Here is a 139,828-nt window from a genome sequence, read left to right on the forward strand (position 1 = left end):
AGAGAGGACAGAATGCAAATGGGGGAGGGGCAGAGAGAGAGAGGGAGACACAGAATCCAAAGCAGACTCCAGGCTCTGAGCTGTCAGCACAGAGCCCAACACGGGCTCAAACTCACAAACCACGAGATCATGACCTGAGCCCAAGTCGGACGCTTAACCAACTAAGCCACATAGGCGCCCTGTCTTTTTCTCTTTAAATGTGTATTTACTTATTTTGAGAGAGGGCACTCGCAAGTCAGGGAGGGCAAGAGAGAAGGAGAGCAGAGAATCCCAAGCAGGCTCCACACCGTCAGCGCAGAGCCTGACATGGGGCTCCATCTCACAAACCATGAGATCATGATCGGACCCAAAATCAGGAGTCGGATGCTTGACTGAGCCACCAGGAGCCCGTCTTTTCTCTTTCACATTACAGAACAGCAGGACAACCTGAAAGATACAGCATTTTATTTGCAAAATCTTTGCCAACTAACTTGAAGAATGAAAGAAAATAATTCCGTCGCTATCTCAAAAAGAACATCTTTTAAGCTTCCCTCCCAACCTGAGCACCCTGGAATCCCAGACATTCCAATCCTTCTGTTCTAACTCAAATCCCCACCATGGCATAGATGCATAATTCCCGTGGGAAGGAAACCTGAGACAGGCAGAAGCCATTTAAGGAACTCGCGCTGTTACTTTCCGGCAGAGAGGGCAGCAGGGAGCACATGTCCCTGAGTCAGGCAAGGACGCCACGTGGCTGACGGCCATCTCTCTTCAGCCAGCACAGCCTTGCAACAGCGTGACCTGGGGGGGCGTCTCAGCTGAAGATCAATGTCTCTGCATCTCCAGCTTGGGAGGCGGAGTTGGACGGAGGGGTGAATGCCTTCTTGCCTTCAGCTAGAGCTTTAAAATGCTGTGAGGAAAGAGGAGAGGGTACACAGAGTTTGTGGTACGTTGGCTGCTATATCTGAGCAAGAACTAACCTCTTTACCACCTGTAATGCTCCAGTTTTTTCTAGGTTCCAATTCAGAACAATTCCTTGGTGCTGTTTTTGAAAAACAGCTAGAAATCTGCCCCGCCTCCTTCAAAGATGAACCCCTCTCCTGTCCTGCTTCCATCCGTTAGGCCACATGGTTGTCCCACAAGGAGTGTCCTTGGTAGACCCTCACAAGCCTGGCCACGCCAAAGGCCCACAGCCATTCCGCCCGCCTTCCTGTGAAAGCCCAACCCTCCTGCTTGCTGCTCTTTTAATGACAGGGAAGGGTGATGGTAACTCCAGCAGAAACATCCTTGTCAAAGGATCCTTCCCTTGTCAAAGGACACATCACAGTCAACTCGGAGGAGTGGAGACTATAGTGATCCTCGCTACAGCTTAAAGCACTTTCTAATGCTAGCCTCACCTGTGAGTTCTTGAATTCCGAGTAGAGGGAAAAGAGCAGGTGTAGGGATTGAATCCGACTCTTGTAGACAGGGATGTCGAGGATGGCTGAAATCAAGAACTCCCGTGAGCAGAACCAAACAAAACCGGGAATTATCTGTTTAGAATAGCCAAGGCCCTCCCAGATGGGACGTGTTACTATGCCTCTGGGGGTTAAACACCTGGCAGGGAGTCACCTAAGCCCAAATACCACCTTCAATGCTGCCAAATAGTAAACTGGCTTAAAGCGAGGGCCGTAACTCAAGATGCTGTCTTCCGAGAGTAAACAAGCCTTTTCGAAAGCCCACAATGTATTCATCCGGAAACGGAACCGGGAAGGGATGGGGAACTCACCACAGATCATGTCAATGTACTCTGCCAGGCTGCAGTCGATCTCTGCCGTGGGCAGGCTCACCTAGGAGGAGCGTGGGACGGACCAAAGTCAGAGGCTGAAGCTTCAGCGGGGCCGGCACCCCTCCCTCTCTCTGAAGGAAGAGAGCTCCCAGCATAAGGCATGTCATGGGCCGAACTGTGCTCCCCCCAAATTCCTATATTGAAGCTCTAACAGCCAGTACCTCAGAATAGGACTGCACTGGAGACACAGTCTCAAGAGACATAATGAAGCTAAAATGAGGTCATCAGGGTGAATCCTAAGCCAGTAACTGGTGTCCTTATAAGAAGAGCAAATCAGGACACAGGCACACACAGAGGGAAGACGGCCAGGAGAGAGGCCCTGGAAGAAGTCAACTCTGCTGACAACTTGACCTCACACTTCTAGCATCCGGATGTGGGAGAAAATAAATTTCTGTTGTTTAAGCCACCCAATCTGTGTCATGAAAGCCCTGGCAAACAATACAATGTGCTTTTTTCCCTCTGATCAATAAAATGAGATTGGTGACATTCGTTAACCATAGTGGATGATCTAACAGGACCAAAAAAAAAAATACACTGCCATGCTATCTTCCGGTGTGTATTTGTGAGGAAGGGGCTGATCCCAGGCCACGGCCAAGTATTTATGGCTACTTGGTGTTATAATGCCTAATGGGCATGGAACACTATAGGAACAGAAAAAATGGAATATGACAGATGAGGTGACAGGCTTTGGGTCTAAACAAGTCATACTGTAAGTTTAAAAACCATTGGCTCTGTAAACAGTTTTTGTTCTTTTTTTTACAAGAAATCAGAGTATAGGTAGGTCTGCAATTTCCTGTTTTCATTTAACATGTCATTGATATTTTCTCCTATCAGAGTAAAATAAAACCAAATAATATTCTACTGTGTAAGTATTTCACCAAATAAATGTACTACAGTCTATTCAGTTCCCTAATCAGACATTTTTCCTCAGCTACAGCCTTAAAAATGCTCTGAGGGGGGCGCCTGGGTGGCTCAGTCGGTTGAGCGCCGACTTCGGCTCAGGTCACGATCTCGCGGTCCGTGAGTTCGAGCCCCGCATCGGGCCCCTGTGCTGACAGCTCAGAGCCCGGAGCCTGTTTCAGATTCTGTGTCTCCCTCTCTCTGACCCTCCCCCATTCATGCTCTGTCTCTCTCTGTCTCAAAAATAAATAAACGTTAAAAAAAAAAAAATGCTTTGAGGAAAGAGATTGTTTTCAAATTCTTGGCTTTTACCACTGTTCCTCAATAAAATAAACATTTACCTAAAAACTCTGTCGTCACAGAGCTTATAGGGAGTTTTGATAGGGAGAAACAAAAACCGAAATAAGTAAGGCATACAGTATGTCAGAAGGTGAGTGTTAGAGAAAAAGCAGGGCAAGGGGGTGGCGAACGTTGTATGGCTGGTGTGGCCATTTTAAATATGATAGCCAAGGAATCTGTAAATTGTGTTTGCTCAGTTTCCTTTTCTTGATATAGAAGAGCTCTTTGCTTGGACAGTAATCCAATATATAATTTTTTTCAGTTCATCACTCTTTAACTTTGTTTAATGGTAAGTACCGGTACTGAGAACTTTTTATTTCCAAATCTAAAATGTCACATTTTCCCCATTATGACTTTGAAGTTTTTTTTAAATGTTTTTAACGCTTTATTTATTTTTGAGGGAGACAGCGTGTGAGCAGGGGAGTGGCAGAGAGAGAGAGAGAGGGAGGCAGAGAGAGAGAGAGAGGGAGACAGAGAGGGAGAGAATCCCTAGCAGGCTCCACACTGACAGCCTCTGATGCAGGGCTCAAACTCACAAACCGTGAGATACTGACCTGAGCCCAAACCAAGAGTCAGACGCTTAACCGTCTGAGCCACCCAGGCGCCCCTTAGTTTTTCTTTATCCCATTATGTTTTTCTTTTATTTTTGAGAGAGACAGAGTGCGAGCAGGGGAGTGGCAGAGAGAGAGGGAGACACAGAATCCAAAGCAGGTTCCAGGCTCTGAGCTGTCAGCACAGAGCCTGATGCAGGGCTTGAACCCACAAACCACAAGATCATGACCTAAGCCAAAGTCGGACACTAAAACACTGAGACAAAAAGGTGCCCCGATTTTTAAGATTCTTAAAAGCAAAAGAAATAAGACACAAAAGAGTGTGATTAGATTTAGACACACACAAAATAGGCAAGCATGATCCATACTGTTAGAAATCAGGACAGTGAGGGGCTTCTGGGTAGCTCAGTTGGTAAAGCATGCAACTCTTGATCTTGGGGTTGTAAGTTTGAAAAAAAAATGTTTTTTAATGTTTATTTTTGAAAGAGTGAAAGAGAGAAACAGACGTGAGTGGGGGAGGGGCAGAGAGAGAGAAGGAGACACAGAATCTGAAGCAGGCTCCAGGCTCTGAGCTGTCAGCACAGAGCCGCCCGACGTGGAGCTGGAACCCAGGAACCATGAGAGCATGACCTGAATCAAAGTCGGATGCTTAATCAACTGAGCCACCCAAGGCACCCCTAAGTGGCTGTAATTTTAAACCTCACATTAGGTGTAGAGATTACTTAGAAAAAAATCTTTAGGGGCACCTGGGTGGCTCAGTTGGTTAAGCATCCAATTCTTGATTTTGGCTCAGGTCATAATCTCACAGTTATGAGATCAAGCCCCATGTCAGGTTCTGCACTGGGCATGGAGCCTGCTTGAGATTCTCTCTCCTTCTCCCTCTGCCCCTCCCGCACTTGCACTCTCATGCTCGCTCTCTAAAACATATATGTGTGTGTGTGTGTGTGTGTGTGTGTGTGTGTGTGTGTGTGTATATACATATGTGTGTGTATATATATATATATATATATATATATATATATATATATATATTTCAAGAAAAAAAATTTAAAAAATACAGGAAGAGAGCAAACACTGGGCACTTGAGTAAATGCTACACTTTCGTGGCCCCTGCTCCCTCCACTTACCTTGCCCAAAAGCTCTTCAAACTCTGGGGACCATTCCTGCATTAGCGTGTCAATATCAGGCATGGGCCTACAAACACAGAGGTAAATATGAACAGGAAACGAGGACAGGTAACGGGTAACATCAGCAACCTCTGGGTCATGAGATTCTAGGATGAAGGAAGGTGGTCAGTCAGCCACATGAGGATTTCAGGCTGGCCGGATCCACAGAACCTCAGGTTGATCTGGTATGTCCTCAGCCTGTGGGCCCTCTTCTCAGAAGCAATGGATCCGCAAGTGGGGAAGGTCACCAGGGGTTCCTCTGGTGAAGAGTGTGTATTTCTTACCTGGTGTAGTGCACAGTCGCAGGGGGCTTAGAACGGTGTAATTCTGAGATGCTCTCAATCCATGTGTCAATGGCTTTGGGATTCTTCTCTGCATCTTCTAGGCTCTTTACTTTCATATGTTGCTAGAAAAATAAGGGGAAACCCTGGCTGATGACATTAAATAGCTCTCTTATTTTAACAGGATGGCTCATCATACCCTGTTGTTTCTTAAACAGCAGATAGCCGATGAATAGGGTAGCCTAACAGCAGCGAAGTGAAGATTAGAGGAACACCTGATAAAATTTTCTGGAGCCATGGGAAGGGGGTGGGTGAATAGGACAAGACTGACCACACTGAGATGGCATTTCATACCACTAGGATGGCTACGATTCCTTTTTTTTTTAAGTTTGTTTGTTTGTTTGTGCGTTTATTTAGAGTGAGCGTGCATGTGGGGGAGGGGCAGATAGAGGGAGAGAGAATCCCAAGCAGGCCCCACACTGTCAGCATGGAGCTGGATGCAGGGCTCAAACCCATGAACTGTGAGACCGTGACCTGAGCCCGAGTTGGATGCCTAAGAAACTGAACCATCCGGGCGCCCCTAGGATGGCTAGAATTCAAAAGACAGACAATCACAAGTGTGAGTGAGGATGTGGAGCAACTGGAACTCTCATTCCTTACTGGTGGAATAGTAAAATGGCTCAGCCACTTTGTGTTTTGTTTTTTTTGTTTTTTTTAAGTTTGTTTATCTTTGAGAGAGAGAGAGCACAAGCAGGAGAGGGACAGAGAGAGAAAACGGGAGACAAAGAATCTGAAGCAGCCTCCAGGCTCTAAGCCGTCAACACAGAGCCTGATGTGGGGCTTGAACTCATGAATCGCAACATCATGACTTGAGCCGAAGTCGGACACTTAGCCGACTGGGCCACCCAGGCACCCCAAAGGTGTGTTTTTAAATGAGATAGCAGTGATGTTTGTACATCTCTGTGAATACACTAAAACTCACTGACCTGTACAATCTGAAAGGGCGAGTTTCATGGTAAGTAAATTATATCACAATAAAACTTTTTAAAACTAGGGCTGGCCTGAAACCAAGCTACCCCTTTTGATAGTAAGTCAACTGCACAGATACCAGTGGGGCCTCTGGCCATCTCCAGCTGGGGCCTGGACTGGACTAGTATCTTACTGTGACATTGTGCTGTTTGGAATTCTCAGTCAACCAGAGAGAGAGCACTGTAGGGTCTGACTGCTTTGTAGAAGGCTCATCCAATACCAACAGGCCAAGGTTGTCCGGCTTTCCATCAGGACGTGGGACCTGGTTAAGAGAAAGGAAGAAAGAGGAAAAAATGGGGTTGGGCATACATAAAAAGGCCATATCTGTTGTTTCCAATCAGCTGAAGAGGAAGAACTCTTTCCGGTTCATCATTATTACTAGTATTAAAAAGCATGTTTGCATACCATGCTGTACTAAAATATGATCTACGGGGCGCCTGGGTGGTCCAGTCGGTTAAGCTTCCGACTTCGGCTCGGGTCATGATCTCATGGTCCGTGAGTTCGAGCCCCGCGTCGGGCTCTGTGCTGACAGCTCAGAGCCTGGAGCCTGTTTCGGATTCTCTGTCTCCCTCCCTCTGACCCTCCCCCATTCATGCTCTGTCTCTCTCTCTGTCTCAAAAATAAATAAACGTTAAAAAAAATTAAAAAAATAAATAAATAAAATATGATCTACTACAAAACACATGATCTATAGTATCTTAAATATAAAGCTGATAATGAGGCAAATGAATGACAAATTTTTAACATATAATGGTAGAATGAAGTTATTACCTAATACAATGAATAGAATTTGGAGAGCAAGATTAAGAACGCCAATGAAATGAAGAATGTATATGAAGGCAGCCAGTGCTATCCAAGGAAATTAGTGGAATTGTTAAGAGTAAGAGAGGGGTCAGAAGAAACACCTAAGGAGTCATTTTTAGGATGTTTCGACTGTACCTTTAGGAATGCGTCAATATCCCCAACAGCAGGGATAAAATCAGGAATGAAAGGTTTCAGTTTGTGGTCCAGGTCGATCATCTGAGGGGTGTACCTAGGAGACATTGCCAAGGTTAGGTGGAGAAAGTCAGAGAAACAAACTTTACTGTTCAGGTTAAAAATCTAAGGAGAATGGCCCCATTTCAGACTGGAGGTAGGAAACGGGTGGGGAGGTCATGGGAGAAGGGCCTGGTGCTCACCTGCTGATATATTGGAAGAGTTCCTTAATCTCAGCCGAAACTGGCAAATGTTCATAATCTGTAGGATCATAGGCCCTGTGAAAAGGAAAATATGGTTCGAGGTGGCCAGAGAAGAGCAGACGTGGCTGAGCCCTGGTTCAGCCCCCTCCTCACTGACCACAGACTCCCTGACTCTGAACTTTGTTTCTGCCCTGCCCACAATTGCCCTTCCTGGGTGGTTCACAAGGCGACTTTAGAATGGATCATAATTAGCTTGGTTATCTCTGCCAATGAAGAAGAAAGAGTCGCAGAAAATGGAAAACAATTGCTAAACATTTTAGAATGAAGCATACATTTTGTTTCCCTTTTTTGAATGAAAGGGATGGAGAGAAAATATGGTATGAGATTGCAATTTTTTAAAATTCAAGTATAACTGACAACATGAGACTTCAATTTCTGACATGAAAATAATCTGTCCCAAGAAAGACAAGAATTTTTACAAAGATGCTTTTAACAGTGGGCACCTGGGTGGCTCAGTCAGTTAATCTTCTGACCCCTGATCTCAGCTCAGGTCTTGATCTCAATATGAGTTCAAGCCCAGCCTTGGATTCCACGCTGGGCCTGGAGCCTACTTAATTAAAAAAAAAAAAATGTTTTTAACAGTGTTTATTTAAGAATTTTTTCAATGTTTGTTTTTGAGAGAGAGAGAGTGAGCACGAGAGGGGCTGTGAGAGGGGGACAGAGGATCCGAAGCAGGCTCTGCACTTTCAGTACAGAGCCCAATGTGGGGCTCGAATTCACAAACCATGAGATCATGACTCGAGCCGAAGGCAGACACTTAACCGACTGAGCCACCCAGGTCCCCCTTAACAGTGTTATTTATACAGGTAAAAAATTAGAAACAAAATACCCAATACTTGAGAGATGGTTAGGCATGTCAATTTGAATGTTTAGTAGTTATTATTATTATTTTATTTTTTTTTTTTTCAACGCTTTTTATTTTTATTTTTGGGACAGAGAGAGACAGAGCATGAATGGGGGAGGGGCAGAGAGAGAGGGAGACACAGAATCGGAAACAGGCTCCAGGCTCCGAGCCATCAGCCCAGAGCCCGACGCGGGGCTCGAACTCATAGACCGCGAGATCGTGACCTGGCTGAAGTCGGACGCTTAACCGACTGCGCCACCCAGGCACCCCAGTTATTATTATTTTTAATTTTTAAGTAAGCTCTACACCCAATGCGGGGCCTGAACTCACAACCCAGAGATTGAGTCGCATGCTCTACTGACTGAGCCAGCCAGGTGCCCCCAAATATTGTATAGTTATTAAATACAGAATATAGGAAATGTATACAGTAAAACAAAAACAAAAACCGATAGAACACATTAATTATAATTAAGTAAAATGTAATAAACATTGGCAAAGTACATAGGTGACTTGAAAAGTTATTAACAAAGGTCTGAGGGTAGCTTAGCAAAAAACAGAAATATATCATTATTGTTTTAATGTTCACTTATTTACTTTGAGAAGGAGAGCGAGAACCCCAAGCAGGCTCCACGCCGACAGCACGTGCTGATGCGGGGCTCCATCTCACGAACCACGAGATCACGACCTGAGCCAAAATCAAGACTTGGGTGCTCAGCCGACTGAGCCACCCAGGTGCCCAAAACTAAATATATTATTGACTTGAAGTTTCCATTTCCCCAGATTCTATAATTTATGAAAGCAGGATATGATCATGAAGTAAGCTGGGAAACATGAAAAGTCAGTCTGGGATTAAACTTTTGCCTCATTTGCTTAGTGTCTACCTGTGGGTGGATAGTCCACAGGTAACTTTTTATTAAACTGCTTGATTTAATAAGTGATACATACAGATGATATAAAAGGAAAGGCAGAAAATGTACAAAGTGAAAAGTTATGGCTCACTTCCACCCTTGTCCCCTTGCCACCATGTTCCCCTCCCCAAAGTAATCACTAGGATTACTTTCTAGGGTTTCCTAGAAATAGTCTACGTAATATTCGTTTTATACCCTAGTAGCACAGCGTAAACACTCTTCTATACCTTTTTAAAATTTAACACTGTCTCTTGGAGATTGTTCTTTATGGTGCACAGAGTGCTGCCTTATACTTTTTAATGGCCAGACAGAATTCCACTGATTGGCTACACCATCATTACTTTATCCAGTAATGGTATATGAAATGGATGGGCCTTAGAATCCACTTTGATTAAAACCTATAGGGGTGGGTCATGAATAATCTATCCCGAGGACTGGAACAGGGTGAGGTTTTTTCTTTTGTTTTTGTTTTTTTGAGAGAGAGAGAGGCAGAGAGAGAGGCAGAGGGAGGGATACAGAGAATTCCAAGCAGGCTCTGTACTCAGTGTGGAGTCCTACGTGGGCGGGGCTCGATCCCACAATGCTGGGATCATGACCTGAGCTAAAATCAAGAGTCTGACGCTCAAACCAAATGAGCTACCCAGGCGTCCCAAGAGATGTTTTTACTGAAACACCAGCCAGGAACACGTGCTTCAGTGTAGGGCTCCCAAGCACTTATTCTCTATCCATCCAACAAAGATCTGAGCCTAAACTAGAAACTCTCCTGTGCCTGTATGTTTTCCTTGCTGAACAGAATTGCTTGTGTATGTATATAAATGTTATTTTCTTGTTCCCAACATTAGAGCTCCTTGAAGGCAGGGACCACCTTTTATATTCACTCAGCAAATCCTCATGAAACCACCGAACCTGCAAACATTTCAGATAATGCAAGTGATGTCACGGGACTCAATGAGGCAGTGTGGCCGGAAGAGAAGGAAAACGCATTATGCCGGCTTCTGAGACACCTGAAAATCCTAAGCAGGATCAAAGGGAGATGCTAGAATTTCACTCCTAACTGATGTGTCTTCCTCCCTGGCTTGAGTGTCCTCAGCGAGGCAGGGCTTTCCTCACCCTTCCAGAGGGGCCCCGTGCTCTTCATCATCATCATCTTCATCAGTATCCGTCTCAGAGGAGTCGTCGTCGTCATCATCATCATTTTCACTGAAGCCCCGTTGAGGTGTCAGCTGCGAGGGCTTCTTCTTCTCCTGAGGTAGGGCAGGGTGGGCATAGAAAGAGCTACATAAAGAGAAGGTCGGTGTGCCTATGCCCCATTCCCTCCTGGTGCTCCCACACATACCCGCCCGCCCGGCACCAAATGACCAGAAAGAGAGGGTGGCTCTCCCCAGAAAGGCCCCAAGGACTGTCGTCTTTTCCTGCTTGGCTGCACCCTGGGGCCTCACTTTCTATAACCACATTCGATTTTTCTCCTTGAGGCCTGGGTATAGATTTTATCCAGTAGATATCTATTTTACCTTTTACTTAGGAGACCCCCAGTCAGCTCCAACTCTAAAAGTTAGAGACTCTTGAAGGAGAGGAAGGCAACTCTGATTAGTTATTTTGGAAGGAAATGAAGACAGATGAAGTTGGAAGACAATTTTAGGGGAATCTTAATACTCACAAAGCTCACGGGGAGGAAATCTAGTGTTTAATTTGCAAGACTGCCCAGAGTAAGCTGCTAATAACTATCAAAAGGATCAACTCCGTCCCCAAATTCTAATCAGCAGTTCCAGAGACTATGGGTTTTTCACTTCCACTCAGTCACATTTCTCTTCAGTGGGTATTGGACCTGCCCACAGTCCCCGTCCCTTCCCCCCCGAAGTCAAATGCAACGACTGTATGTTATATCTCAAGATAAGAGACTCTTCTGTCCTTGGCATTACGACCTACCTTTCCGAGCTTCTGGTTCTCTAAGTATCATCCCACACTCTCAAGGGTATGAGGAGTCCAGTTTTGGCACTTGCAGGGGCATTTGGGACAGGGTCCGTGTCTTTGCCTCTGTGGCCTGGAGCCTGTGGCATGCCCTCACTTAGGACCCGAAGGATGACCGACTGGTCCCCTTTAAAAGTAGGTTTGGGGGCACCTGGGTGACTCAGTTGGTTAAGCGTTCGACACTTGATTTTGGCTCAGGTCATGATCTCATAGTTGTGAGATCAAGCCCTGTGTTGGGCTGTGTGTGCTGAGCATGGAGCCTGCTTGGCATTCTTCCTCTCTCTCTCTCTCTCTCTAAATATATATTTTTTTAATGTTTTATTTATTTTTGAGAGAGAGAGAGAGACAGAGAGACAGAGCATGAACAGGGGAGGGGCAGAGAGAGAGGGAGACACAGAATCCGAAACAGGCTCCAGGCTCCGAGCTGTCGGCACAGAGCCCGACGTGGGGCTCGAACCCACAGACCGTGAGATCGTGACCTGAGCCGAAGCTGGACGCTCAACCGACTGAGCCACCCAGGCGCCCCTCTAAATATTTTTTTTAAATAAATAGTAGGTTGGGCAGCTGACTGGGTGGCTCAGTCGGTTAAGCGTCCAACTTCGGCTCAGGTCACAATCTCACAGTCCGTGGGTTCGAGCCCCGTGTTGAGCTCTGTGCCGACAGCTCGGAGCCTAGAGCCTGTTTCGGATTCTGTGTCTCCCTCTCTCTCTGCCCCTCCCCCGTTCATGCTCTGTCTCTCTCTGTCTCAAAAATAAATAAATGTTAAAAAAAATAATAAAAATAAAATAAATAGTAGGTTTTGAGGGGCACCTGGCTGATTCAGTCGGTAGAACATGAGACTCTTGATCTCGGGGTTGTGAGTTTAACCCCCTCATGGGGCATACAGCTTACTTAAAAAAAAAACAATAATTAATTAATTAAAAAAATAAAAGTAGGTTTTTAAAAAAAAAAGTTTATTTCTTTTGTGAGACAGGGAGAGGGTGAGGGAGCGCGACACGCGGCTCAGTCCCACGACCGTGAGATCATGACCTGAGCCAGTATCAAGAGTCTGATGCTCAACTGACTGAGCCACCTAGATGCCCCTAAAAGTAGATTTTGAAAGCTTGGTTTCCATATGCCATATGGCTTATGCCAAGGTTAACAAATGTTTGGTTCCAGTTTTAAAAATTATTTAACGTTTCTCTTACAGTCAAGCAACTATTGGCATATAAAACTGTGACATATTACAGAACATCAAAAATGCTTTTGGTCACAGGTTCCTGTAGGCGTAACACAGAATTATTATATATAGATAAAAATATATTTTAACTAACTGTAATATGTGTGTGACAAATGGCACCCAGTTGCAGAATTTATTCAATGACTGTGCTTTATTGGTATACAATAGATAAGGGTCTCCTATAGTGTTTGTTTGTTTTTTTTTTTTAACATTTATTTATTTTTGAGACAGAGCATGAACGGGGGAGGGGCAGAGAGAGAGGGAGACACAGAATCCGAAACAGGCTCCAGGCTCTGAGCTGTCAGCACAGAGCCCGATGCGGGGCTCGAACCCACGGACTGTGAGATCGTGACCTGAGCCGAAGTTGGACGCTTAACCGACTGAGCCACCCAGGCGCCCCTAGTGCTCTTTCTTAACTCAAAATCTGCCAAAGCAATCCCTCATCACATAGGAAGTAGTTTGGCAAAGGCAGCTTTTTAAGAACACTGATGGCCAATTTAAAGGTTATTAAAAATAACCTCTCTGATTCTAGGTGCACACTAAATTAAAAAGATAAATTGAGTCCTGAATGTTGGTCACAGCATGATGAAGGCTAGAAAAATTTAGGGTAAACATGTAAAACTAGGAGGCCAAATTAGGAAAACTGCTCACTTTTCTTTTGTCTGCTTCTTCAAAGCTATGTTTTGCAAAATCTCTGATCTAAAGGCAGAGGGCTTCCTATGCCACAGACAGATGCCTAAAAAATTACTTTGTGGGTAAGATGTTAAAACAGCACACTAGTCACCAAGTGGAACGGCTTTATTTTTCTTAATAATTTATTTATTATATTTTTTAGTAATCTCTACACTCAACTTAAGGCTCGAACTCACAACCCCGAGGTCAGGAGTTGCGTGCTCCTCCAACCGAGCCAGCCAGGTGCCCCAAAGCAGGTCTACTTTAAAATGTGACCTTGCATAAAAAGCTACACTTTCTACAATCAGTCTATATTACTATAGCTTTTTGCATTACTTCAAATATCCTTCTTCACTTGTTTCAAAGCTCCTGTTCTTGAAGGATAATCAAAAGGTAACTAACCATTGGATCACGTGCTAAGGCTGAACACAATGGCTGTGCAGGAGAGCACGTGTGCACCTGTAGGGTCCTGCCTAGAGCTGGAGGCATCTTGCCATCTTTCTTTCGGAAACAGAGCAATCCTCCAGGTTCACAGAACCAACAACAAAGTGACATCTGGGTCTTAAAACTTCAAAACTAAAGTCTCTTTCACAAAATATTGGCAGTATCACAAATGTTGACAACGAACAGATGCCTAGACCAATAATTCCAAACTCGCTTTATCATAAGAATTACTTGGGAGTGCTTGCTAAAAATATAAATTCTCAGGCTTTTACCTTCAAGATCCTGATTCAGTAGTTCTGGGTGGGGACTGGACATCTGTATTGTTAAGGGTAAGTACTCTAGTTGATTCTTACTGTCCGTAAAGTTTGCAAAAACAATGCCTATATTATATGAAATATATGAAATATATATATTCCTCACCAAAAAGTCAGCTGTAATAGTAGGCTTGACTCCAGAAGGAAACAATTTTTTTTTTTTTTTTTTTTTTTTTTTTGAGAGAGAGGGTGCAAGTGAGCAAGGGGCAGAGAGAGAAAATCCCACAAGGGGCAGACAGAGAGAGAAGTGGGGCTCACCCTCAGCGGGGCTTGTGTTTTTACCTGAAGCAGGGCTGAAACTCACGAACCATGAGATCATGACCTGAGCTGAAGTCAGATGCTTAATGACTGAGCCACCCAAGCACTCCGAAGGAGTCAAAATCTTAAGGCTCTTTGCTGATTTTCCTACATGAGCTCAAAGGTATCCAACCCAAGCCCTGGAGGTGAGTAGTCAAGAAATGTTTACTGCTGGGGTGCCTGAGTGGCTCAGTCGGTTAAGCATCCTGACTCTTGATTTTGGCTTAGGCCATGATCTCACCGTTCATGAGTTTGAGCCCCGCGTCAGGCTCTGTGCTGACAGCTCAGAGCCTGGGGCCTGCTTCTGATTCTGTGTCTTCCTCTCTCTGCCCCTCCCACCAATTCCTGTGTGCTCTCTCCCTCTCTCAAATATAAGTAAAACTTAAAACAACAACAAAAAAAGACATGTTTACTATTGACCTACTGTCAGCCAGACTACTGACAACTCAAAGTCCCCAAGAAACTGTGGGTCATACTATACCTTGTTATTTTCCTCTTCATACTCATCACTGCTGTTGTCAGCCATAGTCTTGTCAGGAAGCTGGGCAGAACCACGAAGTCCTTAGAAGAAAAGTTTTCCTTTTAGGTTAGTAATATGATCTTTAAAGACAAATATTTTTGGTTTATAGTATGTTATGCTCTGCTTTATGGCTAAAGGACAGAAGTCTGAATTCTAGTCATGGCTTTGTCAACTCAATTCAGGATATATATACTAAGCATTAGTGTGCATAAGGCATTAGGTTAGACATTATACTAGTGGATTATCTGCTGTTACATAAATTATATACAATCTGCCCTTAGTTTACACACTGGGAAGGCCAGGAGTGAAGAGCAACTCTATGGCTTGAAACTCTTAGCCCGAGTCTCAGTATTCCCACATCTGAAGGAAGGCAGTGACATCCATCACTCAAGACCGTTACAAGGATCAAATGACAAAACTCAGGTGAAAGGAATTGACCCAGCTCCTGGCAAGTAATAGTCACAAATATGAACTGAATCAGGGTCCAGAAAAGCAATAAAAATATTCTGAACAATTAAAAGTATAACCAGATATAAGATAGTAACTGGCATGGAAACCATGTTCAATGATTTCTAAATCAAATTAAGCCAGGGGCACCTGGGTGGCTCAGTTGGCTAAGTGTCCGACTTCGGCTCAGGTCACGATCTCACCGTTGGTGAGTTTGAGCCCCGCATCGGGCTCTGTGCTGACAGCTCTGAGCCTGGAGCCTGCTTCGGATTCTGTGTCTCCCTCTCTCTGCCCTTCCCCTGCTCGTGCTCTGTCTCTCTCTCTCTCTCAAAAATAAATAAACACTTAAAAAAATGTAAATCAAATTAATGCCAATTAAACACCACTTTTCAGCCTGCTACCTTGCCCAAACTGAAAACAAATTGTAATGTCAACAGCCAGCAAGATTATAAGCATGCTCAAGTCAAAAACCTTGTCTAGGTATATATATATCCCCAAAAGATTGAAAGCAGGGACTCAAAAAGATACTTGGACACCCGTGTTCACAACAGCAGAGTCACAATAGCCAAAAGAGGGAAAAAACCCAAGTGTTCATCGATAGACGAGTGGATAAACAAAATGTGGTTATACCTACAATGGGATATTATTCAGCCATAAAAAGGAAGGAAACTCACACATGCTATAGCATCAATGAACCTCGAAAACACGATGCTAAGTGAAATAAGCCAGACACAAAAGGACAACTATTGTATGATTCCACTTTTGTGGAGCCCAGAATAAGTGAAGTCATAGACACCAAGTGGAACAGAGGTTACCAGGGGCTGCCAGGGAGAGGGGAATGGTGAGTTATTGTTTAACGAGTAGTTTCTGTTCGGGATGATGAAGGAGCTCTAGAAATAGACAGTAGAGATAGTTACACAACAATATGAATGCACTCAATGCCACCGAATCGTACACTCAAAAATGATTAAAATGGCAAATTTTATGTTAGGTCTATTTACCGCCACCCCAGAGGTCATCCTTGATTCCTAACTCAAGAGCCAAACCCAATCCATCAGCAAGTAGCTTGTGTTTTCCTCTCCTCTCTACGCTCCCCTTCCTCACCACATCCGGGTCACTATCGCCTCAGCTCGCCATTGCAACGGGAGCCTTGGCTCCCTACTTACCTCCTGCCTGCCTGCCTGCCTTGGATACCACTCCTTCCTACCACACGCTGGTCTCCTTCAAGGCCTCAAACGAACCCAAACCCCTTTTCACGTTTCACTTGCTTCTTCCTTTTCCTGCCCCACTTCTCCTCAATATCTGGATTTTTCTCATCTTTCAGTCTCAAATGTCACCGCCCCCTCAGGTCTTCCCTGACCCCCCTATCAAATGAAGATCCCACTCCTCATCATTATCCTCTGTAACATCACACTCTTTGCCTCCAACAGTGCACTCACCACATTTGTCATTATGTCTGTTTGTCCATTTGTCATCTGTCTCCCGTGATTACGAGCATCGAATGGCAGGGTCAGTGTCTCTTTTAATACTGTATACCTAGTGCCAGGCAGAAGGCTGACACACAGGAGGCATTCAAACCATGTGTGTTGACTAAATGAGGGGGTCAAGTCCTGTTAACACGTTCCACTGAGATTTTGACTGGGATCGCAAGTTAAGGGCAGGTTACTGAAGCATCTTCAAAACTGTGCAAAAACAGTTTTGAGAAGTTAAAGCAAACAGACAAACGTGAATCCCTGGCCGACTGTGAGCAGAGCCGCAGCACCAAACCACTGGAGATAGGGAACACTGGTCAGGTTGGAGGAAGACCCTGCATCTGGGGGGCTGGGTTTTCTCCTCCCTTAACTAGTTGGAAATGATGGCCAATTGTTCACCAAACTGGACTCTGAAAGCCAACATTTGCTATTACAGTAAAACAGGAACTTCTTGGAGACATTCATGAATCCATCCTGCTCTTCTGTTCTGAGAGCTATTTCCTTCCTCTCCCGTCCTTTCTTACCTTTGGGTCTGGGGGTTGGAGGATGAATACTTGCAACCTCTTCAGAGTCGTTAATCTCTAGACGCTCATCGTAGGTCTGGTTTTCTACAATTTTGGTCTAGGTAAAAGGAGACATAATTACATAGCTCGCATCACCGGATGCGAGCTGATTCCAAACCAGTAGTGGTTCCTCTTCCTTACCCAAGACACAAGTTTTACATGAAACCTTTACCCCCATTCAAATTTTCCTTGGCTCCTTGGCCCAAGTCAAGCAGTTAAATCATTCTGCTGCAGCTCTTGTTTAGGAACTGCTGGCAGGCTGGCTGAGGATCGAGGGAATCGTGGAGGGAAACGACAGCCAACTGAGGGGACCAGCTCCCCAAAGCTGTAAGATGCACGCACACGGGCACAACAGTATTTGTCTTAAGAGGCAGCTCTCTCCTTATGGTCACTTTCCCCCAAGGCTGTTGGGGTGTCGGGGCTGGGGGGAGGGAGCCAGGGGACTGTAGAGGTTCTAAAAAGACTTCTGTCTCTGGGGTCCCCTTGTTTACCTGCAGAGAGGGTAAACTCCAGTTTCTCAGTCCCATCCAATAATCCCAAGCCCATCACTCCCATCTCTACCCCCTGTCTTGAAGGTCGGACCTCACTGAAGTTTCTTGGGGAAGTAAAGGAAGCCGAAGGATAGCTGGTGGCGTGAAGGAAGAGAAGTAACGGTTGTCACGGAGATGGGAAGAGATGGGGGGATGGAGGGAAGGGGAGTCCTCTTAGATTCCTCCCGGGAGGGAGAAAGGGACTTCTCTTTCTGCTAAGGTGAGTACGAATTACCTGTAGCCCCTCTGAATCCGTCTCCTCTATCTGGAAAGAACCCCAGCCTACGGCCGGAGTCTCACTCCAATATCAGACGAGGCCACTTTCGGGCTTCGACTTGGAGCTGCCTGCCTTGTTGCCAGTCGCTAGGAGGCAAAAAAAAAAAAAAAAAAAAAAAAAAAAAAAAAAAAAATCGCGAGACTTGCTTCCGCTCTCGTGAGACCTACTCCCCTCGCGCTTTGCATCTCTCCCGGCAGCGGAGGTTCCGAGGAGGATCTGGAGGGTTTTGCGTGAAGCCTCTCTGGGCGGGCTAGTCGCCTGTTTTTCTATGGTTTCAGTAAAAGCGTCTGTGGCGGCATCTAGCGACCACGGCTGGCAGAGCCGGCTGATGAGTATCGGTTCGTACAGTTAGCCCTCCAATCTGGAAACGCTGTGTACGTTTCTCCCGCTAGAACAAGGCAATTCGTTCTAAATCGGTCTAATCGGAATTGAGGCTGACTCTCGAGGCAGTATTCCTCGAAGCACCTTGAATGTGCTTTTATAGCACTTGTATTACATTAGAGTCCGTCCCCTCCACAGTGTCTCATTGCATGGGACATGCTTATATCAAGAAATCGTTCGTTATTTATATGCGATTCAAATTGAACCTAGTTTCCTATATTTTTATTTGCTGACGACTGAGCTTCGTTAGGGCATTGCATAACTTAGGCACTTTTATTTTAACGTTTATTTATTTTTGAGACAGAGAGACAGAGCATGACCGGGGGAGGGGCAGAGAGAGAGGGAGACACAATCGGAAGCAGGCTCCAGGCTCCCAGCCATCAGCCTAGAGCCCGTCGCGGGGCTCAAACTCACAGACCGCGAGATCGTGACCTGAGTTGAAGTCGGACGCTTAACCGACTGAGCCACCCAGGCGCCCCCCTTAGGCACTTTTAAAATGAGCGTTGGATGGGTGAATGAGGAATGATGAACGAAGACGTAAGGGATAAATATTTCAAAATCATGGACATAGTTAATCTGGGGAATCAGTGGGGTGCCTGGGTGGCTCAGTCGGTTAAGCGGTAACTTCGGTTAAGTGCGACTTCGGCTCAGGTCACCATCTCTCCGTTAGTGGGTTCGAGGCCCCCTTAGGGCTCTGTGCTGACAGCTCAGAGCCTGCTTCAGATTCTGTGTCTCTCTCTCTCTGCCCCTCCCCTGCTCGTGCGTGCGCGCTCTCTCTCTCTGAAAAATAAATAAACATTAAAAAAAAATAATTTGGGAAGTCAGAGAGAGGGTGAGAAAAACAGAGAAAAGAATATTGGAAACTGACCCTGAAAACCTGCCAGACAAAAGCAGGAAAGTGGCTTTAAAAAGGAAAATGAGAGACACTTCTGGCCAAAAATGGAACTGCAAAATACTTAAAAATGTTTGTGTCCTCTGTTATTGCTAATAATAATGCATATGTATTATTGAGCACTCCCCACGCAGGAGCACTCAGATTATATAGTCTTATTTATTAATGGATTATCTAACTTCACAACCTTTTGAAACAGATGTTCCTGCCAATTGAGAGATTAGATCATCGAAGTTTAGAAGAGTTAAAATTACTTGCCTAGACCCAGCTAGTAAGTGGTCAAAATGGGAGTCAAACGCGGGTCAGTCCGACTTCTAAATCCCTGCTGTGAACCATTATGACATACTGCCCCTAAGGCACTCCTCAGAAAGCGTGTTTGCAAGGGTGCTTTTCTTATGCAGTTTAATTTAGCTGATGTTGTATTTCCAAAGAACGAGTCAGTTTGTCTTTGCCGCACTGCCCTTTTGCACTGCACTTCGGTGGTCCGTATGGAAGATCCCCAAAAGTGGCCACAAGAAAACAATAATTCCAGGCAAGATTTTTTACTATTTTTAAATTAAGAATTTGCCTTTTAAAAAATATGGTTTTTATAACCAAAATTAAAAAATACGGTTTGACTTACATCCCTCCAGGGATGTAAAATAAGTTTTAAAAAACTTTTTTTTTTTTTAATTTTTTTTTCAACGTTTTTTATTTATTTTTGGGACAGAGAGAGACAGAGCATGAACGGGGGAGGGGCAGAGAGAGAGGGAGACACAGAATCGGAAACAGGCTCCAGGCTCCGAGCCATCAGCCCAGAGCCTGACGCGGGGCTCGAACTCACGGACCGCGAGATCGTGACCTGGCTGAAGTCGGACGCTTAACCGACTGCGCCACCCAGGCGCCCCTAAAAAACTTTTTTTTTAAAAAACTTAAAAAAAAAAAAAACTTTAAAAAAAAAACTTTTTTTTAAAAAAAACTTTAAAAAAAAACTTTTTTAAAAAAAAACTTTAAAAAAAACCTTTTTTTTAAAAAAAACTTTTAAAAAAAACTTTTTTTTAAAAAAAACTTTTAAAAAAAACTTTTTTTTAAAAAAAACTTTAAAAAAAAACTTTAAAAAAAAAAACTTTAAAAAAAAACTTTTTAAAAAAAAAAAGTTTTAAAATATGTGAGCTTTGGGGCGCCTGGGTGGCTCAGTCAGTTAAGCATCCGACTTCAGCTCAGCTCATGATCTCACAGTCTGTGAGTTCAAGCCCCGCGTCGGGCTCTGGGCTGACAGCTCAGAGCCTGGGGACTGCTTCGGATTCTGTGTCTCCCTCTCTCTCTGCCCCTCCCCCGGTCATGCTCTGTCTCTGTCTCAAAAATAAATTAAAAAACTTAAAAAAAATAATAAAATATGTGAACTTTGTAAAGATTCTGCCAGAAAGCCACTAGCAATGAAACTGCAGTAAGAGTGAGTATTCTATAATGCAGGGTTTAAGGGCACGGGTTCTGAAGTTGAGCAGCCTTTGTTCGAATCCTGGCTTTGCTACTCTCTAGCCCCAACACCTGTGGTAGAATAGTTTTCCTCTTTGTACCTTGTAAAAGAGATTATTAGAGATCCTCTTTCACAGAATTCTTGTGAGGATTATTATTATTATTTTTGAGATTACTCATTTATTTTGAGAGAAAGAGAGTGAGCACATGAGCATGAGCAGGGGAGGGGCAGAGAGAGAGAGGGAGAGAGAGAATCCCAAGCAGGCTCTGAGCTGTCAGCACAGAGCCTGACATGGGGCTCGATCCCATAAACCGTGAGATCGCTACCTAAGCCAAAATCAAGAGTCAGATACCTACCCACCCAGGTGCCCCTTATTGTTATTATTTTTGACACTGGCCGAAAGAGAACTTGTTATTACTTTTCTGTACAGAAAGTTCAACAGCGTCCACTTAGTCCAGTTTGGTGGCCAATTCTTTAGCCTTTGCCTTTTCCAACTTGGCAATGTGAGCCACTGACTTTGGACCCACGATGTCACCTCCCCAGTGACAGTGGATCTCATCGTATCTGTTATTGTAATGGGTCCTGATGGCTTCCACCAGCTTAGCCGGAGCTCCTTGGTCTTCCAAGTTACCTGGTGTGAAGGTGACAGTGGTGCAGGCCTTCCCGTAGACCGGATGCCTCAGCCTGGCCTTGCCCTTGATAATGCAGTAGGGAACCCCTGTCTTAACAACACAGGGCTGGCAGGAAGAAGACCAGCTCAATGGAATCCACATCATGTGCTATCACCAGCAGCTTGTTTTCCACCAAGGTGGTGACGTTATTTTTTTTTAATTTTTCAGTGTTTTTATTCATTTTTGAGAGCAGAGTGTGACTAGGGGAGGGGCAGAGAGAGAGGGAGACACAGAATCCGAAGCAGGCTCCAGGCTCCGAGCCGTCAGCCCAGAGCCCGACGCGGGGCTCGAACTCACGGACTGCGAGATCGTGACCTGAGCCGAAGTCGGACGCTTAACCGACTGAGCCACCCAGGCGCCCCTAGATGTCGATATTTAATAGCCCTACTGCAGCCAGATGTATGAGGGCCATTTGACAAAGCAGGTGAGGTCCCTTTGGGGCTGGATGTCCTGTCCAGTGCCAAAGTCCCGGGACCTTTTCTCACACAGGGGACCGCCTTCTTGGCCTCCTGTATCTTCACAACAGCAGGGGCCAGGGCCACCTTCTTCCTCTTAGCCTTCTTTCCTTTCGGCATCTTGGATGACTGGGGGAAAGAGACTCTCTTGAGGATGAAATGAGATAATCTGTGTGAAGAATTTAGAGTAAAACCTGGCTCATTGTAAGCGTTCAGTAAGTATTAAGGAATAAACAAGAGGTAAAAAGGGGGCAGTGGCATCATGAGGAAACCGGGGTTTCAATCCTGGCTCTATCATTTACAGGCTGTTTGAGTTTGGGCAAGTGTTTAACTTCTTTGATCCTCAGTGTCCTTATCTGGATTGTTGTAAAGGACTAGAGATAATGTGCAAAGTACCTGACACAAAATAAACACTCAGTAAAAGAATGCTGTTTTTCCACGGCTGCCGTGGATGAGTGCTGCAGAGTTGAGCTAGTAGTGTGGGACAAAATGATATAGGACGCAGGGAACAACTGCTGAATCAGGTATACTCTGAGTCTGACCCTTGGCATGGGAGAAATGCCAACAGAATCAGAAGACTGGATTTGAGTTTTATTTCCATTACGTACTGGCTTAGAACTTTGTGTCAATTTCCTAAACTTGTCGTCATTTTCTTCATCTATAAAATGGGCATAAGCCCTGCTTCTCACACACTTTTTTTCCCCTGCACACTTAAAAATTTTTTTTCAATGTCTATTTTATTTTTGAGAGGGAGAGAGAGAGAGAGAGAGAGAGAGAGAGCGAGCGAGCAGGTTAGGGGCAGGGAGAGAGAGACACACAGAATCTGAAGCAGGCTCCAGGCTCTGAGATGTCAGCACAGAGCCCGATATGGGGGATCAAACCCACGAACTGTGAGATCATGACCTGAGCCAAAGTCGACACAACACTTTTTAAAAAGATATGATTTAGGGGTACATGGCTAGCTCAGTCGGTAAAGCATATGACTCTTGATCTCTTGGTCTTGGGGTTGTAAGTTCAAACTCCATGTTTATTTAAAAATAAAATCTCAGGGCGACCTGGGTGGCTCAGTCAGTTGAGTGTCTGACTTCGGCTCAGGTCATGATCTCACAGTTCATGAGTTTAAGCCCTGCATCAGGATCTGTGCTCAGATGCCCTGTCTCCCTCTGTCTCTGCCCCTCCTCTGCTCGTGCTCTCTCTCTCAAAAATAAATAAACATTAAAAAACAAAAATAAACAAAATAAAGATACAACTTACAAACCACAAAAATTCACCCTTTTAAAGTGTACAATCTAGTTTTTAGTATCGTCACAAGATTGTGTAACCACCATCTCTAATTCCAAAACATTTTCATCACTTTAAAGAACAAACCTCCCTCCCCATTTCTTCCCTCTCCTAATCCCTTGCAACGCTACTTTCTACCTCTATGGACTTGCCTACCCTGGACATTTCCTATAAATGGAATGAACAGGTTCAGAGCAAGTCTTCCAATATAAGCTATGGTGTTTTGTTACTGGTTTCCTTTACTTAACAGGTTCATCCATGTTGTATCATGCATCATTATCTTTTTATGACTAATATGACACATTTTGTTATTCATTCATCTATTGATGGACATTTGCATTGTTTCCACTTTTTGGCTATTATGAATGATGCTTCTAGGAACATCGGTGTACAAATTTTTGTATGAACATATGTTTTTAATTCTCTTGGGTATGTATCAAGGAGTGAAATGGATGGGTCATATGGTAACTCTGTTTAATTTTTTTTTTTTTTTTTTTTAATTATAACTCTGTTTAATTTTTGAGAAACCGCCAAACTCTTTTTCCAAAGCATCTGCACTATTTTACATTTCCACCAGCATTGGGAGAGGGTTTTAATTTCTTCACATTCTCACCAACACTTATTGTTATAGCCATCTTAGTGGGTGTGAAATGGTATCTCATTGTGATTTTGATTTGCATTTTCCTAAGAACTAAGGATGTTGAGCATCTTTTTGTGTGCTTATTGGTCATTTGTATATCTTTTTTACTTTTTTTTAAAGTTTATTTATTTTTGAGACAGAGAGAGAGAGAGAGAGAGAGGGAGAGAGAGAAAGAACACAAGCAGGGGAGGGGTGGAGGAAGAGAATCCTAAGCAGGCCCTGTACTGTCAGTACAGAGTCTGACATGGGGCTCGATCCCACCATCCTGAGATCATGACTTGAGCCGAAATCAAGAGTCAGAAGCTCAACTGACTGAGCCACCCAGGCACCCCTTTTTGTCTTCTGTGGAGACTTGTCTAGTTCGCCCATTTTTATTTATTTATCTTATTTATTTATTTTTAACTCATTTCTACACCCAGTGTGGGGCTCCTGCTCACAACCCCAGGATCAAGAACCGCATGCTCTTTGCACTGAGCCAGTCAGGTACCCGGATTGTCCCCATTTTTAAATGAGCTCATATTTTTATTACTGAGTTCTAGAGTTCTTTATATATTCTGAATACTAGTCCCTTATGCACACCAGTTAGTTTGTACATTAAATAATACGGTGGCTGCGAGAGCTTTATAAACTGTAAGAGGTGTTGCTAATCAAGCGAACGCGCTGACAATCTGGGAAAGCACAGAAACGGGAGCTTTCGGAGCCGTAGCGTGAGCCTCCTATACCTCCTTGGCAAAACCTGCCCAGCAGCCGGGTACTGCACATCCCCACCCCACGGCGCCCCGCCCTCCGCCCTTTGACCCGCGCCATTTCCGGTTGGAGACGTGGCTCGAGGCCGCCATCTTGGCAAGAGGCGAAGCGGCAGCGGCTCCTGACAGGGGGGCGGCAGGTCCGGAGCGGCCGGTGCTCCCCTTCCCCCGACCCCAGCCCCAGTGGAGCCGGAAGCGCGAGTGAGCCCCATCACCGTCCTCACCATGGTAAGATCCGAGCCGGTCCGAATCGCCGGGGTCTGCTTCCCTTGCCCGTTGTCCCTGCCAGACGGCCTGGTGCTGGCTGGGGCCAGAGGAGTCCCGCCCAGAGGGCCTGGAGCCGGACACTTCCCTCGGGGCTCGGGGAGCTGTGTGGACTTCCCTGCCCCGTGCCCGACCTCCCAGGAGATCCGACGGACCTGCCTGCAGTCCCTTTCCCGTTGCGCCCACACCCCTTCTCCCTGCCCAGCTGGGCACCCTCCTCTTCTGGGCCCGGGGTGTTGCTGTTCGAGAACCGCGTAGTGGAGTGGCTTAGAGCGTCTCGCTGCAGACCTCGGTGCTAGTGTCCAGAGGGTTCCCTGGGGGCCCGGGCTCTGCAGGCTGGTCTCCTCTTGGGGGGGGCGGGGGGCTCCCTTTCTTCGGTAATCGGCTCTCCTCTCATCCCCGGGGTTTGGTAGGCCCTTGATACTCGAAATCCAAACCCATTGGTGTTCAGGACTTCTTTTGTTTGTTCGGAAGGGGGAAATAGAGGAAAGTTCGAAAGGAAGATGGAACAGGAAGGAGGAACTTGTGACGTTAATTTGTAGGACCCAGGTGTCCCTGAAACCTTTCGCTACTTCTACAGAATTTAGGTGTGTCCGTTTGTCAGTGTTACCCAGTACATGCCGCGTATGGGGCCGTTAGGGAGATGTGAGCGAGTAATAGAGAACACAGGCTTTCTGTTTTCAAGGAACTTACCGAAGTAAAATGTGTAGGTGGCACATCGTAATCGGAACTCTCACGGGGGGGGGGGGGGGGACGACAAGAAGGGGTTGCACCCTTCTTCAGATGTTCCTTGCCTTCAGATGCGTGATCTTCATGTTCTCATCTATCGTAGAGACGGGGAAGATTAATGTGTTTGAGGATGGGACAAAACAGTGCCGACAGCACGAAATCTCGCTGTATCACTACAGTTTGTGGATATTTATGAAGTAGGAGAAATTCTTTGGTTCCAGATGAGCAAGTGACTTAGTGTACTTTATGCTCTGAAATCTTTTGAAGGATTTTTTTTTTATTCCGTTAATTCATTATTGATTTAAAGCATCTTCCTACACACTTGAGAGGTGACAGTATAGTTTGGTGTCAATCCTATTAAGTTCTGTTGACAGCGTTTTTAGATGAGAACTTGGATGGTGGAGGGGTAGGATTCATGCTTGGTTTTTACACCACTGAAGGATTTTTGTTTTCAGCTTCAGGCAAATAAATCGCCCCCAGAAGGTTTGCCTCATAAACTTTACTGTTGGACATAAATGTTTCAAAAACTCCCGTTTTTCATTTCCACTAGGAGGCTCAATATTGGGATAGGGATTCTTAAATTCCTTGGCTGTTTACATCCTGGGTGTATTTAGTGCATTTTAGAGCATATTATAATTTTAATAGCAAAATTAAAGTCTTGTAGTACATAAACCAAATACAGATAGTCTTTACAAAAACCGTGTTGGTTGAAAAGTTCTTGGAACTTAATATATGAGAGAGCACAAGCAGGTGAGGGGCAAAGGGGAGGAGAGACCAGATTCCAAGCAGGCACCACACCATCAGCGAAGAGCCCGATGTGGGGCTCAAACTCAGGAATCGTGAGATGGTGACCCGAGCCAATACCAAGAGTTGGATGCTCAACCGACTGAGACACCCAGTCGCCCTGGAACTTAATATTTTTAATTCATTGATAACTGAGAGATGATAAAGGTAGGTATTGAATGATAAACATAAAAATAAATTTTGCATGCTATTTGAATATGTGCATATACATACAGTTGTGTCATATTTAAATATGCATATTTTAAAAAATTATATGGGACTTGGCAAGAGTCAGATACCCACAGATTGGTGTACTCTGGAGAAAAACTTATCTCAGTGTATTCTGCTCTGCTGAGTGTTAAGAAATTATTAAGTATTATTTCCATATAATGTTTTTGGGTCTTAGTCTTTTACTAAAAGATTCCTAGATAGTAGAAATGTCCAAATAGGTCACGTTTTGTAAGATTTATTCTGTCTAAAAGTTGTATCAGAACTTCTGAAAGATGATTTTTCCTCAGCATTTTATTATAAAACTTTCAAACATCTAGGAAAGTTGAAATAACTTCACAGTTATTTCACCCACATTTTTTTTTTTAAGATTTTATTTTTAAGTAATTTCTACAGCCAGTGCAGGCTTGAACTTACAACCCCAAGATCAAGAGTCTCATGCTCCACTGACTGAGCCAGCCAGGCGCCCCATCAGCAGCTAGATTCTATAATTAACATTTCTCTATGTTTATTTTATTGCTCATTTAATCCATCCATCCCTCTCTCCACCTTTTTTTTTAATTTTTAATTTTTTAAATGCATTTCAGAGTAAGTTGAAGATATCAGTACATAAATGTTGGTGGGAGGGTTGTAGGTATGTCATTTTCCTGTTTTTCTTTTTTTCAAAGTTTTAAAGTTGACACACAGTATTGACAGTTTTAGGTATAATAAATGTTGATTTTTGAAAAATAAATTTCCTTTGTGAATGCAAAGAAGTTAATGCAAAATGCCCCATATTAGGAAGTCCTAGTAGGGGAAATAAATGAACAAATGCAGAAACAAATGGCTTATGATGACTTTGTCATAAAGTGAAGTACAAAAAAGGGCATCTTTTGATTAGATCTTCTTTCTAGTTTTTTGCAAATTAATGAGAACATGTTCTTATTTTCTTAACATTTGTTAGATAGTATGGTCCGTTCTTTGTCTTAATAAATTTAGAATTGCATAAACTTGATATGAAGTCTCATGGTGGCAACAGTCCGTAAAATCTTTGGTTACTTACAGAATGCTGTTTTATTCACTCAGGATAGCAATGAGTAAACTAGACTGGACACATTGAATATAAATGATGACATTCCGTTCCAAAAGTCATTAGTTATTAGAAAGCTAGATTTGGGTTCCTGTGAATGATCTGCACATAATGAGGGAGAAACTGAAATCCTACATAGTAATAACAGTCCCCAACTAGGGGGTTATTATTGCTTTTATTTACCTTCGTATATAACATAGCAGCTGCACAGCTTTTGTTTTCTTTATGTCTCTTTTTGATTGTTGTTTGAGAGCACAGCAAAGAAGAAAAAAGTTCTTGAGTTTCTGTTGATTTGCCAACTGTTTATTCTTCAAGTAGAAAGTTTTTACTGCAGAAAGTGAGAACAATGTCCTTTTATTTTCATTCTCTACAAGAAACTTGGGATGAGCTTAAAACTCTCACTGAGTAACTTTCAAGTTTTAGGTTTTGTATGAGGTGTAGATTTTATTGTAATCATCCCTCTGATTCTCTCTGTAATTACCTCCTGCAAACAGGAAAGACAAAGTGATCCTCTCTAACAGTTGTAGAAACTAGCCTTAATATGATCATGAATCACGTATATGTGTATATGACATCATTGCAGTCATTTACAAAGGAAAAAGTGACTGCCTAGTTCTGGGAGTGAGGAATATGGAACATGTAGAGGTTCGAGGAAATCTTCAGCTTTTTTTCTTTAGGGAATTGTGCGTGTTTATGGTGGATCACTACCTGTTATTCTCAGACCTTTATCACTAGTGGGGATGAAGACATGGTATGGCAGCTTATCTCAGACACAGCTCTGTCTGCACACACGTGATTTGTTTTGATGAGGCAGTTTGCCTTTTAGCAGCTTAATATTCATGTAAAATACTGTTCCAAAGTAATTGCTACTGGAGTAGTGGGTGTAAAGTGGGGGTATTGTACACTTTTAGTTGCTATAAAATTTTCAAACGCTTAACTTTAGAATTGTAAAGATGCAAAGGCACTGTAGATTTCATATAAACCTCTATTTTGGGGAAGCAATTAAGTGACTTATGCAATATGTAATTAATGACAGAGGCAGAACAGAAACTAATTCTTTAGGTTTCTTTACTCCAAGAACTTTCTGATCCATGTAGTTAAATCTGGGTAGAAGAGAGTTGTTATTTAATCCGAACACAAATGATGATATACTCAAACCATCTTAAGTGTTATTAAGAGAAAGGTTGTTTGACGAAGCTCAACTTAATGGTTTTTTGTTGTTGTTTTGTTTTAAACAGTCCTGGAGATGTCATCTAACTTTTGGGCCCTCGGTTTTTACATCTATAAAACCACCACGGGCTCTTGAAAGGTCCTTTTAGGTCTAAATGTTCTTTTCCAAAAATGTAATAAATAAATAAAGCAACTTTATAGAGAATCATACTTATTCATTCTTCCCCAAAGAAAATCAGATCAAATTACAGTCAGAAAAATTAACTTACCTTGTTGTGCATACTGTATTTTAATAAATGTTAAACGTTGGGGCTCCTGGGTGCCTCCAGTCATTTAAGCGTCTTGACTGTTGGTTTTGGCCCAGGTCATCATTTCATGGTTTGTGAGATTGAGCCCTGTATTGAGCTCTGTCTACACTTGCGGGCGTGGAGCCTGCTTGGGATTCTGTCTGTCCCCCCCCCCCCCCTCCCCCGCTCTCTCTGTCTTGCTTTCACAAAAAATATATAAACATTGAAAAAAAAAATAAGGAAATGTTTGACATTGGTAAACACTGATATGAAGGGGAAGCTTTATTATGTCAAGGCACTTAAGAAGACGAATGCTAATTTAGAATAGGTTAAATTTATCTTGTTTAGAGGTGACCATACCTTCCAGAGGTGACATGAATAACATAGTGAATAGAAACCTGTGTCAGCTTCATGGCCCTCTGATTGTGGTGTCTTGGGTATTTCAAGGTTTAGAGCCATACTTAGTGTGGGGCACTTTGGTACTACTTCAGAAGCCTTATTTTGCTTGTATCTGTATAATGGAATGACTCAAAGAGAGTCTCAGAGTAGAGCTCTTCTGCTTAGGTCCTACCTACTGTTTTACTCTACTGTTTGTTCATATTTACACACTCAACTTTCCCCAATTAATCAAAGCAGATTTAAGCGCTGTTTCTTTCACCAAGTCATCCCTGATCTTACCAACTAGAAGTAATCTCTTTGAAATCCCAGAGTATGTTACTTAACACATTCTGCCCAGTATTACACTTATTTGTGTCTTATCCCTTGTAGGCTTTTTTCTGAAATTGAGGTATAATAGGGTGCCTGGATGGCTCAGTCGGCTAAGCGTCTGACTTTGGTTCAGGTCATGATTTCATGGTTCATGGGGTCGAGCCCTGTGTCAGGCTCTGTGCTGACAGCTTGGAGCATGGAGCCTGCTTTAGATTCTATGTCTCCCTCTCTCCCTGCCCCTCCCCCACTCACGTTCTGTCCCTCTGTGTCTCAAAAATAAATAAACATTAAAAATATAAAATAAAATTGAGGTATAATTGATATATAACATTATATCAGTTTCAGGTGTACAGCATGATGATTCAATATTTGTATATGTTGTGAAATGATCATTACAATAAGTCTAGTTAACATCCCTCACCATACTTACTTACAAAATGGTTTTTCTTGTGCTGTGACCTTTTAAGATCCTACTAGGCTTTTGGAAGGAAGAATGCTAATCGGTTTCCTCTTAGTATTCCTGGAGAACATCTGGTGTGTATAGTAGGTGTTCAATAAATAATCATTTAGTTATTTTTATAATAATGTTAAAATGGAGACCACCAATCTATAAATAGCCTTTGACAAGCCCAATTAATACAGCAAAGTAGATGGGGGTTCCTGGGGGGGCTCTGTTGGTTAAATGGCCCACTCTTGATTTATGCTCAGGTCAAGACCTCACAGTGGTGAGATAGAGCCCTGTGTTGGGCTCCGGGCTCACAGCATGGAGCCTGCTTGGGATTCTCTCTCCCCCTCTCTCTTTCTCTGCTCCTCCCCTGCTCCTGTTTCTCTCTTTTTTCAAAGTAAATAAACATTTAAAAAAAAATAAAGGAGGTGACTTGCTCCTCTTCAGAGCATATACCTTTCTGGTTACAAGTTGCCTTTTGTTTCTTTGTTTCTTTGTCCCTTTTGTGTTGCCTTTGGTGTTAGTTTTTACCTAAGTTCTATCTGTGTGGAATGGATGCATTTTTTTTTTTTTAAATTTTATTTAAGTAAGCTGTACACCTGATGTGGCCTCGAACTCACAACTCTGAGATGAAGAGTCACACACTCTTCTGACTGAGCCAACCAGGCACCCTGTATAATATTTTAATTGATATATCACACCTTTAAAATTATCAATAATTCCTTATTATCATTCACTATCCTTTTACTGTTCAAATTTTCCTGTTGTCTTACATTTTTTAACAGTTGTTTGAATCAGGAGTCACATAAGATTTATATATTATGATTGGTTGACAGGTTTCTTCAGTCTCTCTTAATCTGTGGGTTTGCTCTCCTTTTTGTTTTATTAATTTAAAAAATTTTTTTTTAATTTTTAAATTTTAATTTAAGTAGGCTCCATACCCAACATGGGGCTTGAACTCATGACACTGAGATCAAGAGCTGCATCCTCTATCTACTGAGCCAACCAGGCGCCCCTGCCCTTCTTTTTATTTTTAATTGAGATATAAATCACATACCATAAAATTTAGCCTTTTAAATTTATATCATTCAGTAGATGTTTTAGTATATTCACAAAGTTGTACAACCATCACCACTATCTAAACTTAGAACATTTTCATAACCCCAAAGAGAAACCCTGTACTCATTTGCAGTCACTCATTTCCCCTTTCCCAGCCCCTGGCAACCACTAATCAACTTTCTGTTTCTGGTTTTGCCAATTCTGGATGTTTCATATAAATGGAAGCATGTAAGATGTGGCCTTTTATGTTTGGTTTCTTTCACTTAGCACAATATTTTCAAAGTTCATCCATGTTGTAGCATGTTCTTCATTTCTTTTTATGACTAACATTCCATTGTATGGATATACACTTTGTTTATCCATTCATCAGTTGATAGACTTTTGGGTTTTTGCTTTTTAGCTTATTTTCATCATTATGAATGATGCCGCTATGAACATTGATGTACAAGTTTTTTATGCAGTACAGCTCTTTTCTGAGGGACATTTTGGAGCAAAAATATTACTATTTGGACATGTGTGGCATGTAAACCAATAGTGAACCAGTACAGAGATTTACCTGCTTGTCCTTATTAGTAAGCTGAAACAGTGACTAAATTTTTATCTTTTTAATTATTTTGCCAGGGGCACCTGGGTGTCTCAGTTGGTAGAGTGTTGGACTCTTTTTTTTTTCCTTAATGTTTATTTTATTTTGAGAGAGAGAAAGCATGAGTAGGATGGGGGGGGGGGAGAGAGAGAGAGAGAGGAAAGAAAGAAAGAAAGAAAGAAAGAAAGAAAGAAAGAAAGAAAGAAAGAAAGAAAGAAAGAAAATGAATCCCAAGCAGGTTCCGAGCTGCCAATGCAGAACCCAACTCGAGACTCAATCCTACCAACAGTGAGATCATGACTTGAGCCAAAATCAAAAGTCAAACGCATAACCGACTGAGTCACCCAGGTGCCCCAAGTGTCCATCTCTTGATTTCGGCTCAGGTCAGGATCCAGGTAACTCATGGGATTGAGCCCTGGGTTGGGCTCTGTGCACAGCATGGAACCTGCTTAAGATTCTCTTTCTCTCCCTCTGCCCTTCTACCCTACTTGTGTGCGCGCTCTCTCTCTCTCCCTCTAAAATTAAAAAAAAAAAAAAAGAAAGAAAAAGAAAAAAGTAATTTTGTTTTGTCAGAAATCTGTAGATGGTTGAAATATGAACCTATGATAAAAATTAATGTGAAATCAGGGGCACCTGGGTGGCTCAGTCGGTTGAGCCACTGACTTTGGCTCAGGTCATGATCTCATGGCTGGAAAAAAAAAAAAAAAATGGCTTTCACCATTACTGTCCTCAATAAACACTACTACGGCGGCGGTGGCGGCGGGTGGGGGGGGGGGGGAGATGGAGAACGGAAGGAGTTAATAGCCACTCACTCTGACAGCTCACAGCCTGGAGTTTGCTTCAGATTCTGTGTCTCCCTCTTGCTGTGCCCCTCCCTCATTCATGCTCTGTCTCTCTTTCTCTCAAGAATAAATAAGACATTTAAAAAAATTAAAAAAAAATGTGAAATCAAATTTCTTGAGTACATTTAGTTTTGGCCTTCTGTACAAATATAACTCTTGACCTGGTAATAATTTTAGGTCAGTTTCATCTACAAAGAGATTAAAATATTAGCATTATTTGTGTACCAAAAATTACCCTTCCGTTTATTTAAAGAAATCTTTATTTCACACGATTAATGTAAAGACATGGAATTGCCACGATATACACTTTAAATATCTTAACAATTTTATACGTTAATCATACCTTAATAAAACCAAATTAAAAAGTAAAAATCTATAGCCAAAATAAATAAATAAAGTTAAAGACATGGATAATTTCCTTTGAGAAATGTGTCATAATCATTTTGCATTTTTTTTCTTTTTCTGGTATCCTTTACTGTCTTCAGTATATCTTTTTGCCTCATATGTAGGTGATGACAAAAACCTCCCAAGGCCAAGGGGTCAGTGTTGGTGATAGATAGATTTTTTTGAGTGCAAAACTATTTATTTTAAAATATGTAAATATTTGGGGAAAAATAACTGTTTTTGGACTTTTAAGCTAGATTATTTTCATTTAAAAAAAATTTAATGCTTGTTTTATTTTAGAGAGGGGGGTGAGGGGGGGAGGAGCAGAGAGAGAGAGGGAGACACAGGATCCGAAGCAGGCTCCAGGCTCTGAGCTGTCAGCACCCGACTGTCAGCCTTGACTCAGGGCTCGAACTCTTGAACCGTGAGATCATGCCTGAGCCTAAGTTGGACGCTTAACCGACTGGGCCAGCCAGGCACCCCTGCCATTCTTAAAGTAATCAACTGGTAATTTTTATACTCTGTGACTCTCTATCTAAAATATTTTCTTGAAATGGGCAGAAAACATGAGTAGACACTTCTCTAAAGAAGACATCCGGATGGCCAACAAGCACATGAAAAGATGCTCAACGTCACTCCTCACCAGGGAAATACAAATCAAAACCACACTCAGATATCACCTCACACCAGTCAGAGTGACCAAAATGAAGAAATCAGGAGACTATAGATGCTGGAGAGGATGTGGAGAAATGGGAACCCTCTTGCACTGTTGGTGGGAATGTAAATTGGTGCAGCCACTCTGGAAAACAGTGTGGAGGTTCCTCAGAAAATTAAAAATAGATCTACCCTATGACCCAGCAGTAGCACTGCTAGGAATTGACCCAAGGGATACAGGAGTACTGATGCATAGGGGCGCTTGTACCCCAATGTTTGTAGCAGCACTCTCAACAATAGCCAAATTATGGAAAGAGCCTAAATGTCCATCAACGGATGAATGGATAAAGAAATTGTGGTTTATATACACAATGGAGTACTGCGTGGCAATGAGAAAGAATGAAATATGGCCCTTTGTAGCAACGTGGATGGAACTGGAGAGTGTTAATGCCAAGTGAAATAAGCCATACAGAAAAAGACAGATACCATATGTTTTCACTCTTATGTGGATCCTGAGAAACTTAACAGAAACCCATGGGGGAGGGGAAGAAAAAAAAAAAAGAGGTTAGAATGGGAGAGAGCCAAAGCATAAGAGACTCTTAAAAACTGAGAACAAACTGAGGGTTGATGGGGGGTGGGAGAGAGGGGAAAGGGGGTGATGGGTATTGAGGAGGGCACCTTTTGGGATGAGCACTGGGTGTTGTATGGAAACGAATTTGACAATAAATTTCATATATTGAAAAAAATAAATAAAAATAAAAATCCCTGAAAAAAAATAAAATATTTTCTTGATCCTTTTAAAAGTAATTTACAAAACAAGATTTTTTTCTGAGGGTATTTATGATTTAGGACATTTTTTTAAAAAAAACATTTTTTCCCTACTTTAAATTTTATTTACATTTATTTAAAAATATATGTGTATGTTTTTAATGTTTATTTATTTTTGAAGGGGAGAGAGAGAGAGAGACAGCATGAGTGGGGGAGGGGCAGAGAGAGAGACACAGAATCCAAAGAGAGAGAGAGAGAGAGAGAGAGAGAGAGAGAGAGAGAGAGAGGAGACACAGAATCCAAAACAGGCTCCAGGCTCCCAGCTGTCAGCTCAGAGCCTGATGTGGGGCTTGAACTCAAAAATTGTGAGATAATGACCTGAGCCGAAGTCGGAGGCTCAACCGACTGAGCCACCCAGGCACCCCATATTTGCACTTACTTTATACGGAATTGACTCCCAGGTCATCAGTCTTTGTTTCTTCAGTTTCTTCTGGGTTTTTTTTTTCCTTCTGTGCAATCTCCTCTTCTGGTTTAGGAACAGTCTCCTCTTTTTCAGTAAGTATCATCTCAGTGTGGCAGAGAGAGCTCATGTATGGGTAGATCTGACCATGAGCTCTGTAAGTTCTCCCCATCTTGGGGGCTTTGTTCACCTGGATGTGCTCAGTGATCAGAGAATCTACGTCTAAACCCTTAAGTTCAGCATTTCTCTGTGCATTTTTAAGCATGTACAGTAAAAATTCAGTATTCTTTTTGGGCCACCAACCAACCCTTGTGCAGCCCCACTGGTTGGCCTTGGGCACACCTACCAACTCTACCTTTGTGGTGACAGAGTGGTACAGATTGCTTCTGTAAATTACATCATTCAGATACTTAGTGGCTTTTCCAGTGCATACCCTGATGGCCCGGGCAGTTTCTTAAAGTGAACATGAAGATTTGAAGCCCCCCCCACCTTTTTTTTTTAATGTTTACTTATTTATTTTGAGAGAGAGCTCATATGTGTGCAGGGAAGGGACAGAGAGAGAAAAGAATCTCATGCAGGCTCCATGCTCAGCAGCCCTGAGCCCAGCACAGGGCTCGATCTCATGACCTGAGATGCAATCAAGAGTTTGTCGCTCAACTGACTGAGCCACCCAGGAGCCCCTGAACCTCTATAGACCAAACACTTCTCTAATATAAACTGTTTTCACCTAGCTGCTTGGAAATAAACATGATGGTAATTATCTCCCAAATAACCTAATTACCTAGTCTTGGTGGATAAGGACATTGTGTTCTCATCTAATTGTTATAGAACTGTATTGATGTACTGAGGCTATAGGAATATTTGAATTGACTAAATTGTTTTTTCTTCAAGTTGCTCGCTTATAGGGCAGTTTCTGTAAAGCTGCGAAGTCTGATTAGTGGGATGCTGCTATTTCAGATGTTGTATCCCAGCGTTGAGGCTTCTGAAATGTGTAAATAGTCCTTTTGTTACTTGTATTTGTGAATTCTTGGGTTCCTGCACTGTAGAGACGGTTAATACTGCACTTAATTTTCTTACTCCCCTGCTAATGGCATTTGAGGTCTCTTCGTCTTCTTTTGGTGCTTTGTTTTGTTTAATGAATGCCAGACTGTGAGAAAAGGCTGTAGGTCTTGATCACTGATTGGTGTCACAACCTGTGTAAAACATTGAGTCATTCAGTTTCTCATTTTACAGATTGTTTACCTATCTGGAGGTAAGATAGTGTGGGATGGGAACGTTATTAATCAAAGAGCAAAAGATCAACTTAGACTCACTAGATTGGATCCATGTTCTAGGTAAAAATGAAAGGAAAGGTCAAGGGGCTTCCTTTAAACCTTTAATCCTGGTCAGACCTGTTTTGCTGTGGAGATTTCTGTCCTTAGAAAAAGTTTTTAACTATTCTTCATGGGTCTGCCAAAGCAAAGAGCAGTCCATTTCTGAGTTCTAGGGAATCTGTTAACAAACCTATTTGTAGACTTGGAAAAAGGTGTTTTGTTTTTTTTAACTAAGTTTTTCTGAAGCTATGGTATTGAAAAATAGGAATGATAGTTTCATTTTCCTCTATTGTAGCTTTACTTTATGAATTACATACTAGAATGAAAAGAACAATGAAGTAGAGTTTGAAGGTTACGTCACTGAATAACTGAGTGTGGCATTCTGTGTCAGATCTGAGGATGCTAAGAAAACAGATTTGAAGAAATAATTTGTATTCACTTCATGTGTGTTCCTGGCAGGTGCTGTTGGCAGCAGCGGTCTGCACGAAAGCAGGAAAGGCTATTGTTTCTCGACAGTTTGTGGAGATGACCCGAACTCGTATTGAGGGCTTGTTAGCAGCGTTTCCAAAGCTCATGAACACTGGAAAACAGCATACATTTGTTGAAACAGAGAGTGTAAGATATGTCTACCAGCCTATGGAGAAACTGTATATGGTGCTGATCACTACCAAAAACAGTAACATCTTAGAAGATCTGGAGACCCTAAGGCTTTTCTCAAGAGTGGTAAGAGTCCTTTTGTAATGGTGGGTTATAGTTTTCTGCTTTAAATTTTCTCTATGAAACTGTTTATCCCCCAAAGCAGCTGCTACCTATCAGTTTGCATGCCGCATGCCTCCCACCCCTACCCCAGCAGTTTATTGCTACAGCTTCTTCCCTATTCATTCAGCACTTTGTGCCCTCCTAGACTAAGTATCCCAAAAGAGAACATGCAAACTGACCTTTCCTTTCGCAGACCTTAAGTGGTTCCTTCGATCTGTTTTTGTGGTTCTGACACTTGTGTGTCCATATTTTTAGATCATGTTTATCAGATAAGATTTATTTATCTATTTAAATATTTATTTTAAGAGAGAGTGTGCACACACACTCTATAAAAATAAACATTAAAAAAAAGTTAGCTGCTTAATTCGCCTAAGCCACCCAGGCACCCCTATTTATTTTTTAAGATTTTATTTTTAAGTTATCTCTACACCCACCATGGGGCTCAAACTTAAACCTGAGATCGAGTTGCATGCTCTATCTATGGAGCCAGCCAGGTGCCCCAGATAAGACTTATTGATATAACATAATACAACACAACATGCACGCGCGCGCGCACACACACACACACACACACACACACACACACACACACACACACTTTATGCCAAAGTCTTGCTTAAAAGAAAGGGTAGAGGATCTAACAGAGGGATTCAGGATTATTGAAATCTGTGTATTTTATTTTACTTTTTTTTAATATGTGTACTTTCAAGAATAAGACTTGGGAAACATAAATGCTGATAGATCTTAAATCTCTTTTCCATTGCTGTCCACTATTAGATACCTGAGTATTGCCGAGCCTTAGAGGAGAATGAAATATCTGAGCACTGTTTTGATTTAATCTTTGCTTTTGATGAAATCGTTGCCCTGGGATACCGGGAGAATGTTAACCTGGCACAGATTAGAACCTTCACGGAAATGGATTCTCACGAGGAGAAGGTGTTCAGAGCAGTTAGAGAGGTAAATAGGGTCTTCTTTGGGAGTTCTTGTTCGTGTGTCTTTCTTTTAGGCTTTTAGTATTTTGATTTTCCTATATTCAAAGCCACATCCACGGATGTCTCTTTGTGTAGACTCAAGAACGTGAAGCCAAGGCTGAGATGCGGCGTAAAGCAAAGGAATTACAACAGGCCCGAAGAGATGCAGAGAGGCAGGGCAAGAAAGCACCAGGATTTGGAGGATTTGGGAGCTCTGCAGTATCTGGAGGCAGCACAGCTGCCATGATCACAGAGACCATCATTGAAACCGATAAACCAAAAGTGGCACCTGCACCAGCCAGGTATAGTCCAGTGTATCACCAGCAACCCTAGAATGGCAGGTGAAGGCTGTATGTGTGTGTTGCGGAGTGGTAACTGATTTCTGGCAAGTTGAAATTATGGATGACTTGATGAAGTAAGATGTAATACTAAATTTGGCTACATTGGCTACATAATAAAGGGATAAAGGAGAAATCTGAAGGTAGAGAATTTTTGTGTTAAAGAGTTCTTTTACAAATTATACCATGAGAGTTGCCTTATTTTGGGAAAGAAGGGGCTATTTAACTGTTTATGGAGCATTTTTTAATCTAAGTGTGAATGGCTTTCAGGGAGAATCTGAACTACCTGAAAGTACTATGTGCAACAGTTTATGCACAGGTGTGTTTATCCGGACGAAAAGTACAAAGTTTTCATCTGATCATGCATGCTTCCATAAATGTACCTTTGCTCTTTAGGTACTTGAAGCTTACATATTGATAGTGACTCAGCTGCCAGTTTGGGCAGGGAATAGTCTAATCCTCCACTAAACCCTAGGATACTTTGATTTTTCCCTTGAGATCTGCACATGCCTCTTAAAGAACAGCTTTAGGGAAAGCTTCAATGATATGGGGTTACTAATTCACTAATTTTTAAAAATCATGTGTATGTTTTTTCTTACTTTGCTATTTCTTATTCTTCCACTTAGGCCTTCAGGCCCCAGCAAGGCTTTGAAACTTGGAGCCAAAGGGAAGGAAGTAGATAATTTTGTAGACAAATTGAAATCTGAAGGTGAAACTATCATGTCCTCCAATATGGGCAAGCGTACTTCTGATGCAACCAAAGTGCATGCTCCACCCATTAATATGGAAAGGTGAGTAGTAACTTTTTCAGTAAGAACAGACCATATATTTAAAAATGTTTATTTTAGGGGCACCTGGGTGGCTCAGTCGGTTAAGCGTCCGACTTCGGCTCAGGTCATGATCTCACGGTCCGTGAGTTCGAGCCCCGCATCGGGCTCTGTGCTGACCGCTCAGAGCCTGGAGCCTGTTTCAGATTCTGTGTCTCCCTCTCTCTCTGCCCCTCCCCTGTTCATGCTCTGTCTCTCTCTGTCTCAAAAATAAATAAACGGGGGCACCTGGGTGGCTCAGTCGGTTAAATGGCCGACTTCGGCTCAGGTCATGATCTCGCGGTCCGTGAGTTCGAGCCCCGCGTCGGGCTCTGTGCTCACAGCTCAGAGCCTGGAGCCTGTTTCGGATTCTGTGTCTCCCTCTCTCTGACCCTCCCCCATTCATGCTCTGTCTCTCTGTCTCAAAAATAAATAAACATTAAAAAAAAAAATTAAAAAAAAAAAAAATAAATAAATAAACGTTAAAAAAAAATGTTTATTTTAGCGCATTACAAATTCTTTATGTGACTTTTAGTTTTTCTAGAATTTAAAAGACTTAGGATATATTTTAGGGACACCTGGTTGGCTCAGTTGGTTAAACTTCTGACTCTTGATTTTGGCTCAGGTCCTGATCTCATGGTTCGTGAGATTGAGCTCCGGGTTGGGTTCTGTGACGACAGCGTGGACCCTGCTTGGGATTCTTTCTCTCTCCCTCTCTCTCTGCCCCTCCCTTGCTCACGCTCACTTGCTCTCTCTCTCCTTCTCTCTCAAGATAAGTAAACATTAAAAAAATAATGATAAAATCAAAGTGTTAAAAAAAAAAAAAGACTTAGAATATATTCCAGATTTTAGCACGGGATCTTTTTTTTTTTTTTTCTTCTTTCTTAACCGTGATTTTAACTGTGGCTCTCAGCTATTTATTTCCTATGAAGTTTAGAACTTACCTTTTATCAACTCTGCTGGCTAAATTTATAAGTAACTTGTCTTCATGCCTAGTGTGTGCCTTGTCTCTCAAAGTGGAGTTGAATTAGTGCTCTCTTGGGCAGCACATAAACTAAAATAGGAACGGTACAGAGAAGATGAGCATGGCCTCTGTGCAAGGATGACACGCAAATTTGAGAAGCTTCCATATTTAAAAAAAACAGTGGACTTGAATTAGAGAGCTAGAGGTGTAGCAGCCCTACGCTGTATTTTGGCGTGTCTTCTTCTAATTAAACTTTCAGGAGAACCAATCTTTAATACGAAATGTATAAATATCTTTAATGGCAAATTAACTTCGTTTGCCTTTTCAGTACTTAAACTCAGTATAGAATATTTTGATTTGTTTCTGATCTAAGGATTGGTTGGTAACATTTTTAGTTACCAAGTTCACATATTCATGACTCAGATTTCTTGTCTTGAAGCCCAGACCTTCTACTGTTGCTGATGGTTTTGGGGTCAAGTGAAAGATGAGTCTGGGAGGATACTTTCATGAGGTGTGCATGAAAGAGGAGTGTTTTGTATATCCCTTTCTGTACGAAATGAACAGGGATACATTGGGATAAATGTCTTAAATCACTAAAGCTCCTTTGCTATTCCTGGCGGTTGCTTAGTGTGTGGCACTATTTTAAAAAGATGCTGGAAACTGTCATGTATTAGAGAGGGCTCGAGGTTCTTTGCTAAATGATGAAATACTTGCTGAGCCCGGAGCAAACTCTTGTGAAGACGCACGGGCCCCCGCGCTGTTTGAAGATGCGCTCCTTTGTGGTCTTGAGTCTCATTCCTCTGTTTCTGGGAAGACTTCCGTGGTGGAACAGAGAACAAAATAGGATGCCAGAATATTCTTCTTAGCTTCTGCAGTTCACCCAGTTAAAAATAGTTTTAGTAAAGGATATGGATAGTTTGTACTTTGTAATTGCCCAGAGAGGCAGCACTTTTTGTTTCACTTATTTTTTTGTGTCAGGTTATACATTCATATAGTTCAAAATTCAGAAGGTTCAAAGAGTGTTACAATTAAAAGTCTGTCTCCCACCCAGCCAGGCAAGTTTGTCTTTTTGGAGGCAACTAGTATTAATTAGTTTCTTCTTGTATTCTTCTGAGGAGTATAGTCTATATGTAGATGAATACAAATATATGTGTTTTTTTTTTTCTTTTTATATGTAAGTGGTAATAACATACTAGGTACATTTTCCAGTTGCTTTTTTCACTTACTTATTTTGGAGATGAGAATATCCTTATTTGAAGCTATAAAGACGTGACATCTAAATGGAAGACTTTATCCTAAACTGGATCTTGTACAACTTTAAAGGACATTATTAGGTCAGCTGACAAAATTGGCATATGGTTGGTAGATGAAACAAAGTACCAATGTTCCTTTACGAAGTTAATATGTACTTTGGTTATGTGAGAGAATATCCTATACTTGCAGTACTCTGAAGTGTTTAGGGCTAAAGGGCCATGGTATGTATAATCTGCCTCTAAATGGTTCAGGAAAAGAAATCAAATAATAGTTCTAGAGAGTATGCAAATGATAAAACAGACGGTGGGGCAAAACGTTAACAGCATTTAAAAAGTGTATAAATGTATTTCTGGTATAATTTTAATTTTTTTCATTGTTGAAATCATTTTCAAATGAAAAGCATTTCAGTTGTTGCCCCCTTTTTTCACAGCAGTGTTCATTTTTGTGGACGTACCTTTATGTGTTTAAGCAGTTCCCTCCTGATAGACACTTGAGTTATTTCCATACTTCTGCTATTATAACCCTTTCTTTAGTGAATGACATTGTTTGCACAGCTGAGACTTTGTGGGCTGAATCTAGTGCTTTAAATTTTGTACATACAGCAGTAGCACCTTAAAATAAGTTGTTGATGGCTCATTACCATTAAACCCTGGAGAAAGGGAATTCTGGTTCCTGCTTTTATGAACAGATTTTGTTACTTTTTCCCTACAGTGTGCACATGAAGATTGAGGAAAAGATCACACTCACCTGTGGCCGAGATGGAGGATTGCAGAATATGGAATTGCATGGCATGATCATGCTTAGGATCTCAGACGATAAGTTTGGCCGAATTCGTCTTCATGTAGAGAATGAAGATAAGAAGGGGGTGCAGCTACAGGTGTGGAGAGGTTTTGGATAAGGGAGTCAACTGGAGTTTCTCCTTTGAACCATAGAACACAGAAAACATTTCTTTTTTCTTTTTTTTATATTATATATTTATTTATTTTGGGGGGAGGGGCAGAGAGAGAGGGAGACACAGAATCCGAAGCAGGCTCCAGGCTCTGAGCTGTCAGCACAGAGCCCGACGTGGGGCTCGAACCCACACATTGAGATGGTGACCTGAGCTGATGTCGGACACTTAGCCGACTGAGCCACCCAGGTGCCCCTGATTTCTTTTTAAAGTTTATTTATTTATTTTTTGAGAGAGAGACTTAGAGTGTGAGCCGGGGAGGGGCAGAGAAAGAGGGAGAATCTCAAGCAGGCTCTGGCACTGTCAGCACAGAGCCCATGCGGGGCATCAAACTCTGCAAACTCTGAGATCATGACCTAAGCCAGAATCAAGAGTTGGATGTTTAACTGACTGCGCTATTCAGGCGCCCCATTAATATGATTTCTATAGTCCATCTTACATGGCCTGAATTTTAACAACCTGAGTGCTCTTGGCAAGATTGCAGCTAACCTTTCAACAGAACTTTTCCCTCTCCTGCCTGCTGACTCTAAGGCCAGGACTCATATCTGACCCTGGCAACTGATCAGTATCTAACCTTAGTCTTCTACTTGGCTTGCCTGGCTCTACCATGATGTTGCTTCCTGTGAAGTATTTTTAGAAAGGACTTGGTTGAATGTATTTAACTTTTTTCAGTTACAAAGTTATTAACTTGTTCAATTACAAACAAAATAGTTTAGACTTGAAATTATTTTAATTATTACTTTTAAAATGTCTTAAATCTTTTTAAAATTCTTCAAAGAAGGGAAATTTTTCTTCAAAGCGAAAGGAATTGGCATTTTTTAGGCACTCCTATTCTCTTCTCTTCTATTTACTTATTTATAAGATTTTATTTTTAAGTAATTTCTATACCCAACATGGGCTTGAACTCACAACCCTGAGTTCAAGAGTTGCATGCTCTACCAACTGGCCTGGCCAGGTGCCCCATGGTATTCTATCTTAGATATTTAGATTATGGGCCATGTAAGACCAGAAGGAATTTCTTTTCTTTTCTTTTTTTTTTTTTTAACATAAATTTCTGGTTGTTTTTTTTTTCATGTTTATTATTTTGAAAGAATGAGCACGAGTGGGGGAGAGGCAGAAAGAGAGGGAGAGAGAGGATCCCAAGCAGGCTCTGGCTGGAAGCAGAGACACAGGCTCTGGCTGAAAGCTCAATCTCAAGAACTGTGAGATCATGACCTGAGTTGAAATCGAGAGTTGGACGCTTAACTGACTAAGCCACCAGGCACCCCTATTTCCTGTCTCATAATGCCTGAAACTCAGAAGTTTTCTTTTCCTTCTTATTTTAGACCCATCCAAATGTGGATAAAAAACTTTTCACTGCAGAATCTCTAATTGGCTTGAAGAATCCAGAGAAGTCGTTCCCGGTCAACAGTGACGTAGGGGTACTAAAGTGGAGGCTACAAACCACAGAAGAATCTTTTATTCCACTGACAAGTAAGTGCTTCTGGTCAGTCCCACTAAACTAGTCCACACTGAGAACCAGAAATAGCCCCGGCTTGTACACTCTACATTCATTGCCACAGCAGAATGCTTTTTTGACAAAATGACCTTCTTTCAAAATGGACTTAGTGCTGGGTTTTGTGTATGTTAATATGAGCTTTCATTTTTAATAGCTTTACTTGTGAAACTGTTATTTATAATAGTTTATGTTAGGATATTTAAGGCCTGCAGCTGTCAGTTTTGATTTGCCGTCTTAACTTTTCTCTACTCTCCTTTTAGTATTTGAGTATTCCTGCTTTGCTTTTCTTCTCAGTTAATTGCTGGCCCTCAGAGAGTGGAAATGGCTGTGATGTCAACATAGAATATGAGCTGCAAGAAGATCATTTAGAACTGAATGATGTGATTATCACCATCCCACTCCCGTAAGTGGTGTCCCCGACATACTCTGTTTTTTCTGTGCTGGGCTTCTAGAACTAATCTTTCGGAACTTGTGTTGGAGGCAGCACTCAGTTGGCTCTCCATCATAAAAATCTGCTTCCTAAAAAGATCACTTGTAAAAGAAACCAGATACAAAAGGCTTCGATACTATACGGTTCCACTTATCGGACATTGTGAAAATGTGTCATACTCCTAGAACAGAAGTCAGGAGATAGAGAGGAAGGCAGTTGACTAACAGGGCACAAGAGAACTTCTGAGGATGATGGAAATGTTCTCTGACTTGATCGTGACAGTGCTTACGAGATTACATAGTCAAAGTGCACGGAGCTGTACACTTTAAAAGGAGTGGATGTACGGTTTTAAAACCAACTCAAACAGCCAGTTGTAGTTCTAGAGCTGTGTTTTCAGATGTTGGGCCTGTTTGTTCCTGTAGTAATGAAGACTTCCAGAAGGAGGAGCCAGTTCTCTGTCAAAAACCATTCTCAGTTTTGTTTGCTACTCAAAGAAATTGAATCTGACTGAATCTTTCACTTTGCTCTCTAAACTTTCAGCTAAAGATGAGAGTACACTTTTTCTTTCTTTCTTTCTTCCTTCTTTTTTTTTTTTTTTTAACATTTATTTACTTTTGAGAGAGAGAGAGAGAGAGAGAGAGAGAGAGAGAGACAGAGCATGGGCGGGGGGCAGGGAGGGCAGAGAGAGATGGAGACACAGAATCTGAAGGAGGCTTCAGGCTCTGAGCTGTCAGCACAGAGCCCGACATGGGACTTGAACTCAACAAGCTGTGAGATCATGACCTGAGCTGAAGTCGGACGCTTAACCGACTGAGCCACTCAGGTGCCCTGAGAGTACATTTTCCAGGGAACTATTCTTGCTGGAATACACATCTACATTAGTTTTAGTGAATTTTCTAACAGTTTTATTGTGGTTTAGTTGACCTACCACAAACTACACATATTTAAATTGTACAATTTGATAAGTTTTGACACATAGACACCTGTGAAACCATCACCACAATAAAGATAATGATAATATCCATCACCCCTAGAAAATCAGTTCCAATAAGTTTTTGTTCTGTGCTTAAATGGCCTACTTTCCAGGATCATCTGGAAATATTCTCTCCCTCAAGTTAATCTCACTAGCACTCACTTCCATTGAGTGTGCGCTATTATATCACCGATGAATTCCTAGCCCCTCTCCTCTTCCTCTCAGTACCTACCTCCCGTGATTAAGTATTGGGTGTCATTATACCTAATAAGCATATTCTTAATGTATTTTTATTGTTCTATTGTTATTGCAGAGAAAATGGTACTAATTTAATTTGTAGTTTTGTTTCCTTTTTGATGTCCTTCAGACATTTATGTGGCCAGGTCAGGTTTTTAATCATTCTTTTTAAATGGAAGGATTTAAAAAAAATTTTTTTTTTAATATTTATTTTTGAGAGAGAGGCAGAGCACAAGTGGTAGAGGGACAGAGAGAGAGGGAGACACAGAATCTGAAGCAGGCTCCTGATGCAGGGCTCAAACCTAAGAACTGTGAGATCATGACCTGAGCCAAAGTTGGACACTCAACTGACTCAGCTATCCAGGCGCCCCTGGTTTTTAGTCATTCTTATTTTTCCATTAAAAAAAATATGCTTGGGGCACCTGAGTGGCTCAGTAGGTTAAGTGTCCAACTCTTGACTTTGGCTCAGGTCATGACCTCTCAGTTCATGGGATCGAGCCCTGAATGGGGCTCTGTGCTAACAATGTGGAAACTGCTTGGGATTCTCTGTCTCCCTGTCTCTCTGCCCTTCCCCCACTCCTTCTCATCCTCTCTCTCTCTCAAACATTTTTTTAAAAATTTAAAAAATAAAAAGTATGCTTTATTACCAATCTCTTCTTTATTGGAGTAACTATCTTATTCTTCACAGCATGGTTATTCTTTTAGAACAATAGATGGCTACCTTGAACCATTGTAGGGGTTGGGCGTTGGTGACAGGTGTGGGTTTTGTTTTGTCAAGATTTGTTTTACTACGCTATTTTTAGGATGCCACAATTTTTAGGCCTCTCCATCTACCCTATAATTGTGGTTATGGTGGTTTCCTGTGTCTTAGTTCAGTTTTGCAGTAGTCTCCAGAAAAGACCCTTACACAACATTTCACTCTGTTGTCTAGAACTGATTTCGATTTTAGAGATCAGAATTGGAATTGGAACAAGAGCAGAGGAAGAAACATATATACAACTGGGACCATAAAATGGATAGGGAAGAGCTGATCATGTTGTATTGCCCTTAAAATGTTTGTCTTCCTACTGTGTCCCTAATACAAGCATTTAATGTCATTGGCGAATTAAAAGATGGTAAATTTAGAATGTGTAGGAGGGGTGACACTGCCGATCAGCCACATTTGGGGGTACAGAGTACATCCTAACTAGCCCTGGTTCTCTTGCAGACTAAAGAACAGCTGTGTGTCTTTTCTCCCGTCATGTTCACATTCTGGGCAGAGGAAATTGTGTTTTCACTTATCAAATAAAAGTCCGCTTACTGGATTGTAAATCAGACCTGTTGGCGTCAACTACAAGTTTTGAAATGTTCTAAGGTCTTTTTTTTTTTTTTTTTCCCTAAGGTCTTTTGAAAACTCTTCTCAAAGACAATTTATCTCCATTCTAAATAACCACGTAATGGTGTGTAAGGGTTCCCACCACTACAATCACCCTGTTTTCCCCGCATTGTCACCTACAAAGAGAGCTGCATTATTTTAAAAGTCTTTGACAGGGCAACAGACCCTTGGTGCAGGACTTTTGGAAATACATCCCCCTTCACATGTTCATCAGTCTCAGTCCCCTGCTAGCTTCAGATCTGATCCACAAGTTGGAGCAGCCCACGGATATATCTGCCAGTTACCCATGGTTGCATGTATCCATATCTATAAGAGGCAGTGAGTGGGACCCTTTGGCCAAGGTGCTAAGACTGTTTGATCCTTGCGGTTATTAGGGAACCTCGTTTTTTTTTTCAAGGATCATATAAAGTGGGCAGAATTTGAGGAGCATAATCAAATTCGGGGCTGGTTTTCCTTGGCAGAATTCTTCCAGCTCTGGACAGCTAATGTGACACAGGTGTTTCTCATGACAGATCCGGTGTCGGCGCACCGGTGATTGGCGAGATTGATGGCGAGTATCGACATGACAGTCGACGAAATACCTTGGAGTGGTGCCTGCCAGTGATTGATGCCAAAAATAAGAGTGGCAGCCTCGAATTCAGCATTGCTGGGCAGCCCAATGATTTCTTCCCTGTTCAAGTCTCTTTCATCTCCAAAAGAAACTACTGTAACATACAGGTACCACCTTTTAATAGCACGTAACGGGGAAAGTGGTGGGACAGATGCCAGATAGGCAGCATGGGATCAAAAATCAGAAAAGTTGGGCGTCTGCCTGGCTGGCTTAGTCAGTAGAGCATGCGACTGTTGATCTTGGGGTTGTGAGTTCAAGTCTCACATTGGACCTAGAACTTATGTTAAAAAAAAAAAATCAGAAGAGCTGGTATTACTGCAGATTACATTATTGACTCTCTCATTGAATGGCCTTGGTCAAATTCTTCTCCTGTTTTAACTCAGTTTTCCTCTCTAGATTGGACAAGGTCAAGGAATTGAATATGAATATATATAAAAGTATTTATGGATTGTGCACGATTTAGATCTCTTAGTTTCCTGCTTTTCTAAATAATCTCATATATTTTTAAAACCTTTTACCAAAACATGCAACCCAGGGTTTTCTTATCCCTTTTATATGCCACTCAGTTTGAACACAAGGAAGGAAAGTTTATTTGGAAGGCAAAATTACTTCCTCTCAAAAGTGATTCTAATACAAATGGATACAATATTTGGATTTTTTGTGTTACTGCATCCCTTCATTAGTACAGATAATCATCAACCAATTCTGTTACCAACTTTGTTTGCCCTTTAGATAGGCAAAGCAAAGGAAATTTGCCAGCTGTTTCTTTAGATCGTTATTTTTAACTCCTCGTTACTCCAGTTTTTGAAGTTGCATTACAAGGGCCCGGTTCATATTGTCATTGTTCCCTCTGACTTGGTGATTTGCTTGTTATTGTGGCACTATCTTATCTTCCCAGATGGTCTCTGGCTGTCCTCTAAGTATTTGGGAGATTACAGTTGCCTTCCTGTGTTGGATCATTTTAAAAAGCAGTTCTCTCTCCACTCTTAATTATAGGCATAAGGCTATCAATATTGGGAGCACGTGGTTGAACCCAAGACATTAAATAGAAATGGTACATTTTCAGGCCTCCTGACTGGCTCAGTCGGAGGAGGAGCATGCGACTCTCGATTTTGGGGTCGTGAGTTTAAGCTCCACGCTGGGTATAGAGATTATACTTAAATTAAAACAAAACAACAACAACAAAACAACTTAAAAAAAAAAAAAAAAGGATACATTTTCCTGTTTGGGAACTTTTGAAAAACTTCATTAGAAAATATGAATCAGTGGTTCAGGCATCATGTTGATGCCATTACAGGCACTGTTGTTACAGGTAATTCGTTAGACTAGACATTTATAATTAAAAGGAAAAGACGAGATGTCACAGAAGGACACAGCCATGTCTAGAAAATACGTGTGATAGAGCTACTTAGACTTTGAGAGCAAGTCAAGCAAATAAAGTTGAAGAGTTAGAATTTTGCATTTGGGGTCAAAATATTAATTGATCAACCTGATAAAATGTCTGTGAACTTCATAGGTTTTATGGGGCAGGACCTGGGTAATGGCCACTCATTCAGATCTTTTACTTGATAACCACTCACTCTAATCTCATCCCATCAGTTGTCTTTTCTGTGTGGGAAGCCGGTTAATCATGTCATTGGGGAAGGGTGCCGCTGTGAGATCCAATTGTGAATTGAACTTTGTTAGTATTTTTGAGTTATTTTTAACGCTGCTTTAAGGGAATTTGATCCATTCTGTCCTGAGAATTTAGTCGGCACCTTGGAGACTTGCCCTCCTGCTTTACCTTATTCTTTGTTTGTTTCCCTAGGTTACCAAAGTGACCCAGGTAGATGGAAACAGCCCTGTAAGGTTTTCCACAGAGACCACTTTCCTAGTGGATAAGTATGAAATCCTGTAATACCAAGGAGAGGGAACCAGAAAGGAAAATTTCAAATTAATAAAGAAGAAGCCAACAGTGGCTGAAGAGTTTTTTCCAAATCTACAAGCCATTGGAGACCCTTTTTTCCTGGTACAATGCACGATTCTCTGCGCGCAAGGACCCTCAACTCACCCTCAGTGTTTAAGTGTCACAGAGACGTTCTTTGGCAAAGAAAGACACAAACATAAAGGGAAAGGCTGCTGATTTCTTTGGCAGATTTCACTGGCCAGCAGGAAAGCACGCTCTCCAGAGAATACCCCCAGTTAAACAGCTTCTCTGCCTTCACCTCAGTGGTTGCTCCTTTGTTTTAATCCCTGAATATAGTTACATTTCGTACTTTGTTTAAAAAGTTTTCTTTCACATTTTATTTTTATTTTTTTCCCTCTTTTTCTCTTCACATTTTGATCTTTCAGACTCTTTAACCCTCATTTTTTTCCTTTCTGTACATTCAATCAAGTGCTGGGATCATCTGTATATAGGCATTATATTCGGCACTCTTGGAAACAGTTGAGCTAACCAATTGTCGATCTTCAGGCTATTCAGGCGAACTGCTTAAGGGGTATGAGGTCTAGAAGTTAAAAGATAAGGACGTCCTTTGTCATTTTCCTATATCCACTCATCCCTCCATTCCTCTGCCAAGTTGTTTTCCTTCCAGTCCTGTCCCTCCAGTTTAGAACAGTACTGTGAAGCCTACCTGTGTCACTATTAAAGATAGCTGAGAAGCACCTTTCAAATGGCATAGCCCCGCTTCAAGATGCCTGAGAGGAGAATGGTTATGTCCAGTTAGGGATTTCACATCCACAGGTAATCATGTCTGCTGCTGGTGCTACCCAAGCTTCTAGTTCTCTACATTTTGAGTACTTCAGCTAAAACGTGAGAGCTCGTGGTCTTTGTGATCTACTCACATTGCCTCGATTTCACCACCTCCTTCCTCTTGGCTGTTCTGTGCGTTACCCGGTCCTTTCCAACTCTCCCTGTCTGTGAAATCCTTCCTTTTCCTCCCTTGAGCCTTTTCTCTTGCGTGTCCTCATGCCCCATCTCACCCATTACTCTTGCAGTGAAGAAGACTCCCATCGGCCAGCCCCACTGTGGCTTTTTAACCCAGTATTGCACTTAATGTGCTGGCTGAGCTGCTGGGCTGTAGCCCCAGGAAGGGGGCGAGGTGGGTGACTAGGTGACCTGCTGCGCTTCCAGCTGGCTGGAGAGTACCACTCCCGCTGGGGACAACATCTGGCCTCCCCTGCAAAGAGTGTACCGTCCTCGAAGCAGAGCAGCCACACACAGATGGCCATGGATGGAATTGATTGCCAAAGAAATTTCTGGCCTTTCCCTTTCCCTTAACTGCATCAGGGAAGAATCCTTATCTCTGGCTTGGTTTCCACACGAGGTTTTTCTGAGGAAGGGGACTGGGACAAGAAATCTGTCATGTAGTTAAATAGGCAAGAAATCTTATTAATCCAGTTTTGTTTGAAAAAGTTGCTTGTCCATACGATTTTTTTAAAGCTGTTTAGTTTCACAACTTTTTTTTTTTTTTTTTTCTGAAATTACTTTTGGGGTAATATTTAAAATGAAAGACGTTTTGTAACCCTGTAAAATACATAGGGAATATAACATTCCAGTGTACACAAAGAAGGAAGATTCTTTAATCAAATAAAGAGTATTATAAAATGAATGTTTCTTAGACTCTCGACTCTCTCGTACTTTGGTGTCTGCTTGCTGATTTGAGATGATGTAACAGGATCTAAGTTTAAAAATTAATGATATGTTTTTTTTAAGAGAAAATAATCTCTATCTGAGGGTATTCATTGCCTTCCCGCATATTAACAGGTATCGTGCCACCTCGTGTATTTTTCTACATTTGAGCATGCACTCCTGATGGTGGAGCTTTTGAATTTGATGTTACTTACGGACTTTCGGTCTTAATTTTGTCAGGGGCAGTTGTAGAGTCAGAAACGGGAGGCTCCATCTTTAAAGAAGAACAATGGTTGGGGGCACCTGCGTGGCTCAGTCAGTTGAGCGTCAGACTTTGGCTCAGGTCATGATCTCATGGTTCGTGGGTTCATGTCGGCCTTGTGCTGACAGCGTGGAGCCTGCTTTAGATTCTCTGTCTCCGGCTCTCTCTGCCCCTCCCCCGCTCATGTGCTGTGCCTCTCAAAAGTAAATTCACATTTAAAAAAATTTAAATATTAAACATTCCTAATTAAAACAAAAAAAGAACAATCATCGGTGAGTATTCTCTTCCCCATCAGAAAAACAGTGGTAAGACGTAAGTGATCCACGGGTGAGTGATGAATGCTTTGGGAGTTTTGATAATTCCTTCAGAAAAGTCTTCATCCTTTCTTTTTATTTAACTTAGAAAACTATCGAATGTCAGCGGATTCTTTGGAAGACAAATTATTCTCTAATGAGTAATTAGTGTCTAGGAATGATAGAGTTTTTATCTTCACGGTGAAAGGCAAGATTCTGGATTTTTTTTTCCCCTTAAGAGAAATCCCAAGTATCTGGTCTGTGTTGCTGAAGTGTGGCTTGGCTCTCAGCCTGTAACCTTAATCCGGTGAAGCACACCAAACCCTGTCACACCCCCTGACTGGCAGCTAATCCCTCCGCGGCATCAAGTGGACTCTTTTGTTGGCCTCTTGTGAAGGAGACTAACAAACTAATTAGACCTGACTGAGCATTCTGTTTAATGTAGGAGGTTTGTGGTTCCTGCTTTGAATTAATTAATTCCACATAGAGGAGGTAGGGAACACACCTCTGTGGTCAGGAATTCCTTTTAAGAAGGATCTGTAATTCATCTACTCAGTCGTTTCAAACCTCCAAGTCTATCAACCCATGCATCTCAGACACAGGAAGTTTTACCCTCCAATTAATGTGAAGTTGTTGGCACTGTGTAGGATCTGAGAGATTTCCAGGGTTGGTACAGACTGGGCTTTTTAGAAAAGTTCACATCTGGTCTGCCTCGTCGGAGGAGGAAAATAGAAGAACAGAAAAAGTTCCCCCCATCCTCAAGATTAAAGTCTAACTAGAAGCAATGGCTGTACCTACTTGCAAAGCCTTTTTGTCCTCAGGTAGACAAGTGCTAACTACAGCTAGTGATACTCAGCATGGGTCTCAGTGAGGGTTGGGAACAGGGTCGTGGCGTAGGCTTCAGAATAATCTCTCAAAGCAAAAACTCAGAATTAACTCTCCTTTACCATGCACATCTCACTGCAACCCCTCTCTCCCTCCGTTTCCTCTCCTTGCCCCTTTGGTGACTATTGCACCTATCGAGCTTTGAAACTCCAAGAAGATCCACCAGTAATTGGTTGCTGTACATCGCTCTTACGTGAACTTTGACAGCATTTCTACAAGTGTCAGTCTCCCATCTTAACCCCTGGGAGTTGAGTGGTTTACACGGAGGCAAACCTTTAGGAAGATTATATTACCTTTCCAAACCCAGCTCCTGCCTACTCTCCCACACAAAAGGTCAAGCAACCAGGCAATTGTTAGAAGTTTGGGTCATTTCCCACTCCTGGCGCTCCCCCCACCCCAACAGGTTTTTTTGTTTGTTTGTTTGTTTGTTTGTTTTTTTTGCCTTGCTGTTCATAGGGCAGGGGCTAAGTGGTTATTTAGGGCTTAGTCCAATTCTAGAAAGCTGCCACAAGCGTGTGTACGCTGCGATCGGGTTGATAGCCAAACAGGCTAGTTGAAAAAGGCATTCCAATTTCAAGGCGATGAGGGAAATGGAAACGGGTTTTGTTTCTTCTTCTTCTGCCCAAATGAATGCTTGTTCTTTTCAGTTCAGGGGAAGGTCCCGAGCTGTGGATGTGGACAAGACCAGTACCCCACCCCCACCCCGCCCCATTGCCCACTCTGCTTTGATGCATCTTAGCTTGAGGTATCACTGCTGCCACACCTACACTAACGATGCCTGAGTTCGGGATCCACGGCAACCAGAAAGGATAGCTTGAGCAAGTGTGAATCTACAGGGTTTGCCTGCCGTAATGAGCAAAAATCCCCTCCTTCTGGAGCTGGAGGGAGCACATTTGAAGTGACAGAGGTGGGAAATGCGTCTAGGCAAAGGCGGGAGGGGTGTGGAAATCCACCCCCGACGCTCCAAGCCAAGTGCAGAGGGCCTTCACAAATCCGCTCTTCCTTCCACACCCAGCCTTTGCCCTCTCCCCCTGCTTCCACTTCGGAAAGTCTGAAGCAAGCTTGGAAAGCTGTTTTCAGCTTTCTTCTCCTCTCTTCCTCCCCCTTTCCTGAGCTCCCAGCTGCTCGACCTCTTGCGTAATTGTGAGCGAGCACGGAGTTTTTTGATGGGCTCCAGATGTGCAGCGGGTGGGGGTGGAGGGTGGGGGCGGTAGGTCTGTAGTCCCCTGAGTGCTCTAACTGTGGGAACACAGGGCCTCAACACAGCAGGACTGAGGACACACTGCACTGAGCCTTCGTCCTGGGGTCAGCTGGTCCTCGGGCTGGGAGGGCAGAGCGGAGTGGGGTGCTGTTTTAACCCCCTGCCTCAGCATCAGCTGCCTCGTGGCAGGCTCAGTCATCCCCTGAAATTCCTCCTGGCCAAGGCGGTGAAGACGATCTAGGACTTGTGGAGCTATGTGAAAAGACCCCAGTCAGAACCCCTTCCCTCTAATGCTGGGATTTGGCACATACGATACAACAGTTTCAGTTTGTTTCTTTTTCTTTTACCAGGATAGTCGGAAAATTACTGTTGTGATCTGCTTCCTGAAAGGTGGCCAGAGTCAAAATACTTTCCCGGGCCTCAAGCAGTATGAAGAGAGGGGGGGAAAAAAAAAGGAGCAACCCTCTACCCTCCAAATCCTGAGGCTTCCTGGTACCATGATGCATGCTGGAGCCTTGCTTGTTTGACCTCTGTTAGCCACAGCTGGTAACAGCAAAGTGTCTTTCCCCTCCCCCCTCTCATCCATTGCCTGGCTCCAGTCAGCCCCAGCCTCCAGCGGGGAGGGGGGGGGGCCTGCTAACACTGGTCCTGTCAATGAGTGACCAAAGATTCTTGCACTTCAGCCTCCTGCTGCTCCCCGGTTAGCGAAAAAGGGCACCAACTAAAGCCACTGAGTCAGAACAAGGTATGTTCATCCCAAAGAGGGTGAATTATTTTCTGCTATCTGCCCCCCGCTGGAAGACTTGGGGGCTTTTCACTCCCTTGTTCGGAGAGGAAGAGTCTCAGGGATCCCTCTAGGGCAAGGTAGAAGACGCTCAGCCTAGCCGAGTTCAGCTCCCTAGGGCCTCCCAAGTCAGTCCCCCGGGGCAAGAGCTGGCTTTGCAAGGTAAGGATCCACTGTCAGCGTTGAATTTCGGGGCGGGGGTTGAGATGACGAATGACTTCAACCAGGCTCAGTTTCTAGACTCGGGTTTTTAGTGCCTCCTTTTCCTCCTTCTTAAGCCCCTACTCCTAGAGAGACCCAAACTGCTATAGGACGGTGGGCTCAATTGTCTGCCTGTAGCTTGCCTTGCCATCGTAAAGCAGCAGGTTGCGGTAGGGTGGAGCTACCTGGATGGGGGCAGGATGATAATTCAGTTCAGGTTTGTACTTTATGGTTTGCGTGGCACTTTAACATGTCTTATACCTAGCCTTAGAAAAATCTGTGAAGCCGGATGTGCAGGGTTATCAACCCCATTTACAACTCTTCATGGTAGGGCCGGGGATAGGGTGAAGAGGAGGGGTGACCGGAGGTAAACCTGGGTCCCCTCAGCAGACGTTTTCTGGAGATATTGACTAGGCTGGGGGGCTGCGACCAGGAGGTTCACGGGAGCCATGGAGGACTCAGGCATCTAAGGTTAAAAAAATAAATAAAAGCGGGCGGGGGCAGAGAGTGAGAGATTGTTAAAAACACCCTTTCAGAAGAGCCTTAAGGCCCACGGGTGGAGGGTCTGGGGGAGTCCGGAGGGGAGGGGAGGAAGGCGGAGGTGTGCGTGTGTGTGTGTGTGTGTGTGTGTGTGTTTGATGGTAGTGGAGAGCCCAGCTGCAGAGAGGAACAAAGCGGGTGCTGTGCAGGCGGGGTGGGGAGTAGGGGGGGAGGTGCTGCTATGGGAAAGGGTGGGTGGGGGGACCTTGGGCTCCAGCTCCACAAGGGCGTCTTCTCTGGCTGGCCAGGCGGACGGGACGGGGGACGGGGGCGGGGACTGGGGGGGGGGGCGGGACCCGCTCGCTCTCCTCCCACTCAGCGGGCTCCCAAGGAAAAGCAACAGTGTCCTCCAGAGCCTGAGGCCGCGGCGGGCTCAGCCAGGCGAAGGAACCGGTGTCCCACTCTCCCCTCGCGAGGTAAGGACTCGCTCTCCCACTAGGCCCGTGGGTCTCGCCGGCTGCGCGGCTGGGACTGGATAAGGGGAAGTCCCAGGGCCTGGCGGGAGCCCCCAGATCAGCTCTGGGCCGGGAAGTTCAGAAGAAACCGTGGGGGAGGTGGGGGCGCCCCAGGTGAGTGCGGGAGGCCTAAAGGGGCTTTGTGCGGAGCCGGCTCCGCTGTTTTTCTGCGAGCTGCTTGCTTTTGCCCTCGCCAGCCGCCGTCCGCACAGCCGCCAGAGGGGGCTCTCGCTCCCTTCCCCGGTAGGGACGCTGGTCGTTGCCCCCTCCGAACTCTCTCGTGGGCTCCCAGACGGCCCGGCGGACACTCGCGGGGTCTCGTCCGCCCGCGCCGCACACCGCCCACTCTCCGGCCGACGGCAGGACTGAGAGCACCGCACCGGGGAGCGGGCTCCCCTGGGCCACCTCCGCTCCTGTCCCGGGCCGGCCCGCCCTGATGGATGAGGAGTGTGTGCGGGGTCCGACCCGGAGGCGGTGGGTATCGGGGAGGGACTCTGGGATGTGTTCAGCAGACGGGAGGCACGTCCGGGGCCTCCCGAGCCCTCCTCCGAGGCCCCGCATCTTTAGGAGTCCAAGAGGCCAGATGGGGCTCCCTAGGGCAGTGAGTTCCAGGTTCTTGCCACGCCCGCGCGGTCCGGATTCGAATCCCTAACGGAGTTCCCCGAGGCGGGGGGCTGAGCCAGTCATCCGGGTTCCTCCGGGATGGGGAAGTGCGGGCGGGCGGGGGCGGCGGGGCCTGGGAGGGGCCGCCCGGCGCGGGGTTGCCGAGGCGCCCGCAGACGCTTCCGCCGGGGCTGGCGCGAGTGGGGGGGCTCGGCCGGGGGACCGCGCGGCCCGGCGGGGGACCCAGGGCGCCGGGGCGGGGCTGCATTCTGGGCCCGTTAGCTCAGCGGTCCCGGAGGCTCCCGGGCTGACTCATCGGACCGCTCACACACAAACACGCGCTGCCCACCACGTCAGGCGTCCCACGCGGCAGACCCGCACCGCGCCCCACCCCGCGTCACCCACGCGCCCACCCGCCGCGCGCGCAGCCCGGGTCTCGGCCACCGTTGCACGTGTGGCAGCCCGGCGCACGCCTGGCCGTCAGCCCGCAGTCCACACGCGCTGCACACGCAGCACTCCTGAGCCCGCCGTTCACTCCGGCAACCCGTCGCTCTCACGCAGTTCCCGCCTGCACAAGTACCTCCTCGCGCACGCACATCCCGCCGCTCACACTCTCTCCTCCCGTGCACACGCAGCACCGCCCCCCCCCCCCCACTTCCCGCAGCTGCCCCGCGGGGAGCGGGCGGTGTCGGAGGGGCCGCCCCTTTCCCCGGCTGCGCAAACAAGCGGCTCCTTCTCCCTGCCCGGCCAAAGAAAGGCCGCTTGTCCGGCGTCCGCGGCGGGCGGGGCGGCCCAACACTGTGGCCTTGTCCCACCTGGCGGCCCCGGGCAGGGCAGGCCGAGGGCCAGCGAGGAGCCGCGCCCTGGCGGCCGTCCCACCCGCCCGCAACCTCGCAGAGCGGCGCTTTCCAGCACCCCCATACCCCCATCCTCCATGAGAACCAGAGCCCCACTCCACACTCCCGCCTCTCGTCTGTGACCGCCTGCAATCCCGCCCCCACTTTTGGGCTCAGTCTCCCCTTTACCTTCCCCTCCCCCGTCTCCCCGCCCCCTCGGTTTCCCCCTCCACTGCCCTCTGTACCTTCTAGGGCTGTCCCTGGCCGTCGTTCCCTTTACTCGACGACCTCCCTGTCCTCAGTCTCATCTCCTTTGTCCCCCAGTCCCTCCACCTCGCTGTCCTTCCGTCTCCCTCCAGCTCTGCGTCCCCCGGGTTGTTCCCCCAACTTCTTGCCTTCCTGTCCATCTCCCCAGCTCTCATTTTTGTTCATCGCTCAGTCTCCGTCTTTCATCCAACCCCCCCCCCCCATCCTTGCGTCTCCCCTTCCCCACCCAGTCCCGCCACAGACCCCTCATTTCCCCCTCCTCAAGTTCTCTCCGCCCCGGTCTTTTCACACTCCACCCTTGCCCCCACCCACCGGGCTCCCAGCCTCAGTTTCCTTCCCGTCCGGACTCCTTCCCCTGCCGGCGGCCCTTCCTCGAAGGCGGATGTGCGTCGGGAAAGCGAAGGCGGCGGCGGGCGGAGAGGGTCCCAGCTCGGCCCCGAAGGCCTCGGGACGCGGCCATGCGACGCCCGGGGCGAGGCCTCGGCTGGCCCCCCGGGCCACAGGTGAGGGCTGGAGCGGCCCCCCGGGACCCCGGGGAGCTCCCGAGCAGGGGCGCCGCGGAGGGCCCGGCTAGCGCTCAGGGAGTAGCCCGGGACCTTTTGCCCGCGGGCCTGATTTGGAGCTTGGACTTCCTCTAGTGCCTGTTGGTTGCAGATCTTTTCGGGCTTCCTTTCGCTCTAGTTCGGGTGCCGAGACCCCCGAGCCGTGACTCTGGACACCCACTCGGAGGAGAGGGCTGGGGACTGGCTGATCCCTCAGGGCCCGTGAGCCCGCGCGTCCGCGCTGGGCAAGGAGGCCGGAGGGGCCGGGCTTGAGCAGGGTCACCTGCGGGAGCCCGGGCCTCGCCCGCCACGGGGTCCTCCTTGTTGCACGGCAGCTTCCGGCTCCCAGGCCTCTACCCCCCACCCCCTGCGTCCCGGGAGGTGCGGGAGAGCTGTAGAGAGCCCGGGCTGACCGCGGCGCCTTCTTCGAGTTCCTCCTTCCCAGAAGCCGGCCTCGAGCCGCAGGGGCCTTTTTTTGGCAGTGGGACCGGGCGGGGCGCTCCGAGTGGGTAATTACTGCCCGGGGTAGTGGGCAGCTCTGTCCACGGAAGCGGGTTGAGCGGTGGGGGCGCCCCGGGCGCAGCGCCGCTTCGCCTTCCCGGCCCGGGGTGGGGTCCGAGGAGAGGGCGCCCCCGGGTGGCGGCTCCCCGCGCCGCGGCTCAGCCCAGCCCCTTTGTCAAAGCGCCGCCTGGGTGCCGCTGGGACGCGTTGGTCTGGTGTCTTTCCACTTCACCTGGATTAGGTTTCCGAGCTGGGGCCACAGCCTCGAACCTGCTGATCTCTACATCTTTTCTTATCTTCTCGGTCCCTCCCTACACTTCTCCCCTTATCTCTCCCTCTCCTTTCGCTTTATTATTCCGTTCTCTCCTCTAATCACTCTTGTTCGCCATCAACCTTATTCCTTTACAGTCTTTATCTCTACTTGAGATTCTTTGGTGTAAATAAATGAACACATCCCCAGCCGCCTAACTGGGTGATAGTGGCGAATTTGAAAGATGAAAAAACTGAGGCAGTTTTATCGAGGTGTAATGTATATTTCATAACATCCCTTAATGTAAGTGTACCTTTCATTGACTTTCAGAGTATATTTACAGAGCTGGGCAGCCATCATCACAATTTAGTTTAAGAACAGTTCCATCACCCCAAAAAGAAATCTTGTGCCCATTTATAGTCACTCCCCATTCTACCCTTAGCCACAGGCAAGCACTAATCCAGGCAATCTTTTTTTTAAATCAGTATTCTACTTTTTATAGAGAATGACTTGACACTTAGAGAATTTAAGTAACTTGTCCAAGATCTCACAGCTAATAACTAATAAAGTCAGGGTTAGAATTTAAGGCTCTTGCATCCCAGTCTGAACCTCTTTTCACTAAAGGATGATGCCTTTCCTTCACCATTATTTATTTTTTATTTCTTACATCCCTCCCTGCCCCCCCCCCCCGCTTTTATGTAAACTCTCCATTCCCAACCCACTCTCACCTCTCTTCCGCAGAGAACACGGAGGGATTTCCCTAAGTGGAAGGAAATCCACTGACTCTGACCCTGGAAATTCTTCCCCGTGGCCAGATCTCCTGAGGAGATGCCAGGCCAGCTCGGTGCTTGGTGTAGGTTAATGGCCTTTGCCTTCTCTCTTCCCAGGCAGAGTTGGGGTGGGCCCCAGGCACTATTCCGGTCTCTCTTCCGCCAGCTTGGGTGGAAATGGTGACGGACATGATGCCGTCCAGGTCCGGAAGGGTGGAAGCTGGGAGGGTAAAATTAGTAACCCTATGGCTGAGGCCCTTGGTTCCCACTGCCAGGGCAGGGTCGGACACTCCTTGGAATGCTGGGCTTCTGCCCCCACTTCCTCTCCAAGTCACCTGGTCCTGGTCAAGGGCCGGAAGAGAAAGTGGAGGGAAACCCTGCCTTCCTGGGTCTCCCTCCTACCTTCAGCCACAGCCTCAGTTTTCCCCAGTAACATTTCAGCAGCAAATGGGACCTTTTTCGCACCTTAGCCAGATGATCAGGGGATGGGCATGGGGCACACATTAGAAACCAAAGGTCCCACACATTTCTCTGGTACCAAAATTGTGAGCCAGGGAGAAAGGGGTGGGTGGGTGGGAAGAGTTCTCATTCTGGCCCTGGAATCTACTTTACCTTGGTTCTAAGGATCTAAGCCTCCTACAACACCAGATCAAGTTAAGAACCTTAGAAAACTGTGTTCTGGGCATTAGTCACCACTGAGGGTTTTTGTTTGTTTGTTTTTTCTGAATGTCTGGGGGTGAGATTGCTTTCTGGGGAAGAGGAGTTGAAATATATAGGTGACAGGAAGTGTTGAGTTTTTCCTGTTGTGTCTCCTTTAAGAAAACACCCTGCTGAGGGGTGCCTGGATGACTCAGTTGGTGAAGCTTTGGACTCTTGGTTCTGGCTCAGGTCATGATCTCATGGTTCGCGAGTTCAAGCCTCGCGCGTCTGGCTCTCTGCTCTCAGCACTGTGGAGCATGCTTTGGATCCTCTGTCTCTGCCTGTCCCCTCCCCCTCAGAAATAAATAAACATGGAAGGAAGGAAGGAAGGAAGGAAGGAAGGAAGGAAGAAAGAAAGAAAGAAAGAATACTCTGCGGGGACTCCTGGTGGGGGAAGGAGACAAAGGGAGAGGAGAAGTGGGGAAGGTGGGGGGGGGCGGGGGACGGTGCTCCTACTCAGCCCTGCTGGGGGTCCTCTGGCTACCAGTGTCCCTGGGAGAGTGAGTTCCTTGGGCCTGGCTTCCCTCATTGAGGTAGATTTTCCCCACTCTGGCTCCAGACATCTAAGGGTCCTCTACTGCCAAGGCCTGGCTTCTGGGTGTCAGAGGCTAGAAAGCATAGAAATACAGGCTGGGCCCTCTTAGGGTTCTTTGTGCTCATGGTCAAGGGTCAGGACTGGCATGGTGAGGTTGAAGATGTGGCACTGTCTTTCCCTCAGGAAGCTCCTGAGCCGCCTCCACTTTTTCTTCGGCACTAACTTGCATCGAACGATGGTAGCAGGTGCTGCCCCGCCCTAAGAACCTGGTCAACAGAGCCTGCTCCTTTCCCTCTCTTCCCCTGGTCTCCCCACCTACACCTGTTCTCCACTGTGTCCCCAGGAGCTCTGGAGCCCCAGGACCATGGACGCTCTTAGTAGGAACCAGGTGGGCCCTGGATGCAGGACCCAAGCAATGGTCAAGGTGAGTGGGGTCGGGGCCAAGGGGCAAGAGGGCTGTTGGAGGGAATGGGTTCCGCTTCTCTACCCACCTGCGGCCCCAGCCCAGGGATGAGGACAGCAGCTCCTCTCTGCCCTTCCCCAGGTGCCAAGCCTATTAACAGCTAAGTCTTTATCTGAATCAGGTTAATTGGTTCACCCAGAAAATACCCTTTGGAAGTCAGGAAGCATTTTACAGATTGACCCTGGGCTGTGTCCCTCCTGGATCCATGCCCCTGCCCTCTACTGTGACTTAGTTTCAAGAGGCAAGCGTTAGCCAAGTAGATCGCCACGGACAAGCGTACAGGGACAAGTCTTCATTGGCCCTCCTCTGCAGCACCCCCTTCTCCTACCCTGCTCTCCTTACTTTCTCCTTGTTTCTGTCTTAATAGACAAAGGGGACAGTTAAGCCAAGACTTGAGATAAATCCAGTGGGACGAGTGAGTGGCCTAGATTCAGATCTAATTGCAATTTAGTGTAATAATGCTCCGTGCAAGATCTTGCGCTAAGCCTTTCGACACCCTCAGAGCCCTTTGGAGAGGGCCAGTCCTGGAGAGAGTGTCAGTGTGACTGGGACCAGGGTCTGAGGCCTGAAGTCTCTAATGATGCTCATCCCCCACCCCTACTACCTGCAGAAAGGGCCCTTGGACCTGATCGAGACAGGCAAAGGGCTGAAGGTGCAAACGGACAAACCCCATCTGGTGAGCCTGGGCAGTGGGCGGCTCAGCACAGCTATCACCCTTCTGCCGCTGGAGGAAGGTGAGTCTGGACGGGTGGTCCACCTGCCACCCCCCACATCCTTACAGACATTCCACCAGGTGTCCTCAGTGTTTGCCTCTCCCAAATGTGAGGCCATGCTACCGAACCCCACCAGCGTGTGTCCCTTGTCTTGGCCTTCTCGGACTGCCTGCCTTCTTTGGTGGATAATCTGGCTCCATGATTGGGCTTCAAGATCAGTTTAGAAACAAGGAGGAGAGCACTGAAACAGGAGAGAACGTTGCTCTTAGCAACCAGCGTGGCCAGGAAGAGAGCCCCCCCCCCCGCCCCCGCCCTCCCCGTTCCAGGGCAGTGCCTGGCATGGGAGAAGCTACCTGTGGAGAATGGAGGGATGGGAGTGGGGGCAGACCTCCCAAGATAAGGCCCTGGCACAGCCCCCTTCACCGCCTCGCTGCAGCTTCTGCCGGTCCTCTCTGCACTTGTTGCCTGGGTGATACTACATTCCCCACATTCTCCAAATACCGGTCCCAGGGGCTCTGCCAGGGGGAGCTGTTCAGGCTGCAGCAGGGAGGGGAGAGGGGAGTGTAGGGGGTGGGGGCAAGGGTTGCAGGTGCAGAAAGGAGGGAGAGAAGACGGAGAGATGGCACATTTGGAGGAAAAGAAGGGGAAGCTTGGTGAAGGACGAAAAGGACTTGGGGAGAAGGATTTGGAGGGACTAAAGGAACGTCTGCAGAAAAGAAGTTCCCCTTCTCTGTGGAGCCTGGATCCTCTGTGCCCTCCCGTCTCTGAGCCAGAGTTTCCTCTGCCTGACCGAGAGCTCCTGCCACTGGCTGTGTCCACCGGGCTCAGGGGCCCAAGAGGGGTGGCCAGCAGTAGGCGGCGATCCTTTGTGAAGTAGGAGGTCCAACTGTATTTCCTTTGTCACCCTCCTTGCCCCATCCCTGCCTCCTCGACCTGGACAAGCCCTCTGACTCAGTTTGCCTCCTGTCTTCAGGGAAGACCGTGATTGGCTCTGCGGCCAGGGACATCTCCCTGCAGGGTCCGGGCTTGGCTCCAGAGCACTGCTACATTGAGAACCTGCGGGGCACCCTCACCCTCTACCCGTGTGGCAATGCCTGCAGTATCGACGGGCTCCCTGTCCGGCAGCCCACCCGGCTCACCCAGGGTAAGCTTTGACGCCCCCAACCAGAGGTGGTCTCTGTTTAAGAGCCGGTGCCGGAGAGGTGCCGGTGCCCCGGGGGGGGGGGGGGGGGGGAAGCCTGCTGTGGTGGTTGCCATGGTAACTGCCTGAGTGGCCACACAGAGGGTGGGGTGCTTAGGTGCCTCTGGATGTGCCTAAACAACATCCCAAACCCCTGTAGCATCCAGATCTGTCTTCAACCTGCTTTTCTTCTCTGGTCGTCCCCAGCTTGCCTCTCCACACCTGGTCGGGGGAGGGGAGCAGAGGTTCTGATCACTGCCTCCAAAGGGCAGGGGGACTCCCCGATACAGAGGTCAGTAGGGATTGTTAGAGGACTGCGGCGGGTGCAGCAGTGGGCAGAACGATGGCATTGTTTCCTGATGCCGAGAGGGAGGTGTTCTGAGAAGATGGGAGAGGGGGGCAGAGGAGGACAGTCCCCCCTGATGGGGATGGAGCAAAGGTGGAACGTGAAGGCAAAAATCGGAGGACGTGCTCACTCCTGTTAAAATGCTGTTGACGGTAGCTTTTGGGTCATGAATATGGTTACCACCCTGCTTCCCAAAGCAGCAGGCCACTCTGTTGTTAGGTAGCTCTGAAAACCGGGCCCCCAGTCACCATGGTGACCGGGCGGTTGAGGGGTTGGCCCAGGTGGCACTTTGACAGACCAGGTGTGTTTGCCCTGGGCATCAATTTATACAATGAATCATCACCTTAGGGGAATGAGGAAAGCAGATTTGGGGTAGGGGGTAGAGGCCGTGAGGATGGGAGCTTTGGGCCCAGCCTCGCTCCGAGCAGCACTTAGGTCCTGGCATTGTTTTCTGGGGACTCTCGCCTCTTACCGGCCGGCAGCTCCCTCGAAGTGGGAATCCCACTCGTTCCTTTGTTTCCCTCTCTCCTTGTGTTCACATCCCTTAGGGTCTCTTTAGGTGCTCTTCCCTTCACAGCTGACCCAGGAGACCTGACCTTGCCCGACTCCTCTCTTCCCGCCCTTGCGAGTATGAGGGGCACACCTGACTTCAGGGAAGCAGGTCCCCCAGCGGCAGGCCCTTGCCTCCTCCGAGGCCTTCAAGTTGTCTCACTCCAGATGAGAGGAGGAACCCCCATAAATTGGGGCTTTGGCTATGATGCCGTCTGGCTCCCGACAGTCCCGTTAAATCTCAAAGAGGACATCTTCCCCAAGATGTGGGTGTGTGGAAGTGAGACAGTAGAGCAGGAAGGAGAGGGAGGGGCAGGGTTCAAAGAAAGCTAGAGAGAGAGCCCAGCCCTCACTCCCTCAGCCCCAGAGCCCCCGTATCCATGGGCAAGAAAAGCCTTCCCCGCGTGTTGTGAGCAGGGTCGAGGAACGGGCGCCCTGTAGGCCCCTCTTGCTCTGTCTTCCCAGAGCATCACTTCGCTCCCTGAGAAGAGGGAGGGCCTGGGTCAAGATGGAATTCTTAGGCATTTCCTGTGGCCCCGGTGACCCCTAAGTCTTCCCCAGCCCAAAGCCCACTCTGCCAAGTATGAACCCTCCCACTCGCTTCTGACCCTAAACCCCTTCCCTCTCGCTCCCTCCCACACCCATAGCCTTCTTGTCTGGGCTCGCCTGTCTCAGGAGCTTGGCAGCCTGGGGAGGGGTAGGCAGAGGCACAAAGGAACGGGTGTTCTTCTCCCTAGCACTCCCCCTCCCCTGGGCTCCGGGAGCTGAGGGTTTCCTTGTCTCATCTCTGGAGCAAGGCACCAAGCCCAGCCCTGCCTGGCCCCACTCCGGACATTCTTGGGAGTGCGTTTCCCTGGAAACTGGGTGGCTCGGGGGGTGCATGTGCTATCTCTGTGTGTCTGTGTGACTGGAGTGTGTTTATATATCTCCGGATGTGTTTGTGACTCCGGGCTTGTGTATCTCTGTTTGTGTCTTTCCTTGTGTTTATGGATCAGAGTGTTCAAGTGGGGGACAGGGGTGAACTCAGGACTGATGGTCCCGAAGTGTCCGTGTGTGCACTCCTCGGTGTATTTGAGAACTCGTTGGCCCCGTGCCTGTCTGTGGGCATATGTGCAAGAGGATCATTTTCCCTGTCTTGTTCCCCTGATAGAGCCTTGTAGAGGGGACCCTCCTCTTTGAAAAACAGAGGGCTACCCTGCAAGTAACAAACAAGGAGCCTGTTCTGGCTGGGCCAGGCTTTACTTAGATGCATCATTCTGGGCACTGTGCCCAGCCATAGGCAACTTGGAGAGGCACACGTCATGATGAGTAGAGATGGCAGTGACAGGCTCTTCCAGCAGGACGATGCCTGGGCCAGGGGAGGACGGGGCGGGGTGGGGGGGCCCACAGAGAGCAGATGCTGGCCTTTTGCCAAAGCTGTGGACACGGGAGCATGAAGCGAGGGAGCCGAGCAAGAGCCTGATTCCACCTCCATACCCGGTGTTCTGGCCCATCTCACGTTGCCCGCTTCTCTACAGAGCAAGAGGCGGGGCTGGGAATGCGACCAAGGAAATAAGGAGGAATCTCAATCTGGGTCTAGGCTGCCCCACCCTGGGACCACAGTGCCAGACCACATGAAAGATCCGGGAGGGGACTAACTAGGGGAGGACCCAGAAAGCCACACAGCTCAGGGCCCAGGCTGTCTAGACAGTAGGTCCCCATCCGCTCCCAGCCTCCGCTGCCAGCCCTGTCTCCACGTCCCTTTCCCTCCCTAAGCCCCTCGTTGATGGGTAGAGGCTTGCGTGATGGCCAGCAGGGGGCGCTCCCTGCCACGTGACTGGGGTCTGGGATTCCTGGGCTATCCAGCTATCTCCCTCTGGGATCCGGGACACGGAGCCTCTTCCTCTCCCATCCAGTTATCAGTTATTCCTTCTGTAAAATGGGAGTTGAAGCTTCCAACTGTCCTCTGTTGTAAGATAAAGGTCTTGCCTAATAAAGCTCAAAGGAGGGAGAGAAAAAGCAAAGGCTCCTAGCTCCTCACTTCTTTGTGCCTGCCTCCTGCCCTATTTCTCACTGGCGGGCATCCTCCGTGTCTGTCTGGGTCTGTCCAGCTGGCCGTCACAGTTTCCAGACCGATGAATCATTCTTCCTGAGATTTTTTTTTTTTTTTAAGCCTCCCCCTATTTTGCATTTGACCCTATACGGTTCTTCCATTTTCCTTCAGAAGGGGAGTAAGATACACACGTGTGCGTATGTGCAGTATGGCCGTGTGGGTAGGTGTTTAGCGAGGGAGGAAAAATCATTCAATTATTTCTCTATGGAGGCCGACTTTGATTTCAGAGTCTCTCCAGGGACTGAGTGGAAGGATATCTGTGCCTGAATGAGTGTGTAACTAAGATGGGTGTTGTGTGGGTGAGAATAAGCGCGTGTGAGAGACAGGGTGTGTTTACCTGGGGATTTTGTGCGACTCAGTGTGCACAGCCAAGGTGGGGTCTGCGAGACTGAGCAAGTGTCCTGGGAATGTGTGTGAGGCCGTGTGAGCTCTGAGCACATAGCGTGTGGCTAAGAGACACAGTGTGTCCCTTAGGGTTCTGGTGTCCAGAGGGCAGGTCCCTGGAACAGGAGGAATTCGCTGGGGCCCAGGCTGGGTGGTGGGTACTTGCCTGGCGCAGAAGCTCAGCCTGCCCTTGGGGACTCCAGAGGCAGGTGGCACTGTGTTTTCCAGATGGGAAGGTACCTCGCTGGGGTGGAAGAGCTCTTTGCTGAGACTAGCACAGCTGGTGGTGGTGGTGGGGACGAGGTGGGGTTGGCTTCTGGAGCCCCAGGGGAGCGGGCTGGCTTGGAAGGGGCAGTGCCTTGGTCCAACCTGGGTCTCTGGGTGAGCTGGGCTGGGCTGGGCTGGGCTGGGAGTGTGGGGAGCAGGGGCAGAAGAGCAGGTGTTTCGGCTGCAGACCGGAGCTGGGCTCAGTGCTGCTCACACTGCACAGAGGGTTGCCTTGGCCTGAACTCCCGGCCCAAGAGTGACCTTGTCACCGTGGCAGATGGAGGGGCAGAGCTGGACCTCCTGACCTAGCTGGATCTCTGGGAGCCATGGAATGTCAGAGCTTAACCTTTGCTGTCGTTGAGGACGACCTCATTCTGTAGATAAGGGATCTGAGGCCAGAGGGTGTGACCTGCCGGCCGGGTCCAGGGCTGGCCCCTTCCCGGGCCTCTCGGGAGGCCGACCACAGGGGGCTCTCAGGGCGACCCTGCTTCGCCTCACTCCTGCCTCCGGACTCTTCACCCTCTGACCTCTACTTACCTCTTACCTTTCCTCCCCGTCCCCACTTCTGCTCCTGCCTCACCCCCCACCCGCCCCGCGGAGCTCCCACCGCGCGCCGGTCGCCCGCATCCTCCCGCCCCGCCCTCTCCATCCCGCTCCCCTCTCCTCTCCTCCATCACTTCCTCTTCCCCTCCTCCTCTCCTTTGTCCCTCCCTCCCTGGCTCCCTTCCCCCGCCGGTGGCCGGCCCGCCCCTCCCCGGGCCCTGGCGGCGGCTGGCTGCCTGGTGGCTAGCTGCTCCGAGCCCCGAGCCCCGCGGCGCGGGAGGTCGGCCCGCCCCCTCGCAGGCCCGGGGCGGGCCGGGAGCCCCGAGGGCCCGAGCTAGCGGGGGGCCAGCGCTCCTGAGGTCCGGGTTCGGCGGTGAGTGCTCCGCCCGGCCGGCCGCAGGCAGCGGGCGCCCGGGGGGCTCGGGCTGGGAGGGGCGTCTGGGGGATGGGGGGCTCGACTAGGGGAGCGGGGCCCTTGGCTCCCCTTTACGAGCTCGGGGGTGTGAGACGATTGTGTGTGTGCCCTGCACGTTTCCGAGTGGGAGGTCTGGGCTCGGGGCCACTCCTCCGCCGGCCAGACTTCATCTTCCTCGGCGCTCGCTCGGAAGCCCCCTCCACGGACCCGCCTCCGGAAGGGGCTGAGGGGTCCCGAGGAGGATGGGGGAAGCCTGTGCTGGGGGCTGAGAGGAAGGGGGGGGGAGGGGGGGCTGGGGGCCCTTCCTCCCGTCTTCCCCTCACCCCAGCCTCCCTTTGGCCGGTCCGTTCTATTGGTGTGGCCAGCTGAGCAGTGACTGTGGCCCTGGGAGTGTGTGAGCACGTATGCCTGTGTGTGTGTTTCTGGGAGTGTGTCTGTGTGTGAGCTTGTAGGAGAGAGTGTGTGTGGTGCATCCCCTCGGTGTCTCTCAGAGGTAGGATCCGCCCTCTTCTTTGCCTTGTTTTCCCTCCAGATGTGCAGCTTCCCCACCCACCTGCACACACACAGCTGGGCCTGGGCCCCACTGGGTCCTGGCCGGACCACAACTTTGCCTGGATGAGAAGAGGTTCTAGGGTTTCCTGAGTAGGCTGACGGGGCAGGAGCGGACAGAGAGGAGGTTTCTTCCCAGAAATAGGCTCTCCAGGCTCTTGGGGGCAGTAGGGACCCCAGTTGGGGCAATGCCTGGGGCCCCTGAGTGCAAATAGAAAGTTAATTTGGGCAGGAGCTGGGCTGCTCTCAGTCCTTGTTGCCCTCCTGCCTGCTCTATTAATACAGATCCAGCTCTCCTGCCTGGCATCACCTATTTATAGCCCAGAGGCAGCAAGGCCACACCCCCTGCGCAGAGGAGGCTGAGGGGCAGAGGAGGGGGCAGGGAACTCAGCCACAGGAGCCAGGGCTGAGGGTCCCTGGGTGCCCATAGCCTTCTTGGGTGGGCCTGGCTCTGATGGGCCGGAATCCACTCAGACTCCCCACCTCCGTCCCAGACTGGGCTGTGCAATCGGCCTCCAGATCCTCCCCCACCCCACCCCACCCCCATCAATCTGGGATTGAGTGGGTCTGTCTAGACCCTGCGAACTCATCATTAATTAGCTTGTTAAAGGGCTGAGAGGAGCGGGAGGGGCCAGCAGGGCTCTTTCTGAAACAGCTGTGGTTGTAATTAGGTGGAAGTGTGGTTGGCTATTATTTATTCCGGTTATGATTACTCCGGGATCAGCATCCCTGATTGGCGGCTTGTCTGGGAAGGCTCCCCTCTCTCCTAACCACCCGTCAGTCTTTGGAATTATTGGTGCCTGCCTGTTTGGGAGGGCCTCTGGGCGTGCCAGAGAAGTGGGTGGCTTTGTCCACTATGGTTACCTGTGGTGGGCTTCTCAGCCTACTGGCCCCTTCGCCGCCTGCCTCGGCAATGCCTAGGGTCCCAGCAACAGGCTCCCGAGCTGCTCAGTGGGAGGTCTGCCATGGTATCCACGTGGCCTGGATGCCCCTTGCCCTTGTGGCTTGCCTGAACTGAACTGTCTCAGCGTCCAGGAATGTAGACTTCCCTGCCAGTCTCAGCGCAGACTGGCATGAAGCTTGGGGTGCCAAGTGGCACCAGATTGGGTAGATAGGCTGGGCGCAGCGGTGTGGACAGATCGGGAGGGTGATTGGAGAGAGCACCAGGGCTCTCCCAACGTAGCATCTTTCGCAGGAGTCCTGCAGTGTGGCCAGGAGGAGGAGGAGTCCCGTTAGCCAGGCTCAGGAGCCTCTGCACACACCTGCCGCCGTGCACGCTCTTGGTGCCCCTGGCTACATTTCTGGCTTCCACATAGCCTCCCCTCTCCGTGTAGTCACCCTTACTGGGCAGGACTGGGCTTGTGTCTCCTGCCTGGGAATGTGCTTGGCTGAGGCAGGGCCCACTGGCCCTAGGCTTGGCTAGATTCCGCGGAAGACCAAGGAGCAGGAAGATATCAGGCCAGAGGGTGCTTTGTCGGAGAGAAGGAAGGTGGTGGCTCTCCCCGGCCACGTCATGGTAAGGATTTGGAGCCAGGAAGCAAATTCTGGTTCCTGCGGAGGGGCATCTGACTGACGCACGGTTTTTCCCTGTCCCCTCTCTCAGAGCTTTTTTTTTGATCCTGGAAATTGATGCCCCTGAAACTGACTTTTCCACCCAAGGGGCAGATAGATGGATCATTGGTACAGTTTGGGGAAGGGGGACATGAGCGTCCATGTTCTCCGAAGGACCTTCTCCCTTCACAGAACACTTTCGCAGACATTGTCCCTTTAACCCTGCAAGGTCAGTGGTGTTGTCCTCACTTTTCTAATGACAGAACGGGACCCAGCGGTGAAGGATCTTCACCTGAAGGTCTCACAACCAGTAACAAGAGTTAGGACCAGGATATTCAGATCTTGGGACCCATAAACCAGAGCTCTTTCTGCTCTGCCCTGTGCTGTGGAGCCCTGCTGGTGCTTGTCAGGTCAGGCGTGGTGCGTGTAGACACTGTGAGTGCAGGTGGGGATGGCTGTCTGGAGCCCGGGGTGAGCCCGCTCGTGCTGCGGGGTGAGGCGGACCCCAGCCCTTTCTGCCCTTCTCAGCATTTGTTTTCTCTGCAGGCTGTATGTTGTGCCTGGGTCAGTCGACCTTCCTCCGCTTTAACCACCCGGCTGAAGCCAAGTGGATGAAGAGTATGATTCCGGCAGGGGGCCGGGCCCCCGGGCCCCCCTATAGTCCTGGCTCAGGTAGATGCCCACTTGGGGTGGGGGGTCGGGTTGGTGGCTCTCCTGGACAGTCCTCCTCCTTGCCCATCCCAGCCGTGCTCGTAGTGTCAGGGCAGGACAATGGCCATGATCTGGGCTTGCTGCCACCTGCCATGGGCCATTGGTGGAGAATGCCAGGCGGTCTGGCTACTGGGAGGGATCCAAGAAGTGCCGCTTGGCTGGAACTGGGGAATCATGTGCCCAAGGGACGGAGGGCTCTGCCAGCCCCACTGCCCTGGAAGGTGCCACTTCGGTGTCTGGGACCCTAAACCTCATGTGCCAACCGCTGGGGAACCTCACTCTTGAGAGGGGCCCGAGGGGGCAGAAGGAAGCATTAGGTCGAACCCCTGCTGGCGGGTCCCACCTGCCGGCGCTTAGGTCCTTGGGCCCTGCCCCTCCCCCAGGCCATGCCAGCTGATTACTCAGCGGAACAGCTGCAGTTTGTGTGAATTATTGATCCCCAGAGGAGAGTCGGTGATTGTTCCAGAGAACCAGCACAGCACCCCCCTCAACCCAGCTGCCTAGGGGGTGGGGTGGGGTGGGGTGTAGACCAGGAGGCTGGCAGTGAGCCTCCCGTCCGAGGCTTTGCAACGAGGGTTCAGATGGCCGTGGGATGACAGGTGTCAGTGTGGTACTGGGACAGGTGGACATGGGTGTCTGGTGAGCCCCTCAGAAGCCCGGGTTCCCAGCCCACTCCCTGGCTAGCTTTACCCGCTCTCCCTTAGCTTTGTCATGCCACTCCTTCCCTCAGCTGTTGCGGGCACTCGTTCCTGGGACTCCTGGTTGGTTGATGAGGCCTGGGGCAGGGCCAAGGCAGGCTCTTGCTGGCGTGGCTTGATGGGCTCATGATCGGAGGCGCCGAGCCGCCCCTAGTGGCTGGCCAGCCTGGCTTCCAGAAGCCACCCAGCAGTGCCAGGCCCCTCCCTGCCTCTGATTGGGCAGAGCAGTACGGCACACACCTCTTGCCCAGCGCTGGAGGTTTGGCCTGTGGTTTTTCCTGGGTCTCAGCTGCTGTGCTGGGAGGTCCTAATGTCCTATTAGACTGGACCCTCCACCCCGAACTTCTGGCCAGCTCCACAGCATCCCCTCCATAGAATGTCCATCTGCCCTTCCTGAAGGAGAGATCTGGGAGGGAAACCAAGGCAGGGAGGAACCCGGTCTTGGGGTGAGCCCGCGATAACTGGGCCTAGAAGTGCCTGGCATCGTTACCAGCTCTGTCCTAAGTCATGAGGCGTTAGAGCCGTGCCCTTCCTTTCCGGACAGGGAAACCGAGGGCAGCTGATTGACGGTCGTGCAGCAGGTCAGTGGTAGAGCTGGCAGATCGCCTCCCTCGTTCTTGGGCACGTACAGCTCCCCGGTGGTTGGAGGCCAGGGCCTGAGGCACCTTTGCGTTTCCCATCCGCAGAATCGGAAAGCCTGGTGAATGGGAACCACGCGCCACAGCCCGCGACCCGGGGCCCCTCTGCCTGCGCCAGCCACAGTTCCCTGGTGAGCTCTATTGAGAAGGACCTGCAGGAGATCATGGACTCGCTGGTGCTAGAGGAGCCCGGAGCGGCCGGCAAGAAGCCTGCCGCGACTTCCCCACTGTCGCCAATGGCTAACGGTGGGCGCTACTTGCTGTCCCCGCCAACCAGCCCTGGTGCCATGTCTGTGGGCTCCAGCTATGAGAACACCTCTCCAGCCTTCTCTCCGCTCTCCTCACCAGCCAGCAGTGGGAGCTGTGCCAGCCACTCACCCAGCGGGCAGGAGCCAGCACCTTCCGTGCCGCCGCTGGTGCCTGCCCGTTCCTCGAGCTACCACCTGGCCCTGCAGCCCCCACAGTCCCGACCGGGCGGCGCCCGCTCCTCCGAGAGCCCCCGGCTGGGCCGGAAAGGGGGTCACGAGAGGCCTCCCAGCCCCGGTCTCCGAGGTCTGCTGACGGACAGCCCCGCGGCCACTGTCTTGGCGGAGGCCCGCAGAGCCACCGAGAGCCCCCGGCTGGGTGGGCAGCTGCCCGTGGTGGCCATCAACCTGAGTGAATACCCAGCTTCCGGTGCCCGAAGCCAGCCCACGAGCATTCCTGGAAGCCCCAAGTTGCAGCCTCCGGTCCCTGCTCCCCGAAACAAGATCGGCACCCTCCAGGACCGCCCTCCCAGCCCTTTCCGTGAGCTGCCAGGCACCGAGCGGGTGCTGACAACCAGCCCCTCACGCCAGCTGGTGGGCCGAACATTTTCAGATGGGTCAGCCACCCGCACCCTGCAGCCTCCTGAGAGTCCCCGCCTGGGCCGGCGGGGCCTGGACAGCATGCGGGAACTCCCTCCGTTGAGCCCGTCTCTGTCGCGACGGGCTCTCTCCCCCATGCCCACCAGGACTACGCCAGATCCCAAGCTAAGCAGGGAAGTGGTGGAGAGTCCCCGGGCCCGGCGCTGGGCAGCCCACGGGGCGTCACCGGAGGACTTCTCCCTGACGCTGGGGGCACGGGGCCGTAGGACACGGAGCCCCTCACCCACGCTCGGGGAGTCACTGGCACCCCGCAAGGGCAGCTTCAGTGGCAGGCTGAGCCCAGCCTATAGTCTGGGCTCTCTGACCGGGGCTTCGCCCCACCAGAGCCCCCGTGCCCAGAGGAAGCTGTCCAGTGGGGACTTGCGGGTGCCTGTCACTCGGGAGCGGAAAAATAGCATCACGGAGATCAGTGACAACGAGGACGACCTCCTGGAGTACCACCGGCGGCAGCACCAAGAACGGCTCTGGGAGCAGGAGATGGAGAGGCTGGTGAGCAGATGCCCCGGAGGGTGCCGCCGTCCACGGCGGGGTCCCTGCCAGGGCGCGGGCAGGCCAGCTGGCAGAGCGGGAGGGGCCCTTGGACAGGGCCTGGGCTTCTCAAGCTTTTCTCCTTCCGGGATGCACCTTAGTGACCTAGATCTCAGGGGTCTGGTGCCTGGAAGAACTTTCTTTGAAGTCTCTAAGGCTTTATTTCAGATGCACGTTAACTTTGCTTTTATTCTGTAACACAGCTTTTGTTTTAACGTGTAAGTTAAGTTTTGCGTTATTTACCTGATGATAACAAAGCTGTAGGAAAACACACCACCTTTACGGTGAGGTCTTGCACCTCTCAGTTTGAGGAGCGAGTCTTAATGATGAGAAGCTGAGGCCCAGAGAGGGGAATGGGTTTGTGCAAGGTCACACAGCAAGTTCTGGCAGAGCCCGTGTTGGAATTCAAGACGCCTGTCTTCTTAAGGCTTGTTTTTTAGAAAAGCACCTTGTTCTTTAGAAAAGTTGCTTCTTTTTTTTAAACTTTTTTTTATTTTAAGAGAGAGAGTGCGAGCAGGGGAGGGACAGTAGTGGTGGTGGGGGGGCGGGGGGCGGGACAGAGGATCCAAAGTGGGCTCCATGCTAACAGCAGTGAGCCTGATGTGGGGCTTGAACTCACGAACCTTGAGCTCATGACCTGAGCCGAAGTTGGATGCTCAACTGACTGAGCCACCCAGGCACCCCTCTTTTTGGTCTTTTACAAATGGGTGGGAGCTGCTCACCCTGGCCCAGTGAGGATCATCTGGGAATGTGGGTGGCAGGGAAGAGAAAGAGAACAGGACAGGTCGCCCCTGGCTTTATCCTGGGCCGACTGTGTGATCGTGATTGTATGCATCAGCATGCGTGCGTATGTGTGCATTCGGGGGCCGGGTGTGGCTCCGGGCAGCTGTCCTGGAGATGGCCTCTGAGCTGGGTGGGGGCCAGGATTCCCCAGATAGCGCAGGGAGCTCAGGGGGCTCTGGCTAATGTGGACAGTCGAGCACACGTACAGGAGAATGGATTCTGCCCTCTGTCCCTTGTGAGCAGAATGGGGTTGCTGGGGGGCCCGGGGCCCCTGGGATTGGTTTGAGGAGGAGAACCAGAAATGAGGAGGTTTGTCTGGAGGGCTTCAGAAGAGGTTGGGACAGCTTTGGGCAAGGTGAGGTGCAGGCTGGGTTGGGGAGAGAGGAGGAAGGATCACCAGTCTTCTCCTTTGCCACAGCTTCCCTTCACTGTCTTTGCCTTGACCTAGAGCGTGCTCGGACCACCCTGGGGTCTTAATCTGGAGAGGGAGCACCGAGTCTGGCAAAGGCAGAGTGACGGGCCCAGCCTCCCTCAGCTCCTCCATTCAGCCTCCCCACCCCCCAGGCACGAGGGCACCCGGGCACACCTCACCGCCAGCCCTGACCTGCCCCACCTGCCACTTTAAATCTTGGAGACTGCCCGCCCTGCCCCTCCCATCTCCAGCAGGCTGCTTATCTGGGTCCTGGGGCAGGGGCGGGGGCACTGGCCCAGCCTCCTGGGTGCCTAGGCTCCTCTGTTCCTGGTTTTTTTTTTGTTTTTTTTTTTTTTTTTTTTTTTTTTTTGACGTGGAACTGGGCAAGCAGCAGGAGGGAAGCTGGGTACGTGTCCAGGGGGGTCGTGGCCAAACTCTGCAGTGAGGGACCCCTGAGGTTGAGGTACCCTGGAGAGCCTGGGCTGGGGGTGGGGTTTCAAGGCTGGGACACGAGAGCGAGAGCGGGGGACCCAGATTGGGGAGCGTGATTGTACCGTCCCTCCTCCCGGGCCCCTGAGAGCTGTGTGGCTGGGGTTTTGTGGGGAGGGGGTGGGCCAGGGGCAGGGCCTTGGAGCGCTCCCAGCTGGGCCTGGGCATTGGAGAGCGGAGGCAGCAGCTCACCTTGCTGGAAGGGAGTGGAGGGCAGCCTGAGAGTGACCTGGAACTGGGGTAGGGGATGAGGAGGACCGTGTCCCACGTCTGTCTGGCCTGGCGTATACACGCTGGGCACAACTTTGTACGAACCTGCGTCACATCCCTGTAGGCCCACGGGTCTGTTTTCCAGCCGTCTGTGTCCGTGCCCACCTGTCTGTGTGCTAGACTGTGTTTATCTGTGTGAGTGTGCGCCAGGGTGCATCCGTGCGTGCCAGGGCTGGTACCTGTGTGCGTGCCTGCCTGTCCGTGTGAGTGCAGAGCACATGTTGTGTCCTTGTGTGTCCGTGTTGGTGGCTGGGGTGTCTGCGTACCCTCGTGTCTGTAGATCTAGGCGGACGAGAGTCAGCGCGAGTACCCGAGTGTTCATCTGTGTGCCGTTGTGGTCTTCAGCCTGCTTGGCAGTCTGTGTCGCTGTGTGTCCCCGAGGAAGCCCATTCCGGGCAGAGGGAAAAGGGAAAGGAAACAGGAAGCTGGGAGGGGCTAGCCATGTGGGCAGGTAGCACAATGGCCTGGTTCCTCCTGCCTACTTCTGGGGCGCCCTTCTGCCCTTTGCCTCTCCTGACTCTGGGTTTGGGGCTCTCCTGGCTCGGTTCTGGGCCCCTGGCACCTAGTGTCGTAGTTCTGTCTCCTGACTGCACACGCTGCCTCCATCAGGACCCAGCATCCTTCCCTCTCAAGCCCTGCTCTGTCCGCCCTCCCCAGGAACGCCAGCGCCTGGAGACCATCCTGAACCTGTGTGCTGAGTACAGCCGGGCCGACGGGGCACCCGAGGCCGGGGAGCTGCCCAGCATCGGGGAAGCCGCCGCAGCATTGGCGCTGGCGGGCCGGAGGCCCTCACGAGGCCTTTCAGCGGCCACCGGAGCCTCTGGGCGGGGCCCCGAGGAGCCCGGAGGTGCCACCCAGCGCCTGTGGGAGTGCGTGGACCGCTCAGATGAGGAGAATCTCAAGGAGGAGTGCAGCAGCACTGAGAGCACCCAGCAGGAGGTGGGGTGGTGGTGGTGGGGGGCAGCACCTGGTGAGGGGCTGGGGGGCAGAGGAGGCAGGGGTGGTGGAGGGATGGCTCAGTGAGGGGGAGGTAATTGAAGGATCGTGTTTGGGAAGACATCGGGGACTAGAGGCTGAGATGTGAGGAGGCAAGGAAGAGGGAGGTGTCGATGCGCTTCCCAGGTTCTCCCTATACTCTGTGACCTGCCTGTCCTTAGGGCCGCCTCCGGGCCTGGCACAAAGTGGGAAACCTTCATTCCCTTTAGCTGAGCTGTACTGCTCCCCTTGCAGGGAGGGGAGTTTGCCTCCTCTCTGTCTGGCTACCCCTTCCGAGCGCCCTGAGGAATGGGGATCCCCTCTTTTAGTCTGGTCACGGAAGGCTCCAGGCTTCCCCAGCTGATGGCTTCCCTCCCCTCCAGCATGAAGATGCACCCAGCGCCAAGCTCCAGGGGGAGGTGCTGGCCCTGGAAGAGGAGCGGGCTCAGGTGTTGGGGCGAGTGGAGCAGCTCAAGGTCCGTGTGAAGGAGCTCGAGCAGCAGCTGCAGGAGTCCGCCCGCGAGGTGAGCTGGGAGGGCCCGTAGCCAGGCCAGCTGTGGCCACGTTCCTCCCCGGGCAGAGCCAAGGCCCCTGGAGGGGCCTGCGTCCGTCTGCCTTGACTGGCCTTGACGTGGACCTTGGTGTTGGCCCCAGGCTGAAATGGAACGAGCACTGCTGCAGGGGGAGAGGGAGGCAGAGCGGGCGTTGCTGCAGAAGGAGCAGAAGGCCGTGGACCAGCTGCAGGAAAAGTTGGTGACCTTGGAAACCGGCATCCAGAAGGAGAGGGACAAGGTAACCCACAGCTGGCCTGGCCCCGTGTTGGCTGCCAGTGGCCCCCGGGGAAGGACAAACGTCTTCTCTGGGCCCCTTACTTCTCATCTCATCAGTCTTCCTACAGGCCTGGTGGTCTCTGTGCCCTTCAGGGGAGGGGGGACCTTGTCCTCTGCGGAAGGTGTCAGCTTGAAGGGCACGGGCAGGGGCCGGACTGGGTTCTGGGATCTCCTCTGTCTGGGTCTCTGTGCTGCCTCTGGGTGCCTGCCCGTTCCTGGCCCTCCTAGGAAGTGCCGAAGCTGCTGCTTGGGCAGTGAGCACAGCCCGAGGGACAGGTGCTGGGGAGTGACTCGGGTGTGGGTCCCTCTGTCTAGAGAACGTGCCCCTCCCAGCATGCCTCGGGTGCTCAGGATGTGATCTTTGGGGGATGGCCTTCAGGTCTCTGCTTCCCCTGAGCCTTTCAGGATCTGCAGCTTCCCGTCCCAGGTGGTCCCAGCTCGTGCCCCCGACCCTTTCAGATTTCGTGCCAGCCTGCAGGGGTCACTCCGTCCCACAGGGGCCGTGCCAGCTAGGCCCAAGATGCCTACCAACGTGCCAAAAGCTCTGAAGTGTGGAGAGGGGCCATCTATTTCTGGACTTGACAGTATTTTTCCAAGACTTAATTTTCTTTCTGAATTTTTTGAGAGTGTCTTCCTCCTGTCCCAGTTTTGAAACTCTTAAAGATTCTTCAACAAACTCCCCCCACCCCCCAACTCCTTTTTTTGTTTTTGGAGCTTTGGCTCTGGCCCCCAAAACCACACTCCCAAATTCTGTGCCAAATTAACTCCACGCTTACCAACCAGGCCTGCACTAACGCCCCCTCTAATCACTGTCCTGGGCTCTCCGCATGCCCCTAACTGCCAGTGCCACCCAGGCAGGGCTGAGCCATGCCTGCTTTTGCACTAACTGCAGGGGCACCACTGTGCCCTTGACCTCTCCCCTCTAATTCTGCCTCCTTCCTTTCTTGGTGCGGGACTCCAGGGTTTTGATCAGAAAGGAATGGGCAGGGGGCACAGCTCAACTTGACTCAATGGTGCCTTGGCAGGAAGGGTAAAGGTTGGGGGAAATGCGTAGCTGAGGAGCTGCTCAGCCTGAGGAGTGTCCCCCCTTTGGAAGAGCCCAGGTGCAGCCTCCACAGATTGTTGGTGGTTTTCCTGTGCAGCTGGGAGAAGCAGGCTGCCCTCCGGCCGTCCACCTCCCGCCCCTCTCTTCCTTCCGGAGCGGAGGGGTCAGGAGGTCCGGCCGCGGCGGCATGGCCCTGGGGGGTTTAGACCAGTTCCCTCTGCCACACAGTGGCCGCCCTTCTAGCTTTCCTCTGGGGCTTCCAAAATCCAGATACCCCAACCGGAGGGTGGGAATGAGTAGGCCTCTCCTCTTCTCCCGCCCCTGAGCCATCCAGAATGTAGGGGGTATCCTAGAGCCTGAGTCCTAAGAGGGCAAAGTGCTTGGAACCCAGGACTCCTCTCCCTGATGCGAGAGTGGGCCGGAGGGATGGGGCAGGATTCGGCAGAAGAACTTGAAGTAAGCTCAGCATTTCCGAAGGAACCTGCCTAACCTCCTTTCTCATTGACCTGGCGTGGCCTGGAGGCCTGGACTTTGCCTTCTCTCTGGGCCTAGTTATTTGAGGGGGTGGTAGGGTGGGGGGTGGGGAGGCAGTGGCCGCGGGGCAGGCTCACTCAGCTTCCCTCCCCAGCCCATGGCTCCGCTCTGGTTTTGGAATCAGTAATCCTAGTTTCTCCTCTGCCTGTCCTTCGGAGGGGTGACTCACCAGCTCCTCCCCTCGTCCCCCTTCCCGCCCTGGGAGGTGTCATCTCGCCCCAGACAGAACTATCCACCTCCTCCCTGTACCCACTCCTGGGGCTCCTACTGCCATGGCAACGGCCGAACTAATTGCAACCCTCATCCCGCTGGAGTTCAGCCTGGAGTGCCAGCACCCACCTCCACCCAGGGCGGGAGGGAGGGAGGCCCAGGGAGTCGGGCCGGGGTCCCCTCTGCGACAGTGCCGTAGCTTTAACATCCTCAGCTTCCGATTCATGCCGGACCCCTGGATTTAACCCTCACTGTCTATACCCCTCCCCACCCCCCAGGGTTAAATTTTGGTCTCTAGGCAGTGGCAGAGTCAGGGGGAAATAGGAGCCAGAGTCTCTGTGTTTGTGATGTGGGACCAGCTTTGGCCTTGACTGGTTTGGAGAGAAAACAGAAGGCTTTTCTTAGGACCCACCCCAGTGTTTCCAGCCCAGGGGACTCCAGGAGACCAAAATTTCTGCCCAAGACCCACACCTGCGCCTGTGTGACAGCTTCCCTTGCACCTGCGAGCGTCCTGTCTTCAGCCTCGCCTCCTAGCCTTTTCCACTCTTCTCTTCCGTGTTTTCCCTTTCTCTTCCTTCCCCTCTCCCGCTTACTCTCCTCTGTTAGTCCTCACCCCACCCCCTGCCGGCTCCCCAGCTCTCTCTCTCCCGCCCTGCACCCCCCATGGCCGCTGCTGCCCACGGGCCAGAGTTGAGGAGTGTGTGTTCTGTTTCTCCCTTGTGCCCGCCCTCCCCACCCCTCCCGCCGACCAGGAGAGGGCGGAGCTGGCCGCGGGACGGAGGCACCTGGAGGCCCGCCAGGCGCTCTACGCCGAGCTCCAGACGCAGCTCGATAACTGCCCCGAGTCAGTGCGGGAACAGTTACAGGAGCAGCTGAGAAGGGTCAGTTTCACCAGCCCCCCTTCCCTGGCCCCCGAGGGCCACCCACCCGGAAGACAGGAGAGCGGTGGGACGGGACCACCTGGGCCCTGCACTTCCTGCCGGACACACCAGGGTCGGTGCTGTGGCTTGGAAGGGACAGGGAAGGATTGGGGGGGATCGATTTCCACCTTTCTGCTACTCCAGGCAGCGATGCCCGTGAAAGGGGCAAAAAGCCAAGCAGAGCAAAGGGGGATGGGTTGGGGGCAGGTCCCTTCCCCGATTTCCCTGGGGCCAGCCCTCAGAACTCCCACCTCTGCGGCCTGGCCTCCCAGGCCCGGAGCGGTACTGCGAGCACCATTCAACCCCCTTTGTCACTGTCGTTCAAGGAGGCCGAGGCCCTGGAGACGGAGACAAAGCTGTTTGAGGACTTGGAGTTCCAGCAGCTGGAGCGGGAGAGCCGCGTGGAGGAGGAGCGTGAGCTGGCGGGCCAGGGGCTGCTCCGGAGCAAGGCCGAGCTGCTCCGGAGCATCACCAAGAGGAAGGTGTGCCCTGCTCCCCTCCCCTGTGGGGCCTCGGTGCCAGGCGGGGCGGGGCGGAGGCCAGTGAATTGGATCCCCGCTGATGACCCCATAAAAGTTACCTTTACCTCTCTGAGCCTCAGTTTCCTTAACCGCAAAACAGGAACAGGCTGTCAAGAGAACTAAGCAAGATGGTGTATGTGAGGACAGCATGGGCTCCGATCCTAGTAAGCGCGGAGCGGACAACAGCTGTTGTTAGTAGGCGTGGGCTCCCAGTGGGGAGTGGACCGGGCTCACACCCGGAGCCGGGCTCCGGCCGGGCAAAGAAACGAAGGGTGGAGGTACAGGAGGAGGAGGAGGCCGAAGAGGAGGCTCGCTGCTGCCCTTGCAGAGCGTTCTGTCTGGTGGATGTGCTGGGAAGCAGGCAAGGTCCTGAGGTCCGGACGTTTGAGCCAACCAGGGGTCCTAGAAAGGGCGCCACCTGGCTTCCAGCTGTGGCTCAGCTGAGCCACGAAATAAGGGCATTGCGTGTCATATCCTCACCAGTCCGGGAGCTCCAGATGCTGTGATCCCCTGCTCCTGATCTCAGCCAGACCAGGACAGGATGATGGGGCAGAGGTGCGTGCGTGTGTGTAGTAAATTTGGGAGGAGGTTTGTGTGGAGCACGTGTTAGGAAGAGGTCAGGAAAGAGAATGGGGAGGATGGTCCGGGCAGTTCACAGCCAGACTCTGGCTGAGACTACCGTGTCCGTGCACACACACGCATGCGTGTGCAGTTTGGAGTGAGTAGGTGGGGGGTGACGGCCACGAGATCAGGGGGAGGGGTGTCGAAAAGTGGCGACTGGCGTCTCGACGGGTTAGCCTGAGTTTGGTGGCTTGTGGCAAGCTCCTGGACCTCCCCCGGAGTCCGGATCCCTTGCCTCTCTCCCTGAGTTTCTCTGCCTTACAAGTGCGTCTGCTTCTGGCTGTGAGACAGATGGAAGGAAGAAAGCTAGCATTTCCCAAGCACGTGGGTGCGAGCCAGGAGGCTTTCCTGGGTTATCTTGTGCCAACCTTAGGATGGTCTCACAAGGCCGGTGCTCTCATCCTCGTTTCACAGACAAGGAAATGAGGGCTCAGGGAAGCTACATATTTGTTCCAGACCTCTCAGTTTATGAGTTTGAGTCAGCGTGAGACCCTAGGCCTGCCTGGCCCAAAGAACCTTCCCCATTCCTCTGCAGAGAAAGCAGCAGGGAGCCCTAGATGAGCCAATCCCATTCCTCTGGGGTCTTGGTGGGTGTAAACTCCAGGAAGTTTGGGAGGGGTCGATAGTATTAGACTCCTGTTCTCACCTCCCCATACCCACCCTGGCTCCTAGGAGGTCAGCCACTAGGACCCCAGGGGTCACATTCTTCCCCTTGCTGTTGCTTTCTTCTTCTTCTTCTTAAGATTTTATTTTTAGTAATCTCTACACACAACGTGGGGCTTGAACTTACAGCCCCAAGATTAAGAGTTGCATGCTTCACTGACCGAGCCAGCCAGGCGCCCCTTCTCCTTGCCTTCTCGTGAGCCCTGCTCAGCTTCTGTCCCTCGCACCCGCCCCTCCCCTCCCCGTGTCCCACCCAATCCCAGGCTCTGTCTGCCCTCCTGCCCAATGTTCCCCTGTCCTCTCCACTGTGATTCAGGACGGTTCAGAATCCTGGCTTTGGAGTCCTACAGATTTAGTTCCATTCCCAGCTGTACCACTTAGCTCCTGAATATGTCAGTGTTCTCATCAGTAAGATGGGTGTAAAGGCACCTGCGTCAAAAGAGGTTTAAATGAGGTCACAAATGCAAAGCGTTTAGCAGTTACTGCGTTCTAACAGGTTCACAGGTTCTCGTTAAACAGCTGATCTTGCTGTGGGAATTCCTGCTTGGGCTGACCCCAGATTTAGGATAGCTCCCTTCTTCCCTCCCTCCTTGCTCATGTCTTGCTCTTAAAGGTGGTGGTTTTAAGGCTGCCTCTTTCAGGAAGCCCTCCTGGGATTAACCCAGCCCGTTTTCCCCTAACCCCATTCTTCTCTCTCACGTGATTTTCTTTTCCTTTTAGCACATGGCTGTTGAGCCAGGCCCTGTGCTCAGCCCTACTGGGGATATGGAGACAGAAAAGACCCCGACCTTGCCCTTGGATCTGACAGTCTGGGCGGGGTGGTGATGGAGGCACATGTTCACAAATACCAGTAATACGGGGCAAATGGTGACACAGAGTAATCTGAGCACAGAGGAGGGAGCCGAGGAATTGAGTGGTAATTGAGGAAGATGTAGGAGAAAAGTTTCACTCGGACTGGTCTAGGAGGAAAAGTGAGCTCTAGGTGGTGGAAAGACAGGGACAGCTCTCCTGGGGCAAGGGGGCAGTGTGAGGCCTGAGGGTGTGCAACTCTGTGGCTTAGTGTGCCCCACGGCTGGGCTGGGGGGGGGGGGGACACAGAAGGGCGGGGGGGGGAGGGGGGGGCCGAAGAGCGTAGGCCCAGTCCCGGGAGCCCTCGGACGCCGTTTTCAGTTTGTGCTCTGTCCTGTGAGTAGCGAGTCAAAAGATTTTGAGGAGAGGAGTGCTCTAACTTGACTCGTGGAGTTTTAAAACATTATTCAAGTAATACATATTCTTTTTGGAAGGCTTAGAAAATTCGGATAAGCAGACAAAAACAGACCTCCAGGGCCATTTTGAGAAGGTGTTCGTGGCAGTGTGGGGCACACTTGGAAGGTCAGGAGTGGAGGCAGAGGGCTGGTGCCAAAGTCCAGGCAGGGAAGGCAGCGGGCCTGGACTTGGGGGGTGGCCGTGGGAGTGGGGCAGGTGGAGAACTCTTCAGTAGCTCCAGGATTCTGGACTCGTTGATGGTGGGGAGGTTACACCTGGGGACTCGGGTTCTAGCCGGTGTGCCGGGGGGCACGGGAGTCACTGGTGGAGGGACGGGTGAAGGGAGGAGCTGACCACAGTTGCCCCGGTATTCCGGGGGGTGGGTTAAGGCCAAGCAGAAGAGCCGGTCGATTCCCTTCACCCAAGCCAAGGGCCTCTGGACTGGAGAGACAGGGAAGCCTCGCCGTGGGCTCAGCCCTGTCTCCCAGGCCTGACCGACCTCCCACCCCCTCCTTCAGGAGCGCCTGGCAGTCCTGGACGGTCAGGCCGGGCAGATCCGGGCCCAGGCCGTGCAAGAGTCCGAGCGCCTGGCGCGGGACAAGAACGCCTCCCTGCAGCTGCTGCAGAAGGTAGCCTCGGTCAGGTTGGGCTGGGGGATCGGGGTCGGTGCAGGATGGGGAGTGGGAGGTGAGTGCAGGGGGGCTGGGGTGGAGCTCTGCCGGCTGCAGGAGGGCCCCCGTCACTTGGCTCCCCCCGTGCTGCCACCCCCACCCCGTTCTGACTCGGCCGCTCTGGGCTCGCAGGAGAAGGAGAAACTCACGATGCTGGAAAGAAGGTACCACTCACTCACGGGAGGCAGGCCTTTCCCGAAGACCACGTCGACCCTCAAAGAGGTAACGTGGTTGGGTCAGCCCTAGCTTCAGGCCCAAGGGGCTTCCTGGGAGGCCCTGGAGCGACGTGTGGCACCTTCTCCCCAGTAGCTGAGGCTGAATACTGGGGACGTTCTCCTGACCTGGAGAGATTGGAGTGCGAGTGGCCCTGAAGTCTGGGGTGTGACCTTCTGTGGCTACCAGCTGCTGCTTTGCAGATACCTTTCTGGCTCCTAGGAGCTTACCGATGTTACCATTTTGGGTGATCAAATCCATCTGGGGGATTCAGGAGGCATGAGCGGGGAAGGCGGGAAGCTCAGAGGTTTGGGAAGGGCCGGGGCCGGGCAGCCTCCCTTCGAGGGTTTGCACAGGAATCCAGGGGCCCTGCTCTCGGAGCTCCTCGGGCTTCAGTCTAGAACGAGGCTCTTGGCAGCGTAGTGGGCACTGACATCCCTTAGGCGGTCCTTTCCTGAGTCTTTGCCTGCTTGGGGCGTGAGGTCCAACTAGGACATGCCCAGGTTCCTGAGCTCTTTCCTTTTCTCCCCACCTCCCTGCCACTGAGGCCTGGCGTGGGCGGCCCCTCACCATGTCCCCTCTCTGTAGGCCGAACTGCTCGTCTCCGAGTCCTCAGGGACTGCGAGTCTGGTCCCTTTCCCGGGGTCTTCTCAGGCTGGGGCCTCCTCTGTCCCCCTAATCCCACCTGCTTCCACTCAGCTCTGCCCCAGAGCACAAGAGGTAATCCCAGCTAACTGCCTGCTCTGCTCTGCCCACTGCCCGTCTGCCTGCTTGCCGAGCTCCTGCCTCCAGCTCCTGCCAAGGGCCCGGCTCAGGGGCGTGCGGCAATAATCCTCTGGCCAGAGTTTGTGAGAGTGTGAGCGAGCGTGCCATCCTGCTGCTCCATAGAGGGCCCGGGCAGGCTATGCAAAATCAGCACCGGCTTGCGTATTAATTTGCACGTGATCTGCATGCCATTCATCAGTGCTCACAACACACTGGATCCTCCCGCTCCTTTTCCCTTGCCCTGACCCCCGGAGGACAGTTGCCCTCTGGGGCTCCGCCAGGCCGGGGCTCCCCCTGGATGGGTCAGGCTTGGGACCCTGCGCATTCAGTGTGCATTTTGGAGGCCTGCCGTGCCCCCACCGCCTCGATCAGCTCAGGGGACCAAGGATATGCTCGGGGAGGGTGACAGTCCCTGTCCTCCCACACCGCAGTCTGATGCGCTAGTCTCTTCCTACGTACTAACCCTTGGGGGGTGGGCCCGTTTTTCCACCTGGGCTCTTAGCTGCTCCCTGCTGAGGGCCTCTTTCTCAAAGCCCATCTAGCTCACCCACTTAGTGAGCCTACCCCTCCCAGCTCCCGCCCCGGCACATGGGTGCGAGGAGACCCTCGGGAATGGGGGCTGGTGCTCGATGCAGTGTGTGTGTGCCCCACTGGGGCCCAAGATGGGGGAGACGGAAGGACTCTCTGGGAGTTGGGTCCTGATTCTCGGTGGGCTCTCGGAAGGCCTTCCCTAGGCTTCTCCTGTCCCTAGCCCAGAGCAAACCCAGGGATAGGCCTTCAGAGTCTGCCCCGGGCAGGGCCGGGCTGCCAAGGCAGCCTCAAAAGTACAGGTCAAGAAGTGCCTTCAGACAGTTCTGCCTGCCCTTTTCTGGCCCCTCCCTCTCCCCAGCTGTCTCCGGTCACAGTAGACAGCTGAGTCCCCCTCCTGCACCCCCTGCCACGCTCCTTGCTCTGGATCTTGTACTGAATGGAGTGATGGCCCTAAGGCATGGAGTGTGGGTGTCAGGTGCCTGGTTGTACCCTGTTGACCTCTTCTCTGCCCATCCCTCCCCCTCCCACCGGGCACCCTAGGAGTATGTGAGCCTGGCAGAGGTTCTCCAGCTGTGCTTCCGCTTGGACCCCCATGCTTCTGCCACCTCCCCCAGCGTGCTCGCCCAGCCCCTGCCTGACAGTGAGGTACCGGCCACTGAGTGAGCCCACCTGTGCCCAAGGGCCTCCTGTGGATGCCCAGGTTGTCCCTCAGTCCTGGGTGGGGCTTGGGGGACAATGGGGTCTGTGTCCAGCGGTGAGGGAGAAGGGCAGCCGGCATAGGGGGGTTGGGAGTGGTTCCCTGTATGGCCTGGGGCCTCGGGAGCTTCAGCTCCTGATGGCTCAAGGCCGGGCAGCCTTCTGCTTGGGCGTGAGGGCGTCGTCCTGCCTAGAGAGGACTTGTTTCCTGGGCTCTGCAGGCCTCTGCTGCTCTGTGCTTCCTGTGCTCACCCTTCCCTCGCCTGTGGGCAGGGCCAGCTCCTGGGTTGCAGTTCCATTAACCTCTTGTATTCCCTCCTGCGTCCTGGCCTTTCCCCCAAGTACGTGACGCTTGAGCAGCTAAAGGCGATGTGGGGCACCTCGCCCATGCCCGCAGCCCCTGTGCCAGGCCCGCCTCTCTGGGCCCCTGCCTCCCGGGACCTGGTTCCCACCACCTGCCTTCCTCCCGTGCTGCCCTCTTCCTCCTCCTTCGCTTCCATCACGCCTTCACCCAAGGTTGGTGGTCTGTGTGTCCCTGCCACCCCCAGCCCGCTGCTGGCGTGGCTCTGTGTATGTGTGTGTGCGCCTGTGTGCGCGCGCGCGCGCGTGTGTGTGTGTGTGTGTGTGTGTGTGTGTGTGTGTGTTCCGCCCCTGCTTCCTGGCTTCTGAGCTCCAGGCTGGCCCCCTGGGAGCGCTCGGTGCCTGCGGACGCTGGCTGTCTGGCATCATGGTGGGCACAGCACGTGTCTCTGGTCTGGGAGTTGTGTCCTGACTGTTCCTCTTTGCCCTTAGCGCGTTCACAGCAACTGTTTTCTCACTGTTTTTCTCCTCCTTCTCTTTATGCTGTCCTCTCTCCCCTCCTTCCCTCCCTTCTCCCTCACCTCCGTGTTTCCCTGCTCGGTCTTCCTTTACTCTTCCTGCACCCTTCCCCTTTCTTCTGCCTTCTCTCCCGTCCTCCTACCCTTCCTTCCCCTGCTCTCCGGACTCTTCTCCTCACCCCTTCCCCACGCCCCTCTCCCCACGCCCCTCCCCCCACGCCCCGCTCCAGATGGAGGAGCTGCTGCTCCCTGCTGTAGACTTAGAGCAGTGGTACCAGGAGCTGATGGCCGGGCTGGGGCCCGGCCCCGCTACAGCCTCCCCGCGCTCCTCTCCCCCGCCTCTGCCCGCCAAAGCTTCCCGGCAGCTGCAGGTAACCCCCTCTCTCCCTGCCCGTTCCTCCCCAAGCCCTGCTGCTCTCTGTGCCGGGTACCTCCTGCCAATGCAGCAGCCACACGGTGCCTCCCTAGAGGGTGGGGGTCCGTTGAGTCAGGGCAGTAGGTCTCCTAGCGCCATCCTGGCACTTCGGGCAGCTGGGGCCAGCCCCTGAGTCCAAGGATGATGTACAGGATTGACTGTCCAGTGGAGGGGGGTCCAGGAGCAGTGGTCGGGTTGAGATCGGCTTGGTGCCTTGAGCTACGGTAGGCTGTGGCCCTGCTCTGTCCCTGGCAGAGTTTCTCCCTGGGTCTGGGGGCCTGACGCACTCTTGGGCCCGTGGCAGCTGGAACTCGTGTCCTGGGAGAACTGCCAGCACTTTGCTCTCCTGGTCTCCCCGGGGGTGACACTTGGAGGCAGTCCTGATGGGACAGAGACGTGCCCGGCCTCCTCACGGTTTCCGTGGAGGGTGCAGTCCGAGCTGAGCCTGGAGCAAGCTGCTGACTGTGGTGGTGGTGGTGGGGGGCACAGGTAGCGTCCTCCCCCAGGGTGCACGCCGCTGACCTGCTGCTGTGCCCGAGACCCCTGCCTTCGAGATTCACTCCTGGAGTGAAGGCACAGGACCTCTAAGACCCCGATCTCAGCTCAGATTCTGTGCTCCCTTTGGGAGGAGCCTGTGAGCCACCCTCTCTCTACTTTGTGTCCAGCTGGTTAGAGACTTTCCCATGTTTTGATTCCTTTCATCGTGAGCACAGTTAACTCTGATTTTACAGCTCAGTCACTGGGGCCCGGAGAGGATAAGCAGTCCCGCCAAGGCCACACAACTAGGACGTAGCAGAGCCGATGCCAAGAGTCAGGGATCTTGACTTCAGGCACCGGTGTTCCCGCAAACACGAGGGCCGTGAGGGAGCTTGGCGGTTATTTGGTCTAGCCCTGCTCCCTGCTCTTGCAGATAAGGAAGCCCGGGCCCAGAGCTGGGAGGCGCAGGGCCCAAGGTCACACAGCCCGTTAGTGGCGGAGCTGGGACCAGAGGGAACCCTGGCTTCTAGTCGGTCTCCTGTACGGCTCTGCCCGGCCCATGTTAGCGCCTCGCCTGGGTCGATTTACGAGATCTTTTCTGAGACCTGGGGTGGGACCGGGGATTGGCCAAGGGAGGAACTGCCCGGAAAGGAGGCTTGGCAGCCGCCAGTAACACCTGTCCGTTGGTCTGGCCCGAGAAGCTCAATGCTGTTGTCAGTTAGCAGCGGCCTCAGAGGCCCGGTGCCAGGGCGGTGTCTTGGATCGCAGCCAGCCTAGGTGACGGGGGTGGGGTGGGGGGGTGGGGGTGGTGGCCGGTGGGGAGCCGGAGTTTACCCCGCGCTATCTCTTCCCTCCAGGTTTACCGCTCCAAGATGGATGGTGAGGCCACCAGCCCCCTGCCCCGGACCCGCAGCGGCCCTCTCCCCTCTTCCTCTGGCTCTTCTTCCTCCTCCTCCCAGCTCAGCGTGGCTACCCTGGGCCGTAGCCCCTCCCCAAAGGTCTGAGGACAGCGGGTGGGCAGAGTGTATGGCAAGGTGGTGGTAGGGGGATGGAGACTGCCACACCAGGGAGGGGGCGGAGCCGCCCCAGGGGAGCCTGGGGGGGGGGGGGGTCTTCTGAGCCTCGGGTCCCCATGCTCCACTTCCCTCCCCCCCCTCCCCGCAGAGTGTCCTCCTTGCCCAGAATGGCACGAGCAGCCTTCCTCGCAACCTGGCGGCCACGCTGCAGGACATTGAGACCAAGCGCCAGCTGGCCCTGCAGCAGAAGGGTGAGTGGCCGCAGTGCCCACCCGCCCGCTCTCCCGGGGGGCCTGGATATCTGCCACCACCCCCCTCCCTCCGTGCCTCACGTTTTGCGGGATGTTTTTGCTTTACTTGAGTTCCAGGTGAGGGCAGAAAGCATTTAGGTTCGATACTGAAAGGAGAGCTTCCTGGATGTTTGTCCAGAGATTCGGGGTTGGGGGCTGTGCGGTCTTCCCAGAGAGCACAGCAAACAAGGAAGATGTTTGTTGATCTGAGTCGGGATGGACGTTGCCCTGTCTGGAGGCAGAGGGTGGACGTGATGACCTCCGGAAATGGTTCCCTAAGATACTGGCTCTGGGGACCCTGGAGTCCTTGCTGCCTGTGTGCATTTTGGTTGTTTTGAAAGCCCATGTCTGTGCCTCTCTCTCGTCTCGTCCCCTCTGTGTCTCTCTGCCCGGGGCCCCCCACACCAGGCGAGTCGCTTCCTGCCGAGCCCCCCCCAACCGACGACCCAGCAGGTAGAGCGTTGGTCACTGAGGGCATTGCTTTGGTCAGGCAGCCCCGCCTGGGCGTCCGCATGATGTATTCTGCGCGGGTCCTCGCTGCCCCCAGGCAGGCTCCCCGGCTGACCCGGGGCCGACCTGGGGCCGGGTGTCTGGCTGGCCTCACGCCTCCCGCTGAGCTGTCTCCTGCCTTGTCGTCTCCCCCTCTGTCCCGCTCTCGTGGCTCTTGCTTCTGCATCACGGCTGGCTTTGCATGGACGCCCTGCTCACGCCCTTCCCTCTCCCCCTTCCCCAGCGGGCAGGGCGGTGCATGAGTCCTGCCCCGCTCTGGGCCGGGGTGGAGGGGGCGGGGGTGGCGGGTGCTCAGGAAACAGGAGGAGCGCTGAAGCCGGACCGCACGGCCGCGGCCAGCTGTGCAGGCGACAGAGACCCTGGCAGGGCAGCCGGACGTGGAGCTGCGGGGGCCGAGGGGTGGGCCCGGTGCTGACCTGTCCCCGCTCGCCCCTTCCCTCTGTCTGTGGTTCTGCCGGCGGCCCCCGCAGGGCCCACCGTGACTCCCCCGTCCCTCCCGCAGGGCAGCAGGTGATCGAGGAGCAGCGGCGGCGCCTGGCCGAGCTGAAGCAGAAGGCTGCGGCCGAGGCGCAGTGCCAGTGGGATGCCCTGCACGGGGCGGCCCCCTTCCCGCCCGGCCCCTCGGGCTTCCCCCCGCTCATGCACCACTCCATCCTGCACCACCTGCCGGCCGGCCGAGAGCGCGGGGAGGACGGCGAGCACGCCTACGACACCCTGAGCCTGGAGAGCTCCGACAGCATGGAGACCAGCATCTCCACGGGCGGCACCTCGGCCTGCTCCCCGGACACCGTGTCCAGGTACCCGCCCGAGGGGGCCGGCCCCGCCCCCGCCCCCGCCAGCTGCCTCCCGGCCCCTTGATGCCCCCACTCTCGCCCTCCCCCAGCGTGAGCGGCCTGGACGTGGGGAAGATCGAGGAGATGGAGAAGATGCTGAAAGAAGCGCACGCGGAGAAGAGCCGCCTCATGGAGTCGAGGGTGAGGCAGGCCTGCGCTGGCGGGCCCGCGGCTGCCCGGGGCCTGTGTCCCGCCCCCAAGCGCTCCCCCCCCCCCCCCTTTGCTTTTTAAAGTTTTTATTTTCGAGAGACAGAGACAGAGCGCAAGCCGGGGAGGGGCAGAGAGAGAGGGAGACACAATCCGAAACGGGCTCCGGGCTCTGAGCGGTCAGCACAGCGCCCGACGCGGGTCTCGAACTCACGGGCCGCGAGATCATGACCTGAGCCGAGGTCAGCCGCTCAACCGACCGAGCCACCCAGGCGCCCCGAGACCTTCCCTTGAGGAAGAGTGTTTTAGAAGTCGTGTTCGTCAGATGGAGGAGGCCTGGTGACATGGCTCTTAGGATGAGAGGAGGCAGCACAGGAACCCTCGTCCAGCCAGGAATTTCCCTTTCGGCAACGTGCAGCCTTTGAGTGTTTGCTTCTGTGGGTGTTTTGGCCGCCACGAGAGTTCTGATTTGCGTCTGCGCGAGTGGCGGGTCCTTCCCCTTGGGGACGGTGAAGAAAGGCGGGAATGGGGGCCCAGCATGAGGGGGGTAGGGCCGGAAGAGAAGGCAGGTGTCCAGGCCAGAGCAGAGGTTGGCAGAGGGAAGTGTGCCCGAGGTCAGGACCCTGGTTTGTCCCCAGGGCACAGCCAGGCTGAGGAGTCGGTGCCTGGGGAGGAGGGCGAGTGAAGGGTCTGTTCTGTCTCCACTCTTGGGGTGCTCTTCGTCTCTCAAGATGAGAGTGGGGTGCAGGGGGCAGGGGGCAGCAGCTAGACCAGCCAGAAAGGAAGGCCTCTCAGCCTTACATCCGCGGGAGCCAGATTTACAAGCAGCTCTTGGCAAACGGAGAGGAAGGAGACCCTGCTAAATTTTGAGCCGGGAAGAAATGGCAAGCAGGAGCCAATGGCACAGAAGTTGTTTGTGTTGATGAGGACATTGGGCATCTCTGACACGCTTTGTGTTTGATGATTTGTTTTAATGGCTTTTAAAATCTTCTAATAATGGCTTCTGTACGTGCACTTTTTTTCTCCGTAAAATTTGAAGTTCAACTACAAATTTTGTAATTTGACTTCAAAGGGCCTCAGGGACTAGGGAGGGATTACTGAATATATTCAGTATCACAAAAACCCAGTTGCTTAGATTATCGGTGTCTTAGGGATTGAAGTAAACACTGTGAGAGCCATGTTTACTTATTTATTCAGTGCTTCCTTCATGCTGGAATCAGTGATGGGCATTTACATACACGACCTCATTACTTTTCACTATAATCCCCGAAGGTGGGCACTCTTGGCCCCATTTTACAGGCGAGGCAGCTGAGGCTTAGGGCGTTTACACGATTTTGTCAGGGTCACAGAGCTCAGACCGGTGACAGAGCCAGGATTGGAAGCCAGCCTGGTCTCGGTTTAAAGCATTTGCCCCTTACGAGCAAGGTGCTTGGGGAAGGTGGGTTTTGGGGCTGATGCCTCCTCGTGCCAGCCTGCTCTCGGAGGTGGGCGCCTCCTGCAGCTCTGCCCCAGCCTGAGGAGGGGCACCCGGAGAAGGGGAGGGAGAAGGCAGCCGTGGGCCCTGACTGCTGGCTTTGGGGGCAGGAGCGGGAGTTGGAGCTCCGCAGGCAGGCCCTGGAGGAGGAGCGGAGGCGGCGGGAGCAGGTGGAACGGAGGCTGCAGAGCGAGAGCGCCAGGAGGCAGCAGCTGGTGGAGAAGGAGGTCAAGATGCGGGAGAAGCAGTTCTCCCAGGTGAGTGGGTGCTGGGGTGTGCTGGGCGGGGCTGTGGAGGGGTGGGGGTACCCTGGGGTGTGAAAGCTACCCTCCTCCAGAAAAGGTTGCTGTTGGCTCAGCACCAGGCAGAATTCTACGTGGGACTCATTCGGCCCCAAGGACCAGACACCTGGGTGTGCGTGTGTCTCGTGGCTGTCCTGGTCCTCACTCCACCAGACTCGAAGCTCCGCCCCCCCGGCCCCCTCCCCACCCCCAGCCCCGTGGGCAGATGATGTCACTCTGACTCTTGGTTTACATCTCCAAGAGAGACTTGGACTCGTTTCTCCGTGGCACCGGAGTCCTGTGCTTTTGCCCCATGCAGAAGATTTGAGCAGAAGAAATTAGGTTGTGTGGGGAGGTCTGCCTGTGTCTCTGGTCCCAAATCCTGGCCCCCCTGTGAGAGCCCATGGGACTCACACAGGCTGTTCCTTCCCATTGGGTCTTCTAGTCCCCCAACACCCCTGCGTGTCTGGTCCTGTGGGATTTACCCCGACAGGGACCAGTGACCACAGCTCCCTGGTCCCGGGAAGCAACAGCATAAACTCTAGGGGGCAGGCCACCTGGATTGGGCTTGGGAATTAAGAAACGATCAGGGGGGTGCCTGGGTGGCTCAGTCAATTAAGCGTCTGACTTTGGCTCAGGTCGTGATCTCACGGTTTGTGAGTTCGAGTCCTTCATGGGGCTCACTGCTGTCAGCACAGAGCCTGCTAGGGATCCTCTGTCCCCCCTCTCTCTTCCCCTCTCCTGCTCACACATGCTCTCTCGTTCTCTCTCAAAAATAAACACTGGGGCGCCTGGGGGGCTCAGTCGGTTAAGTGTCTGACTTCAGCTCAGGTCATGATCTCATGGTTCATGAGTTCGAGCCCCGTGTTGGGCTCTGTGCTGACAGCTCAGAGCCCAGAACCTGTTTCGGATTCTGTGTCTCCCTCTCTCTCTGCTCCTCCCCCACCCACACTCTGTTTCTCAAAAATAAATAAACATTTAAAAATTAAAAAAAAAAATACTGATCAGGAAACTGAGGTCCAGAGAGGGCATGCGATCCAAACAAGGTCTAATAGGAAGTCAGAGGCCGGATTTCCTACTGGGCTTTGCTTTCCAGAGCACGTTCACATCTGGCCTCTTGCCTTATTTCGTTCAGCCCAGGAAGGAGATGAGGGGCAGGGACAAGACAGGAAAGGTTGTATCTTGGTCCTAGGTGGGGAAACTGAGGCACGGAGCCACTCAACAGTTGCCCAGGCCTAGGTTGCGGCAGTGCGGGCCTGCTAGGTCTCTGCTTTTGCCACAAGCCCTGTGAAACCAGAGTGACTTCCCTGGGGGTGGGAGGGAGGGTTGGCATTGGTGGGGGTTCAGGGCTGAAGCCAAGAGACCTTGACAAGGGAACAGTGGGGGAAGAGAGAGACTCTGCTGAGCCTGCCTTCTGCTCCCAGGCACGACCCCTGACCCGCTACCTGCCAATCCGGAAGGAGGACTTTGATCTGAAGACCCACATTGAGTCGTCGGGCCACGGTGTCGATACCTGCCTGCACGTGGTGCTCAGCAGCAAGGTACGAGGCGTGCGTGGCCCCCGGGGTGCTGGGGGGAGGACCCCCCGCTCTGGGCATTTCCCGGGCCCTTGGGATAGTGGCCCTAGTTCCTGCCCTAACACCAGAGGTCTCTGTCCCGGGATCTGGTGTGCTGGCTTAAAGAGATGTTGGGGACAGCCCCCCAAAATACAGGCAGAGGGGATGGCCTTTCTGTTGCTGCTCGGGGAAGGAAGGTTTAGGGACTGCGCATTCGGGTCCCTCCTCACTCCCACTTCTCACCAGGTCTGCCGCGGCTACTTGGTCAAGATGGGGGGCAAGATTAAGTCGTGGAAGAAGCGCTGGTTTGTCTTCGACCGGCTCAAGCGCACCCTTTCCTATTATGTGGGTAAGTTCCCGTGAGACTGTCTCAGAGCCTGGACGCTTCTGGAAGGAAGCCAGGCTTACAAGCCGGGGGCCAGGGGCTTGAGCTGAGCACTTGTCCCCTCCCTGACAGCATCCAGAGCACGGTCCACCTTCGTGTATTTGGCAACATAACCGAGCGCATCCTAAGTTCCGGGCACTGTCCTGGTCCTTGCTGACAGGCAGGTGGCCACAGCTCTGCCCCTCGGAGCTTGCTGTCGGGGAGGCAGATACTGAACGGAGTGAAAGCGGTACACGATGGGAATGCTGCAGGGGACCCCGGACGCTGTGCGCGTGTGCAGTCCTGTGGATTCCTGGAGGGGGCCCACAGGCGCCTCATCCCCCGGCTTCCTCCGCCCGGCCTCCAGCTCGGTTGCCGGTCCCTAGAATCCCCTCCCTCTCTCTGGACAGTTCCCACTTCGAGCTCAGGATGCCGTGTCGCACGCTGGTCAGCAGAGGCCAGGGCATGCCAGGGACAGCCAGTCCTGAGACCCCAGTGGCTCAGAACCACAAAGGTCGTTCTTACCCGATACGCATCTGTGTACGTGGCGCGTCGCTGGGGGCTCTGCGGCCCTCTGCGTCACCGCCCCCTTTGTTGGAGAGCATGCATTTTTAGAGCACTGCTGGCCACCGTGGCGGAAGGTAAAGAGAAGCTTAACTGCGCCTTGCACTGGCATGAAATGCCCCAGCTGGGGTCTGTCCGCAAGTCATTAGCGGGGCTGCTCGGCCAGTCCAGCCACCCCGCCCCCAGCCAGGAAGAGCAATCCTGCTCGGAGCCTGAAAGGTCAGGGCTTAAATGTCTGGTGCCAGGGACATCCAGGCCTGGAATGCCTGCGTCCCCTCTAACCTGCTCCCTGAGTTCCACCCCCTCCAAGAAGCCTTCCCTGATTGCCTGGGGCCCTGGGTGTGCGGGCAGAGGCACATGCGTCTGGGAAGGGACTTTGTGGGGATTTGAGAGAAACAGGCCCGGGGAGAAGAGCTCCATTTTAGGCCTGTCGAGGTTGAAGTGCCCCTGGGACATGTAGGTTGAGGAGAAAGGTCAGGGTTGGAGTTGAATCGGTTGGAGTAATAGGGATAGCAGGTCATCCTCACCGAGCACTCGCCTGAGCGGGCTGCCGTGCTAAGCATTCTGCGTGCCTCGTCTCGTCTACTTTTCGTCATCGTCCTGGGAGGGAAGCACTGTTTCACGCCCATCTTACAGATGAGGAACATAGGCTCCAAGAGGTTAAGTAAGTAAACTCCCCAGGGTCTCACAGCTGCTAAGAAGCAGAGCTAAGGCTGAGCGTGGGCAGCTGGACCTCAGAGGGAGATGAAAGTCCATGCCCTGGGGAAGGAGGAAGCAGAGGGACGGGCAAAGGGACGAGGGGCAGGAAGCCCCATGCCAGGTGCTGGGCTGGCCCTTGGCCTCTGTGACCTTCCTTAATGTCTGTGTAACGAAGGAAGACGACTTTCAGATGAGAGGCGGAAACAGGGAGGGAAGCCAGCCCAAGGAGCAGACGTTTGCAGGCAGGGAGCGTCGTGTCGCCGGGGACGAGGGATGCTGCAGAAAGGCCGAGAATAATGTGGACTCAGAGACCGGAGCTGTGTACAGGGGTGGGAGCCATTGCACACGAGGAGGAAACGTGGCTGGTTAGGAAGCAGAGGCCGGAGCTGTTAGTATTTCCAGTGAAGGGACAGGTGCTACTGGAGGGGTGGCCGGGCCTGGGGGCCAGGGTGGGGCTGCGTCCCCGTCCCAAGAGGAAGCGTCGGGTGGAGCTGGGCCCATCGGCCCAGGGGCATAACGATCGCAGCTGCCACATGTTGTGTCCCAGACACTGTGCTGAACCCTCCGAACGTGTTCTCTCACTTAGTGCTCACGACCGCTTACAACGCGTAGATGCTCTCTCGGGGTTCCCAGCCGTGCTGTCGAGGTCACGTAGCTAATGAACGCCTGTATGCCTGTGCTTTCCTCCCCACTGGATTGTAGGTTCCTAAGAGAAGGATCTGTGATTGCTGGTGATCCCAGCGCCTAGGGCTCCTTCAGCACTGAGCACCTGCTGTGTGCTAGGCACATAGCTGTTGGTGTTGGAGGAGGTAGACCTACGGACGGGTAAAGAAGGGCTCAGATTTAGTATGGTTAAGTTCTGTAGAGGAACATCCATGCTGTGGGAACACAGGGGAGTGCAGCCAGGCACCACAGCGGTGACACTCGCAATAGGTCTGGACGACCATTTAGGAATTTGCCAAGGGAATGGGCTGGAGACCGCTCCAGTGTATGCAGAGCATACTCTTAAGGGACTGGTCAGCAGCTCCATCTGGCCAGGTAGAACGCGTTGGTGCAGGGGAAGGATGTGAGATAAGACCAGAGGGGCGTGTTGGCACCGGCCTGTAAGTACCCTTTGCCAAGCCAAGATGGCGGCAGGTTCCCGGGGAGGGGACTGGCCGGGAGGCTCGCGGGTTGAGGCAGCAGGATTAGGTTTGCTTTAGGAAGATCGCTCCCTTGTCCTTAGGGGAGAGGAGTTGGAGGGGCAGAGGGTGGGGCCGGGGCACATCGAGGAGGCTACAGCAGTGCTCCCGGATGGAGGACTCAGGCCGGATAGGACACAGGGGTGGGGGAAGGGTGCGGAGCAAGGTGCAGGCCATCGGCTGTCACTGTCTGAGTTTAGTGACTGTGTGTGACCTTTCGGTTGTGGTGCCCGAGCAGTTTGCCACAAGACAAGATGGCCCAGGCCCTGGGCTTTCCCTTGGCAGTCCCCCTCCCTCCCCACTGGAACGGTCCCCTCTGCTATTAGCTTCTTCCTGTCACCCCTGCCTCTAGGTGCTACTCGTCTTTCTGTCTTTTAATATTAGAGGCGAATAGGCCAATGCATTCATAGAGTTCTGATATCAAAACGCCCAAAAAGCTTTAGATTGGGACTTAGGCCTCTGCTCACTCCAGATGACTGTTTTTATTATAAATCTCTTGTGTATCCTTGTAGAGTTTTAGAATGTAAGCAAATGCAAACATAGACTGTTACTCGTTTTCTTACACAAAAGGTGGCATACAATGCATTCCTTGTTTTACTGCTAACGTATCAGATCTGTGTGAGATCTACATTTGATACATTTTAAGTTAAGCTGTATTTCTGAAACTATGTATCAGAGATTTCTGAATCATTTAAGAGCGGTGTAGTATCCCCTCATGTGCTAAACTATAATTTATTAACCAATCTCTACTCGGGGACACGTGCGTTGTTTGCAGTATTTCATGACTACCAATACTGTTGGGGTGAATACGCGTGTAAATTTGTTACTTGTAAAATAAATGTCCGTAAGTGCAGTCATTGGCTCGAAGGGCAAACACCTAATCCTGGTGGGACTTACCTGTCACTTACCAGACCACCTCCCCTGTTTCTCCAGAGCCCCACCTAAGGGGTGCTGTTTATTGTTGGCATATTTTTGCCATTCTGGTAGGTGAGAAGTGGTATCTCAGTGGAGTTCTAATTTGCGTTCTCTAATTCTGAGCAAGGCTGAGCACTGACCAGATCTTCGGGGCTCCATGTTGGCCTCTGTTCTGGAGTCCTGGGACTCACCCCATTTCTCAGACTGGGGGCAGGGGTGCTCCTTCAGCAGCACGTCACCTGAGGGACGACAGGCCTCCTCAGCCCGGCCTTATTTCCTTTGCAGACAAGCATGAGACGAAGCTGAAGGGGGTCATCTACTTCCAGGCCATCGAGGAGGTCTACTATGACCACCTGCGCAGTGCGGCCAAGGTGAGGGCGGGCCGCGCGGCGTTGTGGGACGACAGCCTCCAGCCTGCGTCCTCCAGAGACTTGGACCCATGGCTTGGTCTCTTTGTAAACTTTCTCTTCCTCTCTCCCTCTCCCCTTCCCAGAAGAGGTTTTTCAGCTTCACTGTGGTGACCGAGGTACCCCTCCCCCACCTACGTGTAACCAAAACTACTGCGCATTAATGCCTCCTGTCCCCTACTTGTCCCTGACCCTTTACTCTCCCCTCCGCCCCCCCTTCCCCAGGCCTGAGGGAGGAGCAGCGGGGGGCGGCTTGCGGCCCCCTCTCTTGAGATGACAGCAGGCTGTGTCCCTGTGGGGAGAGGGGTGGGCACCACAGAAAGGATGGCTAAAGGGAGGAAGGGGTTCTCCGGGAGGGTTCTGGCCGGGGGGACTGATAGAGGGGGTGTGTCCGAGGCCTGGGCTGTCTGCCCTCATGTAATCAGCCTCCCTCCCCCCAAGCCTCGGGTGCCCACCTCAGCCCTGACCTCCCCTCCTCTGCGGCCCAGCATCCCACCTGCAGCTTTTTCCATCGGCCCCTCTTGGGCTGAGAGGAGACTCTGGACCTCACGGGAAGGGCCCTTTGTGTCCGATTCCTGTGATACTTTTGTGCCCCCGGGCTCGCTGAGGAACAGTGCCCCCACGAGGCAGGGTACGGCCCTGCCAGGGCCCAAGGATGGTCCGGGTGTGAGGAGGGGACCGTCTCCAGCGGGGGCCCGCTGGACTGATGGGCACTAGGTTTGGGGCCTGTTTCAGACTCTGTCCTGAGCTCTAGGGTATCCTGGAGACGGGGAGGGGAAAGGGCAGATGGGGGGTCAGAGGTGAGCCCTGGCTTAGACCTTCCTCTCTCCCTGAGCAGAGCCCGAACCCAGCCCTCACTTTCTGTGTGAAGACCCATGACCGGCTCTACTACATGGTGGCCCCATCTGCCGAGGCCATGCGCATCTGGATGGATGTCATCGTGACCGGAGCTGAGGGCTACACTCAATTCATGAACTGACCGGTGTGGACCTCCTGGACCCTCGGGCCAGCCCACCAGCTGCTCCGCCCTGGAGACAGAGGTGCACACCGGGCCACACAGGCGTGCCCCCAGAGGCCTGGAAGGGCGGAGCGTGCCTGGGGCTGTTGTAGGTGACTTTGTACTGTTCTACGGTGTAAGGAGCTCATCCTGTGAATTTCTGGGCTCAGGCCCCCTGAAGAACCAGCCAGCAGATGAAAAGTGGGGAGGCTCCCGGGAGCCCAGAATCTGCAGTAACTTTGGAGGGCCCTGCCCCAGGCCTGAGGAGCTGTCACAAGAGGGGGCCTCAAGCTCTGACCTGGCACCTGCACTCCCCAGCCTGTGTTCTCTTTTGCAAAAGGACAAATTATGGTACCAGAATCTGCCAAAGATCCCTTCTTGCCTCAGCCCCCTTTGCGGGGGCCTTGGGGGCTGAGGAGAACCACATCAAGAGTGGGGTAACAGCTCAGGCGGTGTACTTCTCCAACCCCGCTCTACCCTGTTCTCCCCTTTGTTCAAGGGCCAGAGACCTCCAGTGCCATCCTTGAGGTCCTAACCCCATCCCCTTTTTGCAGACCCCCAACCACGATCTCCACAGTGACTGCTTCATCGCCATGGTCATACACTCGTTGCCGTGGCTCCGCCCATGCTGCAGCCGTGGGCCCATCCGAGGGTACGTACTGCGACCTCTCCAGCCCAGGACCTTGTGCATCTCATGCCGGGGGAAGGGACCAAGCACCTGCTCCCTGCCCCCTAGGTCTCCAGGCCCTGGTGCACAGCCGGCCGCCCCCTAGTCCAGACCTCTCCCTTGCACTCGTGCCTTGCTTAGAGCCAGAAGGGACGAAGCTTGGACATCCAGAGACTGGAGGAAGGAAGCAGATGGGAGAGGCAGCTAGACTGGGTTCTACAGAACTGGCTGGGTTTCTAACAGGGATGGAGGGCCGCTCAGACGCCCGCTGGGGGAAACCTGAGCAGAGGGGGAGGACCCTGGGGGCTGGCTGCCCTCCCTGCCGCCTCAGAAGGATGACAGAAATGGAGAGCAGAGGACCAGGCCCCCAGCTGTCTGGCCTCAGCCCTTCACGCCTTAACACTAAGCCCACAACCCTGCTCCTCTGCCCAACACTGGGCCATGGTTGCCTGGCCTGGGCTGGGCGATTTTCAGTATTTGTAAGCATCTCAACAGAACAATAAAGCATTTGGAGTATGTGTTTGGGAAGCCAGGTTGTATGGGATATGGGGCCAGGTGTTCCCCGCAAAATAGGATTTCCTCCTTACTGGGGTTCTAGGAGGGATAAGGGCACACAGCCCATAACTTCCACGTCCCTATCCTGACCACTCCAAGGACTGGCTCTGGGTGGGGTATGGGGTCTCTAGAAGTAAGAAAACATGACTCACGCAGAGGTTTAATGAGGCAGACGGGGCAGGGAGGCCCATCACTGTGGCAGGAGGCTGAGCAGAAGGGCAGTTGTGAGGCACTGGGGCACCAGGAAAGCGGTCTGGGTCCCCGAGCTCAGTCGGTCGCCGTAGCAGTCCAGGAGCATCAGGACCACTCCACTGGTCCAGCCAAAGCCCTCCTGGAGAGAGGAATGGCTAGTGGGGCAGGATCTCTGGGGAAGGCCCTCAAGCCCTATTTTAGGGGGTGTGAGATCTCCACCCAGGGGCTCTAGAACTGCCTAACCCCAGGAGGACAAAGGAGCTCCAGGCAGGCTCCTCCCTGTGGACCCACATCCACAGGAGGAAACAGGCCCAGACAGCGGAGGTCATGGCCAGTCGCGGGGACAGCAGAGCCCTGTAGTTCCTATGGGATGTGGGCCCACTCACCTGAACTTCATACTCCCCTCCACCACCTGGCTGACCACCGTTGCTGATGTCATACTGGGAACAAAAGGACAGGCTCTAAGGTCAGGCACTACCCACCCCACCCCCGCGCCCCCCTCCTCAGCCCTCTAGGGAAAGCCAGAAACGGGAGCCCCTGTGGGAGAAGCTGCCCTGGCCTGCAGTGCCCAAGAATGGCCACTGGGTGTCACCACTGTCCCCGGGCTTTGCAAAGCCTGGCAATTCCCCCATCTCCTCGTGGGGAGGAGGCCCAGGAGGGTCAGGGCTCAGGAGCAGCTCACCTTCTCATACATGGCTGACTTTCTGGAGTAGACCTCAAAGTTGGTTAGGATCCAATTCTGAGCCAGCTGGAAAGCCACTTCCTGGGCCCGAGGTGAAGGACACTTGGCCAGACCTAGACCCCCACCCCGCCCCAGGCGGGACCCTGAGCCACCTGAGTCCCCAACCCAGAGGGAGCATAGGCCTGAGCCTTACTCTCCTCAAGGAGGGAAAGAGGCCCGAGCCTCAAGACCTCCATCTTGAAACCACATGAAAGCCAACGTGCTCTTTCCCCAGGGCCTGGGTTTGGAGAGAGAAAGGAAGGCTGGTTCCCTGGACAGGTGGGGGCAGACACAAATGTCTGCTGAGGGGGAAGCCATGAGAACAGAAGAGCCAGAGAAAGCCCTCACATCCTCTGTTCACACCTCCCCAGTACCAGGGGGCTGACCCTCTAGATGCAAGGAGGGCAGGCCCTGGGATGTGTCCCACTGCTGCCTCCCTACCTCTGATGACCAGGTCCTGCAAGGGGGCCCAGGCATTGGGGAAGTCCCACTGCTGGCCTGTCTTCTGGAGAGAGGTCGGGATCCCGTACTGGTAGGTCAAGATCTGGCTGTCCTAGAAGGTTCCAGACATTTCTCGGACCGTGGGTGGGGACTGGATGAGGAGCCAAGGGGCCGGGCCCTCCTAAAGCCAGATGGTCCCCTTCCTGGACTTTCTCTTCTTGGCTCACTGCCGCCCCCTGGTGGCTCCAGCGGGACCTGCAGGCTCAGGCACAGGGGTGGAGCAGGAGGGAGTGGAGGTCACTAGCTCAGAGGCAGGGAGAGAGCAGGTGGTTCCGCCCCCAGTATACCAGCCTGCCCTGCTGCCCCTGCCCCCCTCACCTCCAGATATTTCAGAGCCTTGTCCACGACTCCCGGGTCAGAGAAACAGCCAGACCAAAGAGGACTAAGGTTGGATGGGTAAAACTCGAGGTTCTTCCTTCTGTTCTCAAGGTCATAGTCAAACCAGGCACCGTTCTCCTCATTCCACAGGATGGCTTTCATGGCAGCCAAGCGCTATTCCCGCGTATTTCTGTATTTTGTGTCTTGGAGGTCGTTCCCTGGGGTGACACTGGCTTTAGACTGAGCAACCTGGGTCCCATACCTTCAAGAGATCTACTTTGGCCTCCTCCTGTTGTCCTTCCCAAGGGCTAGAAATCCTGAGCACCAAGGGGACATGCATACCTGGGGGCCACATTTCAGGCCTCTAGGACCTGGAATTTCCTGAGCAGACGGCCCTGTATAGCTCTCAGGACCTGCACTGGCCTGTTACCAGGTCCCTCCTAGGAGGGCACTGGCCGTGTGTATTCCCCTAGTTCTGGCAGGACAAAGGGAATGGAGGGAGTTTGAATGTGTGGACTGAGGTGCCCTCCCACAGAACCTATAACTCCCTCCTGGTGAGAAAGGGACCGTGAGTGGAGAGTGGGCTCCATTTGTACTCTTGCTCTAGCAGTACCAGGGGCGGGGTACAGACCCTTCACCCAGGGTCCTACTTCCAGCTCCATGGCCAAGGCTGAGGCAGGACCAAAGCCGGCCGAGCACCGTTCTCCCTCTCCTCCTGCTGGCGAGCTCACCCGGTCTGGAGTAGAAGTCGCTCATCAGCTCCTCTGCCTGGCACAGGAAGGCATTGAGATCAACAGGCACGAGTTTGCTGGTCCGGATGCTGCTCAGCAAGTTGGGGCTCCCACCTTTGACGAGCCAACGTGAGGAGAAGTCCCAGCCAGACTCGGCCCCAGCCTTGAGCTCGGCCCACAGAGCTTCCCGGTCCCCTGTGATGACGAGGCAGCAGCAGACCGGGGACCGGGGACTGACACACAACATCAGGGTCCCAGCCCCACCCAGATGCCTGACCTCCCCGTCTCTGCTGTAAGACTCGGGCCTGGAGGAGGAAAGCGAGCGTCCTGGCACCAGGAAGCTCTAAGCCCAAGCCGGAGGCTGCGCCATGTTGCCTCACCTGCCCTTGGCTTGTCTTTCAACAGCCCTGCATTGTCCTGGACTTTTAGCATCACCCATCGGAGACGTGGGGCGAAGTCACTGGCCCTCACACCAGAGTGAACGATGAGAGACTGAGAGGTTAGCGGGGCAGCTCCTTACCTGGGTCCCCCATAAGGGACAGAATAGTGATTCAGGACGTAGCTCTTCCCCACCCGAGCTCACAGAGACGTTCCTGTGCTCAGTCCAGAAGTCCAATTCCAAAGCTAGGGTCCCGAGGTTGTCCCTGGGGCGGAGCCAGATACCGCCTTAGCCCAGGCACGCCCCCTCAGTCCCGCCCTGGGAGGTCTCAGGGACGGGGGGCCTGCAGGGCAGCAGGGGGCCGGGGTGCCCACCTCAGGAAGGCGGTATCGTTGGTGTGAGCCACGTAGGAGTGCAACATGAGAGTCAGCAGGGGGGGCTGGCTCCGCTGCAGGGAGTACACGCGGGCCCCGTTGGGGACATGTCCACAGCTGCCGAGAAGGAGGCCTGCTGAGGGGCATCTGCCCAGCGGCCAAGGCCAAGGCCAAGGCCAATCCAGCGCCAAGCCCGTCCCCTCTTACAGTCGCACCAGGTCCAGGAAGTTCTGCAGCATGCCCTTCACGGTCTTGGGCATCTCAGAGAGGAGCAGCCCCCCCCATCACCCAGTAGGAGTCCCTGGGGAAAGGGGCAGCTCAGGCACCCACCCTCCTGCCCCCCACCCCCGCCACCCCCTGCCCTGCACACCCAGGCCAGTCAGGGTGCCCTACCCTGCTCAGGACAGCCTGCCGGCCCCGGGCTCCCCCACTCCCACCCTAAAGCCCCAGCCGCTCACCAGTAGTAGAATTCGACAAAGCGCCCACCAGGCACAACGAAGGGGTGTTCTGAGTAGAGCAGAGAGAACTGCTCGGGGTGGCTGAGGACCTCTGGCTTCACCTGCAGTCAGGAGAGAGGGCACAGGGAGCCCAGGACCCCCACGGTGTAGAGTCCAGAAGAGGCCGGGCCGGGGGGGGGGGGGGGCCCTGGCAGCTGCGGCTTTGGAGCCAGGGAGCCAGAGCACGAGTTCTGGCTCTGCTGCTGGTCAGCCGGGTACGGCTGAGGTCAAGGCCTGAGCTGCGGGAGCCTGGTCTGCTCGGCCCCACGTGGGGGCCTCTGGAGTCCTGGCTAACCCAGCCCGGCCCTGGCAGGTGCTCACCAAACAACGGCCATTATCAGGACCGGCCAGGGGGACCACGTCCTCCACTCCCCTGGCCTCGTCTCTGGGGCCACCACCAAGCCAGGCCCAGAGACTCAGGGCCCGCATCCTCTGACCCAGGCGTGGAGTGTGAAAATGAATGAAAGGAAACCTCATTCACAACCTCCGGGAGGCTGGCAGGTGAAGCCCTCCTGCCCTAAGACTCTTTGTCAAGTGCAGATCCCAACTAGCAAGTGGATGCTGCCTTCCTCTCCCAGCTGAAGGGGTAGGTTTCTTCCTCCCCAGCAACAGCCCAGCCAATGAGAGGCTGTCACAACTCAGCCAATGAAAAGCCACCGTACTCAGAACGCCCCAGTTTACCGCAAAGGGCTTGTTGTTCGCAGCAGCTTTCCCAATGCCCCCCTTCCTCCACAAAGCAGCGTTCCTGTTCTGCGTGCTGCTGACTTGCCCACGGTTTTCCTGTGGTTTACTCAGCCCAGATGGCCGTTCGCTGCTATTCCTAAACGAACCCCTTTTTGCTGGTGAAGTAACTGGCAGTTTTATTTGTAAGGAGAAAGGAAACCCCAAACTGCTTTCCCAATGAGACAGACGTACATGAACGTGGCCTCGGGAGAGCAACTGTAGGACCAGAGTAGAGATGGCTGCCTCCTTCGGGTACTTTCTCTGTTCGTGGCCTCCCGGTTCTGTCCCAGTGAGTGTGGTTTCAGTGGGAGAGTGGTGGGCTGTCAGTTATTTTGAGGGGCGTCGTGGAACAGAGCTGGGTCTGCTCCTGTGGGGCTGGGTGGGGAAGGGCCCTGGAGCACCACTCTGTGCCAGCGGGTGCCAGGGCCCCGGAGGCCGGCTGGGAGGACAGATGCTGTGCAGCCTCGGGCAAACCTCTGCCCTCTCTGAGCCTCAGACAAAGGAGAGAAAGTACATAACAGACAGTGCTGACCACAGGCCACAATCAGCAGTGGCAAATAGTCCTGAGCCGAGGCCTGGCCCGAGGAGATCAGGGAAGGGAGAGCCCAGTTGGGCAGCCTGGAGGTGACAGGACGGGCTGAATTTGCCTGGGGGGAGGATGGTGAGGAGGTGAGAAGTTAGAAGTAGATGTTCCCTTCTACCCCTCCAGAAATTCCTTCTAGAGAACTCTTTTCAAGGACCCAGTGGATAGGGTACAGACTTTTAGGAAATGTCTCCCTCTCTGTGCTCTACAGGCAAGGTGGGCCCCAAGCCGGCGAAACTGTCTCCCAGCTCGGCCCCCCTGCCAACACCCAGGGCAGTCACACCTTCTTTCCCAGTTTCTTCCAGAGCTGGTGCAGCTGCTCCCCCCAGATCCGTGGCTTGGGGTCCGAGATCTTCCCCAGGAACCGGGGGCTGGAAGAACACCAACCGAACCCCCAGGGCTCGGGGAGACAGCCCTCCCTGAAGGGCCCTCTCTCGTTTTCTGTCCAGGCTGTACCTGTCCTTCCAGTCCTCGGGGGTCCAGGCCTGCAGCTCCTGCCCCGCGGCCTGGAAGTGTTCCTGGATGAAGGCGCGAAGCAGTGGCATGGGAATGCTGTGGTTGTGGCGGGCGGCCAGCTCCCGGAAGTGCTGCAGAACTCGGTCTGGGGTGCGGGTGGCCAGGAGGGATCAGCTGGCGCCCAGGAGCCCCTCCCTGCCGGGCCCTGCGTCCCACTATCTTTCGTACTGAAGGTTCAGAAGGTGGGGCCCCCAGTCGCCTTACCTGGAGTCGAGGACAGTGGCATGTCCACAAACTGCTTGTCGTCCTGGTAGAGCTTCGCCATCTGAACCTGGTGCGGGAGCTCCCCGTAGCAGTAAATCCGGCTGCCGAGAGTGTTGGGGAGGGGAGCAGGTCAGGCCACCCCCGGGAGGGGAGAGAAAAGGCTGGAATGTGGGCATGTTCCCTGGACCGGACCAGGGCTGTGTGTGTAGGCACCTATGCACGTGTGTGTGCATGTGTGGTAGGCGTGTGCGGGTGGTGGTGACAAACCAGGCTGAGACAATGAGGACACTCTGCAGTACAGGATGTAAACAGGTACCCAAGCCCACACTGGGTGGTCATTTGGAACAGTGCGGAATACCCAGCGGGAACAAGGAGACTACCACTGTCATCAGTGACTCGACAGAATGGGCTGGATGGATTCTCTGTACAGCGGGGCCTGTGTGAAAGGGATCAAAAGGGCTTAAGGCCAAATCCCGTAAGTTACACCCAGTGGCAATTGCTGAGACCTTGGACCAGAAAACCTGCAGGTGTGGGGCAGGATGTATGCCCCTTGGAAGACAACTACTGGCCTGCTGTTGGGTGTTTGTGGAAACCAGCTCTCTGACTGAAGGATGGAAGACATTCCTAAGGCCTCAAGTAGCCCTAATGTCCTGTCAGAGAAACACTCTGAGAAAGAAGGCAGTGCCCGTGGGTGCCCTGGTGGCTCATGATTTTTTTTGAAGTTTATTTTGAGAGACAGAGTGAGATCACGACCTGACCCAAAATGAGGAGTCGGACGCTTAACCGATGAGCCACCCAGGCACCCTGTGACTTCACGATTTGTGAGTTCGAGCCCCACATGGGCTCTGTGTTGATAGCATAGAGTCTGCTTGGGATTCAATCTCTGCCTCCCTCTCTCTGCCCCTTCCTGGCTTACTCTCTCTCTAAATAAATAAGTATTAAAAAAAAAAAGTGGCAGTGCCCCCAAAGGGCTCCTCAATACAGTGGAAACGTTTTATGCAGGGATGTGCTACATGGGGCTTCGTGGGCAAGTCACCTCCTTTCCCGCAGGACCATGGGAAGCACTGAGGAGCCACGGGGAGGTGCCCTGTGGACAGCTCTCTGTGACCAGCAAAGAGCTGCTTGGTTACCGATGGCAGCTCCAAGGCGGACAGACAGTATCTTGTTTGGAAGGCCAATGCACTCCGACCAAATGATGGAAATCTTTAAAGCATGAAAGAACGAATCAGCTCAGTGGGCTGAACTGCATGCTGTTTCCCTTGCAGTGATGGAAGAAGTGAGTGCAAAAAGTCCCTAGGTTGGGGTTTTTACTGACTCACAGGCAGAGAAAAACTGGACTCGTCAAGGGGATGCCCGTATGGGGCATAACCCTCGGGAAATCACTCTGGAAATTTAAGGGGCATGATAAAGTAGGCTTTACATACCTGATTATAGAGGAATATGCTTAAAATACTACATTGGAACAGAAGATACTGTGCCAATTTGGTCGGCCCACGGTCCCAACAATGGACCGAGAGATCATGTCAAATGGACACATCATGTGGCTTATCACCTTCGGAGTGGTGGCTCCATACAGAATCGGAACAGGCAAATGAAACTTTTCTTGTTTAAAATGGGAAGGGGTTCCTGGGTTGCTCAGTCGGTTGGGCGACTGACTTTACTCAGGTCATGATCTCACAGATTTTGAGTTCAAGCCCCATGTCGGGCTCTGTGCTAATAGCTCAGATCCTGGAGCCTGCCTCGGATTCTGTGTCTCCCTCTCTCTCTGCCCCTCTCCCACTCACATTGTCTCTCTCTTTCAAAAATAAACATTAAAAAATTAAAAAAAAATAAAACAGGGAGAAATCGGGGCACCTGGGTGGCTCAGTTGGATAAGCATCTGACTTTAGTTCAGGTCATGACTCACAGTTTATGAGTTTGAGCCCCGCATCGGGCTCTGTGCTGACAGCTCAGAGCCTGGAGCTTTCTTCGGTTTCTGTGTCTCCCTTTCCCTCTCATACTGTCTCTCTCAAAAATAAATAAAACATTAAAAATTAAAATGGAGAGAAATAAAAGCATGAGGGGCTGGCTTACATAGCTTCACAAGTGTGTGCTCACACTCAGCATGGGATGAGGGCCAGAGGAGGGTCCCCACTGGATATATTCCTCTGGTTTTCTGGGGGATGGGTGGAGAGGTTGCTGGTGGGACTATACAATTCTTTCCCACGCCATCTCAACTTACCTTTTGCCTACACAGTGGACCAGACTGCCATGCGGTGCCAGAAGCATGAATGATCCCTGAGCAAGAAACTGTAGCTATCTTTTCAAATATTTTCTTAAAATGTTTATTTCTTTATTTTGAGCAGGGGGGAGAGGGACAGAGAGTGAGAGAGACAGAGAATCCCAAGCAGGCCCGAGTTGTCAGCACAGAGCCTGACACAGGGCTTGAACTCACGATTCGTGATATCACGACCTGAGCTGAAATCAAGAGTTGGACGCTTAACCAACTGAGCCGCCCAGGTGTCCATCTTTTCAAATATTTATGTCAGAATTCCCAAGGGCCTGGTGGGGCGACTTGTGCCATAGCTCATCTGGCTAACTGGGGGCTAACAATGAATGCAGCTATACTCTCTAGTGGTGGGAATAGCCACGCATTCCGGGCCTTGTAACTCTATCCTGAACAGATGAGAGGAAACTAGGGAAGGCACTAGCAAGACTGGAATTGCTGTTGGCAATCTGGATAAGTACAGTGGCCAAACCTAATGTCTCTTCAAAGGTTGAAAAGTTTAGTGAAAATCAATGACAAATGGAAAGAAGGTAAATGACAGCCAGGGACTTAACACAGATACAAACAAGATGTCTGAACCAGAATTTAGAATCACAATAATAAGAGTACTAGCTGGGGTTGAAAAAGAGCATAGACTCCCTTTCTGTAGAGATAAAATAAGTAAAATCTAGTCAGGATGAAATGAAAAATGCTATAACTGAGATGTAATCTCAAATGGATGCCAGGGTGGCAAGGATGGATGAAGCAGGGCAGCAAATCAGTGACATAGAGGACAAACTTCTGGAGAACAATGAAGCAGAAAAAGAAAGAGGGAAACTAAGGCAAAAGAGTACGATATAAGACTTAGAGAACTCAGTGACTCATTAAAAAGGGATAACATCCGAATCACAGGAGTCCCAGATGATGAGAGAGAAAAAGGGGCAGAAAGTTTATGTGAGCAAATCATAGTGGAGAACTTTCCTAACCTGGGGAAAGACACAGACATCAAAATCCAGGAAGCACAGAGAACTCCCATTAGATTCAACAAAAATCAACGCATCAACAAGGCATATCATAGTCAAATTCACAAAATACTCAGGCAAGAAAAGAATCATGAAAGCAGCAAGGGAAGAAGAGTCCTTAACCTACAAGGGAAGACAGATCAGGTTTGCAGCAGACCTATGCACAGAAACTTGGCAGGCCAGAAAGGAGAGGCAGGATATATTCAACGTGCTGAATCAGAAAAACATGCAACCAAGAATTCTTTATCCAGCAAGGGTGTCATTCAACATAGAAGGAGAGATAAAAAGTTTCCCCAGACAAAAACTAAAGGAGTTCATGACTACTAAACCAGCCCTGCACGAAAATTTAAGGGGGACTCTCTGAGGGGAGCAAAGACCAAAAAAAAAAAAAAAAAAAAAAGACCAAAAGCAACAAAGACTAGAAAGGACCAGAGAAGATCCACCAGAATCTCCAACTCTACAGGCAACATGATGGCAATAAATTCATATATTTCAGTACTCATTCTAAATGTCAATGGACTAAACACTTCAATCAAAAGGGTAACAGAATGGATAAGAAGACCACTGGAAAGAAGGAGACATGGCAGATGAGGGCAGAGAGGCGAGTAAATGGATATTCAATGAAAATGGGAAATCTAGCATGACATTAGTGCCTGGAGAGAGCAAGAGGTTAACACTGTCCTTAGCACAGTTGTATCAGATGCCTGGGAGGGTGAGGCCATGAGTCTGCCATGACCACTCTGCCTTTGGAACCCGACGAAGTTGAATGGAAGCCTGCAGACATGACTGGAATCTCTCTGGGAGGCATTCTGGTTTTAGGACACGATAATGAGCTGGGCTGCTGATGACTGAAGGGAACTCTAGTGACGTGCTAACATCTTCTGACTTCAAGTTTTTAGATTACACTTACTACGAAGGATATCCGTTGGGGAGGAATTTTCCAGAACAGCTCCCCACTGGGCCTTTGGACTGTGTGGTTTACAACTCTTGGCAGATTAATTGCTGTGTAACATAAACCTTGATAATCAAATACTTGGAAAGGCCCCTGATGTCAATGGACAAAACAGAGTAGCACGTGCAGTGTGCTATAAGCACAAATGCAGATCACCCTTGTTTTTGTGAACAGAAAGCTATTAAACAGGAGAGAATAAATGGGTTTCTCGTGGGATTAAAGCAGTAGGCATCATACAGTGTGTCTAAATTCCCCTGGGGAATAGCCCCATCAGGGATGAGAAAGGCTATGGGAGGCCTTATGGCATACTCAAAATAAATTGCATCTAGGCGTGACTACCACTTATCTAACCCACCGTATCTGAGCTGCACTCAGGCTTTTAGTATCTAATGGCAACAACATGCGCGGTAGATTAAACAACTTTGGACCATGAGGCATAAAAGAGCGTTGGGGGATATAGGTCCCCCACTGTTGAACAAACTGAATTTGCTTTTAATGAGGAGAGGCAGAGGAAAAATACTTATTAACTAGAATAAGCAGATGAGAAGGAGTTCTCTCTTCCAGGAGGGAAGCGAAGGATGGGAGTCAGACCAGGTAGATGATGAGGCTTTAGTGAAATGGGTCAGGGCAAGGCAACACATAATGCTGGATGATGCCAGGATCCAGCACTGGGAAAGGGCCTGTACCCTCACCCAACAGGGCCTCTGCACTATTTTAATGCTGATGGGACCCAATGTACACATGCATCAGTGGCCTTCCATTGTAGCTACTGAGGCTCAAGGGCCACGTCTCTGGGAATTTAGAGGCCTGACAACCTCGTTCTCTGGACACTCGATGCACTATGACTGCCCTTGCTCCAAGAATACATCGGAAGAAGACATACCCTGTAGTACAATCATCAGGGATAGGAACTATTCTGAATACCACCCAGGTCCTCCCATAGGAAGGAGGCGGGTCCTGTCCTGAGATGCCTATGAACAGAGACAGGGTGACTGGCTTTGCCTCCAACGGACTTGGAACCCAGAAATAACACATAATAATTTGTTATAATAAATAATAAAATCATGGCTATTTGTAATGATGCCTGTCCATAATAATATCTGCTATAAGGGCAAGGTTCGAGTCCAACGAGAAGGAACAGAGAATACCTCTGTAATTCTTCCAGATTTGTTCTGTAATGAAACCAAATTGTACTGTGACCATACCAGGATATGGTATAATACTGGTATTATCGGTAGGATTCAACCACCTTATGTAAATTAGCCACATGATCACACTGATACTGATGACTGAGTATGTTGGGACATTGAGTTAAAGCCTCCTCAGAATGTAAGACCAGTGGGAAATGCCTGGCCTGAGGAAGAACTGGATTGAGCTAATTTCTATGCTAAGTAGTTCTGCACAAGTTTACCTAAGATACAAATAGTGGCAGATCAAGGAAGGAAATGAGCAATCAAATCAGTACAAATATACGAAAACGTACGTAAAGGCGTTATAGGCTGGTTGTTAAAATAGTTGTTTCTTTCAGTCTGTCCCTAGTCTGCACTGACTCCTCCAAAGGTTAGGCACACTCATGCCGATATACTGCTATACCTGTTACATAATTGCTATACTAAATGCAGATGCTCGAGGATGCCTGGGTGGCTCAGTCGGTTCAGTGTCCGACTTCGGCTTAGGTCATGACCTTGTGGCTCACGGGTCAAGCCCCACATTGGGCTCTGTGCTGACAGCTCAGAGCCTGGAGCCTGCTTTGGATTCTGTCTCCCTCTCCTTCTGCCCCTCCTCACTCATGCTGTCTCAAAAATAATAAACATTAAAAAATATAAAGAAATAAATGCAGATGCTCAAATATGACAATTATGCTATAAGAAAGCCCAGGCCGAGGGGCAGAGGGGTGGTGGACAGATTTAACTTCTGATGCTGACCATCTCGAGTTAGTGCAGACTCTGGATGCTTAAGAGCAGAGTCTCTAATAAAACTGCCCTCGCTCAGTTCACTTTCACAAGACATATAGGGAGGGTCCTCAACATGGAGCTTCTGTGTCCTCTCCCCGTGGAATCAGGATTGATCACCCTCCTGGCACTTCAGTGTGTTCACCAAATAGGAAACTCCATTGAGCCTTGGTGTCCAGAGTTTTTATTAGGTTTCCATCACATGGGCATGATTGGCTGAATCACTGGCCACGCGATTGAACTCAATCCCCGGCCACCCTCTCCTCCCCAGAGGTTGGGCTGATATCACATGGCCCAAAGTTCCAACCCTCTAATCATACGGTCAGTCTTTCTGGCACAGTCTGCCCCCATCCTGAGACATCTCATTAGTATGACCATCTAAGGGCTCACCATGAGTCACCTCATTAATGTAAACTACCAGAGCCCACCCGAATGCCCAAGACTCTCCCACCACTTGGGAAATTCCAAGAGCTCAGAGGTTACATTGCAGGAAAATGGGTCGAAGGACTGCCACGTTCTTTGTTATACAGCAGACTACCCTCTGATCTTTGGCAAAGGGTCCGTGTTAGCAAAATATTCCTACCTGTTTGAGCATCTACATTTGGTGTAGCATTTATGTAATAAAGCAATAGTATCAGCACGAATATACCTAACATTTAGAGCTAGGGTAGGGATAGGAGGCTTTTAACTCAACTTCCCAATACATTCGACCATCAAGATTAATATTATAATCTAACCAACAACGTTAGTGTTTCACCATATCGTACTATGGTAGATATAAGCTGAAAAGAAGGTCGAAGATGTTGGCATGCTACTCAAGTCTCATATAGTCATGAACAATTAGTCTACTCCATCATCATATCTTACGGCCAAAAGGTTTCCTGGCGAGGCCACTCAGGTTTGCAGGCTTCCGTTTGATCTTGTCAGGTTCCAGGGCAGGAGTGATTTCAGCAATATGTACATTCACCCTTTTTAAAAAAATTTTTTTAATTTTTAAAATGTTTATTTTTGAGAGACAGAGACAGAGCATGAGCAGGGGAGGGGCAGAGAGAGAGGGAGACAGAATCCGAAGCAGGCTCCAGGCTCTGAGCTGTCAGCACAGAGCCCAGTGTGGGGCTCAAACCCACGAACTGCGAGATCATGACCTGAGCCAAAGTCAGATGCCCAACCGACTGAGCCACCCAGGTGCCCCACGTTCACACTTTTGAACTGAGAACAGCATCACTTCTTGCTCTGAGCCTCTTTTAAAGTGTTAACGTAGGGGCGCCTGGGTGGCTCAGTCAGTTCAGTGCCCAACTTGATTTTGGCTTTGGCTCAGGTCATGATCTCGCGGTTCGTGAGTTCGAGTCCTGCACCGCGTTCTGTGCTGGCAGCGCAGAGCCTGGTTGGGATTCTGTCTCTCCCTCTCTCTCCCACCACCCCCCACCCCCCACCCCGCCGAAAGGGGCTTTCTCTCTCTCAAAATAAATACACTTAAAAAAATTAAAGTGTTAATGTAATAGTGGATTTCCTTCATTGCATTATTATCAATCCACTCACTCATTTCTTTACCTGCGGCTACTGTTTCTCCTTCTCTCCATTTCTATCCAAACTTTTCAACCTTTGGAAAGGACACTACGTTCAGCTGCGGTGCTGGGCCAGGTTGCAGAGCAACGTTAGTGCAGCAAGTGCCTCCCCGCAGTCCTCTCCCACGCACAGGTGCCACACAGGTGCGCTTTGGCTGGGCCATTCCTACCCTGTTCCCGAATACAGTCAGAGACGACCCCCGTTTAGCCAGATGGGAAGGCACAACACCCCCCCATCAGGCCCTTAGAAATTAGGACATAACAGTCGAAGGGTATAGTTACATTTTCTTGCTTAGGAATCATCCCTACTTCGGACGTGTGGAGCTGCTGCCTTGGTCCTGGGATCTCTGCATCGGGTGGAGAAAAGAAGGATGAAGAAATGTGGGGAAGAAAGAAAAAAGCGTCGTCATACCATCGTCTCCCTCCTGTGGAGGAATCGCATGGGCATACCAGCCTCCTCTGCACCCCTCTTCCCTAGAGTCCCCCGAAAAGCAGAGCAGTCCGGCTGGTAGCCACCCTCCCGGGACCCCCTCACGGTGAGTGTTGAGCACACACTGGTGAAGCCGCGTCGGCCGGCCCTTCCTGTCTGTGTCTCCCCGTTTCCGACAACCAACGTTGTAACCGTCCATCCCAGCTCTCTATCAGACCCTCACTCGGAGGATGAAAGTGTGTTCCCTGTCCGAAAAAATGTAACTCAGTGGTCCAAACTGTTGCATTCTCTTCTGTTCTGGTCCTTTTACAGTATCTTGAGCATTTACAGCTACACCCAGTTCAGGGTCACTGTCTGATCGTGCCGGGTCTGCCAGCATCAGTCTCACTGGCCAGCTCCATGTGTGTCCTTCCCTCCAGGGAATCTGCCCCGCAGCCACGTGGAGCCCGTCTCTCTGGTTGACAGAACAGCTCTTAGTGGCATTTTGTGCCTCAGGGGGTGCGAGTGCAAGGTGTCTAGATTTGGCCCACCTCTGCATTGCTGCAAACTCCCGACGTCCCATTGGTTCATGAACCCAAATGGCCACCTCATGGGAACGCACTGGGACACCTGCTTGCTGGCTCTAGTCACTTTCCAGTCTAGGAAGGGAGGTTTTTTTTTTTTTTCCTTGACGTTTTTATTCATTTTTGAAAGACAGGGAGAGACAGAGCACGAGCAGGAGAGGGGCAGAGAGAGAGGGAGGCACGGAATCCGAAGCAGGCTCCAGGCTCCGAGCTGTCAGCACAGAGCCCGATGAGGGGCTCAAACTCGCAAGCCGTGAGATCATGGCCTGAGCTGAAGTCGAACCCTTAACCGACTGAGCCACCCAGGCGCCCCATAGGAAGGGGGTTTTCTGATGGGCATCGGCAGTTCTACCTCCGGGAACCCCGCAAATTCCCATAGTGACTTCCGTAGGACCGTGCCACACAGGGCACTGTTTCTACAGACCACGTTCCCATTGCCCTTCTGCCTGACCGTGCGGCCAGGACGGGGGTCACTGACTAAGCACAGGTAAAGGCCCAAACACAGTGGCAAACAGCATGCAGTTCAGCCCACCAAGCTGATCTGGTTTTGTCGTCTCTGGTCAGAACGGCAGCCTTTCACTGCGGTTTGTTCACCTCGGAACGACCGTCCATGAACCAAGCAGCTCTCTGTTGGTCAATCAAGAGCTGTTTATAGGGCACTTTCCCAGTGGCAATAGTATCCAGAGCCCCTCGGGGCACCTGGGTGGCAGGCGGTTAAGCATCCAACTCTTGATTTCGGCTCACGTCATGATCTCATGGTCTGTAAGATCGAGAGCCTCGCATCAGGCTCTGCATTGACAGCGTGGAGCCTGCTTGGGATTCTCTCTCTCTCTCTCTCTCTCTCTCTCTCTCTCTCTCTCTCTCTCTGCCCCTCCCCCACTCGCATGCACACGTGCTTTCTCTCAAAATAAATAAATAAACTGGGGCGCCTGGGTGGTGCAGTCGGTTAAGTGTCCGACTTCAGCCAGGTCACGATCTCGCGGTCCGTGAGTTTGAGCCCCGCGTCAGGCTCTGGGCTGACAGCTCGGAGCCTGGAGCCTCTTTCCGATTCTTTGTCTCCTTCTCTCTCTGCCCCTCCCCCGTTCATGCTCTGTCTCTCTCTGTCCCAAAAATAAATAAAAAAAAAAATAAAAATAAATAAATAAATAAATAAACTTAAAAAAAAAAAAATCCAGAGCTCCTCAGGTGGTTCCAGAGTCAGTTCTGGGAGAAGGGGATCGATCTGCTCTCGAGCACATGGAGTTAACCTCACATTCCCCTAGCAGCACGCTCCTGCATGAACCACTTCCATTGCGTTACGGAACCCTGCTGGGCACCGCCCTCCCTCTTACCTCATGTTTCCAACACCACCCAAGATGTTACGGGCATGTCAGGTTTTAAGATTATCTTCCGTCCTTTAAGAGAGGAGGTCTGAATTAACGTCTGATAGCAAGTTAGTGATTGCCTCTCAAATGGACATTCTCTAGCCCAAAGTCTGGCCGGCTGGGAGGGGCCCCAAGACTTCCACTATAACGGCAGCCTACGCTCCACAGAAGGATGTGATCTGTGTGACCTCAGGCAGTCATCCCGGCGCCCATTGAGAATGTCCAATGAAGACAGCAAGCGGGAGCACGATGGCAGATGTATATGCCTTTTGCTTTATAATCCTAGAGAGTGGAAACACTCCCCACTCAGACACAACATCCACCCCTGTAACACATTCAGGCGAAACAGATGCAACCACTTCGCATGAAAACTATTCAAACACACCAGCGGCACTTTCCCCATAGTCCCTTCCACCCTTGTGTTCCTAACCGTGGCTTTGCCAACAGGTTTTCATTTTACGATACTGTTCGGGGTAAGTGTTCCCCGGCCAGATGTGGAAGCCATTGCGAGACAACATTCAGGGGAAGGAGAAACAACCCCTCAACGTAAAGTCTGTCTGAACATTGCACTTTCCATCCAAGCATTCACCTCGATCGCCAAGGCTTGCATTTTCACGTCCTCTGAATATGACTCACCAGTGCTCCTGCTACCGCGGCGCATGGGACCCCACGTCACAGACTCCAGGACCTTCCATACCCTCTGACCATTTTGCCCACTCCCAGGCAGGGGACAGAGCTAAGGGACCCTGACCCCGTCACCAATCTTTATCTTAACTTGTGCGGCCACTGCCTCAGTGGATTGGAGGTCAGCTTTCTCATTACCTGCTTTGCCTTGCAGCTTTCTGAATTCCTCCAGAGTAGGGTAAATGGAGATGGGTTTAGGTCCCTCACATCTTGGGTGGGGGGGGGGGGTGCAGCGGGTCCAATCGGTCCACTCAATTTCTAAGTGCTGCATTAACAACTTTCTTTGGACTGTAGCCACAGCTGCTTTATTCACCCCATCTTTTTTAAAGTTTATTTATTTGAGAGAGAGGGAGAGAGGGAGGGAGAGGGAGAGAGGGAGGGAGAGGGAGAGAGGGAGAGAGAGAGAGAGAGGGAGAGAGGGAGGGAGGGAGGGAGGGAGGGAGGGAGGGAGAGGGGCAAAGGGAGAGAGAGAATCCCAGGCAGGCTCCACACTGTCAGCACAGAGCCCGATGCGGGGCTTGATCCCACGAACCACGTGATAAAAACCTGAGCCAAAACCAAGAGTTAGACGCTTAACTGACTGAGCAGCCCAGGTGTCCCACGCCCCACTTCTTAATAACTGTTTAAAGACTCTGCCCTGCTGGGATGGGTCCACTGGCTCTCTCCCCTCTATCTATCCTACTCTCTTGGGAATCAGTCTAACCTTCTTCATTCTTTGTCATTTTAGAATTATTTTTTTCCCCTTTGGAAATGACTCTGAGTCCAGGGCCACACCTAGGCCAGCCAGAATCAGGATCTTCCCCAACACATTCCTTAGGCGGGGGCCCTGAGACGAGAGAGGCTATGGTTTGGACTGGCCAGAAGCAAAGCCTGGCCCATCTCTCACTCTCATGTTTGCCATTAGAGGATAATAATAACAAAAGGATCGCATTTTTCCCCCCTATTTTTCTGCATTTCCTTAGGCATCCAGTGAGACAACACCCTGGGCCCTGGACCCATCATTTCTAACTTCCACTGACAACTTTCACCTCCAGGAACTGATCCCAATACAGCTGCTGTTCCAAACCACGGGTGACCTGGCAGCCACCCAGGAATCAAAGGGTCCTCATTCCCTGTCCTTTCGTCTTGCTTTTCCCGAGCCACCTGTTCCAGTGAATCGAGGTCATTCTAGCAAATGACACGTTTTGTCACATTGACGACAGTATTGCAATCTAATCTCAGTACTAACCAACAAGCTCAGGCCGTGGGCACAGTCCCCAACAAGACTGCCCTCAGCTGGGGCTCCAAGTTCAGGGCTTCCCAGGCTTCCACTACTTCTGACCAACTGGCTACAAATTTGGAGGTTCCCCAAACCCATCAGGTTCAATAATGTGCTAGAATGACTCACGGAGTCAGCACTATCCTTATTATTACAGTTTTATTCTAAAGATACAAATCAGGATCAGCCAAATAAAGACACACGGAGAAAGAGGTCTGGGATTGTCCTGAATGCAGACCTTCCCTGTCTTCACCTCAAAGAATCCAGACATACCACCCTCCTGGCACATCAAAGTGTTCACCCAACAGGACACTCCCCCGAGCTTTGGTGTCTAGAGTTTTTTATACACACCATTGGTTCAATCACTGGTCATGTGACTGAACTCAATCTTCAGCCCCCTCCACCCTCAGAAGTCAGGAGGTCAAGTTGATATCCTGTGACCCACAGCCCCAATCCTCCAATCACATGGCCCATCTCTCTGGCATGGCCTGAGACATCTCATCAGCATGACCACCCAGGGGCTCACCACGAGTTACCCCATTAATGTAAACTATCAGCACCCACCACGAATACCAAAGACTCTCCTATCCCTTGGGAAATCCCAAGAGCTTAGAGGTTATATCCCAGGACCCCAAGACAAAGACTAAATACATTATTCATTGTAGAACAAGTAGCTTGTGCAGCAAAAAGTTGACTTAATGGGTTTGCTGTGTTCCCACCCTACACATTTCAAAGACAGCACAGCGTGTGCCCAGCTCCTGAGAAATAAGCCATAACCTACTGGATTTCTGTCTGATAAATCTTTACGTGGGACCTTGGGCCACACCAGATATTTTATACTAATAATGTGATTTATGGTGGGGACTGAGAGCCACCCAGTATCCCTCTGACTTAGAGGCCTGGAGACTGAGTAATTAAGGTCAGGCATACAGACACTCCAAGCCTCTATAACTGAACCCCAGTGAAAGCCCTGAACACAAGACCCAGGGGAACTTCCTGGTTGGCCATACTTCATGCAGGTTGTCACACGTGCTGCTGGAAAAAGTAAATGCTGTTCATACAAGTCCACCGGCAGAGGACAACTGGATCTCATGTCTCTTCTCTCCGGGACTCTGCCCTATGTGCCTGTTGCCTTTCCCAATTTTAATCCGCATCCTTTCACTGGAATAGACTGTAACCACAGATGTAACTGTGTGGTGAGTACTAGCAAATCGCCGAAGCTGTGGGTGGTCTTACTGACCCCTGACACACTCTTCTTTCCATACTTTTGGCAACCAGCGTCGCACTTGACAAAACTCTTGATCACACAGCCTCTCTGAAATCCTTATTACAATTGCTCAGGACAAAAATCTCTGCACCATCCCAGGTAACCCCCTTCCCTTTATACTCCACGATCATCCGGCTCCACCTTCAAAATACATCCCAGACTGAACCACTTCTCACCTTTCTGGTCCTACCACTGGCGCCCAAGCCCTGGTCCTCCTCTGTTCCCACCCCTGACCCAGCCTTCTTCCTGACCCTTGAACAATGACCTCAGAGCCTTCGCACTGCCGTTTCTGGGCCTGGACGGTCTTCCAGATCTGCACAGAGACGGTTCCATCTACGATTCTGTTCAAACGTCTCCTCACAGACGCCTTCTCCCTGCATCCCTCTGCACCGCTGTGCCCTCCGCTGGCCCCGAGCAGCCCCCTCACTTCATTTTACTTTTAGTTGTGCTTCGATCAACACTCTCCCTGCTAATTACGTAAGGTCCAGGAAGTTGGGGATCTCGATTCTCTCGTTTGCTGCCACAGCCTGAGACATCATGAGAGCGCAAGAGAGCCATTGAAATGAGAAAAGGATGATGCCCTGTGAGTCTAGGAGGCAGGACAGGGCCACTTAGGTCTCTTATTTGGGAAATGGGAGCTATGGCTTTACAAAGAGCTCTGACCTGCTCTAGGTCACAGAGGCCAAACTTAGGAGCACTTTTCAGGTCCTTACACTGCTGCTCACCTCCAGGCTAGGGAAGCTGGGCAGAGAGTTTCCCAGAACAACCCTGAGAAGAGCATGGTTTGGTTGAGGGGAGGGAGGACACTGGCCAGCAGGTGCCTGGGTCAGGAGGCAGCACCCTCTTCCCCCAGCCTGCTACACAAGGAAAGCTGACATCCTTCCCTCCCCTTCCCTCAGAAGGACTGACCCTCAGCGCCTGAGATCCCACCCCAACCTCCTTCCCCAGCTGCTTCCCCACTCCTACCTGTCACAGGGCGGGGGCAGGGCACCCTGGGACCCCAGCCCCAGCAGAAGCAGCTGGCACAGCGTGAAGGCCCTCCCAGGCATGGTGGCTGTGGCCTCAGCCAAGGAGTAAGCCCAGGTACCTCTTGCTTGCAGGGGCGCAGGCTGATCACCTGCCTACGCGGGCTGCCAAAGTCTACAACTGAGGCGTGGTCACCCTGGGCGCTGTACGTCAGGTCTGCGCGGCCTTGCTGTCCCGGCTCAGCTTGCAGAAGCCGACCCCTGCTCCCCACTGTGCACTTTTTCTCTTCGTTTCTTAGTCTCATCGGGTGCCACCTGCTCAAGCCCTTCCCTCATGTGGTGGGGTGGTGGTGGGTGACTGGGGTGCCCTGGTGTCTGGGGCACAAGTTGGTCCCACATCTGTGACCCAGATGCCAATCGCCCTGGTGGCTCCAAGATCACCACGGCAGAGAGTTACCTTTTCCTTTAACATCTCAAACAGAATGGCTCAAGTTTCTGTCCCACGTGTGGATCGATGGCCTGAAATGACATTGGGGTGGGGGGAGGGGAAGGGCGCATGGGAAGATATACTCTGGAAACCTGTCACCATTTGAGATTAGTGACTGCGTGACCCTCCCTTTAGGACTCAGCCTCACTGTCCAGGTCGTCAGTTGTGGTGCCTGAGAACAGTATCTGTCACACGACAAAATGGCCCTGTCCCTCTCCGCTGCCCTGGTAGCGTGCCCCCTTCCATCCTGCCTCCAGATGCTACATGCTTCCTTCCTTCCTTTTTATAAGTGTTTTTCTTGTGGTTAAAACAGATATCACAGAAAATCTGCCATTTCAGCCATTTTAAAGTGTATAATTCAATTTATATTACATTCACAATATTTTGAAACTATTGCCACTCTTTATTTTCAAAACTATTTTTTTTTATCATCCCAAAGAGGGGTGCCTGGGTGGCTTGGTTGGTTAAGCGTCCGACTTCAGCCCAGGTCATGATCTCGGGGTTCGTGGGTTCAAGCCCCACGTCACGCTCTGTGCTGACAGCTTGGAGCCTGGAGCCTGCTTTGGATTCTGTGTCTCCCTCTCTCTCTGCTCCTCCCCTGCTCGCACTCTGTCTCTGTCTCTCTCTCAAAAATAAATAAAACATTAAAAAAATTATCATCCCAAAGATACATTCTATAACCATCAGGCAGTAAGCCCTCAGTCCTCTCTTCCCATGGCCCCTGGAAGCCACTATTCAACTTTCTGTGTCTATAAATTTACCTATTCCAGACACTTAATGTAAATGGAATTTATTCCTAGGTATTTTATTTTTTAGCTGTTTTTGCACATGGGATTGCTTCTCAAATTTCCTTTTCAGGTTGTTCTTGGCAGATGTGTGGAGACACAACTGATTTTTTTGACTGGTGATTTGCGTCTGCAGCTCTGCTGAATCTGTTTTATTAGACCCAGCAGCCTTCCTGTGGATCCTTGGGATTTTCTATATACAGAATCATGTCATCTGGGAATAGATATGCTCTTCCTTTCCAATTTGCATGCTTTTTTTTTTCTTGTTCTTGTTCTGTTGTTCTGCTAGAACTTCTGGTACAACGTTGAATAGCAGAGGTGATTGTTGAGGATTTTCCATCACATGCATAAAAGATATTGGACTGTAATTTTCTTTTCATGTGATATCCTTACACGGTATACGCATTAGGCATTGCTGGTCTCTAGGAGGAGTTAGGAATGCTTCCTCCTCTTCCATTTTGGAAGATCTTGAGAAGGGTTGGCGTTAATTCTTTCGATATGTGGTAGAGTCAGCCAAGGAAGACATTGGTCTTGGACTGTATTAGGGTTCTCCAGAGAAACAAACAATAGAATGTGTGTGTGTGTGTGTGTGTGTGTGTGTGTGTGTGTGTGTGAGAGAGAGAGAGAGAGAGAGAGAGAGAGAGAGAGAGAGAGAGACTTATCTTTAAAAATTTGCTTATGGGGCACCTGGGTGGCTCAGTCGGTTAAGTGTCCAACTTCAGCTCAGGTCATGATCTCGCAGTCCATGAGTTCGAGCCCCACGTCGGGCTCTGTGCTGAGAGCTCTGTGCTGACAGCTTGGAGCCTGGAGCCTCCTTCGGATTCTGTGTCTCCCTCTCTCTCTGCACCGCCCCCCCACCCCCACTCATGCTCTGTCTCTCTCACTCTCAAAAATGAATGTTAAAATTTTTTTAAAAATATGCTTATATAAAAAAAATAAAATAAAATAAAAAATTTGCTTACGTGACTATGGAGGCTGGCAAGTCCAAAGGCTGCAAGTTAGATCCTCAGGCTGGAGGCCCAGAGAAGTCTAAAGGCAGTCTCTAGGCAGAATTCCCTCTTCTTTTGGGGAGGTCAGTGTTTTTCTATTAAGCCCTTCAACTGAAGAGATGACGTCGACTCACAATAGTGAGGGCATGAAATGAATAAAGAAACCTCTCATTTCAAATATAGTCAGGGGGCACTTGGGCAGCTCAGCTGGTTAAGTATCTGACTCTTGATTTCAGCTCAGGTCATGATCTCACAGTTCCTGAGTTTGATCCCTGCATCAGGCTCTGTGCTGACAGCTCAGAGCCAGGAGTCTACTTTGGATTCTGTGTCTCCCCCTCTCTCTGCCCCTTCTCAGCTCACGCTCTGTCTCTCTCTCTCAAAAATAAACGTTTATTTATTATTGAGAGACAGAGCATGAGCATGGGAGGGGCAGAGAGACAGGGAGACACAGAATCCGAAGCAGGCTCCAGGCTCCGAGCTGTCAACACAGAGCCCAATGCAGGGCTTGAAACTCACGAACTGTGAGATCATGACCTGAGCTGAAGTTGGACGCTCAACCGACTGAGCCACCCAGGCGCCCCATAAACATTAAAACATTTTTGTAAATAAAATAAAAATTTCTGAGACTTGTTTTGTGGCCTAACATATGATCTTATCCTGGAGAATGTTCTGTGTACATTTGAGAAGAATATGTTTTCTACTATTGCTGGGTACAGAGTTCTATATATCTTAGGTCTAGCTATTTTACAGTTTTGGTCTCCTATTTCCTTATTGATTTCTGTCTAGTGTTCTATCCATTAAAGGGGCACTGAAGGCTCCGGCTATTAACAGAACTATTACTCCCTTCAATTCAACTTTTACACACACTCTCACCCTGGGATGACAGTGGTCTTAGCAGGCCTCTCTTCCTCTCTTTCCCTGAGCACACAAAGCTGATAAAAGAAATGTCACTATGCCTGTATTGTTTTCCAAAGTTCCCAGGGGCATAAAATGATCTAGACTAACACATTCAAATTCGGACTCCTTTGAAAAGGACAGTTCAGGAAAACAGTGTTTGATGTTTGTTCGGATCCCACCTCCGGGCCCTCCTTCACAGCACTTGGGGCCCATGGCAGCTGGGACCCTGGGGCTGGGTGATTTTCAGTATTCGTAAGCATCTCCACGGAACAATACAGCATTTGGAATATGTGTTTGTGAAGCCAGGTTGTGTGGGTTATGGGAGGGGGGATGAGGGTAGGAGAGCTAGGTGTCGCCACAAAACAAGATTTCCTCCTTATTGATGTTCCAGGGGGATAAGGACCCATCCCATGACTTCTAGGTCACTACCTTGACCCCACTGCACTGTGGCCAAGGATTGGCTGGGAGGGTAGAGCAAATATAATTGCTCAGAACAAAAATCTCTGCATCATCCCAGGTAACCCCCTTCCCTTTATATTCCACGATCATTGGCTCCACCCTCAAAATACATCCCAGACTGAACCACTTCTCACCTTTCTGGTCCTACCACTGGCGCCCAAGCCCTGGTCCTCCTCTGTTCCCACCCCTGACCCAGCCTTCTTCCTGACCCTTGAACGTGACCTCAGAGCCTTCACACTGCCCTTTCTGTGCCTGGACGGTCTTCCGGATCTGCACAGAGACGGTTCCATCTACGATTCTGTTCAAACCTCTCCTCCTCACAGATGCCTTCCCTCTGCATCCCTCTGCACTGCTGTGCCCTCCGCTGGCCCCGAGCAGCCCCCTCACCTCATTTTACTTTTAGTTGTGCTTCGATCGGCACTCTCCCTGCTAATTACGTGAGGTCCAGGAAGATGGGGCCCTGGTTTCTCTGGTTCATTGCTGTAGCCAGTCGGTCGCCGTAGTGGTCCAGGAGCATCGGGACCACTCCACTGGTCCAGCCAAAGCCCTCCTGGAGAGAGGAATGGCTAGTGGGGCAGGATCTCTGGGGAAGGCCCTCAAGCCCTATTTTAGGGGGTGTGAGATCTCCACCCAGGGGCTCTAGAACTGCCTAACCCCAGGAGGACAAAGGAGCTCCAGGCAGGCTCCTCCCTGTGGACCCACATCCACAGGAGGAAACAGGCCCAGACAGCGGAGGTCATGGCCAGTTGCGGGGACAGCAGAGCCCTGTAGTTCCTATGGGATGTGGGCCCACTCACCTGAACTTCATACTCCCCTCCACCACCTGGCTGACCACCGTTGCTGATGTCATACTGGGAACAAAAGGACAGGCTCTAAGGTCAGGCACTACCCACCCCACCCCCGCGCCCCCCTCCTCAGCCCTCTAGGGAAAGCCAGAAACGGGAGCCCCTGTGGGAGAAGCTGCCCTGGCCTGCAGTGCCCAAGAATGGCCACTGGGTGTCACCACTGTCCCCGGGCTTTGCAAAGCCTGGCAATTCCCCCATCTCCTCGTGGGGAGGAGGCCCAGGAGGGTCAGGGCTCAGGAGCAGCTCACCTTCTCATACATGGCTGACTTTCTGGAGTAGACCTCAAAGTTGGTTCGGATCCAATTCTGAGCCAGCTGGAAAGCCACTTCCTGGGCCCGAGGTGAAGGACACTTGGCCAGACCTAGACCCCCACCCCGCCCCAGGCGGGACCCTGAGCCACCTGAGTCCCCAACCCAGAGGGAGCATAGGCCTGAGCCTTACTCTCCTCAAGGAGGGAAAGAGGCCCGAGCCTCAAGACCTCCATCTTGAAACCACATGAAAAGCCAACGTGCTCTTTCCCCAGGGCCTGGGTTTGGAGAGAGAAAGGAAGGCTGGTTCCCTGGACAGGTGGGGGCAGACACAAATGTCTGCTGAGGGGGAAGCCATGAGAACAGAAGAGCCAGAGAAAGCCCTCACATCCTCTGTTCACACCTCCCCAGTACCAGGGGGCTGACCCTCTAGATGCAAGGAGGGCAGGCCCTGGGATGTGTCCCACTGCTGCCTCCCTACCTCTGATGACCAGGTCCTGCAAGGGGGCCCAGGCATTGGGGAAGTCCCACTGCTGGCCTGTCTTCTGGAGAGAGGTCGGGATCCCGTACTGGTAGGTCAAGATCTGGCTGTCCTAGAAGGTTCCAGACATTTCTCGGACCGTGGGTGGGGACTGGATGAGAAGCCAAGGGGCCGGGCCCTCCTAAAGCCAGATGGTCCCCTTCCTGGACTTTCTCTTCTTGGCTCACTGCCGCCCCCTGGTGGCTCCAGCGGGACCTGCAGGCTCAGGCACAGGGGTGGAGCAGGAGGGAGTGGAGGTCACTAGCTCAGAGTCAAGGAGAGAGCAGGTGGTTCCGCCCCCAGTATACCAGCCTGCCCTGCTGCCCCTGCCCCCCTCACCTCCAGATATTTGAGAGCCTTGCCCACGACTCCTGGGACAGAAAAGCAGCTGTCTCAAAAAGAAGTGTGGCTGAATGGATAAAAGTCCAAAGTCTTTCCATGTTCAAGGGCATAGTCAAACCAGGTATCTTTTTCCTCATCTCATAGGATGGCCTTCAAAACAGCCCAGTGCTATTTCTGCAAATTTCAGTAATTCATAGCTTTGGAGGCATATTCTTGGGTGGAACTAGTTTAGATAGAAGGTGCATACCCTTGTGTTCTACTGCAGTTTTCTAGAAAGAAATTGACGGGGGGAGGCGGTAGAAGGGGAAAGTTTACTTCTAACTCCTCATCGCCTCCCTGAAGCCCTTACCAGCCTCCTCCCAGGTAAACTCACGCAGACCTGCTTCTTATACCTATAATTGCTCACTCCCCAGCTGGGCTCTACCTTCCCTGAGCTAATCAGCTAGTCCTCAGCTCAGGACTATTTGCCACTGCTGATTGTGGCCTGTGGTCAGCACTGTCTGTTATGTACTTTCTCTCCTTTGTCTGAGGCTCAGAGAGGGCAGAGGTTTGCCCGAGGCTGCACAGCATCTGTCCTCCCAGCCGGCCCCCGGGGCCCTGGCACCCGCTGGCACAGAGTGGTGCTCTAGGGCCCTTCCCCACCCAGCCCCACAGGAGCAGACCCAGCTCTGTTCCACGACGCCCCTCAAAATAACTGACAGCCCACCGCTCTCCCACTGAAACCACACTCACTGGGACAGAACCGGGAGGCCATGAACAGAGAAAGTACCTGAAGGAGGCAGCCATCTCTACTCTGGTCCTACAGTTGCTCTCCCGAGGCCACGTTCATGTACGCCTGTCTCATTGGGAAAGCAGTTTGGGGTTTCCTTTCTCCTTACAAATAAAACTGCCAGTTACTTCACCAGCAAAAAGGGGTTCGTTTAGGAATAGCAGAGAACGGCCATCTGGGCTGAGTAAACCACAGGAAAACCGTGGGCAAGTCAGCAGCACGCAGAACAGGAACGCTGCTTTGTGGAGGAAGGGGGGCATTGGGAAGGCTGCTGCGAACAACAAGCCCTTTGCGGTAATCTGGGGCGTTCTGAGTACGGTGGCTTTTCATTGGCTGAGTTGTGACAGCCTCTCATTGGCTGGGCTGTTGCTGGGGAGGAAGAAACCTACCCCTTCAGCTGGGAGAGGAAGGCAGCATCCACTTGCTAGTTGGGATCTGCACTTGACAAAGAGTCTTAGGGCAGGAGGGCTTCACCTGCCAGCCTCTCGGAGGTTGTGAATGAGGTTTCCTTTCATTCATTTTCACACTCCACGCCTGGGTCAGAGGATGCGGGCCCCGAGTCTCTGGGCCTGGCTTGGTGGTGGCCCCAGAGACGAGGCCAGGGGAGTGGAGGACGTGGTCTCCCTGGCCGGTCCTGATAACGGCCGTTGTTTGGAGAGCACCTGCCAGGGCCGGGCTGGGTTAGCCAGGACTCCAGAGGCCCCCACGTGGGGCTGAGCAGACCAGGCTCCCGCAGCTCAGGCCTTGACCTCAGCCGTACCCGGCTGACCAGCAGCAGAGCCAGAACTCGTGCTCTGGCTCCCTGGCTCCAAAGCCGCAGCTGCCAGGGCCCCCCCCCCCCCCCCCACCGCCCGGCCTCTTCTGGACTCCACACCATGGGGGTCCTGGGCTCCCTGTGCCCTCTCTCCTGACTGCAGGTGAAGCCAGAGGTCCTCAGCCACCCCGAGCAGTTCTCTCTGCTCTACTCAGAACACCCCTTCGTTGTGCCTGGTGGGCGCTTTGTCGAATTCTACTACTGGTGAGCGGCTGGGGCTTTAGGGCGGGAGTGGGGGAGCCCGGGGCCGGCAGGCTGTCCTGAGCAGGGTAGGGCACCCTGACTGGCCTGGGTGTGCAGGGCAGGGGGTGGCGGGGGTGGGGGGGCAGGAGGGTGGGTGCCTGAGCTGCCCCTTTCCCCAGGGACTCCTACTGGGTGATGGGGGGGGCTGCTCCTCTCTGAGATGCCCGAGACCGTGAAGGGCATGCTGCAGAACTTCCTGGACCTGGTGCGACTGTAAGAGGGGACGGGCTTGGCGCTGGATTGGCCTTGGCCTTGGCCTTGGCCGCTGGGCAGATGCCCCTCAGCAGGCCTCCTTCTCGGCAGCTGTGGACATGTCCCCAACGGGGCCCGCGTGTACTCCCTGCAGCGGAGCCAGCCCCCACTGCTGACTCTCATGATGTACTCCTACGTGGCTCACACCAACGATACCGCCTTCCTGAGGTGGGCACCCCGGCCCCCTGCTGCCCTGCAGGCCCCCGTCCCTGAGACCTCCCAGGGCGGGACTGAGGGGGCGTGCCTGGGCTAAGGCGGTATCTGGCTCCGCCCCAGGGACAACCTCGGGACCCTAGCTTTGGAATTGGACTTCTGGACTGAGCACAGGAACGTCTCTGTGAGCTCGGGTGGGGAAGAGCTACGTCCTGAATCACTATTCTGTCCCTTATGGGGGACCCAGGTAAGGAGCTGCCCCGCTAGCCTCTCAGTCTCTCATCGTTCACTCTGGTGTGAGGGCCAGTGACTTCGCCCCGCGTCTCGGATGGTGATGCTGAGCGGGTGGGTGCCTGTGTTTTCAGAAAAGCAGTGCCAATGGGAGCCAGGGGAGCAGCGTGGCCCCCCCCCCACTGGCGCAGTTCTCTCCCAGCTCCTTCCTACCTGGCCAGGCTGCGTAGCGACCACATGAAGGCTGCAGAAGAAACTTGCCCCAAGGTACTGGCCATGCAGTGGCTGCGTCCCCCTCTGCTGGGCCGTCCCTGGGGAAGGAGAGGCCCCAGAGGACAGAGACAGCAGACAGGGCATCACCAGGATCGCGGGCAGTGGCACGAAGAGAGGACGGCTGTGGGTGAGCTCTGTCCAGGCCAGAGGAGAAGGAGAGCTGGCAGAGTGAGGATAAGGAGGACAGGACGACAGACTAGGAAGACCACGGTGGGGGCTTTTCTCCTCTGTAGCATGGCCACCAGCCTGCATTGCAGGGTCCCCCTGCCCTCCTCCCAAGGCAAGACCGATCTGCTCGCCAAGGCCTGGAGCAAGACAAGGAGCCTCACGGCCCCTCCCTCTGCACTCCTGCTCAAACCACAGCCATCTGCGGACCAAAAACACCTCTCTCGCTTTCTTTTTAACCCCGAGTTGCCTGAAACATGTGCGTGGTCGGGCTGGGCCTGTGTCACAAGGGCCGCCTGCATACACGGGAGGGCGGGGGACGACTCCTGGGCACTGGCTCTCAGACATTGCACGTTTCTCTATTTCTGCACATGGCAGCAATTTTTGCAGAAAGAGTGAAAAGGGTGCATCTGGGCCCAGGCACCAGCCTGCTGCAGCTGCCTGTGGCTGCCTCTGCCCACCCAGGGCAACCTCTTGTTCTCACCTCAACCACTGTGACTTCCTCTCCCCATGGGAACAGGGTCAGGGGCTCCTGCCGCACCCAGACTCCTGGGCATCTCCCCGCCCGGCCAGGAGTCTCACAACCACAGCTCAGTGTCCACAAAATTCAGATGCTCCCAGGTGACCCCAACTCACGGCCCTGTAAGCAATGTGATTAGCAGTGTTTGTAAGTGTCCATGAGAGATGCTTTAAGTCAGAACCGGGTCCCAGGAGACCCTGACTGAAGACCTGACTATGCCATTACAGGCCCTGTGCCCTGGGCCACTCACTCCATCATCCTAGGTCATTGCTACATAAATTGAAGGCTTTGTTCTCCATTAGGGGTTGCAAACTCCAATTCTAGTAACACAAATGTGCAGAAATATGTGAGGGCAAGGGAACTAACAGTACAAGAGCATCATCTTGGGGAGTTAGGAGAACTAGGGTGAGAAAATGCACTTTATAAAGAAGTTTCCGCCTCAGAAGGTGGTTGACACAAGGGAATGTGGGCTCCTTATTTGCTAGATATTCTGATTCAAAAAAAATTTTTTTTTGATGTTTTTATTTATTTTTGAAGGGGAGAGAGAGAGAGACAGAGCATGAGCAGGGGAGGAACAGAGAGAGAGGGAGACAGAATCCAAAGCAGGCTCCAGGCTCCCAGCCGTCAGCACAGAGCCCGATGCGGAGCTCGAACTCACGAACTGTGAGATCATGACCTGAGCTGAAGCCGGTCACTCAACCGGCTGAGCCACCCAGGCGCCCCTAGAACTTCTGATTTTTTGAAGTAGGGTGGGACCCGATATTTTGATGCAAAATATCCCAATTTTTAAATGTCTCAATGTCCCAAATTCTGACTGGGGATGGTTCCTTGTGGGTGTGAGGAATGGTAAGGAGGAGATTTGACCCGACTACGGCACCCCCTTCTCCCCGAAGCATTCAGGGTCCTTTGGTCCAGTTAAACCTCAGCCTGCATTGTTGACTCTTGACCGTCAGTGTCCCTTTATATTGAGATACTCTGTATGTATTGAGATCCTTAATATGTAGAGATCTCTTACAAATCAAAAAGTAAAAGAATAATACTATCACGGGGCACCTGGGTGACTCAGTCATTTAGCCATCCGGCTCTTGATTTTGGCTCAGGCCATGATCTCACAGTTTGTGAGATTGAGCCCCTGATAGTACACAGCCTGCTTGGGATTCTCTTTCCCTCTCTCTGCCCCTTCCCCACTCGTTCTCTCTCTCTCCCTCCCTCCCTCCCTCTCTCTCTCTCTCTCAAATTAAATAAATAAATAAATAAAAACTTCAAAAAAACACCCCAATACTGTCACGCTTAGAAAACATCTATAGATGGGCGCCTGGGTGGCTTAGTCGGTTGAGCGTTCGACTTCGGCTCAGGTCATGATCTTGTGGTCACGAGTTCCATCCGCACGTGGGGCTCTGTGCTGACAGCTCAGAGCCTGGAGTCTGCTTCGGATTCTGTGCCTCTCTCTCTGCCCCTCCCCGCCACATGCTCGCTCTCTCTCTCTCAAAAATAAATAAGCATTAAAAAAATAATAAAAAAAAAAGAAAACATCTATAGAATAACTATGGATAGTCGATAAACATAATGCTCTGATTGTTCTTCTCTGGGTCTGGATCGGGCCTCAACCCACAAGGATGCAGCCTCTGGTTGCCCTCGGGGTGTCTTGGCTTTGACCTTCTGGGATGCCCTCACTCAAGCTTTACCACTTAGTTCGGCTTAACGCATTTACAAGCAGCTTCATCGGTGGGGAGACAACACTTTAAAGTATTTATTCAGCTTTGATTTTGTAGTGAGGCTGCAGGCTGTGTAGGAAAAGGACCGAGAAAGGGACCCGAGAGGCAGCTTAGCCTTTTCTAAATCCTCAGTAATTCAGCTCTGGGCCCAAACTTGCACCCTCACCGATCAGAAGTCCCTCTGCTACTTCCTGGACCCACCGAACCTGGGAAGCAGCTGGCGGGGGTGGGGGTGGGGGCTTGTTCTTACTGCCTCATGGCTCCAAAGTATTTCTTTGAGGAAGAACTCCCAGCTTCCTTCTCAATGTCTATCCTCAGGGTAGCAACGTGACCAGTCCCTTTTCAAAGTTCATTTCCCAGGCTCCCCTGCAGTTAGGGGTGGCCAAGAACGCAGTTCTGACAAATGAGAAGTGGAGGTCACTGGAAGAGGCTTCTTGAAAGGGGAAAGACTCAGCTGCCTTGGCCCTTTGCCCTTCCCCTTCCTGCCCGCCTTCAGCACGGATGAAGTCCTAGGAATGGCAGAGGCCACCCTGCGACCACGAGACGATGAAAGCTGAAAGCCTTCGTGAGGCTGAAAACCACACACTGAAGACGGCAGGGCAGAAAGTTGGAGACTGTTGTCAGTGGCGCCTTTGAGTCATGAGAGCCCTGGGCCCCATTATATGAGGAAAACAACCCCTCAGTTGTTTAAGCCACCGGCTTTCAGTTTTTTGTCACTTGTGGCCGAATAAAGTCTCTAACAGGTCCTTCTGCTGAGGCCTTTTGGTCACTATAGTTTCCTTCATTCCCATCACGCGTCCAACTATGTTCTAATGTCCCAGCAATATCGTGGGGCTCCTGCCTGCCTGGCCTAATCTCAGGTGTGAGGGGCAGACCGATCCATCTGTGTGTCAGTCTGTCTGTCTACCTACCCACCTGGATCCATATGTATCAGGTGAGGCCGAGCAGGTGCACGGACCACCTTCCTCACAGCCTCGTCTCGCGGCAATCAGCTCCAGGCCCCTGGACTTCTCACTAGCACGCGTGCAAACAATTCCTGGAGTCTCCAGGAGCAGGAAGGCCAACCTGGGGAGTGACTGCCAGCTGGAAAGTAACAGGCCCAGCTTCCGGGGTGCTGTGAGTTCCATTTCATGACCCGATTGCCAGCTGTTTGCTTTACGACCATCTGTACCCTGGCCAACGTGTTTTACGCACTTTCCTGTATGGTGCTTTAGTTCGTAATAAAATCAGCTGGACGTTTACGCGAGAGTCCATCGGCCTGCTTGGTCTGGCCCACTTGGGCAGGAGGGCAAAGGGCCTGTGGCGGCCAGAGCTGGGAGCGTAGCAGGCTCCGGGCTGAGCAGGCGGCAGCTGGGTTGACTGATCCACCCCAACGCGAAGAAGCCACCGGGTTGGAGCTCTTAGAATAGCGGCACACCTGCAGGTAAGCAGTTTCTATTGTGGTGAGGAGTTAAAAAAACAAAAGGGCAGGCGAGGAACAAGTTCGCCTTTAAAGCGACAGCTGTGCGTGACTGCCGCCGCCTTGGTGGCCCGCCCACTCCCCCTGCAAGCTCTGTGCTAGCCATGAGCTGGGCCTGGGGAGAGGTGGGGGGGGCTCCCGGCACCTGCGCCTGAGCCCCGCCCTCGCCCCCCCACCAGCCGCCTTTGACCGCTGACAGAGGCTGCCTCTGAGTGGGGGTCTCGGAGATACTGACCTTGGTTCTGCCACATTTGTGGCATGAGTGCAGGCGAGCCGATGGTCTCTCTTTGAGCCTCAGCATCTTCATTTGTGAAGTGCGGATGGTATCTCTTCTAGAGGTCGTTGTAAGAATTAGAGAGGACGTGTTTCAGGCACGCAGGGAGCCAGCCAAGGGTAGTGCCTATTTGGTAATGGGTGGAGACGCCCCAGTTAACTCCATCCCAGCAGCCCAAGGCCGGGGGAGAGACCGTGCTCTCCACTCCACCAGGCAGGTCTGACATTGCACAAGCATTTCCCAGGCGTCCGAGAAGGTGCATTTAAGGCCAGGCCTCCACTGGAGGACCTCCTTGTCAGCCAGTCACCGCAGGGATGCTCCTTCGGGACCCTTCATGCTCTGAGCCTCGTAGGACACAAATGTGTGGCCTGAGGTAGGGCGCCAGCAACCACCTGAGCCTCACAGACGAGGACCACTGGTGCTCAGAGAGGCAAAGACCAGCGTCAAGGCAGGCCTCACGGCAACAAAGTCAGACTGTCCTTGGGCCGGAGTCCAGCTGAGCCTCTTGGCACAGCCATCTGCATGGCAGTGAGGAGGGACAAGAGGGGCTCCTCAGAGCCAGCCCACCTGCAGAGGCCTTCAGCTCGACACACGAGGTGGAAACCCTTGTCGGAAACATGGGGATTCATCGTAGTCAACACCTCTGTCTCAGGCTCAGGCTCATGTGGGAAGGTTCTCATCATTCCTCATGGGGAAGGCTGAGCCCTGACATCGACCACCTTCCTCACAGCCTCATCAGTGTGGAAATGGACTCCAGACCCCCTGACCCAGTCCCTACAAGCTCTCGTGAGGTGAGGCTTGCATGCTGTGAGGCCGCCCGCTGGGAAGTAACGTTTCTGCATGTCCCCACAGAAGGCGTCTTTTAGCTCACAGCTTGTCGGTAGCTTGGATTCCTCCAGTGGTTTCTCTGCCCTCCAATTCCCCGGGGTTCTTGCAAGAAGGATGTGCTTTGGCCAGCCTGGAGAGGGTGGGCCTGGAAGGATGTTCTGACGTCACAACATCCAGGCTCTGCTCCAGACTTGGCAAATAAGTGGAGGCTGCTCAGGCCATGTGAGGAGGGTAGGCGCTTATTCTTTTTTTATTTTTATTATTATTTATTATTGAGAGACAGAGCATGAGCATGGGAGGGGAAGAGAGAGAGGGAGACACAGAATCCGAAGCAGGCTCCAGGCTCCGAGCTGTCCGCACAGAGCCCGACGCGGGGCTCGAACCCACGAACTGTGAGATCATGACCTGAGCCAAAGTTGGACGCTTAACCAAATGAGCCACCCAGTTGGAGCTGAGCTCCCTGTAGGAGCTTATTCTTAAGGTCGGGTCTCTGAATGACTCCTACTTACCAGGCATACATAATATCTTGTTCCTTCAGATTATGAAAAACTCAAAGCATATTACAAAATTTAGAGTATAGGGCCCCTGGGTGGCTCCATCGGTCAAGTGTCCGACTCTTGGTTTCAGCACAGGTCACGATCTCACGGTTCATGGGTTCGAGCCCCAGGTCGGTTCATGGGGAAACTGAGGTTCAGAGAGTTTAAGTAACTTGTGCAGAGGTAGCACCTTTAGCAAGTGGCAGAGCTGGGATTTGAACCTACCACAGACTCCAGAGCCTGTATCCACCTCTAACATCCTCTGGACTTCTTCCAGGTCATTAGTGATCCGTAAACATGGAGAGTCCAGACTGGAAGGCCAGCCTCAAGACTGACTCAGACTGAGGGCGCCTGGGTGGCTCAGTCGGTTAAGCGTCCAACTTCGGCTCAGGTCATGATCTCACCGTTTGTGAATTCAAGTCCCACGTCAGGCTCTGTGTTGACAGTGTGGTGCCTGCTCGGGATTCTCTCTCTCCCCTTCTCGCTGCACCTCTCCTGCGTGCACTCTCCCCGACCCGTCTCTCTCTCAAAATAATAAATAAACATTAAAAAAAAAAAAAAGACTGTAATCTAATCTGTATCAAAAGCCTAACATCTGTGAATCCTTTGACCTTGAAAATGCCTGGGAATCTCACTCAGCCGTAAGAAAGAATGAAATCTTGCGACAACCTGGATGGACAGTGAGGGCATTATGTTAAGTAAAATAAGCCAGACACAGAAAGGCAAACGTTGTGTAATCCCACTTACATAAAGAACCATAAATTCCCAGGGACAGATAGTAGAATCGAATGATGGTTGCCAGGGGCTGTGGGGAAGGGGATCGGAGTTCTTGATCAATGGGCACAGATTTTCCGTTCGGAAAGATGAAACAGGTCTACAGACGGAGAATGGTGATGGTTGCACGACACTGTGAATGCAACTTAATACTACTGAAACATACACTTGAAAAGGGTGGAAACGGTAAACTGTATGTTATGTATATTTTCCCACAATAAAAATAACATGCAAAGCAATACTATACATAGCTTGTAGGTGTATACAGCAAAAGCATAAAGACATGCATGAGAATGGTAAATTGCGAAAGGAGGAGAGCAGTTACACTGAGGGGGGCAGGGATCCCAGTAGGCATGAGTAGAAAGAATGCTTCAGTTGCACCTGGGATGTTTCCATTCTAAAAACAAAATATGAAGGAAATAGGACACCGCTAGTTGGTAGGCATACGTCGGTTTCCCATAATTATACTCTAACTTTTTTTAAACAGAGAGTTAAAATTTTTTTAAAATTTATTTTGAGAGAGACAGAGTGAGTGGGGGAGGGGCAGAGACTGAGGGAGAGAGAGAATCCCAAGCAGGTTCCACACTGTCAGCACAGAGCCTGACCCGGGGCTTGATCTCACAAAGCGTGAGATCATGACCTGAGCGAGCCAAGACCAAGAGTAGGACGCTTAATCCACTGATCCACCCAGGCGCCCCTCGGTGACATTCTTTTTGAATAACAAAGAGTTGAGGCCTTTGGCCCGGGGGGTGGGGGGGTGGGGGGGTGGAGGGGTGGGGGAGGTGGGGGGGGTCGCGTAGCTGAGGACAACTCTCGTGCCATAAAGTAAAGCAGCGGTGGTCAGAGGTCGTGGGGAATGGTTGTTGAGAGGTATGAGTTCTCACTGGGAAGTCAGATAACTGCCAGTGTTCTGGAAGTTGTGTGCCTGCGGCCCCAGGCCCTGCCCCCGTAGAAGCTGGGGAAGAGTGCCTGTCGCACGGCATGGCACACATCTGCCAGAGGCCCCTATTCTGGTTGGATTCATCCAGGACGCATGTGGCTTCCTGTGAGCTGACAGTGCCCCAAACAGAATTTCAGTGTGCCCCAGAGAGGACACAGAATGTAGTATCTTCCCTGCAGGGGGGGATCTCCAGGTTTTGTGGGGCCTGAAGCCGAAACAATTTGGAGGGCTCGTACCATCAAGGGGCCTCATGTGCGCGAGGGGCCCTGGAGCTTAAGTGTCATTAACTTGGTAGGAAGTCTGCTTGCCTGGTGAGCCTGGGTTTGCCCTGCCTACAGCCCAGTTTTGCTTCCAAATGACTTAAATTACATGTTTTCCCTTCTTGCCTTTTGCAAATTTGCATTAAAATTTACGAATTGAACAATAAAATCGTCATTCAATAAAATAGTCATTTTTGGCAAAATGGCTCGTTTAACCCTCCCCTACTCAAATTGCTAACAGTGCATGACGGAACGAAAGAGGCCAAACCCCACGAACCTCGTCTGCAGTGTGGAGCCGGGTAGGGCGGTGGGAGGTGGGGGGATTCTTCTAGCATTTATTGAGTCTGCCTGTACAGACATCGTGCTGGGTGCTTGCATTGTATTATTTCACCCTTTTGCCTGCTATGGGGCCGCAGACCCTCCCAGGGGGCTCAAAACAGCTCCCCTGTAAGGGCGTGGGGGGAAATGTCAGGACACCACGAGTGGAAGTTCAAATAATGAAACCGTTAGCAGGGTAATTTTGGCATAAAACCCACTGCCTCAGCCAGTCTCCCAACGGGAAACAGATGGCACATTCAAAATAGGATAATTTGGGGCACCTGGGTGGCTCAGTCGGTTAAGCGTCCGACTTCAGCTCAGGTCACGATCTCACGGTCCGTGAGTTCGAGCCCCGCGTCGGGCTCTGGGCTGATGGCTCAGAGCCTGGAGCCTGCTTCTGATTCTGTGTCTCCCTCTCTCTCTCTGCCCCTCCCCTGTTCATGCTCTGTCTCTCTCTGTCTCAAAAATGAATAAAACGTTAAAAAAAAAAATTTAAAAAAAAAAAAAAAAAAAAAAAAAAACAAAATAGGATAATTTGAGGAGGGTTTATTTACAAAAACGATGTGGGTGTCAGGGAACCACAAAGGATAGGGCAGCAATCCAAGCTCGGCAGCAGCCAAGCATGGCCCCCATGATGCGGGAAGGGACGAGGGAGGGAATGGCCACTGGCCTCCGCAGGGAGAGAAAGGCACCACAAGGCCCGTGAGAGAAGACATGACCGTGGTTGATCACAAGAGGAAGTAAGCCACCTGACCTCTGCCTCTGTCTCCGATCTCCTGTGGGTCTCCACCAGGACACAGAAGATACTGGACGTGGGCCACAAGGGCGGCCTCCTGGGGCAGAGGGCTGAGTGGAGAAGGTGGCAGGGGCGGACGTGGTTCTACAGGACAAAGAAATGCAAACGGCACAGGCTACCTCTCTGGCCCCTCAGCATCCACCCTAGGCCTTTTCCCAGGTGAACATCTTGTCTCTCGTACATAGCGGACCCGCCATTTCTCACCAGCTATCATACCACCGTGGGGTAATGTGGGCTGGTCATACTCTCAGCTGAAATCACCGGTGTTCCTCAAATAGAGTGACGGGCCAAAGGGAGAAAAAGAAACAAGAACAGCTCACGAAATCGGGACGCGACGGTCTCCACTCCTATGGCTGGCCCCAAGGCCAAGGTAACCCTAGATGCCTTCTTCTCACTTCGATTCCCTTTCACCTCTGCTGGCACTTTTTGGGACAGGGTTCTTGACCGAGCAGGGTGACCCAAGTCTTCACGTTGGCGGGATCTGAGTCCTTGGTTGCCTTAATTTTTGGGTTCCCATAGTTTTCCGCTGACTTGGACGGTTAGGCACAGGGGTGCTCCAGTGATGCCCCTCACTTCAGACACTGTCCTCCTTGTCCCCATTCAGTAGCAGCAAGCCCGTTTTGCCCTGGTAGCCAGGATCAATCATGCCACCCGGGGCTGTTAACCCCTTTCTTTGTCTGTTGGTTTAGTGGCCAGTGGAGCCCCAAATGAGCCAGGACCATTTCAGCTTCTGACTCATCAGAATCACGGCTGTGTACCCTGGAAATAGCGTTTCTTCTTTGAGTGCCAGAACCTCTAGCTCACCAATCCGAAGGTTGGGGGGCGGGGAGATAGGAAGCAAGCATTTTTCTAGTGGGTTATTAGGAATCGTAGTGAAAGAGGACATTCTCACCTCTACCCCTTGGTTCTTGGACCCACATATGGCACCATACATATATTGGCCACTGGTTTCAAGCATATAGTGGGTCTTGTACGACAGCACCCCAACCTTGCGGAATAATTCCACCACCCCATGAAACCAGAATCTCCCAGGGGTCTCAGTGAGACTGGGCGCGAAAAGCTAATCTCCCTGTAATCGGTCAACAGTGCTAACAACCAGTACCAACCTCCCTGAAAGTCACGAGAGCCATAGTTGTAAAGCAATGCCATTAATCGTTATGTTTCATGCCTTTACCAAGGATCGGTGCCATGCAAATACTTTAGCTAAACCAACAGCTGAGGCCAATTCCAGGCTTGCTGGAATTGACCTTCACGGCACCGTCCTCCTCCGTCCGTTACCCGGTCATGGAGGAACACCCCGAGGCATTAGGTGTCGTTCGGCAGCACTCGAGAAGGTTGTAGTGTTAGTAGAGACGCTGTGGTCATCTACCCACGACCACAGATCCACACGGTTCGAAACACTCGATGATCATTGTTGACCTAAATAAAGAGGTAATCTGAGGTAAGCCAGGACAACAGTGTATTCGGGAATAGCAGAGGGATTGCAGTTGAGGGCAAGCAAACAGCAAGCTGCTGGTGAGTCTGTTGAAGGTTTGGCTGTACTCATGGGCAGGGACTACAGAGAGGGGGAACTCAGTTAGAGCCCGTTAAAATAAAACAACAAATGGAGAGGAGCCTTCGACATTTTCCTAAGCAGATCAGATCAGTCACCCAAGCAAACCTCAATTCAGCCCACTTGGTGAGACCAGCCCAACCTGGGTCATCTCCTCTTCCCGCCTCTAGCAAAAGCTCCCGAGGTCGATAGGAGACATCCTCTCATCAGCCCGTCATCACCCAAGAAAATTCCGACGCTATCTATTTTCTTCAAATCAGACATTTACTGGAAACCAGTCCTTTAGTCCCGAAGCTTTGTCTTCCTGACGGCACATCGGATTGTCTATATTATGTCCTCCGGTTCTATTTTATTTTATTTTTCTTTATTTAGTTTTAAAGACAAATGGCTAGTTTATTCAAATTGTTTAACCTCGTGGTTACAGGCTTCAGTTCAAGGTACATATTGGTTTGAGAGTGACGGGTGGTGGTAAAAATTACCCAAAATCACGAGTCCTGAGATACCTGAGCTTGAAAAAGATACGGCACTCCTAAAAATACCAATTTTTATCTTTTAGAAGTTGATCAAATTTAAATACATGTTTTACATTATATGTGTCAGTCTACCTAGTTTATTTCTCATAATAGTTTCTGAAAACTACCACCGTAACAGGGTTCATTTCCCAGAGGGACTTAGACAGTGAAACCACAGCCATCAAGCACCTCGGTCACTCGTACTCATTTTTATGTGGTCTATGGTCTCTCTGTCGCCCCATCTGATCGCCACACTCTCCACCCTTAAGAAAATTCATTTTCGGGGGCACCTGGTGGCTCAGTCGGTTGGGCATCCGACTTCGGCTCAGGTCATGATCTCGCTGTCTGTGAGTTCGAGCCCCGCGTCAGGCTCTGTGCTGACAGTTCAGAGCCTGGAGCCTGCTTTGGATTCTGTGTCTCCCTCTCTCTCTGCTCCTCTCCCGCTCATGCTCTGTCTCTCTCTGTCAATTATAAATAAACACTAAAAAAAAAAAAGAAATTAAAAAAAAAAAAAAAAAAAAAGAAAATTCGTTTTCGTAATCAATGCCCAGACTATGGGATCTATCAACCTTCGGCACTCCTGCTGCCCCAACCCTCCCTCCCCACCCCCACCACACACACTTCATTACAAATTGGTACATGCACAGAGCAACCTTAAGGAATTTAAAATCTGCTGGTCTAATATCAGGTCGCTCTTCAAAAACTTTAGCAAGCATAAGGTTACACAGAATTTGTTACTTAAGGCAGATTTTCATGCCTACTCTCAGAGCTTTTGTTTCATTTATTTTAAAGATTTTATTCTTTTCCGTAACCTCTACCCCCAGTGTGGGGCTTGAACTCACGACCCTGAGATCAAGAGTCGCACGCTCCACTGGGGGAACCAACCAGGTGCCGCCCCGGAGCTTTTAATTTCATAGTTCTCGGTGAGGAATCGGCATTTTTGACATTTTATTTATTTTTTTTTAATTTTTTGCAGGAGAGAGAGAGCGAGCAAGCACGAGCGAGGGAGGGACAGAGAGAGAGAGAGAGACACAGAATCAGAAGCAGGCTCCGGGATCTGAGCTGTCAGCACAGAACCCGAAGCGGGGCTCGAACCCACAAACTGTGAGATCATGACCTGAGCTGAAGTCAGACACTTAGCAGACTGAGCCACCCAGGCGCCCCGGTTGTTGCCCTTTTAAACTGCAGCTTTTGGGGCGCCTGGGTGGCGCAGTCGGTTAAGCGTCCGACTTCAGCCAGGTCACGATCTCGCGGTCCGTGAGTTCGAGCCCCGCGTCAGGCTCTGGGCTGATGGCTCGGAGCCTGGAGCCTGTTTCCGATTC

The 139,828-nt window shown here is 51.2% G+C and overlaps 4 protein-coding genes and 1 non-coding gene across 21 annotated transcripts; 3 read left to right on the forward strand and 2 right to left on the reverse strand.

Moving 5' to 3' along the window:
* Positions 1 to 427: 427 nt before the first annotated feature.
* IFT46 (intraflagellar transport 46) lies at positions 428 to 25,010 on the reverse strand. Of its 2 annotated transcripts, none has more exons than XM_042904366.1 (12): positions 24,533 to 25,010; positions 16,941 to 17,037; positions 14,459 to 14,538; positions 10,174 to 10,307; positions 7,252 to 7,326; positions 7,013 to 7,106; positions 6,207 to 6,335; positions 5,048 to 5,169; positions 4,725 to 4,791; positions 1,748 to 1,808; positions 1,377 to 1,462; positions 428 to 889 (listed from the first exon to the last, which is right to left on the reverse strand). In XM_042904366.1, exons 1-12 carry the CDS (start codon positions 24,533 to 24,535, stop codon positions 794 to 796), a joined length of 1,044 nt encoding a protein of 347 aa, XP_042760300.1. In that variant the 5' UTR covers positions 24,536 to 25,010; the 3' UTR covers positions 428 to 793. The 2 variants fall into 2 exon arrangements, with proteins under 2 accessions (XP_042760300.1, XP_042760301.1); XM_042904367.1 differs by lacking the exon at positions 24,533 to 25,010 and adding an exon at positions 17,745 to 17,871.
* Positions 24,389 to 50,808, forward strand: ARCN1 (archain 1). Its single transcript, XM_042904365.1, has 10 exons — positions 24,389 to 24,536; positions 36,514 to 36,777; positions 37,591 to 37,770; positions 37,881 to 38,086; positions 38,749 to 38,913; positions 41,858 to 42,023; positions 43,421 to 43,568; positions 43,888 to 43,996; positions 47,121 to 47,325; positions 49,026 to 50,808. Exons 1-10 carry the CDS (start codon positions 24,534 to 24,536, stop codon positions 49,113 to 49,115), a joined length of 1,536 nt encoding a protein of 511 aa, XP_042760299.1. The 5' UTR covers positions 24,389 to 24,533; the 3' UTR covers positions 49,116 to 50,808.
* Positions 39,959 to 40,065, forward strand: LOC122201473. Its single transcript, XR_006194185.1, has one exon. It is a non-coding gene; the product is annotated as a U6 spliceosomal RNA (small nuclear RNA).
* Positions 50,809 to 54,109: 3,301 nt separating the features above from the next.
* PHLDB1 (pleckstrin homology like domain family B member 1) lies at positions 54,110 to 99,509 on the forward strand. Of its 16 annotated transcripts, none has more exons than XM_042904504.1 (26): positions 54,110 to 54,214; positions 60,796 to 60,876; positions 61,526 to 61,649; positions 62,602 to 62,772; positions 70,051 to 70,176; positions 71,600 to 72,945; positions 75,596 to 75,877; positions 76,297 to 76,437; positions 76,568 to 76,705; positions 79,285 to 79,413; positions 79,779 to 79,934; positions 83,021 to 83,131; positions 83,306 to 83,395; positions 85,223 to 85,327; positions 85,721 to 85,894; positions 86,427 to 86,567; positions 87,946 to 88,086; positions 88,253 to 88,355; positions 88,803 to 88,847; positions 89,407 to 89,701; positions 89,788 to 89,878; positions 91,469 to 91,615; positions 93,064 to 93,180; positions 93,442 to 93,544; positions 97,204 to 97,289; positions 98,164 to 99,509. In XM_042904504.1, exons 2-26 carry the CDS (start codon positions 60,817 to 60,819, stop codon positions 98,302 to 98,304), a joined length of 4,563 nt encoding a protein of 1,520 aa, XP_042760438.1. In that variant the 5' UTR covers positions 54,110 to 54,214; positions 60,796 to 60,816; the 3' UTR covers positions 98,305 to 99,509. The 16 variants fall into 16 exon arrangements, with proteins under 16 accessions (XP_042760438.1, XP_042760436.1, XP_042760437.1 ...); XM_042904502.1 differs by lacking the exon at positions 54,110 to 54,214 and adding an exon at positions 55,331 to 55,410; XM_042904503.1 differs by lacking the exon at positions 54,110 to 54,214 and adding an exon at positions 55,678 to 55,923.
* Positions 99,510 to 99,635: 126 nt separating this feature from the next.
* On the reverse strand, positions 99,636 to 119,634 carry TREH (trehalase). The gene is given in 17 exon segments (XM_042906021.1): positions 99,636 to 99,875; positions 100,123 to 100,176; positions 100,419 to 100,531; positions 100,899 to 101,010; positions 101,277 to 101,494; positions 102,008 to 102,202; positions 102,272 to 102,312; positions 102,528 to 102,577; positions 102,579 to 102,651; positions 102,761 to 102,877; positions 102,968 to 103,041; positions 103,043 to 103,061; positions 103,219 to 103,319; positions 104,847 to 104,934; positions 105,020 to 105,164; positions 105,284 to 105,405; positions 119,552 to 119,634. Coding segments are annotated over 17 exon segments (1,746 nt in total). The 3' UTR covers positions 99,636 to 99,734.
* Between the last annotated feature and the right edge of the window lie 20,194 nt (positions 119,635 to 139,828).

Source organism: Panthera leo, chromosome D1, assembly GCF_018350215.1.
Source record: "Panthera leo isolate Ple1 chromosome D1, P.leo_Ple1_pat1.1, whole genome shotgun sequence".
Taxonomy (NCBI): Eukaryota; Metazoa; Chordata; class Mammalia; order Carnivora; family Felidae; genus Panthera; species Panthera leo.

Bases quoted from the DNA above. Each gene is read 5' to 3' on its own strand.
- ARCN1 (XM_042904365.1), top strand. The intron at 38,087-38,748 runs GTATAGTCCAGT...TCTTCCACTTAG, and splicing joins GTGGCACCTGCACCAGCCAG to GCCTTCAGGCCCCAGCAAGG. The intron at 47,326-49,025 runs GTACCACCTTTT...TTGTTTCCCTAG, and splicing joins GAAACTACTGTAACATACAG to GTTACCAAAGTGACCCAGGT.
- IFT46 (XM_042904366.1), bottom strand. The intron at 6,336-7,012 runs GTACAGTCGAAA...TCTCTTAACCAG, and splicing joins ATATTGACGCATTCCTAAAG to GTCCCACGTCCTGATGGAAA. The intron at 890-1,376 runs GTGAGGCTAGCA...CTTTCCTCACAG, and splicing joins CGGAATTCAAGAACTCACAG to CATTTTAAAGCTCTAGCTGA.
- PHLDB1 (XM_042904500.1), top strand. From the start codon at position 57,614: ATGCGACGCCCGGGGCGAGGCCTCGGCTGGCCCCCCGGGCCACAG. The intron at 83,396-85,222 runs GTAACGTGGTTG...CGGGCACCCTAG, and splicing joins CCACGTCGACCCTCAAAGAG to GAGTATGTGAGCCTGGCAGA. The intron at 88,356-88,802 runs GTGAGTGGCCGC...CCCCCACACCAG, and splicing joins GCTGGCCCTGCAGCAGAAGG to GCGAGTCGCTTCCTGCCGAG.